The following is a 144,179-nucleotide window of genomic DNA, read 5'->3' on the forward strand; positions in this document are numbered from 1 at the left end:
ATTGAGCCTATACAATCATACAGTACATAAGAACATGATAGAAGCATATGCTGTATGAGATCCTTTGTTACATGTTGGAAATTAATTGCATTTCAATGCATATATTGCTGTAAATTCTCATACAGGACCAAATTCACCCCTGGGATAACTCCACTGACTTCAGAGAGCTCAGGATGAATTTGGCCCTGAAAAATGTTAAAATGGTGCCAAAGATAACGTTAAGCTAACACATGATCTCCCAGCTGTTTCTCTGGTGTAATTGTTTTTGAGGTGTTTGGTGTGGCTGCACCTAAAGTACTTAATGCTTCTGTGTATTCTTGTGGTTATTGATGGTGGTGAGGGAGGGTTGCTAGAGGGCAAGGCAGCAGATGCGCTGAGTCGCTAGTACTTACAGCTTGCCGTAATGAAAATTGATATATTCTGTTCAATGTGTGAAGACTGTCACCCCAACTCAACATGTCAGCATTATCATTGCAAGCATTTTGTTACCTGTCACAAGTGATTCTGTTCCCACCTTGAGGCACTTCTAAACTTGGCATCATCCATATTTACACGAGTTTGTTCCTTTTACAGGCACAAAAATGTCCACTTTAAACATCTTGAACTATACAAGGGCATTACACCCTCAGAGATTATCCATGGAAATTACAGAAAAGAAAAAAGAAACCTTTGGAATTACAATGAGCCATTAACAACCATCCGGAATTCATTTGCAATGACAAATTGTCTTATCTTATCGAATATTCCTCAGACTAGTCTCTCTCTCTCTTGCTCCCTTTCTGTAAGAACAAATTTTGGAGTATTATTACATTTGGAATCAAAGTGATGTAAATGATTTCTAATATAGGAAGATACTTTTACAAATATGATGGTACTTGAAAAAGCATGTAAAAATTGCCAGCTATTGTTAGCACAGGGAAGCCATTATAGCATGAAATTAATTCAAAGAACGCTTCTCCAGGGCATGTCAGAAGAATCTTTTTGCTGGTATCTTCACATTGCTTATTAGAATAGGGATGACTCTGAATGCTTCTGCACTGGCGCTGGATTGGCTCATTCACCTCTTAAAAATGTTTAACTATGTCAACATGGTCTCATTATCATAACCTTGAATTTTGAAGAAGGGGCATAAGGTGTGTAAGAATGCACCTTGCAGGGAGGTCTATACAGGTTTGCTTTTAATAAGTAGAACCTCTGGCTGATGCAGTGCAAAAGGATTTAGAAAAATAAGGTATGAGGGGAGTGAAAATATATATCCCACCCAATGACTGATCTGAGGTAGCTCCACACATTAGCAGTGCAGTGTTATAAAGTTTAATCTTAACAAGAGATACATTGACCAGTAAAGCAGCATTATTGACAGTAGAGGAAGAATTGATTTTTCTTGAACAGTTGATATTTGCCATGACATGTAAAATACAGGTCAGAACAATTTTAATCATCTTTAAATAAAGTCTCACACCTTCTTTATACCTGGTTTGTCATCTATCCACTCCGTGTCATATTGTGTGCAAGATTCTGATCTCATATTCTCTGATGTAAATCTATAGAAGCTGTATTCTTATGCCAGTATAAATCCACTGCACTCAATGGATTTATCCCAGATTTACTGTGTAGCTGAGCTTAGACTTTTGGCACATTTGAAAAGAATAGTTCATCTTATTTACTCAGAACCTGTTTCTTTTAGAAATGCTGATTTTGCAGAGTGGCAAGCAGGTGGACGAACAACTTAGGCAGACATGAAACACAAGTGTAATCACATCAATCAGCACTAGTGGTAGATTTCAGTCACACAGCTGGGTAAGTGGCCAGAGGGAAAAATGGTATTCATTTTCTGACTAACTCCCTCAGTGTGTTGTTAATGGAAACTAAACTTTCCCTTAAAACTTGAAGGCTTGCTTGTAAGCATCTGGCATTGGCCACTGCTGGAAAACAGGTTACTGGGCTAGATGGACCTTTGGTCTGACCCTGTATAGCCATTCTTATGTTATGTTCATTAACAATTTGAGCAGCTTGCATGGCACCATTACACTAATGGAAAGAAACAAAAGAAAATGACTACTGTTAACATTTGAGGGTACTTAATGCATTGGGCCAGAGTGGGTTTTAATCCTGTGGGTTGTGTTTATTCAGATGGTGTGGTATTCAGCTTGTTCTCTTCCAGTGCAGCTTTCCTAGGGAAGTTCTGTTCTGCTTATGATGGAGCCAACATCCCGCCTGTCTGTTCTTGACTGGAATCCAACCCACAGGAAACAGTTCACCAACAATGTGTGGATGAAGGAATCAAAGAAGTTAGGGCTGGAAAAGACCTGTTAGATCACCTGCTCTATTCCCCTGTTAGTGCAGGGTTGTTCCTTGCACTGCCTCTTTCTAGTGCTTTATCTAGTTTTAAATGCCCTAAGTAAAGAGGCTTCCACTAGTGGACCCTGAGCTTTCTTAATAGCACTCAGTGAGGTCCACAGCTAAGTCAACTGCTTCCTCAGAGATGAACAGTCTCCAGTTTGTTTTAACAACTAACGTAAAGAGCTGCACAACATAAGCTATTTTAGTGCACGACAAGAAGTAGTTTTTATTGGTAGTACAAAAACCAGAAGCTATGTTACACATCCTTAAGCACCATCGACTAGCACCTTATCTACTAACTACTAACTATTCATGTATTCAATAACAAAAAACTACATTAACTCAGAGTTAAGGTTGCTTTGTGGTATGTCATCCCCTTGCAGAACATTGAGTTGAGCCAAACTCAAACTTCTGAAAACTAGGAAATGCACAGTTAAGGTTGCCCAGGCAACCTTAACTCTCTTCTCTTTCAGAAATGCCTCAATATCCCCATACCTTTACTATGCCAACCTCCAGTTGTTGACATCTACAATCTCTTCTCATTTTCCAACCCATTCACTCACCCACAGGATTCCATCTAACACTATTAAAAGACAAAAATGGTGAAAAAAGGGTTGCCCATGCCACCTTTCCTCTGTTCCCCTGGATCTGACAGAAGGGGAGATAATATATAGACATAGAGCTCTTTCATAGCAATCTGGACAAAGAGATGTATTCTGAGCCCCACCTGCAAACTCCATTTTAAGGCCCTCTTGGACTGCTCATTTTCTGTGAGTCAACTAGGGTGCTATTTGGAGTGATGCCTCTTCCGCTTCTCTAATGCAGAATATTGAGGGAGAGGAAGTTAATGAGGGAACTTTTCCCTTTGACCTCTATACTCATCTGCTATAGGCTGCTGACAGCAGTTTGCTGAAGGGAATATGTTTCCTTCCAGTGAAAGTGCTAAGAGATCCTTCTACTTTGGCCTCTGAACTGCAAAAACCAGCACTTTCCAGAGATTCCTGGGCAAACAGCAAGCAAAGCAGGGTAGCTATCTGTGTTGTAGTGCTGACCGGCACTGCTGCTACTTTATGTCCCTGAATTCTATCCATGATGGGAAGCCTCATTGGCATACAGCAGCTGCTAATGTGCCTGTACTCCAGGTTAGTGGAGCACCACATGTCCTTATGTTAACTGAACGTTTGCCCTTGGATGGTGTAATATAGCACAGCACATGGCATCAGTCTATGTCAATTTGTTCTCTGGTCAGTTGTAAGGAACATTTTCCAAGACCCAAACATGCAACTTCCTTTTCTGATCTATTCTACCCAAGTTGAAGAATGCTGTAGAACAGCACACGGGAACTATGCACGTCACTATGCCTGATACTATTTGTTTTTCTGCCTTACGGAGAAGAAAATGGGTTAGACTGTGTATAGACTGTGCAGTTGAAAAGGGGAACCTATCTACAGTATTTTCATTAGCAAGGAGTGCATATGACATGGTCACCCTTAAATGAAATAAATTGATTGATCTTTAACTCTTTGCATACCTTTTCAAGGTTCACTCAGTGCTTTCAACGGCACATCAATATAGCATATGAATATGGGAAAAATATATTCATAGTGCCAGATCCTGAGCTGGGGTAAATTGGTGTAGCTCCATTGACTTCAAATCAATGAGGAGGATCTGACCCTGTGGAGTTTTGCTGACTTCATAGATGCATAGTGTATCGAGATGGGGATTAAAAGGACCTGCAAATTCATTTCTAAACCTATGCTTCTCACTGATGGCTACCTTTCCTTTCAAAGGAGCACAGAGTTGGTGGTACAGGGCCAGATTCTTAAACCTGAATGCAGCCCCTGTGTGCCATGTAGATGGTGTAAGGGGGGCCATAATGCCCAACTGAGAGTTTCCCTGCATGTTTAGTGGAGCTACCTGCCAGTGCAGCAGTGCTGCTCCTGAGTCCTCTGCCTGCCCCTTCTCCCAGGAGAGGGGGCCTATCAGAGATGGAGAGGGGGCCTGGTAGAGCTGTATTGCAGAAATCTTCCTCTGGGGAAGAGTCCTGGCAGCAGCTCTTGGTGCTGTCTGAGCTGTGGCTGGCTCCCTCAGAATCAGGGAGACACTCCTTCCCCTGTCTCCTGTGCTGAGTGGAGTTCTGGCACAGGAGAAAATCTGCCTGATCATTAGCTAACTCACGAGCACCTACATAGAAAACATTTCCTCTTGACATTGTTTCTGCAAACTGTACTCATGTCACGCTGCAGAACCCTTCCCCCATATTGCACCAGTTGTATTTTGCCACCTTTTGCTTGTCTGGTGGTAATTTAAAAACATATTAACACTTATTGCCATGTTAATTAGATGATATTGGCAAGGCCAAGAAACTGTCAATAGTTATTGAACAGTGTCTATAAATAAACGAATCATGGTAATTGGATTTGTCAGCTGACATGGAAAACAAATAACTTTTTATGGATGCTTTAAAGGTAAGATCAACCTATTGCAAACCGTTTTTCTAATCAACCTAATGGATGCAAGCTCAGGTGGTGGTAACAATCACTAAGGGGGAAAAATTGTCCTGGAGAGTAGAATCTGCTGCTTAACCATTTCTTTCAAAAATAAGATCCTTGAACAACCAGAGAACACAAGTTAAAGAGTAAAACACTAATTAGAACAGAGCAATATGAAAGCAAGAGAGAGACACACAGATCACCACTTCCCCAGACACTACAGAGGCACTGGAATGAAGAATTGGGAATATTCTCTGGATCTCTTCCAAGTAGTTTGTTTTATCCTGGGAGACTTATGAGAAAGCAGGAAGATGGGACAAAAGGTAGGAGTAGTCTTCTCAATGGCCAGAGTCTGCGAGTAACAGTAATAACAACAGCAGTACAGAGCACTTTCCTGAGACACAATGCAACCTCCCCACACCATCCGGTTGTAGGGGAAATGGACATATTGCATGGATGGGGCAGCATTTTCATCCCTCTGCACCTGATCAGCTGTGATGGTGAGTGGAAGGATGGTCTTGTGATTAAGGGCCCAAGTTCTGATCCTGAGGGATCAGATCCTGAATATCTAATGACTAAGGCTACTATTTAGTCATGGGTATGTTTAGTAAAAGTCATAGACAGGTCAGGGGCAATAAACAGAAGTTCACGGCCTGTGACCTGTCCATGACTTATACTAAAAATACTTGTGATTAAATCTTGGGGGGTGAGGGTGGCGCTGGAGGGTGGGGGGGGGGCTGCTGAGGGGGGTGTTGGGGGAGGCGTTGGAGGCGGGGCCCACCTGGGGCTAGTGGTACCAGCTGCCTGGAGCCACGTATCGTGACTGCTCCAGCTGGGGACTGCTGCCCGGGGACGTGCACTGTGGCTGCTCCAGCTAGCTGGCCAGCCGGGAACCGGGGACCGTGCACTGTGGCTGCTCCACCCAGGGACTGCTGCTCCGGACCACAGCTGCTCCAGCCGGCTTCCCAGGGACCACGGACTGCGGCTGCTCTGGCTGCCCCGGGACTGCTGCTGGGGGCCGCTCCAGCTGTGGCTGGTGTGACTGTCCTCGGGGTCACCTGAGCAGCTGGCCCTGGAGCCAGCTTGGGTGGCTGTGGGGTCAGTCACCCTGGCCCCTGCAGAAGTCTTGGAGGCCGCGGAAAGTCACAGAATCTGTGACTTCTGCGATCTCCGTGACAGATACGGAGCCCTACTAATAACGCATTGTTAATCCACCTCTGGATAAAGACAATGCATGAACTATTCATTAGAACACTTATTTATTTAACAAGTCAGTCCAAAAGCACTGGGCTACCATGCCCTACAGGTGAAAGAGATAAGGGCCATTACACTACACATTTTCACAAAATGGTGTATTACATGACATTTCAGAAGAATAGCCAGAACAGTAAGAGGCGAACAAAGTAAAGTAAAGGCAAAGGCACAAAGAGGCTTATCCTCTCCGTCCCCAGTGTCCTCACCCTTTGAGTCCTTATCATCTTTCACCTTATCTTAGCTGCTTAGCTTTAAAGCAGAAAGCTGATCACCAAAATACATTACATGCTTTTTATTGTGAAATACAACATGTGGTTTAGCACAGCTCATCCTGTCAGAAAAGGCTGCTTGAAGGACCACTGCCACATGGGCAAAAGTTAAACTAAGCAGTATTCTACTAAAGCTTTAACAAGCCCTTGAATCTAATAGGATTGTATGATGTGAATTGAAGAAATGCAGGGACACAAGGCCCCACCTGAAGGAAGTCATCATTTTATGGGTATCTTTGTGGAGACACAGCAAATTTCTATAGGGCACCAAAGCAGCTAAGCTGCCGTGTTAATTTTTATTTTGTTTACATACGTTCATTGTTAATTAATTACAAAGACATGTGAGACCAAGCCTCTTTCTATGGAAGTCAGTAAGAGTTCTGGTATTCATTTTAATGACAGCAGGATTAGGCCTTATACTTCTATTTCTCATCTAAGCACCTGAAATAAAATCCCTTATCCTATTGTAATGCACCCATATGTAGTATCACACTAACAGAGTTTGCATTCACAAGCATAGGATGGAACCTATTATTTAAGGAGCAAAGCAAAGCATATAGATCAGGGCCAGATGTCTAGTCCTAACTGTGTTTGCCCTCTATTAGCAGATTGAAACTTTGGAAGAACATAAGGGTCCTTTATACCTAAGTAAATATCTTTAAATCAGACTATAATAAGCAGAGAACCTCCTGAAGTCCAAGGGTATGTCCACACAGCAAGTGGCATCAAATCCCAGAGTACAGATCGAAAGACTCAGGTTTGCAGTGTTCGGGCTACTGGACTAAAAATAGCTGCCTAGATAGGGGCGTGGGCTTCAGAGCCTGAGCTCCAGCCCTAGTCACAACATCGACACAACTATTTTTAGTGCGAGAGCTTCAGACTGTTGACCCTGGCTCTGAGACTTACTGCTGCTTGCTGTGTAGACATACCCTAAGTGGTAAAGGCCTGTGTTTATGGAACTTTAGGTCAAGATTTTCAAATGCAACAAGTGATTTTGGGAGCCTTAATTTTTAAGGGCCCAACTTAAGAAACATTAAAAGGGCCTGGTGTTCAGAAAGGGCTGAGAATCCACCCTCTGAAAATCATTAATCACATTTGAAAATCCGGACACAAGACCTTTGGAACACTGCAGGTGTGTATTATTTACTAGGAAGTGGTGGTGCTTCTTTATAGATAAAGTTGCAAACGTTGATCTGCTGTAAGGTAGACTTTGCTCCCACCTGAAATGCCAAAGAGAAAGAGAAATCCTCTGGCTTTCAAAGGCTTTGGTTTGAATTTTCACTGACCAGTAGAATATTATAAACTTGTTGATTGAACTCAGTACTTTTTAAATGTCTTTCTATGAGAAGCATTTTATATAACAAAAACCTTAATTCTCATTTTATTGCCATGATGAATTATGCATTTCTTTTTACTTGATAAAAATAATATGCTTGCGTTTTACATGGGTAATGTAAGATTCTTAACTATGCGCATTCTCGCTTCTTCAAATGCTTGATTCTGGAAATGAAATGATAGCTAAATATATTAAAACTGACTTTTGGACCAATGGTTTTTGGTTATAGAATTGCAGTGGCATTTTGGTAACATACTGCACTATGTATTTTGTCAGTGGGGCAGTGGTTGTTTAACTGTGGAATCTGGGCAGGAAAGAAGCTAAGATTCCTGAAGTAGAATCTCCCTACTATACATGTCCTGCTATAAACATTTTGACCCATCTAAAGAGAGAAAGAGACTAGCAATGTTCTGCTATTGCCAATTCTGTATCATACTGTGGAGTTTCTCACTGGAGTTCTGTAGCAATGTTCAGTAGATCAAAACTCACATGAAAGTAAATTAATTTCTCATAGACACATGGAGATATTGGCTCTGATTTACTGACCTACCTAAAAATGTAGAATTGCTCACTGGAATATAGTTCTCTAGTAGCTTGTGAGCTGTCTGTCTGTCACAGAGTAAATACCCCTGCCCTTAAGACCCTGGTAAACAGTTTTAGGAAACAACTGCCTCTCAAAGGTGTCCCTGCTGACGATGATGTAAGAGGACAAAAGGCTTCAGCCTCATTGGTGAGTGATGGCTCAAGTATCAAAGGACCCATCACTGGTGTCCAAGTTGGGGGCACCTGGTGATCTGGGGAGTCCAGCTCCTTACAGCAGTAGCCATGCCATCTGCCGCAGAAACATTTATAAAAACTATAATGCTATTGTGGCAGGACAGAGCGTTGTCTATCTCTGATTTATTTCAAGTTGAACGGGTGATAGGCAGCTCATTCTTGCATCTGAGCTTACATTGAATCAGATAATAAGTACAATTTTTCTTTTATTCCTTGACACCTTCACAACTGCCAACAAATCCGTATCTGAATATTACTGAGGGCAGTGTTACAAAAATGTTACTAGGATAATTAAGTCAATTGAACCAGGTTTGATACAGAAAACACAGCTAAATAATACCACTTGTGAGGTGCTCAAATGGACTTGTTATCTTAACTCTTCATGTAAAGCCTGATTTTCAGAAGTACTTAGCTTCTGCAGCTCTCACTGAGTTCAACTGGAATTGTGGGTGCGCAACACTTCTACAGATCAGGGGCATTCTCAAATTTGTTGTCAACTAGGAACTTCACAAGTGTCCCCATATGATATATCAGGGATTGGCAACCTTTGGCATGCAGCCCGCCAGGGTAAGCCCCCTCAGCCAGCGCCGCTTCCCGCAGCCCCCATTGGCCTGGAGCAGAGAGCTGCAGCCAGTGGGAGCTGCGATCGTCCGAACCTGCGGATGCGGCAGGTAAACAAACCAGCCCAGCCCGCCAGGGGGCTTACCCTGGAGGGCCACGTGCCAAACTTTGCCAATCCCTGGTCTAGGCTTTTATTCTGTGCCTCTCACCATAGTGTTTAGGGCCTCAGCTATAGGTTTGATTAGAACTCAGATGCTCCTCCTGTTAAAGCACAGGCCCCACTTGAGCTAATGAGGTTTCTTTAAGCACTGCAGTGTGGATAGGCTTTGAAGGACTACATTTTTAATTGGTAAATGTAGATTTCATCATATGCTCATAATGCAATGAAAAATATTTCCATCAATAATAATAAAAAATTGCAGATATGGAAAATAAGAAAAATGCTGCTTACAGTTTGATTTAAGGATATTTACTTTGTATATGTTGACATGTGATGTTGGCAATTTGTATTTTAACAGTTATAGGGCATTAACTGTTTGAATCTCAACGGCTACTGTCATTAAATAATGAGTGTCTGTACCCCTATAATTTCCTGCAACTAAAAATTTAAATTGATAAAAATTGGAAAAATGTTTAAAAATAAACATAAATATTATCCATTGAAATGATAAAAAAAATTGAATTCTGCCAAGTTTAAGACACGACACATAGGAGAGTGGTTCTAATTCTATCCAGTAGGCATCAGTAGTGCACTAGCTAATTCATTGCACAATATATACATTTTTGCACATTTGCAGGAAAACTCTCATTCTCTTCCTTGAGTGCATTTATTCCCTGCTCCATACCCTTTGGAAATTCCAGCATATTTTATGTAGTAAATAATGTAAACACACAATAGCTTTACATCATCCTTCTGCTATGAAAACTGAAGTTTCAATTTTGTACATTTCATGTGCTAGAAATCGTCCAATGCATATAAAGTAACCTTTCATGCCTCCTCCTTTAGTGGATTTCAAACATAGAAATAGTAATTTAAGTAAATTCTTGCTGTGACTTCCTTTTGTCCTTTCTCTGGATCTTGTAGCTCTTAACTAAATCAGCTTTCCCTGATACTACTTTCAAATTCATAGCGTGACAAACTTTAGATAAAAAATTTATAGAGCTTATCACATCTTTAGTCTTGCAGTGTTCCATTAGTAAATACTTTATTGTACTCAGATCTTGACATCTGACATTCTAGTTATATCAGTGAGCATAATTTCAAGAGTTTTCCATACACGGAAGTTGTAGATTCAGTGAAAACCACTGTAATCCCAGATCATTTAATTTTTTGGCTCTGCAGTTCTTTTATGTACCAGGTTACACTCACAATCTTATTTTGTAGAAATATTGTCAAAGACAGTAGGCTACTGCCTATGTTTTACAGGCTCTCCAAGTGAAGAAACGTAAGTGAAGAAAAAGATGTTAAGGAAAAATAATTGAAACACCCCCCCCCCCCCCCCCAAAAAAAAAAAAAAAAAACCCCACGCACAAACCCCGACAGCACTGTTAGGAAAAAAAAAGGGTTTGAAATGCACCAAGGGCTTGATCTAACATCCACTGAAGTCAATGGAAGACTCCCATTGCCTTCAGGAGCATAGACCTTTGCAAAGCAATGAAGCCAATTATTATATATCAGTGTTTTATCTGAAGGGTCTTTCAAAATGAAACTCTTTAACAAGATAATTGTAGACAGCTGGTCCATGTGCTGTAGTGATGACACAGCTAGCATTTTTTAAAATCTTCTATGTGTTTACAGTTTTAAGCTAAAGGACATATCGGCAATTCAGTTTGTACATAATAGACAGACTATGCAAAATACAAAGATGGAATTCTGCATTGTTGTAGAAATGCTCAATGTCACCAGAGCTATTGACTTCTCCCACCTGGCTTGCAGACATTAGGAGAGGAATAACATATGTACCTTAATTGTAAAATGTGGGCTTAATGAACACACAGGCATTATGTTACACCAAATGTAACAATAGACATGATGGCAAGCTACTTAAGAACATGTCACAATGTTTTGTTTGTAACAGATTTGCCTTTGGCAGTGTTAAGAGGCAGAATGTGGATGTTAAGTTTCCAGTTCAAGACTAAATGTAAAATATTGGGCATGTATACTTGTGTTTACTTTCTATAGCTGTGTCAATATTTTTGTTCAAAGTATGTGGGGTTTTGTGCCTCAGAGAATTCTGAAAATTTGCACAGAGAAAGCATTTGGTTACTGTTATTTATCTGACATTGATTTAACTTTTTTGTATTTTTCAGAAGGTTTCCACTGAAGCATTTCTTGTGAATCAAGACAATACAGTAGTGTGGTGTTTAGATGCTGCTTGTAATTATTAGAACTGGGAGCACTGGCTGTTGGGAGTTTGACAGGACAGGAAACAGGAAGGAGGGGGGGAAGTTGAGGAGGTGGAGTGAGAGCTACCAAGGGTGCAGCAGCAGCTTGGTAAAGAGGTTTCCACTTTAAAAATAAAGTCCTGTTGAAGTTTGTTAGTACCTTGCCTGGTTGCTACAAGAAGTAGCTTCATAAGTTGTTGTGCTAAAAATAACAAAATGAAGTTAGTCACTAAATAAATGTGCAAGTGAAACAAGCCTGTGGTTAGATGTCCTCAGTTCAGTAACCTTGGGGTTTTGCAGAATTAGAGTCTAATCCTGTACACACTTATGCATATGAATAAAGTTACTCATGTATGTAAGAACTGAAGGTTCCTTACTGTCCACCACAGATTCTGGAAATTTCTGTTTAACTAAAATACAGAGGACCTAATCCTGCTTCTATTGGTAAAACTTCCATTATTAGCAGTATGGTCCAAAGGACAGGCTCCTGGAGTAGTAGACAAGAGATGGGTTCTTTTGCCTGTTTCGAATGTCACTCTTTAGGGGTTGGACAAATCATTTTGGCTAAAAACTACAAGTGGCTATTGATTTTGGGTGGCTCAGTTTTTGGGTGTCCAACTTGAGACACTTGAGGCACATTTGAGGCACCCTGGTCAGCAGACACATTTGAAAATGTTGACCCTAATGGCTATCTCCTTCTGTTTCTCCATCTATAAAATGAGAATAGTAGTGCTATCTGTCTTGGTAAAGTGACTGGGACCATGGCAGTGAGAACAGACCCCAGATCACTTCTTGTCAAATAAATAATCCCTTGGAGCTTCTTTCCAATGGTTAGTCCTCTCTCGTGTGCCCAGAAAGTAGGTCAGTCCTTAAAATAAATTGAAAATCCTAAACCACTGCTCCCATTAAGGCATGTTATAGAAAACTCCTAAATCATAAAAGACTAGCTCATTCCTTTTAGCCTATGTGTGAAGCCTCATTGCCCAAGTCATTGGAGTTATTGTGGAAATTGTGAGTCATTGGAGTTATTGTGCAAATATCCACTCAATGTGCAGCAGCAGTCAAAAAAGCTAACAGAATGTTGGGAATCATTAAGAAAGGGATAGATAATGAGATAGAAAATATCATATTGCCTCTATATAAATCCATGGTACACCCACATCTTGAATACTACGTGCAGATCTGGTCACCTCATCTCAAAAAAGATATATTACAATTGGAAAGGTACGGAGAAGGGCAACAAAAATGATTAGGTGTATGGAACAGTTTCCATATGAAGAGAGATTAATAAAATTTGGACTTTTCAGCTTAGAAAAGAGACAACTAAGAGGGGATATGATAGAGGTCTATAAAATCATGACTAGTGTGGAGAAAGTAAATAAGGAAGTGTCATTTACTTCTTCTCATAACACAAGAACTAGGGGGGTCACCAAATGAAATTAATAGGCAGCAGGTTTAAAACAAACAAAAGGAAGTATTTCTTCATACAACACACAGTCAACTTGTAGAACTCTTTTCCAGAGGATGTTGTGAAGCCCAAGTCTATAACAGGGTTCAAAAAAGAACTAGATAAATTAATGGAGGATAGGCTCATCAATGGCTATTAGCCAGGATGGACAGGGATGGAGCCCCTAGCCTCTATTTGCTAGAAGCTGGGAATGAGCGACAAGGAATGGATCACTTGATGATTACCTGTTCTGTTCTTTCCCTCTGGGGCACCTGGCATTGGCCACTGTCGGAAGACAGGACACTGGGCTAGATGGACCTTTGGTCTGACCCAGTGTGGCCGTTCTTATGTTCTTAATTCACCCATGCTTGTAAAGAGCTGTTGTATCCCCAAATGGAGGGCAATATAAGTATGGATTGGTTTTTTTCTGTATACTTTGCAGTGACTAAAAGGCTGACTCTGTAATAAGGCACTGAATGGGCAAGATATTTAAGCATGCTGAGTGCAATAAATTCACATGCTTAAAGTTACACACGTACCTAAGTACCTTGCTGAATTGGGCACATTATTAACAACACAATGATCAACTGAAGTCCTATACACCACCAAAGTTTACAGATCTGTAACCTTGAAATTTGTTACATTTGCTTTGGTCTGATCCAGTATGGCCATTCTTACGTTCTTAGGTTCATGCTGTGAGCTTTCCCTCAGAGCAGAATAGCTGGGTGAGCTCCCTGGTAGGGATGGGGAGAGCTTATGCTACTACAGCCTTTATAAAATGCAGCCTGCTGGTCCTATGCTGCAGATTGGTGTTGCCTGGTGTGGCTGGGCCAAGGAACCTTCCCACTCCATCCCCTTTGGGGTGTCATGTTCCCACCTAGGAGGAAGGAACATACCACTCTCTGCAATTCTCCCTGTTTCTTATGTGGGCTGCGTGAAGTGGGGTGGGAAGGGCTTCTTGAACCCTTTCCATCTAAATTCACTCAAGCCAACAGGAGCCTTTTCATTAGCTTCAGTGGTCTTTGGCTTAGGACCCTACCATGCAACCGTATAAAGGCCAGAAAGAATCTGACCCAATGTGATGGGAACAAAAATTGTCCAATTACAGTGCCCTTTCCCACAAAAGCCTGTTCCCCTGTACTATCTGCAAACTGTTGGGCAATTCTTAATCCCAAGAACATTTTCTGACATATAAATTAAAGCACCCTTTTTATAACAGTTGTATAACAGAGGATGTGTTATCCGTAGGGATAGATTTAAACAATTATTGCATTCATAAATTAAATTGATATTTTGAAAGGTTAACAAAAAAAGCTGCTTTGCTGTCTGTAATCAATATAAAAAGGATTTCAAGTAATTAAAAACTCTGATGTGGGCATTTCTTCTTTGGTGCTTATTAGAAGGAATATGAGCAAGTAGCCATAAACATGAGATATAGACGAAACGGGACTGGCTCTTATTATCTACAACAGGAGTTGCGGGAGTTTGTGGAAGGCTTCTCAGGATCAGGTTGCAAATGAGTTTGAAAAAAATATTATTAGATATTGCAATGATTTTATACTTATTGGAGAAAAAAAGAGAGAAAGAGACACTAACACCACATCATGTGTTCAATGTCTGACCTAAGTTATACTATCATGAGTCATATATGGTCTTAACTATGTTGAGGATGCAATGGATTTAATTGCTTTAATAGATATTTAAACTATAGCTAGATTTCCATTTTGTATTGTTTATCATATGGGATCAAACCAAAACTTTATTTTATATAGTCATACAATAGAAAGCAGAAAGAAAGAGAGAGAGAGAGAGAGAGAGAGAAAAGGGAAAAAAGTATATATAAGTATATTTAAATACAGCCCTTGGATTTTTACAAATTTGTTTGCTATTAGTAATTGTTTAACAATCACTACTGGTAAACTATGTACACAGAGTATTTTTGCTATTCATATTACCACTATTATCACAAGCCAGAGACCTGGGTTCAATCCCCTGCTCCACTACAGACTTCTTCTGTGACCTTGAGCAATCTCTCTATGCCTCAGTTCCCTATCTGTCAAACAGTATTTCCCTCTCTCAGAGACATCTTGTGAGGGCAAATACTGTTGTGCTGAGAGGTCCAGGTGACTGCTTTCATCACAAATTTCTGTGACTAGGTGTGAATGCACTCATTTAGGTGCTGACTTCCTCTGTTCCCGGGGGTGCTCAATCCCCGATCTGTCCCAGGCTCTGCCCCCACTCCACCCCTTCTCCCAAGCCCCCACCCGTACCCCACCTCTTCCTGCCCCTGCTCCTCCCCTTTACCCTCAGCTCCTCCTGCACACCACTGCACAGCTGATTGCGGTGGGCTAGAGGTGCTGGGAAGGAGGGGGAGGCGCTGATTGGTGCCGGGGAGGAGGGGCAGGTGCTGATCCGTGGTGCTACCGATGGGTGCTGAGCACCCACTATTTTTTTTCCGTGGGTGCTCCTGCCCCATAGCACCCATGGAGTCAGTGCCTATGAATGCACCCTTCAATTAACACAACTGTCAAGATGAATTAATCAGAAGCCCCTCATTTAAGACAAAACATGAGTTTGGACTGAATGGGTGGAGGAGTTTAGCTGAATATTGGTTTGGGTAGATGTGTGTGTAAAGGCAGAACAGACAAAAACTGGGAGACACTGAGAGCATACAAACAATTTAAAAGAGCAGCTGAAAACATGGTGTCTGACCCTGGGAAAAATGTGGGGAGTGGTTTTTGGGTCAGAGGTGGAGGCTGAAGAGTGCTCTTGGTGCTGTGAGAAAAAGCAGCTGTTTCCTGCTGTTTGATTCCTTCTGAGTTCAGAGACAGAGGACTCGGTGCATGTAAATATACATGTAAATAAACAAAATAGCAAAGAAATACTTGACTGCCACTACTTGCTACTCCCAACTGGAATATCCCCAGGGCCCCAAACTGTGACTAGCCGCTGGGGCTGAAAAGGAGGGAACAATACATTAAAAATTGTAAGTTGCTCAGATACTGCAGTATTTTATATATATACACCTAAGATAGATTGTGATTGATCACCTTAGTAACATGGCATTGTTTTTGCTTCCTGAGTGGCTGAGTGCCACTGTCATAAAGAGGGGAGGGTACGATCAATTTAAATTCTTTCAGAGAAAGGAAAGGAGTAATTTATGGAGTTAGGGAGATCTAGGCTGGCCAGGTTTGGAATATTTACACATTGTAAATCTTTTTCTTTCGAGGCTACTCATGTCAAATCTTATGTAAGACATCTCCCCTGGAAAAATTAGGCTATTGTAACATCATAAACTGGGGAAAGATTTAAAATTAATTGTATCTCTTTACATTTACACCAAGCACTGATGTATGGTATTTTCTTGCACAGTTCCAGCTTCAAAGGATGCCACCAGATCCTTGTCTGGTTTCTTTAATTGCCTTTGTGCCAGGACTTTGGCCACAGACTTTGCACAAAGGGTACTGTCGCATATACTTGACCATCTTGATTAACAATATAGGACATTTATTGAATATACTGGTCTCCAGTTTTCTGGCATCTGTTACTATTTCCTCTAGTCATTGTTACAAACAAGTTAGTAATTGTAGTAAGGGGTGTAGCTGCACAATCATAGATGGGTTGGGGTATGGTCAGATCTCTATTCACCATGGAACAGTCCTGTGGAATCTCATAAAAACTGATAACTTTATTGTAGGGTTGTTAGATTTTTTAAACTATCAAATTTAATAGAAAATTATATTCTTGTAACAGAATTCTATAGGATGGTTTAAGCACCCAAGAAAAGGATAACATCCTTTATTAAATGTTATAGGTTTTAGAGTAATTTCAATAGGACCCTATTCAATTTCTATAGATATCAAGTCAAAAGAGTTCTATATAACAAACTTCTAGAGAATCTAGCATCTGACTGTCTTTGGGAAATACTGCAAAACTTTCCTCTTCAAAAAAATATTTATACCATAACAAAAATGACACTCAAAATGCAGCCACTCCACCTATCAAAACACTTCCTCCAAATAACCTCCAAACCCCGTGACATACCAGAGTACAATCCAGACTAATGAGTAGCTATGTCACCCATGCCCTCTAACCTGGGGTGCTGTCAAGGTTCCTCCCCCGCTCTGAACTCTAGGGTACAGATGTGGGGACCTGCATGAAAACCTCCTAAGCTTACTTTTACCAGTTTAGGTTAAAACTTCCCCAAGGTACATATTAATTTTATCCTTTGTCCTTGGAATATCCACTGCCACCACCAAACTCTAGCTGGGTTTACTGGGAAACGTAGTTTGGACACATCTTTCCCCCCCAAATCCTCCCAACCCTTGCACCCCACTTCCTCGGAAAGGTTTGGTAAAAATCCTCACCAATTTGCATAGGTGACCACAGACTCAAACCCTTGGATCTGAGAACAATGAAAAAGCATTCAGTTTTCTTACAAGAAGACTTTTAATAGAAATAGAAGTAAATAGAAGTAAAGGAATCACCCCTGTAAAATCAGGATGGTAGATACCTTACAGGGTAATTAGATTCAAAACATAGAGAATCCCTCTAGGCAAAACCTTAAGTTACAAAAAAGACACACAGACAGAAATAGTCATTCTATTCAGCACAATTCTTTTCTCAGCCATTTAAAGAAATCATAATCTAACACATACCTAGCTAGATTACTTATTAAAAGTTCTAAGACTCCATTCCTGGTCTATCCCCGGCAAAAGCAGCATATAGACAGACACAGACCCTTTGTTTCTCTCCCTCCTCCCAGCTTTTGAAAGTATCTTGTCTCCTCATTGGTCATTTTGGTCAGGTGCCAGCGAGGTTACCTTTAGCTTCTTAACCCTTTACAGGTGAGAGGATTTTTCCTCTGGCCAGGAGGGATTTTAAAGGGATTTACCCTTCCCTTTATATTTATGACGCCCTTTATAATGCTTTGCTGCTGTAGCCTCCAGCCTGGACTGCTCACAAACAGCCTCCAGCATGCAAGTCACTCCCAGCTATGTCTGTATGTGTGCTGCAGAAGCCAGCCACACCTTGGCTCCTACAGCCATGGTAGTAGTGTAGCGTGACCCCAACACACATCCAGTCTTACATTTCCCCTGAGAAATGTATTTACTGTACTGCCCAGCTCTCTCCTGGACAATACAACTTTATATAAAGTCTATTATCTCTTTAATAGAAATAATATGTGCACAACTTGCCACCAAAAATGGAGTTTCTCAAACACTGCAATTTAAACACACTGGGTTAGATAAAACAATAAAACCAGTTTATTAACTACAAAGAGAGAGCTTTTAAGTGAGTACAAGTGATGAGGCATAAAAGTCAGAAATGGTTACAAAAAATACAGTTAAAAGACTACTGGTGCCTAACTTAATCAATAGCAGATCCAAGCAAAGTTTCTCACCATATGCTTTCAGCAGTTTTACTGACCAAACCCTCTAGGTCAGGACCCCTTCTCCTAAAATTCAGTGAAGGCTTCCTTTGTTGCTTCAGGTGCAAAGACTTGATGGACAGGGAGAGAGAAAGCGGGGTCTCTTGGGGTATGTGTGCCCCACCTTTTTCTAGTTTCAGTCCCCCTTTTGAAAGAAGTTTGCAGCTGGGTACCAGGAGACAAGAGGTTTACATGAAAGGATGTTCCCTGCTGCTTTTTTCTCACCTGTTTGAGCTTCCTTTGTCTCCCCTTCCTACTTGATGACTCTGCTTACTGCTTAAATGCAAATTAAGCAAAGCACACATTCCTTTGTTTAGGACAGGCCTGCTTGCCAACTTCTGCTTGGATAGGGCTGTGGTTTGGAACATGTGTTAATAACACCATACAGTGGAATCTTATAACTTCACATACAATGTTGCCACACACATTTTATCAGGACAATAATGACCAGCAAATTATTAGTTTTCAAATGATACCTCGTAAGGCATACTTTGTACAAAGATTATTACTATATAGTTTAAGGTGTGGTCACTGGGGTACATTCTGTCACAAGCCCCTAAACAAAAACCTGAAAGCAACCAACCAAGCAAAAAAAATCCCAGGGCAACTAAACTTGCTAAACAAACCTTACCACAAGCAGCATTTTTACCATGAAGAGGAAGAAAATCCAGGGACTCCATTAAATCCACCAGGGACTTTGATATTGCAGTTTGCATAGAAGGTTCTCAGATACTGAGGCAATGGGCACCAGTATATAATCTTAGAACAGACAGGCAGACTGAGAGATGACTACTGGTCAGCAGCACACATAACAAACGAGAGGTTGCTGTGGAAGGGAAAAAGAGGATTGGCAAAATGACATGTGGAGTACTGACTCACTAGACAGTGCTAACATGGATACCAGCGGCATAGCTTTGTTCTCACCATCTGGCACTTCTGCTGATGGCACAGAAAAATCAGACTGTTTTGTGCACTTTGGGAAAAGCAGATAGTCACCATCTGGGGACATGGCACAAACTGTTATCAAATCACAGGGTGATATCAGTTAGGTCAGTATTCTAGAGAGGCACATTCATCTGTGGCTGACAGTGACTCACAACTTAGCTTTTCTTCTTTTGAGAGAGATGATGATGATAGTGCCAGTTGCTCCTGAGGAAGGAGTAGGAGGAGCATGGACATGAAGCAAGGACACGAAAGGGGAAGATACCATTAGGGCTCAAAGAATCCCTCCACGTTATGTACTCCATAATGTGCCTTGTGCAGATCTGCCAGTGATTATTTTAATTTATACAGAAAGCACAGGCTGCCTTTTTGGGGAAACTATTTGACGTAGGTTAATAGAGAGCGTGAATGAGACCACAAATGCAGCACTTGGCAGGCAGACTAGCTAACATTAGTGCCAGTCTGCATGTCAGAATGGTCTCTCTGATGTCCGGTTGTTTTTTGTTCAAATTGATTACGTCAGAGCTGTACACATCTGTGTACAGCTTGTACAGTTTGAGAGGTGGAGGCACCATTTTATAATGTATCTCTCATCCTTAGCTTGTATTTTCTATATCTTGCAGGCTCAGCACACATGACCTGCAGTGCATTCTCCTGAACATCTGCACTCTGCTGTGAAACAGGGCAATATATTTTCTCAGCTTAACAGTCCAGGTCTCAGTGGATTGATGTTAAGGGGAAATAGGGAAAGGACAATTCCTCCAGGAGCATGATTTCTGTGTTGCCTAGTAGTCACAACATTTGGGTAGCCAGATCTGCTCCTCTATGGGGGGAGGGCAAGAGGGCAGAATCCCTCCCTGACCCTTCTGGGGAAGCTAGTGCTGCTGCCGGTTAAAGCCTGGAGCAGTCCTTGTGCTCAGGAAAATGCAAGGACAGCCACTGTACCCAACTCCTCTGCCAGGGCTCAAGGGAGAAAAACCTTCCTGCATCTATAATCTGCAGTGCACCCGTACTGTGCTGGGCAAAATTAAGACCTTAATTTCTCCCAACTGCCCTTCATATTTTCTCTATTCTTCCCCATTCCATCTGTCAAGTTTCCTTCCCCACTCTGAACTCTAGGGAACAGATGTGGGGACTTGCATAAAAGACCCCCTAAGCTTATTCTTACCAGCTTAGGTTAAAACTTTCCCAAGGTACAAACTTTGCCTTGTCCTTGACCTGTATGCTGCCACCACCAAGCGTTTTAAACAAAGAACAGGGAAAGAGCCCACTTGGAGACATCTTCCCCCAAAATATCCCTCCAAGCCCTACACCCTCTTTCCTGTGGAAGGCTTGATAAGAATCCTCACCAATTTGCATAGGTGAACACAGACCTAAACCCTTGGATCTTAAGAACAATGAAAAATCAATCAGATTCTTAAAAGAAGAATTTTAATTAAAGAAAAGGTAAAAGAATCACCTCTGTAAAATCAGGATGGTAAATACCTTACAGGGTAATCAGATTCAAAACATAGAGAATCCCTCTAGGCAAAACCTTAAGTTACAAAAGACACAAAAACAGGAATATACATTCCATCCAGCACAGCTTATTTTACCAGCCATTAAACAAAGGGAAATCTAACGCATTTCTAGCTAGATTACTTACTAACTTAACAGAAGTTCTGAGGCTGCCTTCCTGATCTGTTCCCGGCAAAAGCATCACACAGACAGAAAAACCCTTTGCTCCCCCGTCCAGATTTGAAAGTATCTTGTGCTCTCATTGGTCATTTGGGTCAGGGGCCAGCTAGGTTACCTTAACTTCTTAACCCTTTATAGGTGAAAGGGTTTTGCCTCTGGCCAGGAGGGATTTTATAGCACTGTATACAGAAAGGTGGTTACCCTTCCCTTTATATTTATGACACCATCACTCTCTCACTCTTCCAAAAAACATTTCCCTTAATCTCTCCTTTCTCTTGCCCACTTCTCTCCAGCACAGGCAGGCTACACATTTTTCTCCTCCCTCGTCCTCACAATATAACATATTTGCATTTTTTGTGCAAGTCGGGGTACACTCACTTTTGCAAAAATTAGGCCCTACAGAATAAGACTTTAAAATGTGGGATTTATTTTATTGACTTACCATCCCTTCCCATCCCTCTTTTTCAGCATCAGCACCAGCAACAACAGTGAAGTAGCGGGCTGCGTTGTTTGTGCTTTATGTTATTCATGATGCTGTTTGCCCAGAAGGGAGTGAAATGATAACATGGACCCTTTCAGCTATGCCTGGTCTCTGCATTAGTGCCACAGGTGCTTTAAGGAGATGGGAAAAGAAGGGAGAGGAACAAAGACATAAAGCAGGTAATACGTTCTTGAACTTTGACTTCTAGCAGCTGCATTTTAAAAACCTCCATTCCATCTTGCTGGTGTATCTGTGAGGCCTATCCATTATGTGTGCAAACACAATCTGATTAGTATTTTTTATAAGCTAGTCTTGTCTGTTTTTATTACAGACATCACCTTCAGACGTGGGGCCACCGCCACCATTAAATCAAGAATATTTAGCTATTACTTGTAATAAATGTCAGCAGAGTTGAACTGAAGCCAGCAGGAAATGTTCAGGGCAGAAAACACGCTGACATTCATTCATGCAAATTTGTATCACCAGTAGAATTAATCATAAAGAGGGAGGGTACAACATGTAATGCATTTGTATTAGTGGTGTGAACAGTTCTGATTCATCATGTAAATGAGAGGTGAAGTGGACAAACAGCAGTTTACGGACAACCAGCCATGTGTAAAGTACAGTAAGGCTAGGATAACTTTCAAGACAGGACATTTAAGGACTGATTTTAAATTGTGATGGGCAAATGTACAGACAAAATGAGAAAGCCAATCCCCCTGATTTTTTTAAGCCAACCCAGACACTGACCTTGAGGTATAAAAATTCAGACAACCTTCGTCACCATTATGTATTTTGCACTTCCATGTTCCAGCACTAGAACTGTAAGCCCCAGAACACTGTAAGAAGGTCTGTTCTCACAGTATTTCTGGCCAGGGCTGGAAACGAAAGCTCCATAAATCTCTCAAAGTCTTGTTCTCATCAGATTTTCAGCTTCAAGGGACCCAATTCTGATCATACATATACTAGTTGTACAGCAGCATAACAACATTGGGCCAGATTCTGGCAGCAGATGGCCAGCAGAGAATTCCCTCTTGGTGTAAAACCAGGCTGGGAGCTTGGTTGGTCTCCACTTAGGGACCCTTATGCTAGTGAGGAAGTTAAAGCGCCATCAGGTTGTGCTAACTGATACTGGGCAGGCCAGTACAAGGCCAGGGATCCCCCCATACCATGTGCTGAGCAGACCTGAAACACAGGGGACAATTGAGCCCAATTACTTCAGTGAACATACTCTTGATTCACATAGCTGTGAGACCAGAATCAGGTCCAAGAGGTTTGGAAATAGTATGTTAGATTCTCCGGTGCAGCTGAATTGTGCTTGGGGGGGGAAGAAGGGAGGCATCTTTACACACTGTCTTTAAACTACTTTTATGCTCCTCAGATCTAGAAAATAGCTGGTGGTCAGTCAGATTCGCCAGTATTGGCTTCTCTAATTTAGGTCTGGTTATATATGGTGGAATGGGGCTGTTCCAAAAGCTGAAGACTAGCTGAATGCATGGACATCACAACAACATCCTCTTTTACCCAGCAACATTTCCTATGCCAGTGGTTGTTGTGGGGAGTGGGAGAGACTAGGAGCTGCTATGTTGGTTCCTCGCTCCCAAAAGATTTCTCCTCCTGGGGGACATTCAAGTGTGTTTCAGGGTGCTTTGCACTGCTGGAGTGGGGCAAAGCAACAATTAATTCTTGTGAATTCATCCCTAAAATGTTGAGATTTAACATTTAACATCCATCATTTAAACAAACTCCTCACTCCCCCAGCAGTATACTCTCTAGACTCCAACCCAAAGAAAGTAGACTTGAATATAACTGCATTAAACACCTCACATTCAGAAGAACTTGAGGAGGTATGCTTTCATAAACACAGGCCTTTGTTGGATGTAGCTGATCTTATTTATAAAACAAGGAACTAGCGTTACATTTGGATGTCACTGTGTCACAACTGGTGGATTGCCTATTAGGAAATCGTTGCCTGACAAAAAGAGGACATTTTTAAACTCATTTGAATTTATCTCAGTTCAATATCTGATGAAACCCACACAGCTGAATAATTTAGCCCATCTCAATGAAAACTATAATCACCATTTTCATACAGAAAGAGTGATCCTTTGCACTAAACAGCAAGGAGTATCATTTAAATCTGCGAGTGATTACTTTTATACCAGAAAAGAATTAGAATAGTATTTCTTTTAAAAAATGAGAAAAATAGAAGATGGAAGCATATATTTTAATCTTTTCCCATTATCTTGATACCTATTCCTGAAAAGATTTAAAAAAAAAAAACTGATGAAAGGGGCTGACATAAAAATTGCAGGTGAATTTAGAGACAATAATTATTCTTATGGTACTTCAGTTGTATAATTTAAATGCAAAAACAGAGAAATAATGAGACTGAGATATGATTCATACAGTTAAAATCAAAAACTTTTCATATCTGAGGCTGAAGAGTTCTCTGAGCCAAATATAATTCCCAGAGTATTTCTGAATTTCTTTAAGTATTGAGGAACTAAGTGCAAAACAAATATTCTGTTATTGTTTCATTGTTTCAATGTACTATTCTCACTGTGTATAATCAGTGCGTTAAGCATTATCGTGCAGAGACTTGGAGGGTATGTAAATAAAAACACCCTTCTAAGTGCCAGTAGCTTTCAATGTAAATTATGTTTCTTTAGTGCTTTTGTTTTTAATTGCTAAAGTCAAGGGAAAGAACATAGTTTGGTCAAGGGGAAACAAGTGCTTCCTGTTTAATAGAGGCTGGATTCATATAATGTATGACTTGGATGTTCCACACTACTACTTAACCCACAGAGCTAAATCATAATTTCTGTATCACATTTTGTGATGGAAATCATAGTTAGAAGCCTTTTCTCATTTGGGGCAAAATCCTGTTTCTGTCTCATATTACACTGAGCTGTGGGTTAGCTCTTACCATTCTATAAACAGGCTTCACACCAGGCCGGTCCTGAGGGCAGCTGTGCTTGGGGAGGTGGAAGGCTCTGTGCTAGGAACACAAGGAACTGAAGGTGGAGAATTCCTGATGAACGGGCTTCCACAGATTCTGCCTGCCCTGTCTTCCAGTAGACATAAGGCTGCAGTGAAACCCTACTGAACTCCTGTATCAAGACATGAGAATCCGTCATAAGAGGATTTTTACAGGATAAAAAAAAACAATCTGTTTCGGGATAACTATTTGGTCCCCCTTGTGCTCCTGCCAATGGCTATTGTGCGTGTCCTTCCATGTCAATAAGCTGCTGGTTCCACTCCCTAGAAGATAGTTCCTTTTCAGGCAGGACAGACTTCTTCAGACACAGATCCTTTAATCTTCCTGGCAGACTGACAGTTGGAGAGAACCCCTTCTCTACTCTCCTCCCCCCAGAGTTGATGTGTTCTTCATATTAAGGCACAGAGAACTTGTATTTATAAGACTTTTAAAAAAAGCATTACATAACACACCAACAAAACCTTGCTGTAAACTGCAGGTAGCTTCATCCTTTTCTGACACTGCAATGCTGAACACTGCATTCCAAAATGGAGCATGACTTTCAGCCTCACCCACTTCTTATACAACAGTAACAACTGCTTCACACAGTCACAAACACATTGCACATTCATTTATCTCCAGTACTGCCAACACCAAGGGTTAAAAAATCATGAATCAGCCCCTGCTCCCCCTATCATGAGACTGGTTTAAGATATCAGAAGATTTACAAAAATAATCTTTTTGGGTATTCTTTTGATTTGCCTTTTGGTGTCACAGTGTTTAGGGTTCATTTTTTCTCTGCAGCCATAAGGGCTAGAAACTTATAGGTGCTGACTTTCAGATTTCCCTGGGGGTGCTCGACTTCCTGCTCCATCCTAGGCCCCGTCCCCACTCCACCCCTTCTCCCAATGCCCCGCCCCATCCCACCTCTTCCCACCCCTGCTCCGCCTCCTCTCCTGAGGGTGCTCCATATTCAACTGGTGCCTCCCCATAGTGGGGGGGGGGCACAAGCAACAGGGCAGGTCACGTGTGTGTCCCCTCGTGCCCAGCCCTGAGGCCACTGCACTTTCCCCGCCCCATGTTACCTGTGGGGGAAGGGGTGCTTTGTCCTCCCGCTAAGCCTGCCCTCCCAGCACATTCTGCTGCTCTCCCTGCTCCCCAGGAGTCCAGGTGGGGAGCAGGAGGCAGCTGCTTTTAATGCCGGCCCCTCCCGGTTGTTGCTCTGCAGCCCTGCCCGGCAGCTGCCTGAGAGAGCCTGGCTGGGGGGAGGTGGCTTCTGCTCCCCACCTGGCTTGGCTGCTGGGGATCCCAGCACCCGAGCCCGGGCAGGCAGCGGGAGTCACCTCCCCAGCCATGCTGTCTCAGGAAACCTCCATGCAAGGCTGCAGAGCAGCATCTCAGTTGCTGGAAGGGGCTGGTCCCCCCCTTCCACTCGCTGCATCTGAGCCATGCGTCTCCCAGGCCCTCTCCCGCCTCCCCCCCGCCCCAGCATGCTGAAAATAAAACACAAAACAGTTTCTAAAACACTTGAGATGCTGAATGAGTTTAAAATAATATGGGCAGCAGTGAATTTGGTTTTTTTGCCCATTTAGGGAGACTTTCATTATTCTCAGATTTAGTTGTATCTGAATTTAATGCTTCTAAACAGTTAAAGATTATTCATGTAAATGTTTGGAGTTTGCTACCAAAACCAGATTTGCTTAGAGATTTTCTAATCCAGATGTCCTACTCCATACAGAGACATAATTTGGAAGTAAAACTCTTTTTCTTAAAGTATCAACAAGATTAGTATATTTTTAGAAGAGATAGAAACAGTAGGGGCAGAGATTTAATGTTTATTAAAGCTAAGCTTAACGTTCCAACATTCCATTTCCTCAGTTGAGGAATAAAAAGTAAAAGGTTTTGGTTTTTAAAATTGATTTTACAATTGGTAAAAGTTATTTTTTTCCTTCTTGTTCTTTTCCACTTCTAATTTCCAGACCTTGGTGTGAATGTGAAGTTTGTCAATGTATAGTTAGAGGGTTTTTTTGGCTGTGATTTTACTCAGAGTGAAATTTACTTCACGCACATTGGATCTTATCCCAAGCCCATGTAAGTCAATGGAAGCCTCTTTAAATGACATTAGTGGGCTTTGGACCAGGTCCATAAAGTCCAAGTATTTGGGCTTTATGTGGGTACAGCATGAAGCGAATGGGGAGCTGAAGTCCACCCTTGCAAGGTAGGGTGAAGGTGCAGAGCTGGTGTTCACCCCTTTGTGCCTACTATTTCAGTGCTAGTTGCTCAGGGTTAGATTCAGATTCAGCAAAACACACAAGTGCATTGTGATAGATAGGGCAACTTCCTGCAATATCTTTGGGAGACCACATAGTACTAAATGTATGAATGGTTTAGGTATCATTGTGGGCCAGGGTTTGTATGCATTCTAGGGATGAGGGTTACCACAGCTCTTGCAGGAAGTAATATTGACAGGGGATGATTTAGGAAAATCACTCAGCTTGTAACACCTTCCAAGAGATGCCACCTTCTTGCATATTCTAGTTCAAACTGAATTCTCCAGTGACCAACAGACAAAGAAAGGACTTCTGAAGAAAGAGCCTGAGCATAACTAAATTGGGGGCCTTCATTTTGGTTCCTGATCTAAAGACTGATATGAACTTGTAATCACAGGAAAAACTCAGTTGTATGGTTTGAAGGACTAACACCTAGCACACCCCTATGTTGGAGTTGAGGGTGACGTCTGCTAAACGTTTTTGCATGTGTGTACGTTCTTTTATATGCTTTCTCTGTAATGCATTTTGTGCTTGCTTAGGAGCTGTGTGCTAACTTGTAACTGCTAGCAATACACTATCATAACCCTCAGAGAGAAAGCAAAGCACAGGTGCTGGCCCTTTAGGTTGGGGTTATCAAAATGTAAATGTAGAACCCCTGGTCAGAAGGGAGTGAGACATGGGTCTCTGCCCAGAGAGGTGATGGGGAGGAACTGGAAACCTTTCAGTGGGCGACCTCACAGTCCCACGGTGGGGAAAAAACATGTGTAGTTATCTTGAAACTGTGACACACATTGAAATTCAATATTGATAAATGCAAAGTAATGTGCACTGGAAGACATAATCTGCCACTGGACCACTGCTGGCCCATCCCCAATGTGTCCTACCACAGTATCCTATGCAAGACTGACACAAAGACCTTTTCCAGAGAGAAGACTATGCATGGAGGGCATAATATCAGATCACAACATCTGGGTGAATTTTACCATGGGTGATGAGAATTTTGATTAAGTCTCCTTTCTGATTGCAACTATAAATTTAAATTTGCAATGAGATCTTTAAATAATTGCAATTATTTGATATTGGGAATGATTCATTGTGGCAGAGAACCCTGGACTTTATTTATTATAAATTGCTCTATGGTGTATGTTACACAGCTATGACTCACATAAACTTACTATTTACTGGGGCACAAATAATACATTTTGCCATAGGATAACATCACTGCCACACTTATTTTTAATGGTCATGCTATTGTGGCTTTTTACAAGATATAAAAGTAGATTGTGCTTAATCTGTGCCTCATGGTAGTTAGGGTTTGCCCAAGCTCTTTTAAATATCTTTGTTTTATCCTGTGCATCTATAAAAGATGTATAGCTTTTAGTATCAAGGAGTGCAGAAATTTAAAAGGTTATGATGCTCATGCTTCTATATAATTTTTCTTTGATCCCCTGATCAAAGATAGAATTTATTCTTTCTAGTAAGGCTAGAAGGCAGTTTATAAACCATATTTTAAAAAAATGTTTGTTAAAGTGGTACTTTTTCTAAATGGCTGAAAGTAAAGAGAAAATCATTTCCTTAAATGAAGAGATTTTCCCCAAGGTGTTAAGCTAAATCTACAAATCCTAAAGCAGATTTGGGTATTTAAAGGAAGCTTAGGAATCAATTTAACTTAGGTGCCGTCTATGCAAATATAAAGCCCCATAGTTACAGGATACTTCTTCCTGCTTTTAAAAGTCTTTTTTAAAAAAAAAAATTATGAGAACTGTAATCCTAAATATGTGTAGGATACATTGTAAATGGTTTGACTAATCCTTCACAGTCTAATTTCCAAGTAAAATTGTTGGATGGGAAACCTCCAAAGAAAACCAAGGTGCTGCAGGAAGTTGTGTTTGTGATGCAGGGAAGTGCATACTTCCCACTATGTTAACACTGAACCAAATACTTCAGGTTGGTGTCAGGGGTGCTGCTGTGATTTTATACAAGACATAAAACCATGCTCCTGACATCCTGCAGCCATCAAATATTTCATGGCACAGTTTGCAAGAATAGGAATGAATTCTACTGGGGTAATTACATTCTGCCTTCCTAAACTTCCCTAGAAGTTCTGTTGGATGGATGGTCTATTCCCTTCTTGTAGTAAACTGGAACAAAAAGACCTGAGAATTAGCTTGGCGTGCTAATTTGCCTTTTTAGCACTTTATATCAGTATTTGGAGCGAAGATAGGCTTTACTGCAGAGGCATGTGTAGCTAATTTAGTTGTGTAGTAAATCTACATATTGTGGGACCTGGTGGTATGTGCCTCAGTTTTAAAAAAAGCAACAAAGCACATACTTATTTTTAAGCACATGAATAAGTCCATCCCTAATCAGCAAAGCACCTAAACATCGGCTTAGCGTTAAGCATGTGAGTAAGTCCCACTGAGTAGTACCAGAAATCTGTGAAAATAGTCAGTGGTTGCCAGATAGACTTGTCACTTTTCTTCACACAGATCTAGTGTTATTCCTTTCTAAGGCTTATAAAGTAATCCTGCAACAATGAGAGGTTCTTTTTGTGTTCTGTTTTCTGGTCACCCAGGAAGACTCATGATTGCACCCTGCAGTTTAGGTCCTGCCTGATGCTGGGCAAAGACACCAATATTTGGGCTTGCTCCCACCTTTTGGCAAAGGACCTGGGGTCCCTCGTTTATCTTCTCCAATATGTCCTCTCATGTCTTCAGTCTCTACACAACATTAAGAATAGGAGGAAACCGGATGCACACATCTGGGTTCCAAACAACCATGTTCACTAACTATATGCAAACATACAAGGCCTATTACATATATACACTGCTGCTCTGTTGGCTTCTGCAATAGAAAACAAGGACAATCACTACAGGTGTTCCAAACCATTTAAAGGAATATTACCCAGTTCCTATACACTATACCCAGTTCCTATACATCCTTCTGAAAGGACAGTAGGGCTCCACTATATTTACTGTAGACAGAGCCAATGCTGGGTATAAGCAGACTAAGTAATTGCTTAGGGCCTGAGCAGCTCCACGGGGCTCCCTATTAATTATTAGTATGTGTTGTGTGTGTGCGGGGCTTGGGGTTGGCAGGTGAGGGTAGCAAAATATTCCTGCTTAGGGCCCCAATGGCCTAGCACAGGCACTGATATAGATGAAAAACCTTCAGTTTTGAAGAGTTGCTCTCCTCTTATTGTACAGGAATCATTGACTGGATGTGGAATGTAATGGTCAGCAATGTCTTATTATAAACTTGGATACAGTTTGCAACAGTTGTGCATCAGTATTACTAGCTATTTTAATTTCTGTGGTGTGGCTGGCAGGCCACTCAAAATAGTGCCCACTTTTGCTTCTTCGTCATCCTGAGTTTCTGGAGAAGGGATATTGCAGATACTGTCCTTTCTTGCAAAATTCCTGAAGTCTGCCAGAGAGGAGAGTCTCTGCTGCGGATTTCCTGATACTTCCTCTCTTGGAGAGCTCAGGAACTCTCCAGAAAAGGAGTAGCAATGACAGTTGGGAAGGGATCCCTTTGAAGCTTGGGGCTTGTCTACAAAGAGCAGCAATGCAAAATATAGGGATATGATTTCTAAAGTATATGTTAAAGTGCTCTAGGGAACTTTTAGTGTGCACCAGCGGGTTCTTCATGGAGCAATTAATGCACAACACATTAGTGCACTTTAGAAATCACATCCATGTACAGCACATTACCCCGCCATGTAAACAATCCCACAGGACTCCTTCATGGCATTGGTTGCTGGGGCAGTGTGAACCCTACAAGGTTGCTTAAAGTTTTATATGGTATTCATAGAGTTAAATTGGCTTCATCTTCTGTCATTTTTAATGCTTCAGCAAATTTCATGCACATAAAACCTTAAGTGCTGAGTGCTTAACTAGCTGAAGTCTAAAATGGCTTGCATCTACAAGCATAAAAATTTAAGTAGCTCAATAGGTTCAAGGACTACCTCTAACTCCCAGTTCCCTGGAGAGCTGCTAAATTCAAGAGGTCCTCAGGCTATGTCATAGCTCCCCAAAGCTCCACTAATTTGTGGAGCTTCTAAATTCTTCAGTGGCCCTAACCAGCACTCAGCAACTTGTGCAGTGTTTCATGGTGAACATTTTAACCCACAGCTTGGTTCACATTGAAAGATTTATACATGAGTTCAAATTTTCAATGGCAGCATTGCTGGTGGGGATCCAGTCCTAACTGATAAAGACTGCTAATAATATTTTGATTCACAACATATTTCCTTCAAAACTAATCTACACCCAAGCTCTTACAGACATCTAATTATGGGTGAATTCAGAAATGTGAAACGTTTCCATTTCTGAGTGAGAGACAGCCAAAAATATGAGACACTGTCAAAATTTTCATTTGAAGTATATTTCCTATATTAATGAATGTATGGGTGTGGGAGAATAAACAAGTACACCCATACATGAATGGCAAATAAGTTCAGATGAAAATCTCATTTCCATAAACAGTGAACTGTGTAGAAGTTATATAATAAGGTGTGAAATGGATCTATGATCACATCCTTACCTATGGACTTCATAACTGAAGTCCTCATAAATATAGCTGTAAACACTCTGGAATCCTTGGGGCTGAATGACCTTATAAAATGTAAGAAAATTAATAATGGTATTCCAGCTAATGGGACTGGTTCTAAGAATAATTCATCTGCGTGTACTTTACCTGGCATGTAAATGTATGCACTTTTAGATTTATTTTAAAAAAAAGTTTTCCTTTATTTTGACTGAAGACGTTCTGCACCACATTTAACCTCCTTGAATATGATTATTAATTGTATTATGTATCTTTTTACAGTAGAGGCTAAAGGCCCCAATCAGTAACAAGGCCATTTTGTGCTGGGCACAGCACAAACATATTGTAAGGGACAGACTCTGCCTCGAACAGCTTACAATATAAGGGCCTGATTCTGCCAACACTTACACACATGACTAAGTTTATTCCTTCCAATAGCCTCACTGAATACTTTGCCTTCCCTTACCCTTTTTAATGGTTAAATTCCTTTTAACTTCTTGATTTAAATTATGCCTGAATTCTGCAAACATGGATGTGAATAGCTTAGTTAGAGTTGTGCTCTAACTGATCAGTTCTAGTAATAAGGCCATTATGTAGAGCAGGGGTTCTCAAACTTCATTGCACCTCGATCAGCTTCAAAAGAAAAATGACTACATGACCCCAGGAGGGGGGACTGAAGCCTGAGCCCACCCAAGTCCCACTGTCTCAGGCAGGGGGCCAAAACCCAAGCCCAAGGGCTTCAGCCCCAGGCGGGGGCCTGTAACCTGAGCCCTGCAACCCTTCAGCTTGGGCCCCAGCAAATCTAACGCCAGCCCCGGCAACCTCACTAAAATGGGGTCCCGACCCACAGTTTGAGAACCGCTGATTTAGAGTCTTGTGTTGAGAATGGTCTGCCTGTAGCATCCTAAAATGTCAGTTGGCATCATTGGCTTCAAGGTTCATGGAAGGAGACACAATCCCTGAGAGACACTGGCCTTACTCCCCTCATAGTATTAAAGATGGGGATGTGGACCTTGAATTTGACCTGGAATTGAATGGGGAGCCAAAGGAACATGCAGGTGTACTACTTTTTCTCAGCTCTGACTTGTTCAGAAGACAAGCTACTGCAGGGGTGGGCAAACTATGGCCTGCGGTCTGGCCTTAGGTAAGCGGCGCCAGGCCGGAGCCCAAACCCCTCCTGCACCCTGCCCTCCAACTCCCTGCCCTAAGTCCCCTGCTGAACCCCGCACCCCTGTGCACCCCAACCCCTGCCCTGAGCCCCCTAATGCACTCCACACCCCTGGTCACCCCAACCCCCTGCCCTGAGCCCCCTGCCGCACCCCTCCTGCACCTCAATACCCTACCCTGAACTCCCTCCTGCAGTCCACACCCCTGCCCTGAGCCCCCTCCTGCACTCCACACCCCTTCTGCACCCCAACCCCCTTCCCTGAGCCCCCTCATACACCCCGCACCTCTCCTCTGCCCCAATCTGTTGCTCTGAGCCCATTTCTGCACACCGCACCCCCTCCCACACCCCACACTCCCTCCCACACTCCAACCCCCTGCCCCGGCCCTGCATACAGTTTCCCCACCCAGAGTGGCCCTCAGCCCAAAAAGTTTGCCCACCCCTGGGCTACTGCATGGAATGGAGTTGAGGTGTCTGTTTGTCCTTCACTTTTCACCCCAGCTAGAGAGCACTGCAGACATCCAGTCTGCAGGTGACAAATCACTTTAGTGAAAAAGAATTAGGAGCCTAAGGGTGTCATGGTTTGGTCTTATCCTCTCTTATAAAAAGCTGTGCTCAGATAATGCTTTTAGCTCTATCAGAGTCCTTCAAGGTTCAGTTCTTGTCTTGTTACCTTTATCATTATATATTAATGATATTGATCCAGACTTTTGAAACTCAAAGTTTCATCTCTGTGGGGAAGACACTATTATTTATAGGTCAGATAAATATTTACATGGTATTTAGTTTAGTCTCCAGTGTGAGTTTGATAAATTACAAGATTGTGATAAATTGGATAATGTTGTTTTAAATTCACAAATGCAAAGCTTGGGTAGCTGCTGCACATCCCACATTGAACTCTCTGAATTCTGCACTGTATAGTCCCAGTTCTGATGGTTCCCATTCTCTAAAGCCACACATTTTGAAATATCTTGGAATGTGGTTAGATTAGACTTTGAAATGCAATCATCATGTTGAACAAGGAGTTACTAAACAGTGTCTCTGGCTGGGATTATTTTATGCAAATAGTCATTGCTTTAATTTTTCAGTCATGGCAAAACCTATACTATATACTTAGTCTTGGAAGAATTAAAATTGATATTTTAAAAAATAATTTTGATGGATAATATCTATGTTTATTTTAAAGCATTTTTGATTTGTATCAGTTTAAATTTTTACAGTTGCACAAAATTATGGATTTTAAGTATTTTTAATTTTTTTATCTATTTAAATGTTCCCACTTGCAGGAAATCATGGAGGTGCCAGACAATAGGAGAGTGGGGGCCATAAAATAATTGTTTAATGAAATTTTTTTCTTCTGTTTGTATGTGGGTATGGTGAAATTGACATTTACTGATAAAAATCTAATACTTCCAAGGCCATATATATTAGACTTTATAGCCTATTTTAGATTGTGGTGATTTAAAAATAATATATTATTTTTCAACTTTATAACATGCATATGCTTTATGAGTCCCATAGCTATAGACTATCCTCAATCTCTGGTTCTCTTTCACCTTCAGACTTGATGCCGGTCAGATACAGCTGTTGGATCATGGGCAGTTCCTGTGTGAGTGCACAAAGGGGCACGGCAAAATTATTCTTTTCCATTTTATTACGCTTACATAGGCCTCCCCACACAGTGCATCCCTTGCTCTACCCTGAGCATAAGGGTCATGTGAGGCTAGTATTGCCAATACCATAAGTTACTCCAGAAGAGTTGTAAGTGCGAGTGCTCTTCCATGTGTACTGAAAAGTATTGGAGGCGTTGTGTTTTGAGGAGGCAGAATGATTCCTGATATTCCCACTGGGACTGGATGGCTTCACCCTGGCCCACAGACTTGTGCCTGTAAGACACAATCGTTATTATTTGTATTGCTGAAATGCCAAAGAGGCCTCAGTCATGGATCAGGGTCCCATTGTTGTAGGTGCTGTTCAGACAACTAAGGCTACATTATGAGTGTCTGTGTTTGCATTGTTTTGTTATCTTAAAATGGTTAAATGAAAGTTAAAAAACATGTGGCAGAGGCAGAACATGGTGGCAAGAGTTTGAGTAACTAGAAATATACAGTGCAATCCTAGCTTTATTGAAGTAAATGGCAGAATACCCATTGACTTTAACAAAGCCAGTATTTTACCCAAAGAGTAAGTAGCTATTTTTGTGAAGACAATGCAAATCATTTAGCATGATTAATAAGTATTATTTTTGAGTACACAGATATGTGCTAGGCACTCACACCAAGTAAAAATGAAATTTTGGTGCCAAATAATTTACAATCTAAATCTGCTTTTAGAGAACAACTGAGGTTCATAGGTAGACAAAGAGAAATGGGAAGTGAAAATGTAAGTTCTATATGAGTAATGGGGTTCTTAGTTTTCTGTTGTCATTGACTCAGTTTGCCCACTTTTCTTGCTAGTTCACCATCTCCCTCAGTGACTGGATGACAATGGGGTTTTAAATGACTCCCTGCCTTTCAGGGATCGAAACAAAACAGTCCGAACAAAGACAATCTCTCACTCTGCCTGTCCTTTTTGGGCTCTGTAGTCATGTAGCCCTGGCTGTGCTTAATCAACAATGTTAGGCCTTTTCCTGGATTCTCCAGCACAGTATTCTTCTCCTCTTCCAGCTTGCCTCTCTTCATGGCACTGCTGTGGTGTAGAGGAGACCCTCCTTAAACTGTGGGTTCCTGCCAAGAGACCCTAAAGAGTGAAGTGTTGTGTCCCCTTTGTTGACTGTAAGGCCAAACTTATGATAGGCCTAAGGCCTGCTGGAAAACCAAACTCCCAAGATGCTTTGAGAAGCTGTTAAATGATTGTAGGATGTGAAAAATACCAGTTTGCAAAATATGTTAAAAGTTATTTTATATTGTGTTCTGTTATTTAGCTTAGTAAGTGATTTTGCAAGGAATGTACTAACCAGAAGAATAGCAGATGTTAAGTTGACACGTTTAATGTATTTATTGGAAATGTATACTCTATTGGAAATGTATACTCTATGTAAATGGCACAAACAATGAATATACAGCAGATGCTGATCATGCAGTTGGACGTTTATGAAATAGGATAGGAAGTTTGGAAATGTGCTAAAAATAAGGATAAGTGTGTATATGAAAAGGGGAAAAGTACAACAGTAAACAGAGTACCTATAATAAGGTCCGATTATAGGCAATTAATCAGAGCCCTGACAGAATCAGAAGGAGATGGTTATGCTGCAAGGACATGGCTCTCACAGAACTGCATGTTAACTACTGTACCTCTTTCTATTATGTGCTGCCTAATCTTCTAATAAATTCAGTCACTCTGACTTATCCAAGGTCTCTAATTGTTTGGTAAATGTAAACTGGTTAAACATCAGATGGATAAATTAAAATATTAACTGAATAATTATTGGCTATTTATTAATTATCAATTATTGGAAACCCTGGTCTTCACCTTCATACCAAATCCCACTTCATTCTTCTGCGGGCCACCTCCTACTTGGCCTCACACTCCTAGGCCAGGTGCTATGCCCACTTCCTCCTGCTCTCTGTAGTTCCTCCTGGCTGTTCTGCATGGAACCTATCTGGCTCATCTCAGCTGGCTTTTCTACCAGCTCCACTTTGTTACTAACCTGAAGCAACTGTCTTATGACCCTCAGACAAATCTCCCACAATTCCTTTTCTTAGAGGCCTGAGCCTTAGTGATGCTATTGTCAGCAGCAACCCTTAAAGGAGCTTTATTACAATTAGATACAGATAGGGTTCTATGAAAATTCACAGTTTCAGTTAAATGGAGATAATGACTAATAATATATTTGCCAAGTTCTTTAGGCCTTGTTCTCTCCTGACACTGCTGTAAATTTGGAATGACTGAGTTATACCACAGATTATAATCTGTGTAAAAGGAGAAGACAAAAGCCCTATTATGTTAATCATATGAATTCAAAACAAAAAAGGGTAAAGTGGAAACAAAAATAACTGGTTTCTTAGGCGATGGGTCAATAAAAATAAATGGGATAGGACTATTTCTGACATGTTACACAGGAAGGACAGGCAAAGTAACAAGAAGGGGGAGGGATCATGTTATACATGATGAATGCCATTATTACTATAAACAGCTTATTCTAGGATAGGAATTATCACAGGAGTAGAATCTGGTCCAAGCCTAATGTTTGTAAAAGTTCACTGGTCCTAAAGACATTTTGTATTGCCACGGCATGAGATGTAGGGCCTCCAAGCATAGGTGTCAGTTTATTAAATTATGTTCAATATTTCTTAGTGTGGCAAGGTAAAACCTTTCAATAAATTTTTTTTAAAAGTTGATATTTGTGCCTACATTGTTGTTTCTGCCAATAAGTATGGCAGGCTATTTTAGGACCATGCTGTAGCTGATGTTACCAGCAGATCCCCTTTCCATATTCAAGAGACTCTACAATTATTCAGTTAAGTCAGGTGGAGAAAAGACAGCTTGAGATTCTATTTGGCAAAGAATCATCTTGGAGGCTATTTAAAAATACCATATTAGAGATCCATAAGTTTTATGTATTTCTAAGCAAAATAAAACAAAAAGGTGTGAGAGCAGCAGCATGGAAATGTATTGGGGATTACAGCTGGGCAAATACTACAAAATATTTTCTGCAAATGTTCACTCAGATTTTAAAAGAATTTGCTTTGGCTGTGTGTACACACATAGGTGAAAGAACACTTGCCAAAGATAGTATAATCATGGCATTGCCACAAAAGTTTGATTTTACTCAGTGCACAAACTGAGAGATATTGTACTGCCATCAACCTGGGCAAAGTATTGGATACTGTCATTCAGAATAGAATGAAGAAGGCAATGGTTGAAATATTATGAGAAGAACAGGCTGGGTTCCATTCTGGTGGGTGTTGTTGTGAACAGATATTCACTCTTCAACAGATCATCAAAAAAGCTACTGCTTGGCAAAACCCCACCTTCAAGAACTTGAAGAAAGTGTTTGATAGCATCCACAGATGGAATATTGCTAGAACTTGATCAACATAATGACTTTATATGATGGAAATAGATGGATCAGTATTCATGTCTCACTCCCCATCAGTACCTGGCCCAAGCCAGGAAAGATAATGATCCAACTAGCGGACCAAATTCGGTGATGAATCCTGGTCATGTGCCACCTGAGGCATGTTGCACATATGCTAAGAAGATGTGCAGTAAGATCAGATATAGGGCTGAGTGAATGGTTCAGTATTGTGACTGGTGTTAGAAATGAGTGTGTGTTATCACCAATCCTCTATGCATTACCATCAGGCTAGGTGATAAAGCAAGAAACAAAAGGCATCATAGCCTTTGTAAAATGGGTTAGTATAGATGAGTTACATGACCTCAACTTTGCCAATTATATTGCTTTACTAAATAAAATGTGGAAAGGAATGATTGCCCTACAACAGAGGTAGAACAGGAAGCTATAAAAATTGGATTGAAAGTAAATGCAGAAAAAAACAAGATTATGAAGTTGGGAAACTGGACAACAGATGCAAAGATGACATGGATGGAAGAGAAATCGAAGAGGTAGAAGAGTTCTTCTATTTGGGAATGATGACATTTGAAGGTGGTTGTAATAAAGATATTTATACAAGATTAGAAAAAGCAAACATTAGTTTTGGAAGGACTAACACTGGTTCAAACAGATCTCCATACCAAACTAAAGGTCAGATTACACCACGTGATTGTACTGAACACACTATTGTATGGAGCAGAAATTTGGCTGAGGACAGTGGCTAACAAAAAGAGATTGGAGGCTATCCATTACAGATGGCTGAGGAAGACACTACACTGGTGGTTCTCAACCTGTTTATCATTGTGGGCTGCATATGCTGTCTTCCCCTCAGCCAGCCCCGCCCCCTATCAGACCAGTGTGGCAAAATTTGAATTTTTTTTAGAACCCAGCTAACTTTACTTTACTTGAACTTTACTTGCATGAATGCTCCCAGAAAGCAAATGTTAAGTTTGCATACAGATGTCTCCATGTTCTACTGCTATGACTACTTCTCTACACTGTGTGCTGATGAGCAGTAGGGGTGGTTAGTGTATTTTATGTAGGATGCAGCTGTTGAGGAATGAAGCCTCAGTAAGAACTTTGCGGCCTAGAAAGGAAAAGTTTTAAGGCTATATTCTCTCTAGTGCCAGAACTCTAGTGCCTCTCTACTTTGTTAGAATTCTTTGAAAAAAGTTAACAAAAATAGTAGATAAAGGTGACCCAATGGATATAATTTATTTGGATTTTCAAAAAAGCTTTTGATACAATCTCTCAAGAGAGACTATAAAAGAAAATAAGTAACCATATGCTAAAGATCAAAGCCTTGATAAGTGGATTAATAACTGAATAACTTTTAGGAAAGAAGGAGTTCTTGATTGGCTACTCCAGTTGTGGAAACAAGGTTGGTAGCAGGATGCTCCGTTGTTATTTGGACCAGTGTTATTTATGCATGGTATGCGGAGGAATTGGGAAGTGAGTTTGTAAAGTTTGCTTATGACATTGAGCTGTTTCCACAGGTTAAGATTGTGGCAGATTGTAAAATATGACAGATTTCACTTGGATAAAGATTAAACAATACACATCTGCTAAAATCCAGACTTCTCTTGTGTGCTGTTGGGCTTTGAATTTGCATAGAACTTTGAGGAAGACCTAGGAGTCATGGTGGATAGGTTAGTGAAAATGTCTTCCAAATGTGCAGTGGGAGTATTCAATAAGAAATAGGATACATGATGACATTAACCTCCCCCCCCAAAATAGTATAGAGAGTATTGCAATAACTGCTTCATGAACAATTATAGTCTCTTCTTTATGGAAATTTTGGTCACATCACCATAAAGATATTGTGGAAATGGAAGTAGTCTATAAAAAGGCACCAAAGAAATGGTTAGAGGTGCAATAGGCCAAACATATAGTGAGAGATGGGATCACTGGGATTTGTATTTCCTTCTTAGCTAAATAGAGCAGACGTGATTGATGTATTCAGAATTATGAGAGCACAATGAAAATCGATCAGTTTCTCCTTTTTAATTAGTCACATAATAGAAGACCACTGAGAAATGCAGTGAAATTAAAGGTCAGTAAACCAAATAAAAGAAAAAAAGGAAAACACAGCTTCATCTGAATCTAGACTGTCCCACACTTACTCATGTTGGACAGCATCTACTCACATATATAGTATCACTGACATGAGAGAAGGCACTTCCTAATGTGAATACAGTTGGCTCAAATTTAGCCCAGAATGTATAATCCACCTATAGAATTAAGATGCATTTCTGAAGAACTGTAGAAATGGCATGACCATTAACAGTCAGTCAAGCTGAGGTATTAAGCACTATCGATTCTCATACTTCAGGATACGTCATTCCATTTGTCTGGGTTTTTCATCACTTTGAATCTTATCATAATCCTAGATTGTGAGCTCTCAGGGCCAAAGATTGCTTTATGTGGTGCCCATTTGTACAGCATTTAATACAGTGGGGCCCTGATCCTTGACTGTGGTTTTTAGATGTTACTCTAATACAATAATATAAACAGTTATTAACAATAATGACACATTGATTAATGCAGCTGTCAGGGAAGATTTCCCCTCTATGTACAACGTTGCATAATTGGCCATGTGCATTCTAGGCTTTTTTCACCAGCTTCTAGAGTGTAAGTTACTGACTGGTGTGGCAAATCCTGTGTTTTGCAAAATCACAGATGTTAAAGATGGATAACTATTAAGTCATCTAGTCTATCACTCTGCCAGTGTAGATTGTTCCCTACAACACATTTTCTAGTGTTTTGTTCAGTCTAGTTTCAAATGTCCCTAGCAATGAAGGTTCTACCACTTTTCCTGGGAGACTATTCCACAGTTTAATAGATTTCACTGTCGGGAAGAGTGAGATCTGTCCACAAGAGATTAGAATGACCACAGATCTTACTGCCTTCCAGATGAAATGTCAGACCTAGCTGTCTGTTACAACTTTCCTGCAAATAACTACCACCCACCTCAGACAAACTTTAACTAAATCAACAGATGATAGTGGGAGAAAGAAGAAATCTACATACAAAGGACAGGGAGTATAGAGAAACAAAACTTCAGCTGTATTCAGACTTTTGTGACTTGACCTATTTTTCCTCAAGCCTTCTATTATTGTAGTTAAAATATCTAGATAGATTTGACATATAGACAGATAATGACACTGGTTTCTATAACAGCTAGAGCGCGAGCTATGAAATGATCCAAGACAGGACATCTGCAGAAAGAACCCTGCTTTTCTACTCTTTTTGAACTATCATTACATTATACATCAGCAAGCACTAAGTGGAAAAGAGACTTATAAAAGTAGTGGTAAAAACGAACTCATTTTACACCAGAAATTTTTAGGATTCTGTGTTTCAAAGCTTGCTTGATTATTGCTTTTAAATTATTTTTATTGTGCTAGTGTACAGAGATCCCATTGTGATAAGTCCTGTACAAACCTATAGTAAAGACTAAAAAGAAAAGGAAAAAAAGAGACATGGAATATAAAGGGGCTGTCCATAAATTACATAACTTCTTAGGGATTGGTGGGCAGCTGGGTCCTTAATTTTGTGTGTTTGTTTCAGTGTTACAAAGTGTTATGAGGATGGGTGGATCTTGGAAAAAAAATCACCACAGTGATATGGATGATAATAAGCATACATATTGTTGGTTCCAATTCTTTCCCTTTCTTGACCCCTAGACAAGCAACATATATGGGTGAGGTAGAGGGGAATTATCAAAATATGTTTAGTTTTATGTACATTATGCATATGTAACATTTTATTACAGTTGCTAATGGTTATTTCTAATTAATACATATCAAGCATACATGAGAGACCTTCAAACTAATTACCATTAGTTGGTTTCTTATAGGTAACTCAGAAGAAATGAGTCTTGAGGTGGGATTTGAAAGGATTTTCTGGAGGTCATTACATTTAGGAATTATATAACAAATCCTGATAATGCCAGTGTGAGTATTTTTCCTGAAATTTAATGTTGGGATATCTCAGTACCCTTCCCACTTGAAGACTGGTTGTGTACTTACATTCCAATCCTTCCCTTAAAGTTGTCTTCAATACCTGTTAAAAATACAGTAACTTTAAAAGAGGTTTGAGGACTGGTAAGTAGACTGGTGTGCAGACACATTCTGCATGATGATTTTTAAAGGTTTGAGTCTGTCAGTATAAAGAACAACTTTTCATTTCCAGGATTTCTCTCTCACCGTATTATGTGTTTCTCTCTGTTACACTGATACCAAACAAGCTGTAAATGGAATAGCGTGAAACAAGTGGGAGAAAGCTGACAGTCTGGCCTCCTAATGACCTACTGAGTCTTCGCCTCTGCCAAGCCATCACTGGCATTGCTATAGATAGTCAAGGGTGCACTCTTGGTAGTACTTTTGTCACAGCTATTGGTGCAATTAGTGCCATTCTAAAAAATGCATGCTGTTAGCATTGCTACAACAATTTCCCAGCCTTAGGTAAACAAAGTACTTTCAACAGCTGTACAGGCCCATTTCTTTCTTCCTCTTGGAAACAAACACTTTTCCTGACAAATGAAAATGAAACAGTCCAGGCGTGCTATACAAGTAACAGATGAATCAAATAATTTGCTCATGTTACTCACATCAATATTAGATTTTTTGACACCTATTCTCTACTGGGAGGGGAACTTAAGTTAAAGCACTATAAAATATGTACTAGAATGAGAAATAGGGTCAAATCCATTGAAGAGGAAAAAAATCAGTGATGGCGTTTAATGCAACTGAGAGTCTGATTTGGGGAAAACATGGGGAGACAAAAATACAAGGGCCAAAGGTGTATGCAACAATACAAACAGAACTGATCTTTCTGACATATACATCAGCATAGTGACTCATGACACTCAACATGCATCACACTGGCACTGTAATTGAAATGAGAATGCGAAGTGTTATTTTACGTGCACAATTACTCATTTTGGTTTAACAGTTTGCACCTGGAAGTGGATGGTATACATACATTAAGAACAAAATTGTCCCTTTGAGTTTTGAAAATTTGGCCTGAAATGTCAACTTTCAATCTAAAATGTTAATTTTTAATTCAGTGTTGCATTTTTTTGTTTCAGTGATTCATGAAGATAGTATGAATATTAGTTTTGATGAGCAGCTTTGATATATACATATGGAGCTCAGTATACAGTAAATGAAAGTCTTTTAAAAGAAGAACTAATAATAATTATCCACTAATAATAATTCATCATGATGACCTATAAGATTGTGGATAAAAAGTTTTTTTGGTAGAGAGCTGCAAAAAGGCAAATTGAAGTTTGCAGTCTAAATTAAAGCGATGGCTGAAGAAATCTTTGTATAATGTTGCCCCGGATGGGCTGTCTGTGGAGACTGAACCTGGAGTCTCTGGGTCCAAAAGCATCAGCCTTTACCAGTTGACATAAAAGGATCAAATCCTTTAACTTGGCAGTAGTCGCAGACTCAAACTTCTCTAAACAATCAAGTGATTAGATGGGCAAAAAAACGCATGATTTGTTAGCATATATTATTTTCAAAATGTGTTACTGATTGTATGGAGGATAGAATTTTAACTTTCCAAGTTTTAAAATATTTTATCTTGAAGGAACCCCTCCTAGATTTAATGAGATTCAATTACAGTTTACACTTGAACTAATATAATCTTGTGTCCATTCTGGAGATAAGCCTGAACAAAAATCCTGGATTTGAACATTCTTGGGGGAAGAGATGGGGGAATATAAGACAAGGGAAAGGGAGAGAGAAAGTGATAAAAGGGGAATAAGGAATCTAAAATTGGATCAGGATGCATATGTGACAGCTGACCAATGCCAGTACACCTAGCTAAGATCCAGGATCCAAACCTTCCCAAAATTTAAAGTGCTTGAAATTGAAATCAGGATCTGAATTATGTGGTTTGGTCCCATCGCTAGTATTTTTGTCACACACTGTATTGTGCTTGTGTAGATGTTGTATATTCATGAACTAGATAATAAAAAATTATGATCTGTTTCTACAGTGACAGCCTGTCTATCTATTTTATTGATTCCATTTGTTTCATGTGTCTAGTAGTAACTCTATTTTGTTGCAGTTCTTCTCCATACTTACTTATGTCCTAGAACTATGTGCTACAGTTAGCTAAAACCTATTATTCATCAAAATAAGACTGTTCCTTTGCTAGTACTACTCCATGTGAAATATCTCCAGATATTTTAATTGTTTTGCGGTGTCAGAGAATGTAAACACTGTTCCTGTCTCAGCAGAGAATATAAAGAGACTTTTTGTGGACATATTTTAACATATAGTTAACCATCCCATGAAAACTACAAAGAGAATTCTTATCGCTGTTGTGACAAAGTTCCTGCTTTACCTTGGTGGGTCTGTGCTTATTAGCAGATTTGCTCGCCTTGGAGATTCATGGCAGCCCTCAGCTTGGCCGTTTTCATGAACCCACAGCCCAGGTCGACTCCTCCTGTGTCTGACCAGGAGTTGGGAGGTTTTGGGGGGAACCCGGGCCTGCCCTCTACTCTGGGTTCCAGCCCAGGGCCCTGTGGAATGCAGCTGTCTAGAGTGTATCCTGGAACAGCTGTGCAACAGCTACATCTCCCTGGGCTACTTCCCCATGGCCTCCTCCCAACACCTTCTTTATCCTCACCATAGGACCTTCCTCCTGGTGTCTGATAATGCTTGTACACCTCAGTCCTCCAACAGTCCGCATTCTCACTCTCAGCTCCTAGTGCCTCTTGCTCCCAGCTCCTCACACGCACACCACAAACTGAAGTGAGCTCCTTTTTAAAACCCAGCCTTAATTGATTCTAGCAGCTTCTTGATTGGCTGCAGGTGTTCTAATCAGCCTATCTTAATTGTCTCCAGAAGGTTCCTGATTGTTCTGGAACCTTCCCTGTTACCTTACCCAGGGAAAAGGGACCTACTTAGCCTGGGGCTAATATATCTGCCTTCTATTACTCTCCTATAGCCATCTGGCCTGACCCTGTCACACTTTGTAGCTGCAGCTTTTTAGTCCAAAAATGTTTGTATGTGAATGTATTAGTTGTGGTAGCCAGGCACACATAGCCCTGGCTAGAGTGAAACAGACGTGTGTGGATACTGTGTAAACTTTCCAGCATAACTCTGCCATTATGAACCATAATCCGACCTGCAAAATCCTGTGCTATTCAAGTCTCTTGGCTGGAGACTAGCAAAAATGTTGAACTGAGGCAAACTGCAAATAGACAGATCCAACCTAAGGACTAGCATGAGATTCTCAAACTCATTAAAGCTTATGACTAGAGCTGGATGGGAATTTTCTGACAAAGCATTTTAACATTGGAACAGGCTGATTCATTGAAACAAACTATTGGCGAGAAAAGATCAGTTTTGACAACTCTCCCAATTCAAAAAAATTGTGAAAAGAGTTTTGAAATTGTCAGATTGTCCCGTTTGGATATTTTTTAAACAAAAACTGTCATTTTTTGGTTGAAGATAACTTTTCATTTTGAATTTTTAGTCAATTTATACTAAAAAAAAATGAAAAAGAAATCAAAATCAGAACACTTCAAAATAATTGAGATGAATTTTTATTTGGATTATTGGTTCACAAAAATGTTTGAGATTGACTATTTGTTCCGATTTGGGATGGGGACTTTTTTCCAAATTCTTAAAAATTCTCATGGGATGGGAAAATAATTTTCAAAACAGCTTTACTTATTTCTGAAGTCAGGCTTTGGAGAAACTATCTCCCTCAAACTGCACTCTCCCCTATTGGTAGCCCGGTAAGCAGAGTTCTACAGCCCCTTCCCTTGCTCCTCACCATAGACCTTCACGGTGCCACCTACGAGACAAATCCTCACAATCTCCAGTAGCAAGAAGATGATGGTACCAGATCTCAACATTCAGCATACTTGGACTCAGACTCTTGTATGATTATTTCTGTTTGCAACAGTCTCTCTTCCACCACAAGCTGTTTTCACATCTCTATCACCATTTCATTTTACTTTTCTCAGTCATGGCTACCATTCCATTTCAATGGCTTTCTCCCAATGGGTCCCACCATTTGTCTTGATGCCCTTCTTCTTCACCCTTGCTATCTTCCTTCTAGTCCAATTCACTCCTGCTCCCACACTATGCTCCCTTCTGTCATCCTCTGCATTCCCATTGTGACCAGGTGCCTGGAATGGACCACACTGAGAATGCCACCTCAGGGCAGAATACAAGAAACAGGGCAGACAATCCCCCCAAACTGGTGGTTTATTCTATAATTAGATTCACCAAAGCAGCAGCAAAAGAGCTTCTCTAGCATCACCCTGATTAACCAGAAATCTAACACAGTCCCCTTTAGGCATTCCAGCCCTTGGCTCCCATCCAGACAAACAGGTCTAGCATAGTAACAAGTTACTGAAAACGCAATTCACCATATGTGAGGCTCTACTAATCTCAAAGGATCAGACACCTACCCCCAGGTCAATAGGTATCTCAAATCTTACCCAAATATCACTCTGTCAGCCAATCCTTAGTAAACTAACTAAAGATTTATTAATAAAAGAAAATATTAGAGTTATAAATGGTTAAAAGATCATATACATACAAATGTCTGCAAAGTCCTTAGAATCAGGTTTGTAGCAATGATGGAATAGACTGCTGGCTTGCAAAAGTCTCTCTAATAATGTCCAAAAGATCAGAAGGTCCTCAGTCCAAAGTTCAAAGTACTCCTTTTAATTTTAAATCCACAGTCCAGAGAATTGAAGCAGGAATGAAGCAAAATGGAGATGTCTCGGATGTCTTTTATATCCTCTGTCATGTGTATGGATCTTTAGTGTCCCAAACAGTGCCCACAGCACCTGTGTATGGAAAGTTACTGACAAAGATGGAGTCTGAGGTCACATGTCCACATCACATGCCCTTATATGTTTTGCTGAATCACAGGGCTGGCCATTGACTCTAGTCTGTCTGAGGCATTTTCAGGAAGAGTTATCTGGAGAGTTGAGTCTTCTTAATGGCCCATCAAGCTTGAATAGTCCATTCACAATGGGCTGGAGAGACTGGATGTAAATTACCTTGTGGAGATCACCCCAAGGACAAACATTTGAGATACAAATACATAGTTTGAAAAAGTTCCTCCTCTGCCTTGGTGGGTCCTGCGCTTATTGGCGGATTTGCTTGCCTCAGAGATTCACGGCAGCCCTCAGTTTGGCCACTTTTGCTAGTGGCTCAAATCTGCCATTCACTCAGCTAACCTCATCACTGGCCAGCATGGGGAAACGGAAGGAGAACCAACCCCGCAGTCTCTGCTGATCCCCCTAGTAGGTTGAGGTACAGGCCAGGGACTTTCCCCTCTGGTGGGACCCACAGTCCAGGACAATTCCTCCTGTATCCAGTAGGGAGTCGGGGGGAATGGGAGGAACCCAGGTCTGTCCTCTACTCCGGGTTCCAGCCCAGGGCCCTGTGGATCAGAGCTGTCTACAGTGTTTCTTGTAACAGCTGTGTGACAGCTACAACTCCGTGGGCTACTTCCCCATGGCCTCCTCCCAACACCTTCTTTATCCTCACCACAGGACCTTCTTCCTAATGCCAGATAGCATTTGTACTCCTCAGTCCTCCAGCAACACGCCCTCTCACTCTCAGTTCCTTGCATGCTCCTCACTGACTGAAATGAGGTCCTTTTTAAACCAGGTGCCCTGATTAGGCTGCCTGTCCTAATTGATTCTAGCAGCTTCTTAATTGGCTCTAGGTGTCCTAATTAGCCTGCCTGCCTTAATTGGTTCCAGCAAGTTCCTGATTGTTCTGGAACCGCCCCTGTTACCTTACCCAGGGAAAAGGGACCTGCTTAATCTGGGGCTAATATATCTGCCTTCGATCACTCTCCTGTAGCCATCTGGCCTGACCCTGTCACAATAGCCAATATTCATAACTTTAAATACAAAGATGATGCATGGATTTAACTAGGATATTCATACTTCATAGACTAACTTTTCCATTGACACCTTACATGATACACTTTGTAAAAGATTTGTTGCAGTTGTATAGTGGTAGCAACAATGATATAAATGGTCATTTTCAATCATACAGCATCACACCCATTCCCACCTCGCCATTCTCTCACATTATTTACAACCTCCTGTAAATTCTATAACCCCCAAAACTCAAACAGCAGAAAACTTGGAATCATAAAGTTGCAGACAGAATGTCTCCGTCATCGTTCAGCATTGCCCTTGTTTAGTGTTGTCACTCAACATGCTATAAGTTATGTTTAAGCCTGTGTCATGAGTTCTGCAGTGCATAGCCTGCATCTTTTATTTTTCTGCAAAATACCTGTCATGCTTTGGGTGCTCTACAAACAATAATAATATAACGAATTGATTTTTCTTTATGGACTGCAAATGTTGGAGCCTAAACAGGTTTATATTTTCTCTTTAATTCCCAGTTTAATCGGTTCTATTATCTACAAAGAAATGATGTAAGTGCTGCTGTACAACAACTTAATAGACACGTTTTTTCTTTTCCTAGACCATGGTGTGATTGCTGAAAAGGTTACACTTCCATACACTCTCCTGTGATTTTTAATTAAAGTATTTAATTGTTGGCAGGTGTGTAAGAGCATTGTTAAATGTGTTGGCTAATTGTTTATTCTTACCTCTTTGCTATAAATGAATGGATTTGAGAATGCATTAGTCTGAAAATGAGACTCAAGAGGTCTGTTCGGTAAACGTGCTCATAGGCAATACTGTTTCCCTTCCTAGAGGGCAAAGCAAAGTGTTATTTTAAAGGCCTATTTTTGCTAGTATGGTATGTTGTCTTTACTAGAATGTGACAAAACCAAATACCGTCCTGGAACTTTAAAATCTCACCTGTCTTGGAGTGGATTTCCTGCCCTATGGGGTGAAATCCTTTCAGTTCCCTTAAAAAATAAAAAGGCAGGTAGAAATTTAACACTCCAGGTCTGTACATAGCCAACCAAATAACTCCAACTAATATGAGAGCCTCATAAAATAACAATTATAAGTAATAAAATAGCTGGATAACATCAAGTTCAGCAAAGTATTAGAAAAGGATTAGCCAGGTAAATAGCCAAGTTAAACACGGCCCAGCTGGTTATGCAAATAATTTGCAAAGAACTTCTTTGTGGTTTTACAAACCTTAGGATGAGAGCCAATTTTAGCTTAAAGTGAGTCTTGTTTAACTTGGCTATTGTACATGGCTAACCTGTCCTACCTTGGCTGTTTTCACAGAATCATAGAAATTATATATGGAAAAAACTATTAGGTCATTGGGCCTGTCCCCGGCCAATGCAGGGTTATACTCCACAGAATACTCTCAAATGCCTCAATCAGTTCAGCTTTATATGGCTGAAGCGCTGATGCTTGTGCCTTGCAAGACTCTGCCATGCTTTAATAGAACTCAGTGTTAGGGGTTTTAAATAATTTTCAGCATAATTTTTTCTTTGCTGACTTTTGTCCCCTTATTCCCAGTTAGACTATATAGAACCATAATTTTTCCAGTATTGATACCTTCCCAGTACCTGTAAACTCTACTTTTTATAGATAATTCACCTTTTGTTGTAATGGGGTCTTGTTTGTACATATTAATGTTGCCCTTTCCACATAATGCCTTTTATGGTTGTCCAGAGGGGTATGGCCTGAGCAAAAGATTGGGATCCAGTTACTCTTGAATTCAATCCTTGCTCTGACATGATCTTTTTTATGGCTTTGACCAAGCTATTTAGAGGTCTATGCTTTCCTTCCCTCTAAAGCAGGGGTGGGCACAAGGCCCATCAGGGTAATCCACCTGCAGGCTGCCAGACCGTTTATTTACATTTGCACAGCTGCCCGCAGCTCCCCGTGGCCGCGGTTCACCGTTCCTGGCCAACAGGAGCTGTGGGAAGCGGTGGCCAGCATGTCCCTGCAGCCAGTGCCACATCCTGCAGCTCCCATTGTCCGGGAACGGTGAACCATAGCCACTGGGAGCTGCGGGCGGGCATGCAAATGTAAACAAACTATCTCATGACCCGCCAGCGGATTACCCTGATGGGCTGCATGTGGCCCGCAGGCAGCAGGTTGCCCACCACTGCTCTATAGTGAGGAAATCAGTGAATAAAAAGGGGGTAATAAGACCCCTAAAACAATATGTGGGGGTGGGGGAGGTGCAAAGAGGGCAGTGGCTATAGCAACTTCTTTGGAATTTGTGGAAGCTCGTTTGTCTAAACTCTAGCCTGACAGGACTTTGTAGCTTAGAGTGGGAAGCAGCTGAAAAGCAGCTGCTCTGTATATCATGCCTCACTCTGAACCTGCAGAAATTCTGTCAAAGAGTTATTGCTGCTAGAAGTAACATTAATTTTCATTCTGCAGTCTCCATTCTCTGTGGAGGTAAAATTGGATAGCAGGCTCAGGAAGGGGCAGCCAGTGACAGCACTTTCAAGCATTAAAAGAAATCAGCATTAAGGAGACCTTTATTAAGTTACTTTGATCCAGGGATTGATTATTAGAGGTGCTTTATTACATACTGAGCCAAATTCTCATAATAAGAGATGTGGGGTCCATATAGAGAAAATGCATTTTCAGTAGAAGCAATATGCACAATGTGCAGGTAAACCAACTGTGAGTGCAGTCTGGATGGTTACATGCAGAAATAGCTGTTTACATGTCTAAATCTTGATCTGTGTACTCAGTCACACATAACTATGCTATGGCCTCTTTTATTTTCATCTGCTGGTATGCAATTGCATATGCATTTTTTGCATATTCTATTCTATTTGATTCATGTTCTTTTACCACCCTCATCGCTGCAGTACCTGAGAACCTTTCAGGAGTGCATTAAGTGACATAACTAGCATCCGTCCCATGTGGTTCTCTTTCTCCGAGAGAGGAGAATTATTGGAGTGGTGTTTTTGTGCAGCTCAGGCCCTTGCTTTGAAAACTTGGCCTATAATGTGCTAATGGATATGTCATATCCAAAATACTGTGGTGCTGGCTCCTCTTTATACACCATGGTGAACCACTAATTAGTACTTTCATTTTTATATGGCTGAACATTTTCTAAAATATGCCCTTGTAAATCAAGATGACAGTTTTACTACTTACATTTCTTACCTTAAAATCAATCATTGAAAAAGCCCTTCATGATCCTCCTTTGCTATTCAGACTGTTTTGTAATGTATCAGTTTGCAAACGTAATCAATTTTCAGTCTGAAATACTTCTTGTTGATGAACCCCTATCAGCTAAATGCAGGTTTTTGTTCTGGACATATTGCATTGTGTATGGCCTTGCGTGGCATCATCAACACAAATATTGCAATTTGTTCTGGCATATGTTTGGAGATTTTCACACCTGAGAGTGGGTGGGAAATTTTCATGTCATCACAGCTTATTATCCGCCAAAGAATGTCTGTAGCACTGCCATTAGCAAACACTTTTGAATGCATTTTTTAAACATGAGCATGAGACATGCATAATATGAGCTGGGTGTTTTAAAAGAAAAATTTTTGTGGTGGATAATTAATACACTGAATTCTTCATGGGCACCAGGTGTTGTTTTTTTAAAACTCTGGTGATGATACTTTATCAGACTTCCAATTTCTCTTCATTACACTTGGTATTTTTTGTCACTTGTTATACAGGATCACATTAACTGATCATGTAGGATCATGTAATGTGTTCTAAGAGAGATCACTGCTTTTCAGACTGAAGATGGGTTATCAGTTTCACTAGAGATGATTCTATCCCAGCTAAAGTCTAAGGACATGAGAAGAGCAGATGTCAAAACATCCTCTGTATTCATGAAGTAGCACACATCACATTATACAAACGTTCACACAGGAACAGCTTTATGCTTGAACAATACAATGCATAGTAAACGGAATCTTTTAAGATGCTTGTAACCAGTCCCCAGATAAATCAATAGCAAACAGGACTTTCAAAGTTTGGTCTTTTGGGGAATCTTTAACGACAATATATAAACCCAGGTTTTACCCTTTTTTCATGGAACAGTCTCCCACTTCTATCTCTCAGTGAACCTGTCTTCATTCAAACCACTCCTGGGGACACACTGTGTCTGAATGGTTTTAGAATAGCAGCCGTGTTAGTCTGTATTCGCAAAAAGAAAAGGAGTACTTGTGGCACCTTATAGACTAACAAATTTATTTGAGCATAAGCTTTCGTGAGCTACAGCTCACTTCATCGGATGCATTCAGTGTCTGAAGTTCTTCAATAATAATCCATGAAAGAAATAGAAATTATTTATTAAAAGAACAGAGGAGCGTAACAGCCTAGAAATTTGTGAAACCAAGCAATTTATGTGATCTACGTTCTGCAGAAAACATACTTTTACTCTCCCAAGAGCAGCATTCCTGCCTCATTTTCACTGTTATCTCTCCTCCCACACTTAAGTAACCCCCTATGCATGTTGATCTTTTACTATTTGTATTATTGGTCTAATTTAGATGGCTCCTTGAGGCCAGGACTTTGTAAACCCAATTCCTAGATGCTTTCTGCCACCCCTCTGTCTGCTAATCCTGGAGACTGCCAGAGGCTAACCCGCTCCCTGGGGCAAGTTAGAGAACCCCGGGGGATACTCTAACTTGCTTGAATGGATAATGACTCCCAAAGCAGTTACTCCGCTTGCCAGGATCACTGGAACTAACACGGCTGTTACTCTACGGAGGGTGAGAAAACCTGGATTTGTGCTGGAAATGGCCCAACTTGATGATCACTTTAGATAACCTATTACCAGCAGGAGAGTGGGGTGGGAGGAGGTATTGTTTCATGGTGTCTGTGTATATAATGTCTTCTGCAATTTCCACAGTATGCATCCGATGAAGTGAGCTGTAGCTCACGAAAGCTCATGCTCAAATAAATTGGTTAGTCTCTAAGGTGCCACAAGTCCTCCTTTTCTTTTTGCGAATACAGACTAACACGGCTGTTACTCTGAAACCTGGAACACATTGTCATTCCCTCCCTCTCTCGCATACACATTGTGCTCCAGTAATACCCCTTTCTTATTCTTATACCTTTTTCCCCACTCCCAGCCTATTCCAGCATGCCCCCTACTCTGGGGAGGGGGATTTCCAGGTGCCTTTATGTGCCAGGGATATTTAGGAGGGGCTGCAGATCTTGGCCTTCCAATTTGGGAAATCTCTTTATGTAAATCTTATGAATTCTGACTGATTCTGTGAATTCTCTATATAACTCTAACCATCAATTTGCTATCTGCTAGCAAAGACTGCTCTCGTATCTCACAAACACTGTCTGGAAACTGCTCCATGACAGTCAAAAAGGTATTAACATTGAATGACTCTGCCCTGGTAGAACAATGGGAATGCTAAAGACAGTGGCCAAGCTACAAAAAGCTGGTTCTCCCAGGTTGTTTGCAATGGAAAATCCCTAGCAGAAAGGAAGGTACAAAGAAAGGGATGTTAGCACATGCTCTCTGAGTTTGGGGAACATTTTGACTGCCAGATCTGAACAAGCTAAGGGGAGCCTGTTGCAGGAGAGACCCTGACCAAAAAGTGAAGGCTGAGCAGGAGGAGAGGGGTACATGAAGAAGACTTCTGAAAGGACTGACCAAACCCCAAAGGACTCTCAAGAGAGGTAAGTATACTGAGGCAGGGTCTTGTGTGCAAGTGTTTATTTTTCTAAAGAGTAGTGTAGCAGTTGTGCTTTCTCTACAATAAATTGTGTGTGTGTTTAGAAATTCCTTCACAGAGGCTCTGTGTTACCTGCTTACTCTGTCACATAGTCCCCCAAGAGGGAAAGAGTAAACCAGAGGGCTTGCAGCTTTGGGGGAACTCTTGGAGCATGTAATAGCTATTGGGGAGGCTTGGATGAGCCAGGACTAGTTTCAGGGCCTCGGCATCAGTATTGCAGGTTCCCCAACTGCCAAGAAGGATGTCAAATGTGTGTGTGTGTGTGTGCGCGCATTTGAAGCGTGTACTCAGAGGCCCAGAGCCAGAGACATAGTGTCTAAACTCTGGGCAGGCCCACCAAGATAAGAACCTATGGGACCCGAGGTTTGGTTCCAGTCCAGCAGCTTGGTGAGTATCCAGCTGGGGGAGTTCATCAGAGTTGTAACCCTTTGTATTTGTATGTGCTTGTAAAGTACCATATACTATGGTAATAAAAATAAATAAGTAAGAGGTATCCAGTATTTGAATTTTTACATCTGTTTTATAGTGCACAACAACACTGCGCAACAGAGTTCAGGACAGGAAGTGAAAAAAAAATACCACATCCAACTGAAGCTGCAGGAGGAATGTGGTTACTCCAGGAAGGTAGAATGTAGTTACCTGAATTGGAATTTGGCAGAGATGTCAGGATTACACTTATAAAAACTGTCATATGAGTTTTAATAACCACAGATAGTCAGGAGTTAAGTTTTACATCCCCTCCAAAAGATTGCACCCTCTGCATCCTAGTATTTGATCTAAGCACTGTGCTGGGGCATTTGTTTAGCAAGGAATCAGAGGGATGATTGCATCCGATGAAGTGAGCTGTAGCTCACGAAAGCTTATGCTCAGATAAATTTGTTAGTCTCTAAGGTGCCACAAGTACTCCTGTTCTTTTTGCGAATACAGACTAACACGGCTGCTACTCTGAAATCTGAGTAGATCTCAATCACCCTCCTGCAGCTGGGTTGTCTTGGAGGTCTATAATGCTGTTGGGATCAGGCAGCAGGCCAGAAGAACAAATAACAGAAGTTTTATTAGAACCTGATCTGGTAAATTGAAATAGATGAGATTATTATTAAAAAAAGACCCCAACCCTTCTATAGGAGATATAGTTTGAAGCTCCCTCCCCCCCACTAAGAGTCACCTTTCAAGTAAATGTGCACATCGTGGAAATGTTAAAAAAAATTAGAAGTATTAAAGTATTGAAAGGTCAAAATGTCATTTCTTACTATATTGGGCTAAATTCAGAAGTGATGCATTAGGTATAACATAGACACCCAGATACTTACTTAGATTCATTCTGCTAGAGTCTATGTTGGGGAAATTTACACCCTGAGATGATGGGTAAGGTACAAGTTAAAGCAGGGTGAGGAATTCTGTAACTTACATCTTCTTTTGGCTCCTTGTAGTGTCAGCTATATTGCTTTATACTCCTAGATATCTGGGGAGTAGGCTGAAATATGTTTAATTAGGTCTAAGGCTGATTCTGGGTCTGTGTGCATAGATCCTTATGCCCATGCTGAGCTCCACTGAAGTCAATGGGTTCAAGCAGGCCCAGGGAGTCATTTTACTGTGTCAGGGCCTAAACTAGTAAAAGGGACCTATATTATATCACACTATGCATCCCCTCTGAATGTGGCTTGCTGTGTTTTCCCTTGATATCATGGCACATAGAGTGCATGTAAGATCATGTACTACTCTGAAACCTCTTAATAAAGGATCATATTATCTTTTCTAAATGCTGATTGTTGACCTGGCAGACCATAACATTTAGAGAATCATGCACTTATTTATGTTCTGTAGTAAGCAGTTAGGGACTCTAAGCACTGAGAGTTTTTTTGGTAATTATGTGTGGCAGCTGAGTTCATGTGCTAAACATCCTTATGAAATTTTCATTGAAAGAAAGAACTGGGGTTATCTTTTCAGCATGGTATGGGGGAATTTAGCCGCACGACTCCCATTAATGCTAATAGGAGTAGTGCATCTAAATCTCTGTGCACTGCACTGAAAATGTACCCCTTAGTGTGCTTAGACTAGATCAGTATGCATTTAAAATCATCCATCCCTGAAATACCCTGGAAATCTAACAGATATATAAGAAAAGGCAAAATGGGGAGGAATTGAGAGTGAACAAAACAAGAAAGGACTAGAAGGAACCACAGGATAAATAAAGAGAGAAACAAAATAGATCAAACAACTATAAAATCAAACGGGACACATACTGGAAACAAATGATGGTGTTCAAAGCTTAAGTCACTCTACAGAGGGTATGTGGGTAGAAGTACAGTTGTACCCCCTAACCACAAAACTGTGTTTCATTCAGGTCATTGTCAAACAAAAGCAATATATACCAAAGCAACTAATCGGCTCCTGCTGATGCACGCTAGGATAAAACAGTTTTCCTATAGGTGATGATAGCCATAAATTGTAACATTCAAACATAGAAAGTCCTATATACTCTGATAAAATGGCAAGAGTGAGGGCAGTGGGTTTGTTCTCTAACCTTTCACTACAGGAAATCTTGGTTCAAATCTTCTAAGATCACAAAGGAAAATGAATTTGGTTATCTGAGGGCTCGTCTACACAGGGACACTCAGGAAAGTTAATCCAAATTAAGTAAAATTGTGAATTTAAATTGGATAAAATGGCATTAAACCCCTGTGTGGATGCTCTTATTCAGAATTAAAGTGGCCTTAGTTTGGTTTAGTTTAATTTGCTTTGGAAGAGACTCGAGATTAATGAATTTTTCATCATATCATAAAACCATCTCACTTGATGCAATAACAGCTCAAGAGACATCCAAGTCCCTGATATTCAGATCTGTCTGAGCTCTGCTCAGCCTAGATCCTGAAGGGAAAGTGGGGGGAGAGAGGAAAGTGAATGTATGACATTTCACAGATTCCCAAAACAGCAGGGATCTTCTGGCTTAGCTCCTAAAGTAGATAAGAGCAGATTCATAGTTGCTCTAATTTACATCAGCCTGTAAATAGCTCCCAAGGAGCCATTGTTTCAATTTGGGATCATGGAGACAGTGCACTCTAGCCACATCCTTCCTTCTCCTGGGATCCTGCCTCCACAGGAAGAGTGGGGACTAAAAGAGGATGGTGTGAAATCATCTGGGAATTACCCCATGTCAGGGTAATTCCCAGATGATTCATGCATCCAATGAAGTGAGCTGTAGCTCAGGAAAGCTTATGCTCAAATAAATTGGTTAGTCTCTAAGGTGCCACAAGTACTCCTTTTCTTCCCATGTCAGGGAAATCCTTAACTGTCTGTTTAGGGCAGTATTATTGCTCCTTCGTGAAGCTGGAATTGTGAAAAAGGACTGTAGCTTAGGGCAGGATTTGGCCTCAGAATTGGAAGAGTGGGAAGAGCAAATCAGAAATGAAAAGTGAAATTTCCATGAGATTTCCATGGAAAAATCTAGCTCAGTTTCTGCCAATACAATTGCTCAGTTCTAGCCAGTTTTGCACTTTTATGAGCTCCAAACGTTTCACACACTTCCACTGAAAAAAGTCTGCATATATTATAGTTAAGGGGAATTTGGGAGAGCAAAACCTTCTGTTATTAATATCTGGAATGCAATATTTCATTCAGAAAATAATTACTTTAGTTCCTTGGACCCTCCACAAGTATCTAAAACAAATGTAGCTGCATTTTATAATAAGTGACAAATCACTCTTTGCTCCTTTAACGGTATCACAATGAATATCAATCAATGCTGAACTCCTGATAATAAATCTTGATGTTCCTATGTGTGCACAAAATGCATTATTCCACTGCTGTCTGGAATTCCATGTATGGCTTTCTTTATAGAAATCAACCATAAGGATCCTGGGAAGCAGCTTGACTTTAAATTAATCTATTCAACTTTTTCAGTTTTGAGCTCAAGAAAACTACCTTGGGATCTCATTAAGAAGTGTGAAAATTGCATTGTCATTTGTCTATTGTTCCTGGCAGGCAAACAGTACTTCATTATGATATTGAATCTCTACTCTAGGTATATTCTCTCTTCCTTCCTCCCTTGTGTGTTTATATACCTGTATCTATATCTATCTATAGATAGACAAGCTCTCTCTCTCTCTAGTGGCACCCCATAACTGCAAAATAATGAAACAGCACTGCAGTCTGCTATAGAGAGTTAATACTTCAAAGTGCAGTATCTAAGATATATACATGCCTTCTGCAGATATACTATATATTGGCAGACTACACTCTGTATTGCTAGGAGAGGAAAGTTGGATTTCAGACTTGTTTGATATACTTTGTGATGTGGAGTACTCTCCATTAAGGGTTTAACTATCAGAAACAGACTTCATTAGTTTGTGGCCAAATTTAAATAAAAAAGGATAAACAAGAAAAGAGACAACAAATCTAGGATTCTACAAAGATTATTCCATTGCTATGTAGTTTATCCTATCCTAGTTTATCCTATCCTTTTAAGATGTATAATCAGTCCTTAATTTGTAATGAAAGCAATTAAGTGCCAGGCAGCAGAAGGGGAAATACTTCCACAATGCCTTCTGTTGTTTGATACTTCTACCAGAGAGGTAAATTTCTCCCTGACACCAGCTGGTGATTATCTTATACCCTGAAACATGCGGATTGATGGCCCTTGTAATTTTATTCTTGCTAGACTAGTGTAGCTGCAGATATTATTCTTGTTAAAAAATGTCAAATCTTTTTTATATCTTACTAACCTCACTAATATCATGTGGCAGTGAACTCCACAGATTAATTACATGTTATATGAAACATTTTCTTTTATCCGTTTAAACATGTCTCCTTTTTATCAGAGTTGGTCAAATGATTAAAAAAATCAGGAATATTTTTGTGAATTAAAGTGCAGAGTTTGGTTCACTGTGTTTCTTGGAACCATATTGCTCCTGGCTATTTGACTAACAATGAATACTCATAAAAATATTTGTGGATCCCATAAGCATCAAGAGTGTTAGCAGGATACCAGAAAGTGTGTTATTAATACCTATTCACTGTTAAATATTCTGCTGCTGTAAAAGTTTAAGTTATCCAAACAAGGAACAGAAACATGACCACATGACTAATAATTCAACGGAATAGTAAATAGTCAAAATGAACAGCTCAAGCCAACCTATCGGATAAAAATTGTTCATCCAAACTATTCAGCCATTACCTATGAATAACACATATATGGTTATCTGGTCCATTATCTGAGATGAACAGTTTGACCAGCTCTTCTTTCTGTCCTTGTGTTTTTGTATTATGCAAGAGGATAAATATGCTTTCATTTTTCCCTTTATGTCCCAGAGCTAGAATCCCATTTCCAGGAATTCCAATAATTTTTTGAAATCTTTTAGTATAGCAGGAATATTCATGAAAAATGGATTTTAAATTCTTAAATATGAATGTGCACTCCAGAAACATAGTTTTCAGAGTTATGCTCATCCAATCAGGGAGCAAAAACAAACCATCTGACCAATCAAAAGAGCACAAGTTTAGAAAATCAAATACTTGCAGTGAACATCTAGCAAACAAGTTACAGAGTGAAAATTGCAGAAATTCTAGTGCTAACAACAATTAAAATAACTCACTTTCTTAGTCTAAGAAAATTCCAATCTGCTTGCAGACAATTCAAGAACAGAAAAGAGATGAAATTTTTCAAATGAATTATTATCAGTTCTCATTTTGAGTTTGAACTGGGATCAGTGGTTAAGGTCATACAGGAAAAATCACTTAGTGGAAGACAGGGTAATTCTGTTGGATCTCTTATTTACTGAGCCTATGTCATTAGGAAGGTCTGTTCATTTTAGCTAAGGCCATTTCCACTTGGTTTCTCAAAGAAAGAGAAAAAGGTTGCATTTTAATTGAACTTTCTAATTAGATGAAAAAATAAGAACAAAATTTCTCCTTTGCCCAGTGCTTGACTTTGATGCAATTTCAATAACTCCCCATGTTATCGAGAACTCTCATTATTAACTGAAATTTTATAATTATAGCTCAATTTTAGAAAGGAAAATTCCCTGAGATCAGAGTTCTCTAGTTAGTCCTGGTGTTTTATTGCCACTTAATTTCTTGAGCTGTTTTGAGATTTCTGTAGAAAGTAATGAAAGTTTGCTGTGCTAAGGATAGATACAAATTATTATGAGTAAAATCAGCTACTGTACTGGAGGTCTGGAAGGTGACCATTGCTCTACCCATCTTAGAAAGATTTTAGGTGAGGCCCAGTCTGTCTATTCATGTCAAAGACCTGCAGAATCCTGGAATTCTCCCATTTGTGGGAACTGTCACATTATTAGTTAATATTCTGGATGATACTTCTAAAAGTATAGCCAATTGCTTGACTACACTTGTGGTTTGATATTTAAAATGTTTAAGAGACTAAATAACCAACCTTAGCCAACTTAATATAATTAAAGACAAAGCAGTACAATACAGAAAGAAAAGAGTTAATACTTGACCAATCCTTCTGGGAAGCCTGTTCCTCATAGTGTGCAGTTCACCTTACACAGAAGGTGCGTGATGAAGTGTGACCCCAAAACTACATATATTTATATCATAGTTGTTTATAAGCTAAAAGCACTCTGGTAATTTTAGTCTTGGGTGATGTTGTGACACTATGCCCCTATATTCTTCATAGAGATATTGTTATGATATGATTATGGTATAACTATGATGTATTTTATGCAAGATAGGTCATGTAAGATATCAATGAAAAGGTTATGATTCACTGAATATGACTATCCTATGTGTGTGCATGTATCATTTTGGTATCTGAAGTTGGAATATTGTCTATGCATCTATTACAAATGTGTGTGGGGAACACTCACTAGGCAGAATGCAATCAGTCTAGATGGCTGGCTGGGAACGGCCATTAGGGAGAACAATAGGTCTTAGAAGAAGCTAATCTCCAACTGGGGAACCTTCCTGAGGATGCTACAAACAGCCTCCAAGTCATGACTGCTGTGGCCCTACAGGGACATGTGACCAAGTCATGTGATACTGGACTTCATCTTGGAATACTAGTGTTTTTCCATTGAAAGGCATGAGAACCAAGCTTGGAGACAAAGGGTTCCTGCCATATGCAAAAACTATGTAAGGCAGGGGAGTGACATCTTTGTGGTTCTTCATTGACTCCCCACCCAAAGAGACTCCTGGAAACACCTGAGGAACAAGGACAGAACTGGGGAGAAGGGCTGAACCCAGTCGAGAGGAATTTCTAGCCTGTGAAAGAAATACGTGGGGTTTTTAAGCTGCAAGCAAGTGCAGCTGGGCCTCAAAGAATCTCCACAATCTGCCTAAATCAACAATTAGGGTGAGAATTTGCTACTCATATTCAATCTCTTTCGTATATTAAGCTTAGATTACATTTTTGTTTATTTTCTAGGTAATCTGCTTTGACCTATATGCTATACCTTATAATCACTTAAAATCTATCTTTTATAGTTAATACACTTGTTTTTGTTTTGTCTAAAACCAGTGTGTGGAAATCATACTTGGGGCAGAAAGCTGTTGCATATCTCTCTCCACATTGAGGGAGAGGGTGAATTTTATGAGCGTACGTTGTAGAGTTATTTCTCTGTGCAGCACAAGATGGTATAATTTTGGGTTTACCTCCAGAGGGGGTGTGCGCCTGAGAAGCTGATAAGTGCCCTAGCTATATGGACTTCTTATGCAGGGGCTGGTCAGAAAGCCTGTCTGTATGTTTCTACAGCTGGGAGTGTCCCTACCTGTATACTGGTGAAAGCGTCAGACCAGGAGCGTGTCTGCAACTTGTCAGAGCGTTGCAGGGTGAGTGGGTCGGGGGGGGGCTCAGTGGTATCCCAGTTCCAGGCGGCACCCCAGGGGAAACCGTCACAGATGTCCAAACAGCTTTTTACCTTGTTTTTTGGTATCATGATGTACCTTTCCTTATCTCTGTTTTGGATACTACATTCCAAGCCAGTAGCCCAAGATAGCACCCAACTGGTATCGAGAATTACAATTAATGTGTCATGTTTTTGACTGGTTTTGTATTTTCCAAGGTCAAACATTGGTGATGCGTGAACTGCCGACAGGGGGAGGCTAGCCCCCAACCCCGCCCCTTCTGAATGCCAGCTCAGAGCCTATCCCACCACAACCCCCACCCCAGGCTAGCTCCCCTCAGTCCTGGAGCACCAGGAGGACGGGTGGAACAGCACAGATCCCACAAGCCCTGGAATGATGGGAGGGTGGGCAGCATGGCTGCAGCTCTCCCAGCCCCCGGAGGGCGGGTGGCACAGTCTGAGCCAGGGCCACCCCACAGGGAGACTGGACTCCAACCGCATGGAGGTGGGACCTGGGGACAGACTGTGGGTGGCCACCTGGCCGTTTGGGGAGACACAGCCTCCCCCAGCCTATGATATCTGCTGCCCATGGTGATATCAGTCAGCTCTGTGTTCTTTGGGAACCAGGGCGCAGTATCCAGCCTGTCTGACTCATGAAGGAAGCGACTCCCCCCGCCCCAGGCTCTGCTTGAACCAAAACTGATCAGAAGAAAGACTTACAGAAAGCAATGAAAAGGACTGGTGGGAGACACACCTAAACACCTCCTGACAAGGGTGACAGGATTAAGGCAACTCCCCAAGACTCATCTGCATCAAAGATGGGACAGGGAGGCATCTCCATTAGCATATAGAATGGAGAACAGAGATTCCAAGGCAAGAATCGCACTGAACTCTGGGACTAGAAAAGCAGGGAAGCACTGCATCATGGGGGATCTCTGCTCCAGATGTTAATGAACCTAAGCCTGCACACACCCAGCTCAGCAGTTATCAGATCAATTCTAGTAATGAATCCTTGATTGATATCCAAAATACTGAAGCTGCCTAATTGCATTGTGAACTCCCTTGAAGGAGTACCACCCATAGCCAGGAATGATCAGTTCCTATTGTCTAGCCTAAAGAAAACCCTTGAGTCATCAGTTTACCCATAAACAAATCTAGTGTTCTCCCTTGAACCATTGTTGTTTCCCTACAAAAACCCCTACCCACGCTCAAATAAGGGTTCTGATGCCTGGATCCAAACTCTGTATCAGTTTTACTGGGACTTCATCTTCTCCTGACTGATCATGCTGCGGGGCTCTGCCTGTCTCCAGCACTCAGGACCCTAAGCTACCACCATCACCTGGGAACCCTGACCAGTTCAAGCTTCGTGAAGTGGTGAGATCCCAGCTCTCTCCACCACTCTCTCTCTCTGTTTTCTTTTCTACCCCAGTATAACTTTTTAACCCTGAGTTGTATTATCAGGTATAGTTTTCTATATCTGACTTTTGTAATCTTTAATAATGTAACTGTTATGTTTGTTTAGGCTCTCCTTGTGTGGTTATCACTATTATTCAATAAATAAATTTTATGGTTAAGCTGGTTGCTTCCCTCCCTCTCTCTTTGAGCTTTACTCTTTTGTGTTTTTGGCTTCGTCATTTATTCTGCAACAACGCTCCTCTTACCTAAGCTAAAGATCCCTGTAGCACCCTGTAAAGGGGCTAGCTGGGGCTCGACCCTCTCCAGGGCGGTGGGGAACCACACCGGTTCACTACACACAGCTGAGGATTGGGGAATTAGTTTGGCCACAGAAGTCTTCCCTGGCGGCTCTTTTGGAGGCAAAAATTAAGTACAGTTATGTTGGGGCCCTAGGTCAGAGCGGGGCAATAATGAGTCAGGAGCTCAGGCCTTCAGGCAGGGCTGAGCAGTGGCAGTACAAACAGTAGTGAGCCCAGGCCTCCAAATGGTCTGGGAGAGGGGGAGACTTCCACCCATAAGTTGGGTGGCAGGGGGGACGCAGGCCCACCCACTCCACTGCGTCCCAGCCCGGGGCCCTAGCAGCAGTAGAAGACCCGCTGCTGGGTCAGTGGGGATCCTGGCCGCAACACACTGACATGGGCTCTGGCAGTGCTACAGCCAGACTGGGATCGGCTGCCCCCGGGCTACTTCCTGACTCCCCCTCTTGTGGTACCTGAGTCACGGTGGTGTCTTCCGGGGGGTCCAGCACCATGGGTTCCTTGGTGTAGCGGCAGGACAGGCAACTCCTCCGGGTAGCGGGCACAGGGCAAGTCAGGCCAGTCCTCACGTGCACCTTGAGCCACAGGGGCTTCCCAGTCGTGGGCTAGGCTGGAGGCATCTGGCCTCCCCAGCAGCTGGCCCTCCAGGAAGCTCTGAGGGCGAGACTTTATACTTCCGGGTCGCTGCCTGATCCTCTGAGGGGCGGGCTCAGAGCTCCCTAGCTCTGCCCACTCTGGCCTACGGACGGGCTCGTCCCTTTCCAAGGCGGCGGGGAGCCACACTGCCTCACTACATGCCTAAAAATACTGTGGGGTTTGCTCATCAAGTGGGTTACTACCAAAACAAGTGTAACGTGAAAGTGGGGACAGGGCTGTGCTGAACCTGTGACATACGAGGATGGCAGCTTGGAAGTGCTGCTTGACCCAGACTACTGAGTCTAGGGGCATATAAGGGTGGCAGCCTGGACGTGCTGTTTGACCCAGCCTGCTCAGGTGTACTCTATTCCGGTGCGGTATCTGTGGCATATAAGGGTGGCAGCTTGGAAATCCTGCTTGACCCAGCCCACTGAGTCCAGGGACATATAAGGGGTCAGCTTGAGCGTGCTGATTGACCCCGTCCACTCAGACTTGCTCTATTAGTGTGTGTGTTTGTGTTCATCTGATTCTGGGGCTGGAGGAACCCAGCCCTGGGGAACCTAGGTCCTGCAGGATAGCTCCATTGGGAGGATACTTGCAGAAGGGAGAAGTAGAGCTCCATATGAAAAGAAAAGTGACACAAGCAGTACATTGATAGAATTACAGACCCCCCCGCCGCACAGAAGAGTAACCCTAATAAATGAGCATACCCCAGGAAAGTAACAGGCAAATCTGGTAACAATGGGGCCAAAGCTGATTTCAGCTTTGTAGACTATTGTGGGATATGTATCTTGACATGAGTGAACAGCATTGTGGGAAAGACATAATATAATTTGGTTAACATAACTGCCCACATGCAGGGTATAATGAAATATTAATGTGGTGTGCACAAAGGCTAATATATATGTATTGGCTAAAAAAGATATTTTAATGTGAATGGGGAAATTTGTTTTTATCACATCTGACTTCTATTGTTACATCCGAACTTAGCCTTACTGTGGGGCTTTGATTACCATGCTTGAGAAGACCAGTCATTCTTGTCTGGTGGGCTGTACCAGATGTTTCAGAGAAAAGCATCTGAGAACTGACAGGTTGCGATCACTAACGTTTAATTCTTTGGGGAATAACTACCTTGATTGTTAATTAGTTTCACAGTACGCAAAGCAGTCCGAAGCTGCTGCTGAGATTGTTTCAGTGCTGAAAGGAAGCTGGGACCTTTCTTGTGATATTTTCACCTCTAGTGTGAGCCAAAACTAGGAAATATAAAGGCAAACAAAATTAGAACAATCCCCCTCTCCCCGTGTGTATGCATGCCCCCTTTCTCCCAACACACACACACAGAATTTACTGAAACTTTTCCAAACATCTAAAAAGATTCCCTTTGTGGGAAAATAATTTTGGGCAGTTTTTGTTGTCTCTGATTCAGTTCGTATATTTCTACTGTAAATAGCTTGTCATTCAAAACAGGAGTCAGTGAGACGGTGAGGAATGTATTCAGAGAGAAACAATTTCTCACATACACCAATAATTAAATGTTTCATATTTTTCCTTTGTGTGACTTCCTGAGTTTCCATCACTTTTGAAGTATTTAATCCTCCCTAGAGATTATATTTAAAACTCCTGTAGACTGGAGAGTGGGGCAACCTTTCAGAATTCTTCCATTGTAGGAGCTAACGCCTTTCATGGCCAGGCTTCCCCTGTCCAACTGCACTGGGGCTCTGATCAGGTACAGAGGCAGAATTCTACTTCTCCCCATCATCAAGAGCTGCACTAATCACCTCAGCAGCAACATAGGCAGGTGAAGGAGGGCTAGCAGGAGAAGCTGCAGCAGTATTCACCTCATCAGTCCCACCACCACACTGGTGTTCTAGATGGGACTCTCTTGAGTTGTAGGTTAAAATTCTTCCACCAAACAAAGGAAAGGTGGAGGTGGTGGAGTTCAGCTTCTCTAGGGAAGGAACATTTCTGCTGCTTGCATATCCTCTTCTCTTTGTTGCTGCTGATGCAAAGTGATCACTCTGGTGTTTGTTTAAAAATCACTGGTCTTCTTGCTCTGCTATTGTGTTCCTGCCTTACTTCAAAACAGAAAAGGCAGTATGTACAGGGGTGGATGGGTGAGCTGTTCTGTTGTGAATATTCTCCTTGAATACTCATATCTGGGTGAATAAAAGCTCCTTCCCAAATGTGCATGTGAAGAAAAACTGCTTGCTCATGTGTTCATGAAAAAGCAAACAAAGGGTATGAACATTAGTTTGTGTTTATAGTTTGATACTGGAGAAACTCTAATGGCTTTCAATGGAGTTACTGTCCTGGAGCCATCCATTTCAGCTGTCCTGCAAAGTGAATTGCATTGAATGACAGAATTCACCACTTTCTGTTAAGGTTCCATGACACTGGCAGGAGATCAAAATCAGTCTCATTGTTAGATTGAATCACAAATTAGATTTAGCAAATATTTGGTGAAATTCACCTCCAAACAGAGGGACAGCACAAGGTCTACACATAATTTAAGTCCCACTTTAACCCGCAAAACTGACCTCAAAGGTGCATATGACTTGTGCTTAAGGGTGAATTGCATCCATTGTAAATACATTTTCCCACTAGTCATCTATTACTCTACCAACACATTATGGGCAGGTTAGGATGCAAGTTTTGGACTATTGCACAGGTCTTTAAGGATCATTGTTTTCCAGATTTTCCAAAATGTGTAGCACTCTACTAAGGGTTAAGGACCAAAAATTTGTAATACTTGATCATTTTGATGAATGGATTTGGACTCTCTGCCTGGTTAGAATGAGTTGAGTGTCTCTTTGGGGTATTACAGCAGAGACCTGACCTTTGCAAGCAGAGAAGTAACACTGACATCAGCTCTAAAAAGGAGCCAGTCTTCTGTGTTGGAGTGAAGTCACCAACTAGTGTCTGTCCAGAAGGCAAATTACAATGAAAGATGATACACAGAAGAATTAAAGTAGCTGTTAATTGTAGATGTTTACAAGTTTTAGTTATGAGAAATAACTTAATTAACTTCAATAGGGTTACAAAGTAGGAGAGAACAGCTGTTATCCTGATCTGGAGAGATTCAAAACTATACTTCTATAATGCTAGAACAGAAGCTTTGGGAACTTTAGACAGGATAGACTATAATGACTATTACTTCTCAAGGTATATGGCACTCTCCTGGTTATTATTAATGTTATATGACAGGGAGATAGGAACCACAAAAAGGGGTGTGTTTTTAAACATAGATGCTCAAATCCTTGGTAGTGGCTGATATGTATTGTACTCCATTTTTGCATTCCCCCATTCCTGAGGGCTCTCAGGGCTGGTTCAGCCTCTGGCATAAACTAGAGCAGCTTTGGAGCTGTTCTAACTTACACTGATTGGTAACAGCTCCCTGGGATTGGTTTTTACTGGACCTGGGGGAGGGCATATTGATGTCTTGGAGGTGACACATATTCTACATGGGAAGAGGATCAACAGCATTTGGAGGCTTTCCTGCACATGCAAATCTAGGGACCAGAATTCACCCACATCGGCCACTCTGTTACTTGCAGTTCTGTGGTTTAGTTTCCATTTTCCAAACTGACTGCAGCAACAGTGATCTGAGAGAGAATGAGGTCAGAATAGCAATGAAAAACAGAAACATATTCGTCCTCACTCGAAACACAATACATATGAGATACCCCTGTGAAAGCCAGTTCAGAAAAAAGTAGTGTTTATGGCTCACTGGATGAATTATGGTTTTATAATACAGCCATAAAAACACCATTAGCACCTGGTAATGGAGATGCTAAGATGGAGTGCATTGAGATGCCAGTTTAATATTTGTGATTTGATACACAAGATTTAATCCTTTACAAACCCTTTCACATTTCAACAATGAACACGAGAAACTCAGTGCAGATAACTAAGGTCTCTGAAGTCACACATTAACATAAATACCACATTGTATTTCCTAAAATTTCTGCCATAAAATATGTTGCAGTGTTGTTGTAGCTGTGTGGGTCCCAGGATATTAGAGAGACAAGATGAGTCAGGAGACAAGATGAGTCAGGAGACAAGATGAGTCAGGTAATATCTTTTATTGGACCAACTTCTGTTGGTGAGAGAGACAAGCTTTTGAGCCACACAGAGCTCTTCTTCAGCTCTTTTTTCTTCTGACCTGAAGAAGAGGTCTGTGTAAGCTCGAAAGCTTGTCTCTTTCACCCACAGAAGTTGGTCCAATGTAGGGTGACCAGATAGCAAGTGTGAAAAATCAGGACAAGGGGTGGGGGGTAACTGGTGCCTGTATAAAAAAAAGCCCCGAATACTGGGATTGTCCCTATAAAGTTGGGACATCTTGTCACCCTAGTCCAATGAAGGATATTAACGCAACCACCTCTGCCGTAAAATATGTAAACTAGCAACTTGGATGTAAGGGAGAGAACCACGCATCTTAAAAACAAAGGGTCAGATTCTATGGTTATGATCAGCTCCGCTTGTTGCAGGGTGGGGAGTACCATTGGCTTTGTGGTCCTGATAGCCTGTTATAAAGCAGACCCGTCCCCGCACAACCCCTGCTTGGGGGGATTAAATGAGTTGGTGGGGATTACTGCATGCAGGAAAATCCTCCACTGACCAGTTTTCAGGCTGACCTGCAAACCTGGAGGGGTGCAAAGTAGCCTTATCAGATGTGGGATTCAGGTCCAAAGAGTCTGAATGTATCGGACCAGAGTCTCAGCTGATTTTCCATTTGCTTCAGCGGAACTATGTCACTTTACAACAGCTGGGGCCCTCAATCTGTGATTTTAAAATAACTTTTTATGGAGCCTTGGTATGTTTATTGGTAGCTACTCATTTAATTTAATTTTGCCAACCTTACTTGGATTTACTCATGGAGCAAGGTGCGCAACATAAAAACAAAGGCAGAATCAGGCCTTCCGATGTGAAAGATGCAACTGTATCCCAAACTGTGACAATTTAAAATGTCCTAATCCTTTTAAACAAACTAATACAAAAGTCAAATAAATTAAATAAAGGACGATGATGGACTTTTAAAAAGAGCCTTCAGTTCACCAATCTAGCTGTGAGACTACAGAGTCACATTCTGCCCTCAGCTTTCTTTGGAATACATTTGGAATAACACTGTTTTCTTCACCGGATTCACTCCAGATTTGCATCACTATAAATGAGAACAGACTTTGATCCACAATCCCCAACTTTCTGCCTAGGATCTAATTCAGGATTCAGCTTCTAATACTGAATAGGATGTTGTGAGATGTTGCTAATACTGCACAAAGATTTTTTTTTTAAAAGAGAACCCATGAAAACTTTTAATAATTTGATAGCCTTGTAAAAGCTTTCTATAGAAATTAACTTTTAGGACTTTAGCATTTATTTTCTCATAACAAGGGTGAATCGATTATTGAATGGTTGAATGCACACAATGCATATTGATCTGTTCATGCGTAGCAGCTTTCTCCCAGCAGGCACCTTGCTGCCTGAAACATATTTTAAATAGGATTACTACTCATTAAATTACAATGACCTGGAGCAATGGTCAACAAAAACGAAATTGCCTCAGTTCATCATGGTTTGGATCACTGCCATTGAATTTTAGTGGCTGTGTTTCCCTAGAGTAAATAGACTTGAGGAACATATATGGTTGAATGCTTCAACTTCTTGGATTTAATCAAGTAAAACTAAAAATTTCATACCTATATCTGAAAGTGAAAGAAGCACAACGTTTTTTTTTACTGTAGTTTTCTGGCATTTTAAAACTTGGATGAAATTAAAAAATAATAGGCTTTAGTTGGTGCAATGTGTCAGGACAGTACAACACACGAGGGTGTTGGCTCCTGCACTCAAGGGTCCACACTTTGATTTTAGGCATTGCTGGTTTGATAGTTAGGCCAGGTCAGTAACCTTCAACTGGGCTATTAAACTGTATTTGTGTATCTGAAATACAGAGACAGGCAGAGGCTACGGGAACCTAATCAGTTATACTGGTATATGTCCTATTGGATCAAAAAATTGGCAATGGTATTGCTACTTGGGGATCAGAGATTGAAATACCAAGGATAAGCGAGATTGTTAGAAAAAACAATAGCATCTGTAAACGTCAAAATAAAGTTCAGCACAATTGCTTTGATTTTGAAGGTGTTAATTGCTGGAACACTAGGGCCAAATTCTACTCTCAGTTACACTGATACTGATGTAAATCTGACTTCATAGATTTAACATGGGTTTACATTGGGATAACAAAGAAAACAATCTGGCCACAAACGAAAAAGCCAACAGCAGGGCAATGACAGTATTGCTTTGGTTTGGCGCACAACTCTAGTTTTTGACATTCTATTACCAACAATTATGACTGTTGATTGGCTGGACGGAATTCATGAATAACTTTCAACTGTATGAAGCTTTTGTTAATGCAGTGTTGAGAGGACTTAGTTTTTCATTTACCATAGATTATAGTTTATGTTTTGTAGAAACCCCAATGCAGGGTGTATTGCCCCAAGGAGTCTGCCTTCTGTTGAGGAAATAAATAACATGGTCAAAGAGCAAGAGTAACATTGCATAGGGGAGAACATTCTGATTTGGATGGATTGAAGAATGTAATTCTGACGCACAATAGATAGTGTCTGTGTTTGGAAATGGCTGGCAACATTTAATCTTTGCTGAACAATATTAGATTGTAAGTCATAATTTAATCTTAACAGATGTCAGTATTTATTATCAGCCTCTTCAATTTGAAATGCCTGATGTATTGTATATTTTAGACAGGACGCATAGGGGAAAACCACAGCTGAGCATGAAATAAGAATTATATTTTAGTAGTGGAAAATACACACCAATTTAATTAGCTATATATATTGGGATTTAATTTGCTATATATCTATATGTAAATGTTTCACATACATAGTATTTTCAATTATTTTTGTCACAGCTTTTCAGTAACACTGTACCTGATCCATTGAACTGAAGTTAGTGTAAAGACTCCTTTTGATTTCAATGACAGCAGGTTAAGGCTCAGTCTGTCCTCTCACTTTACTTCACTTCCTGCTGCTTTCACTAAACTTTTCCTCCTTAAAACTAGTATTCTGCCCTCTAGGCTTTGCCACAGATATCTTCCAAAGTAATGGATCAGTCTATCAGAAGGGTGTCATTATAGCATTTTCTTTTTTATTATGCTCCCCTCTCTATTCTGTTTATAACTTTTCAGGGCAGAGTGAGCTCCCTGATATCCTGATCGTGCCACTGTTTTAACTGAGTGTGTCTAAAGATCAGACCAAAATAGAATTTGTATCCTCTTTCATGCTCTTTGGGTATGTCTACACTGCAATGAGAAACCTGCGGTTGGCCTGTGCAAGCTGACTCAGGCTCAGGGAGCTTGGGCTAAGTGGCTGTTTAATTGTAGTGTAAACATTTGGGCTCGGCCTGGAGCCAGAGCTCTGGGAGCTCTCCACCTCGCAGGATCCTAGAGCCTACATTCCAGCCCAAGCTCTAATGTTTACATTGCAGTTAAACAGCCCCATAGCCCGAGCCCAAGTCAGCTGTCACTGGCTAGCTGTGGGTTTTCAATTGAAGTGTAGACATATCCTTTATCTACAAGCAACAAACACTCCAATTGGGTACTATTAAACAAAAGTACATATGCACACAATATCCAAGCACCAAGAATAATAGAAAATGAATAATAGAATATCCAAGCACCAAGAATACTAGAAAACAAAATACAATATCAGATAAACCAAATATGCATACTTTATCTATGACTTACTAAGGGTCTGACAGGTCCTGTGAACAGCAACCGAAGTTCTGGATGATCAACATCTCTAAAAAATTAAGACTAGGTGTCTCAAATCATGCATCCCAAAATGGACTCTTCTCATTTAGAGGGCACTTCTGAAGTTTGGGCTAAATCTCTCTTTACCTTGGATTGAGTATAATGATAGTAGTGGTGTGTGCTGCTTGTATGATTTTATTTTATCTGTACTGCATTACATTTCTAAGAGTCTGCTGTTTGCAGATGCTCTTTTTTGAGGCAGAATTGCTGCATTATGTTGCAGAGGAAACAGTCACTGTGGTCTTCTGGAGACTTTAATTTTGTGCTTGAAGGTGACGTTGTTCCCCTTAATCTAAATAGAAGGTCATTGAGACAAAGTAAATGACTGCATTTTATGCGGCAGCTGAAATAAACTTCCTTGTTCTGTACAAATTATCTCCCATCCTTATTCTAACCCATCCAATGGCTCCTAACTTCCTTTCACACTGTCTTCAAATTCCTTCTCCTACCTCCAGGGTTTTCCATCCCCGACACACACTTACAACTGTGCTTTTATACTCTATATCCCTTTGCATGCACTAAGCTCTGCCAACTCCCTTTTGTGTCCTCCCACTCACATCTCTGGGGCCTTTTAACATGCTGACCCTCATGTCTGGAACAGCCTCCACGAACTAGTACATGTAGCCACCTCATTCTCCTTCAACTTCTATCTACAACTAACTTCACTTGGCTAATATAAGGGCATATCTACACTACACACTATGCTGCTGTGGTACAGACACTTACCAAAGCAAGGGAAGGGGGTTTTCCATCCCTGTAGTAAACCCACTCCCTCAAGAGGTGGTAGCTAGGTTGATGGTAGCTGTGTCTGTATAGGGGTTAGGTTAGATTGACCTATGTTGCTCAGGGCTTGAAAGTTTTCACAGTCCTGAACAATGTAGCTAGGTTGATTCAAGTATTAGGTGTAGACCAGGCCTAACATTAAAAAAAAAAAAAAAAAAAATCCTGGAACTACAAACCTCAACAAACCATCTCCATCTCCTTTGACTTTACATTTTCTAACTCAGGGCCTAATCTCTCAAACTTTTATTCATGCCAAGTTGAAGTGCTTCACTCATTGAAGTCAATGGGACTAGTTGCAGGAGTAAGGTTTTTGCAATATTGAAGCCTTAGACTGAAAGGTCTTTGGGACAGTGACTTCATCTTCTTGTATATACCTGTAAAGTGTCATGCACACCTGTGCCACTGCATAGCAATAATAACCACACTCTTTCTAACAGGTATGCTTTTTCTTTTATCTATTCTTAATACTGGATTTATTTTCATATGAGTATCAAACCTACAATGTTTTGTAGGTGAAAGAGAGAAAGAAACTGGCCTAGTGGCCAATATAGCTATTTGATAATTGGGACACCTTTCTTATAATTATTTTTTCTTCCATATAAATATCATGCTTATTATTATGAATCACCATAGAAATGGATGGTATTAACACATTGAATATGTTAGTTTTGCATGTGTTTTCTAAAACAGTTTTGAAACATCAAACTCAAACCAAAAAAACCTGTTCCCAGCTCCAGTTTAAATAATTTTGAATCTGGACCAATAGATATTTCAAGCTGGCTTTTTGCTGTGTGTGAAAGATGCAATGACTTGCTTTGGTATGATTGTATGGTGAACAGAGAGTTAACATTACTCTCCTGTTCACAATCACATTTTCACCTGCTCATATGCTGTACACTTGTGCCTTGCTGGCAATACAGTTGGTTGTTTGCCACACCATTACCCCTGTACCTGATGAAGTATGTTTATTTTAGTTTTGCCTTTTCAGACTATTCTGGGTATTTCCTAATGGATTATTTAAAAATTGGCACTTAAAAATTGCCCATGCTTTCACTGTCATAATATTTTGGCTTGACTAGTATACATCCACATGACATGGGTGATGCCGCCTTAAGTCATTAGTAGAATCTCACAAAATTATTTATGGAAATTGAATAGTTTTACCAGGGGAGAATGAATTCAAACTAAATACCTTCAGTTACTCAGCTCTGAACATGCAATCAGTATCATAGTTTGGAGAAACAACAGGATGAAGCAGTACTATTATTTTCAATACGCATTGCTCTTATTCTGTGATGGGGACACTTAGGTCCTTGTTAGCTCCCAGGCCATTACAGTGATACTGCAATTTTCTGAGGTAAGTGTGACACTCTGTACCTCAAAGCAGCACCCTTGAACTCCCATATTCACCACTGTCATATAATGATATGTTTTATAATGTGAGGTATCATTTTAAAAATCGGATCTGTTGAACATTGATATCCAGTTGGATTGTATGTCCTATTGTTATATGTGAGGTTATGAAGTATTGCTGTATATGTTACTGAAAGATGTTGTGAGGTTAGGAACACCCACAACCAGTCTTTCAGGTACAACAATGGAGTAGTCACATGGCATTAATGGCTCATCAACACCCATCAAGAAAAAATCCACTATCCTAGAGATTTCTCAGAGGAGGCATGTATGCCATGGGGGTGAACTAACCCACCTCACAGCAAAGATCTTTCCAGTAAGCTGGAAGAAAGTATAAAAGAGGGGAAGTGGCATCATCATTTGGCCTCTCAGTCCCCCCCCCCCCAGCATGTGGAGGAACATCTGGAGGACAAAGACTTTGAACTGGGGAGGGTGGCCACAAGCTGAAAAAAAGACCAAGCCTGTGTATTGAGGATCTGTGGCCTGTTTGTACCATCTGTCAAGGTGAGACACTGCTTGATTCAAATCCTGTTTAGTTTGTACAACTCAGACTGTGAAATTATTTTTATTTCTTAGGTAACCAATTTTGATCTCTATCCCTGCTACTTATAATCAGTGATGAGCTGCCAAAATCTTAACAACCAGTTCCATATAAAAAGTTCTGATTTAAGGGATGTGCCACAGTATGTATTTTTTGTACCAGTAGGGTTACCATACGTCCGTATTTTCCCGGGAGGAATTTTTAATATTTAAAAATTCCTCCCGGACGGCGACTTAAGAACCAAAAAGCATGACACGTCCGGGAAAATACGGATGTATGTTAACCCTACCTAAAGTTCTTTTTTAAAAAGATGGGCCTGAACTAGAAATGAGCTCTGTTTCATATGTGTGGGTCCTCGCCACTCCCTGGGGGTGTGCTAGGATGACCAGATGTCCCGATTTTATAGCGACAGTCCCGATTTTGGGGTCTTTTTCTTATGTAGGCTCCTATTCCCCCGCACCCCCGTCCTGATTTTTCACACTTGCTGTCTGGTCACCCTAGGGTGTGCACGTGTGTGGGTCCCAGCTGCTTCCTGCCCCCCTCATTGAAGCAGGTGTGCAGAGTTACTGCCCTGGGAACTTCAGGGCACCAGTGGACATGGGGCCAGCTGCAGACAGGGGCATGGGGCAGGGCTAGCTGGAGGCAGGGGGTGCAGGGCTGGCTGGAGACAGAAGGGTGCGGGGTTGGCTGGAGGCAAGGGGGTGTGGGGCTGGCTGGAGGCAGGGCAGTGGCTGACTGGAGGTAGGGGCTGGCTGCAGGCAGGGCAGAGGGGTGCGGGGCTGGCTGGAGACAGGGGGTGTGGGGCTGGCTAGCTTTGGGCAAGGGGGTGTGGCAGGCGTTGGCTGGAGACAGGGCAGGGGGTGCAGCATGGGCTGGCTGCGGGCTGAGGGTGCGGGGCTGGCTGCAGGCAGGGCAGGGGGTGTGGGGCTGGCTGCAGGCAGGGCAGGGGGTGCGGGGCTGGCTGCGGGCAGGGCAGGGTGTGCGGCAGGGTGGTGGGTGCTCACGGGGAGAGCGGCTCGGAGCAGCCCGAGCAGCAGGACGCAGCCCAGGCCCAGCAGAGCAGCCGGAGACCCACAAGGCAGCAGCGGGAGCCTCAGGGCCAAGGGTCGGGGGAGCAGCAGCATCAACAGGGCTTGTGCCCAGGGCCAGGCGGCAGCCCACGGCCAGAGGAGGAATTACATCAGTTCCCGGCCGGAGCCCATTAAAGCCTCAGCGCCCCCTGCAGGGAAGCGGGTTAACAACCGGTTCTAAAACTGCTTCAAAATTTAACAACTGGTTCAGCTCCAGCTCACCACTGCTTATAATCACTTAAAATCTATATTTCTGTAGTTAATAAATCTGTTTTATATTTTACCTAAAACCGTGTGGTTTGGTTGAAGTGCTTGGGAAATCTCAGCTCAGTTTACAAAGGCTAGTGTGTGTCCTCTCCATGCTGAGGGAGCAGCAAACTTCATGAACATCCACTGGCCAAGCTTCTGACCAGTGCAAGATGGTACAGTTCTGGGGTGCAAGGCTAGGGAGCTGGGGGAACTGTCTGAAACCTCTTTATTGTTAGTTCATGAGTAGCTGGGAGATCATTCATGTAACACAGTTCACTGTGTTCCTGCCTGTGGATGACTGTGTAGGTGCAGTGCCTGCTGGAAGTTTGTAGGTTGCCAACAACATCAATGTAAGGCAGCCAGGATATTACTTTGCATATATCAACGCTGAATTTCATCTGCCATTTTGTTGCCAGTCACCCAGTTTTGTGAGATCACTTTGTAACTCTTCATAGGCTGTCTTGCACCTAACTATCTTGAGTAATTTAGTATTATCTGCAAACTCTGCCAAGTCATTGTTTACCCTTTTCCCAGATCATTTATGAATGTGTTGAACAGCACTGGTTCCAGTATAGATCCTTGGGGGACCCCACTATTTACCTCTATCTACTCTTGAAACTGACCATTTATTCCTACCCTTTGTTTCCTATCTTTTAACCAGTTACTGATCCATGAGAGGACCTTCCCTCTTATCTCATGACTGCTTACTTTGCTTAAGAGCCTTTGGTGAGGGAGCTTGTCAAAGGCCTTCTGAAAGTCCAACTGCACTATATCCACTGGATTACCCTTGTGCACATGTTGACCAGGTTTTTGTTGACCACCTAAAAGAATTCTAATAGATTGGCGAGGCATGATTTCCCTTTACAAAAACTGTGTTGACTTTTCCCCAACAAATCGTGTTCGTCTTGTGTCTGATAATTCCATTCTTCACTATAGTTTCAACCAATTTGCCTGGTACTGAAGTTAGGCTTACTGGTCTGTAATTACCAGAATCACCTCTGGAGTCTTTCTTAAAAATCAGTGTCACATTAGATATCCACCAATCATCTGAAACAGAAACTGATTTAAGCAATAGGTTACATACCACAGTGAGTAGTTTTGCAATTTCATATTTGAGTTCTTTCAGAATTCTTGGGGGAAATTCATCTGGTCCTGGTGACATATTACTCTTTACTCTGTCATTTTGTTCCAAAATCTCCTCTATTGACACTTTAGTCTGGGACAGTTCATCAGATTTGTCACCTAAAGAGAATGGCTCAGGTATGGAAATCCCTCTCACATCCTCTGCAGTGAAGACCAATGCACATAATTCAGTTAGTTTGTCTGCAATGCCCTTGCCTTCCTTGAGTTCTTGTTTAGCACCTTGCTTGTCCTGTGGCTCACTGAATGTTTGACAAGCTTCATGGTCCTGATGTACTTAAAAAAATAGTGCTGTTAGTTATTGTGTCTGTTGCTAGTTGCTCTTCAAGTTCTTTTTTGGCTAGCCTAATTATACTTTTACACTTGGCTTGCCATAATTTATGTTCCTTTCTATTCCCTTAGTAGGATTTGACTTCTGATTTTGAAAAGATTTCTTTTTGTCTCTAACCATCTCTTTTACTCCGTCTTGATTTGTTTTTAAAATTCAGTTCTATTGCAATTGCTAGAAGGCTTTGTTTTACATGGACATTCTTTAACACAACAATTGTTTAATGTTTTGGTTTTAGTAACTGCAATCAGTTAATCTAATTTCAATGCTCAGTGGCTGCTTTCTGCTTTTGGAGTGCTTTTTCCTTAGGTTACAGTGAAGCCTGAGGTTTGTTCTGAAAGCAGGCTTTGAGTGTGTTGCTCCCTGTGTCCTGTTATCTCCTAATTGTTCAACAACATTGCCTCAAGTACAAATGCGTAATTGGACCTTTATAAGGAGCTTTGAGATCTACAGATGAAAAATAAGTACAAAGTAAAGTATTATTCCATACTTTTACATGTAAATGAATATAAAAAGGTAAAACAAAAGGTGACTGCTTTAATAGATAAGAATGTATTCATTTTTTTCAAAATATCATTTTTATGCCCTGTGAGTCTAATAATTTCCAGTTTCTTCCTGCTACTTATTTACATATTCATATGTGTCACAGATAATGGGTAGCTAAGCAGAATTTAAGAGAACATGAAAGAAAATTATTCAGATACTAAGCTACCTGTGCTCCTTAAATTAAAAATAGAAATCCTAGTTGAGAACTTGGATATGCTTGGACTGTGTGTGTCATTGGGGAAAACTATGGAACTCAGGAAATTCTAAATGGATCAACTGAGCTGAATATACTTTTATCCTCTCCTCTCTCCCCTTTCTGTCCCAATCTCCCTTTAAAAAAAAGTAAATAAATGAAAAAGGCTGAGCATTGCAGCACCTAACATTTAGGTGCTCAGCCATCCAGTGGAATCCACAAACTTTGGGTCAGGTGCCTAGGCTCCCTGTAGAATGCATGGAGAGACATACGTTCCTAAGGGCTTGGCTACATTTGCAAGTTAGAGTGCATTAAAGCAGCCCCGGGTACCCTAACCCATGACACGTCCACACTTGAAAGGCACGTAGAGTGCCCGGACTATGCGGCTGGAGGGCTTCTGGTAATCCACCTTCCACGAGAAGCATAACACTTGCTGTGCCCTGGCTGGAGCACCACGGTGCCAGTGTGGATGCCCTGGTCTATTAATGTGCTCTGGTCAGCCTCCAGAAGTCTCCCATAATGCCTGTTCTAGCCACTCTGATCATCACTTTGAACTCTACTGGTTGAACCCTCAGGTGACCAACCATCAGACCCACCCTTTAAATTCTCTGGGAATTTTGAAAATCCCCTTCCTGTTTCCTCAGCAAGGTGTGGAGTGCTCTCAGCGCATCTTTCCAGGTGACCATGCCTCCATTGCTCCTAGTATGGAGCAATGGCGAGGTGCTGGACCTCATCAGTGTTTGGGGGGAGGAAGCTGTCCAGTCCCAGCTGGGCTCCAGCCATAGGAATTATGAAACCTTCGGGCAGATATCAACGGACATGATGGAAAGGGGCCATGACCGGGACGCACTGCAGTGCAGGGTTAAAGTGAAGGAGCTGCGGAATGCCTACCGCAAAGCCTGTGAGGCAAACCGCCGCTCCGGTGCTGCCCCCGTGACCTGCCTTTTCTACAAAGAGCTGGACGCAAATATTTGGGGGTGACCCTACCTCCACTCCGAAGACCACCATGGACACTTCAGAGCTCAGTTCAACAAGGCAGAAGGAGGAGGAAAGCAGGAGCGAGGGTGCTGAGGAGGGGGGAGGGTGCTGAGGAGGATTCTTTGACCATGGGATGATGTTCCAAGAAGGAGGAGTGCTAGGCAGAGACAGGCTCCACCTAACAAAGAGAGGGAAGAGCATCTTTGCAAGCAGGCAGGCTAACCTAGTGAGGAGGGTTTTAAACTAGGTTCACTGGGGGAAGGAGACCAAAGCCCTGAGGGGGAAGTGGGGAAGTGGGATACTGGGAGGAAGAACGAGCAGGAGAGCACGAGTGGGGAGGGCTCCTGACTCATACTGAGGAAGAGGGACTATCAGCAAGTTATCTCAAGTGCCTAAACACAAATGCAAGAAGCCTGGGAAACAAGCATGGAGAACTGGAAGTCCTGGCACAGTCAAGGAATTATCTTGTGACTGGAATAACAGAGACTTGGTGGGATAACTCACATGACTGGAGTACTGTCATGGATGGATGTAAACTGTTCAGGAAGGGCAGGCAGGGCAGAAAAGGTGGGGGAGTTGCATTGTATGTAAGAGAGCAGTATGACTGGTTGGAGCTCTGGTATGAAACTGCAGAAAAACCTGAGAGTCTCTGGGTTAAGTTTAGAAGTGTTAGCAACAAGGCAGATGTCATGGTGGGAGTTTGCTATAGGCCACCGGACAGGGGAATGAGGTGGATGAGGCTTTGCTCCGGCAACTAACGGAAGTTACTAGATCGCAGGCCCTGGTTCTCATGGGAGACTTCAATCACCCTGATATCAGCTGGGAGAGCAATACAGCGATGCACAGACAATCCAGGAAGTTTTTGGAAAGTGTAGGGGACAATTTCCTGGTGCAAGTGATGGAGGAACCAACTAGGGGCAGAGCTCTTCTTGACCTCCTGCTCACAAACTGGGAAGAATTAGTAGGGGAACCTGAGAGGCAGTGACCATGAGATGGCCGAGTTCAGGATCCTGACACAAGGAAGAAAGGAGAGCAGCAGAATACAGAGCCTGGACTTCAGAAAAGCAGACTTTGACTCCCTCAGGGAACTGATGATCAGGATCCCCTGGGAGAATAACATGACGGGGAAAGGAGTCCAGGAGAGCTGGCTGTATTTTAAAGAATCCTTATTGAGGTTACAGGGACAAACCATCCCGATGTGTAGAAAGAATAGTAAATATGGCAGGCGATCAGCTTGGCTTAACAGTGAAATCCTTGCTGATCTTAAACACAAAAAGGAAGCTTACAAGAAGTGGAAGATTGGACAAATGACCAGGGAGGAGTATAAAAATATTGCTCAGGCATGCAGGAGTGAAATCAGGAAGGCCAAATCACACCTGGAGTTTCAGCTAGCAAGAGATGTTAAAAGTAACAAGAAGGGTTTCTTCAGGTATGTTAGCAACAAGAAGAAAGTCAAGGAAAGTGTGGGCCCCTTACTGAATGAGGGAGGCAACCTAGTGACAGAGGATGTGGAAAATACTAATGTACTCAATGCTCTTTTTGCCTCTGTCTTCACGAACAAGGTCAGCTCCCAGGTTACTGCACTGAGCAGCACAGCATGGGGAGGAGGTGACCAGCCCTCTGTGGAGAAAGAAGTGGTTCAGGACTATTTAGAAAAGCTGGACGAGCACAAGTCCATGGGGTTGGATGTGCTGCATCCGAGAGTGCTAAAGGAGTTGGCAGATGTGATTGCAGAGCCATGGCCATTATCTTTGAAAACTCATGGTGATCGGGGGAGGTCCCGGACGACTGGAAAAAGGCTAATGTAGTGCCCATCTTTAAAAAAGGGAAGAAGGAGCATTCGGGGAACTACAGGCCAGTCAGCCTCACCTCAGTCCCTGGAAAAATCATGGAGCAGGTCCTCAAGGAATCAATTCTGAAGCACTTAGAGGAGAAGAAAGTGATCAGGAACAGTCAGCATGGATTCACCAAGGGCAAGTCATGCCTGACTAATCTAATTGCCTTCTATGACAAGATAACTGGCTCTGTGGATGAGGGGAAAGCAGTGGATGTGTTATTCCTTGACTTTAGCAAAGCTTTTGACACCGTCTCCCACAGTATTCTTGCCAGCAAGTTAAAGAAGTATGGGCTGGATGAATGGACTATAAGGTGGATAGAAAGCTGGCTAGATCATCGGGCTCAGTGCATAGTGATCAATGGCTCCATGTCTAGTTGGCAGCTGGTATCAAGCGGAGTGCCCCAAGGGTCGGTCCTGGGGCCAGTTTTGTTCAATATCTTCATTAATGATCTGGAAGATGGCGTAGATTGCACCCTCAGCAAGTTTGTAGAAGACACTAAACTGGGAGGAGAGGTAGATACGCTGGAGGGTAGGGATAGGATACAGAGGGACCTAGACAAATTAGAGGATTGGGCCAAAAGAAATCTGATGAGGTTCAAAAAGGACAAGTGCAGAGTCCTGCACTTAGGATGGAAGAATCCCATGCACCGCTACAGGCTGGGGACCGAATGGCTAGGCACCAGTTCTGCAGAAAGGGACCTAGGGGTTACAGTGGATGAGAAGCTGGATATGAGTCAACAGTGTGCCCTTGTTGCCAAGAAGGCCAATGGCATTTTGGGCTGTATAAGTAGGGGCATTGCCAGCAGATCGAGGGACGTGATTGTTCCCCTCTATTTGACATTGGCGAGGCCTCATCTGGAGTACTGTGTCCTGTTTTGGGCCCCACACTACGAGAAGGATGTGGAAAAATTGGAAAGAGTCCAGCAGAGGGCAACAAAAATTATTAGGGGACTGGAACACATGATTAATGAGGAGAGGCTGAGGGAACTGGGATTATTTAGTCTGCAGAAGAGAAGAATGAGGGGGGATTTGATCGCTGCTTTCAACTACCTGAAAGGGGGTTCCAAAGAGGATGGATCTAGACTGTTCTCAGTGGTAGCAGATGACAGAACAAGGAGTAATGGTCTCAAGTTGCAGTGGGGGAGGTTTAGGTTGGATATTAGGAAAAACTTTTTCACTAGGAGGGTGGTGAAGCACTGGAATGTGTTACCTCGGGGCGTGGTGGAATCTCCTTCCTTTGCGGTTTTTAAGGTCAGGCTTAACAAAGCCGTGGCTGGGATGATTTAGTTGGGGATTGGTCCTGCTTTGAGCAGGGGGTTGGACTAGATGACCTCCTGAGGTCCCTTCCAACCCCGATATTCTATGATTCTATGATCCCCAGATGCATGCAGCCAGGAGCTGTTTTCAAGCCAGGAAGAAGGTAGCCCGTCACAGCAGATGGTGCTTGGGGAAGAACAAACACCAAAGTAGGTGCCCGGTAAGCAGCTTTTATTTTGGGAAGGAAGTTGTTTGGTGCGGGCTCTTGGGGCAAGGAGGGTTAGGGCTGTGTGCATGCCTAGATGCAGAATAGGGCATTGATGTGCTCTCTCACATCGCAGTAATCGACCTCAGTGATCTCTTCAAAGGTCTCATGCAGAAGATGGGCAATCCACTTGCGCAGGTTCCTTGGCAGAGCTACTGTGCTCCTTTTCCCAGTAAGGCTAACATGTCCGCGCCACTGTGCCGTGAGGGGTGGGGGGACCATTGCTGCACACAGGCAAGCTGCATATGGGCCAGGGCAGAAGCCACATTGTAGTAGAAGACCCTCCCTTGCTTCCCAGGTCACCCTCAGCAGCGAGATATCTTCCAGGATGAACTCATCCTGTGGAAAATGTGGGGACAGTGTTCAGTATAGGGGCCCCCTGTAGCTGTTGGCTCTCCCCAAGGCACAGAACCCCAGAAGACAGTACGGCCATGAAACAATCAGTCCCGCTTGCCCCTGTGCTTACTCACCATTTTGGGGCTCCTGTGGGTTATGTCCGATCGCTTTGGGATGGGCAATTTCTGCTATTGTGTACACTGTGCTTGTCTTTAAGTACAGCCGAATCATTGCTTTGTCTGGTGTGAACAATGCTGCCTCTGTTAAGTGTTGCATTTTGACTTTACAGATGCAACCTTGAGATCCCAGCCATCCTTGTTATCAATGGCTGAAAGACTCCAAAGAATCAGGAAGAGTCTGCGAAGAAGCAAAGAGGACATGCTGCATGAAGTCATGCAGCAGTCCCTTAATGAAAATCAAAAAGTGCAGGAGTGGCAGGAGAGTGACAGGAGGGTCTGCCAGCAGAATGCGGATCGCCAGCATCAAAGCACGGAGCGGCTGCTAAGCATCATGGAGCGCCAAGCAGGATTGATTCAGGCACTCGTAGCAATGCAGGCGGAGCACTTTCATCCCCCCCGCAGCCCTTGTCCCAAAACTATTTCCCTTGTGCCCCCATGTCACCGCCAACCCACTTTCCCCAACATCCAGTTTCTTATTGCCACCAGCTGCCTTCAACACCTGTAGCTTCACCACGCAGCCCTGCAAACTATGACCCTTACCCACTGCACTCAACCCCCATCACCATGCATTTTAGCCAGCCTGAAGTGCAACACTCATTGCACAGCACTCCAGACAGGAAGGCTGCGTATGATAACAGGAAGATATGCAAATCTGTGATTGTCCCATTCCCCACCCCACCCTCGTCCCACACAGCACAGATGCATCATGCCCTTTCTGTTTCCCAAGCAGTTGTCTTTCTTTTCAATAAATGAATTTTCTTTTCAATAAATGAGTTTTTTGGCTTTGAAAACATTCTTTATTATTGCATTAAGTAAAAGATACTGTAGCCCAGGAAAGCAACAGGCACTGCAAGTTAGTGCATCATATGTAGCAAACACAGATTCCTACTAACATTGGAACCACTGCACTTCACTCCCGTGCAGGGCATCAGACATTACTGGTGGCTTTCAGCCTCAAATTGCTCCCTCAAGGCATCCCTAATCCTTGCAGCCCTGCACTGGGCCCTTCTCATAGGCCTGCTCTCTGGCTGTTCAAATTCAGCCTCCAGGTGTTGAACCTCTGAGGTCCATGCCTGAATGAATCTTTCATGCTTCCTTTCACAAATGTTATGGAGGGTACAGCACACGGATATAACCGTGGGGATGTTGTCATCGGCCAGGTCCAGCTTCCCATACAGACATCACCAGCGGCCCTTTAAATGGCCAAAAGCACACTCCATGGTCATTCTGCACAGACTCAGCCTGTGGTTGAACTGCTCCTTGCTGTTGTCAAGGCTCCCTGGGTAGGGTTTCATGAGCCATGGCATTAAAGGGTAAGCGGGGTCTCCAAGGATCACAATGGGCATTTTGACTTCTCCTACGGTGATCTTCTGGTCTGGGAAGAAAGTCCCAGCTTGCAGCTTCCTGAACAGGCCTGTGTTCTGAAAGATGCATGCGTCATGCACCTTTCCAGACCAGCCTGCATTAATGTCAATGCAACACCCACAGTGATCTACAAGCTCCTGGAGAACCATAGAGAAATACCCCTTCTGATTTATGTACTCAGAGGGTAGGTGGGCTGGTGCCAGAATTGGAATATGCGTCCCATCTATCGCCCCTCCGCAGTTAGGGAAACCCATTTGTGCAAAGCCAGCCACAATGTCATGCACGTTACCCAGAGTCACGATTCTTCTGAGAGGATGCAATTAACGGCCCTGCAAACTTGCATCAACATGATACCAACGGTCGACTTTCCCACTCCACACTGGTTAGCGACCAATCGGTAGCTGTCTGGAGTTGCCAGCTTCCAGATTGCAATAGCCACCCGCTTCTCCACTGGCAGGGCAGCTCTCAATCTTGTGTCCATGCACTGCAGGATGGGGGCAAGCTCAGCACACAGTCCCATGAAAGTTCTGCAGCCACTTCTCATCATCCCAGACTTGCATGACAATGTGATCCCACCATTCAGTGCTTGTTTCCTGAGCCCAAAAGTGGCATTCCACTGTAGAGAGCATGTCCGTATATGCCACAAGCCATCTTGTGTCATATGCATTATTCGAGTCGACATCGTCGGTCAGTTTGTAGCTTAAGGAGTAACTTGACTACAATTCGTGACATGCTGGCGAGATCCATCAGCATACTCCTCAGCAGTTCAGGGTCCATTCCCACAGACCAAAAGGGAAGACAGAGTGTGCAGTGCAAAAAATGTTGAAAGATGGCGCCAAATGTGGACGGAAGCACAGGGACTGCTGGGATGCAAAGTGATGCATCACGGGGCATTGGGACAGGACCCAGAATGCCCTGCGTGCCACCCCCGCCCCTTTCCACAAGCCACAGCGTCAGAATGGGAAGAGGTGCTCTATGGGATAGCTGCCCATAATGCACTGCTCCCAGTGCCGCTGCAAATGCCACAAATGTGGCCACGCCAGTGCACTTGCAGCTGACAGTGTGAACACATGGCAGTGCTTTCCCTGCTGCGGTCTCCGAGGGCTGGTTTAACTCACAGCACTCTACATCTACAAGTGTAGCCATGCCCTAAGAATGGGATCCACCAAAGCCAGCAATTTCTTAGCCCCACCTCTCTCTGGGAGCTGGATGCCTAAGTCCAGGCTGGAGAGGAGATGCCTATCTCTGTTTGGGATCCACAGCTGAGAACCCTCTCCTGGACTCAGTTGGCTAAACTGTCTCTTGTAAGAACAGTGGTGACATAGACCTCACCTGAACTGCGTGTGTGTGTGGGGGGGGGAGGGGGGGAGGGAGAATGGCGGTGGAGTTAGCCTCTAGGACTATAAGTCATTTTCTCTCTGTCTTTGGCCCAATGTATATTTAATTATTTCCCTTCTTCCCGTCCGGCAGAGAGGTGGAATTAAAACAGGGTCTCTCCCATCCTGGGAGAATGTCCTAACCACTGGGCTAAAAGGAGGACAGCTCCTCCTCTCCGGGCCATTATGTGTGGAGTTAGGCATGCTCTGGGAATGCCTTCTGGATTGGGCCCTGCAGGTGAGATCTGTGGGACAACACCTATCTTTACCTGGTTTGAGGACTGTGCTGGGGATTGGGCATCTGGGAATTCACCTGGGGAAGCAGCACAGAGGCTCAGAGGCAGAAACTTAGGCCCTTAGGGGACTTTTACAACAAAATTTAGGTGCCAAGGGATTTTAGGTGCCTCCAGAGTTAGGTGGCAGCTAATCAGGGTTTTTGAAGATTTCAGAGGTACCTACATTTTGGACTTAGGCACCTAAAGTGGGAGTTAGGTGCCTAAATCCATTTGTGGATATAGGTCTTAGGTGCTTTTGAAAATCCCACCTGTGCCTAAATATTGGCTCAGGTGCTTAATATCAGGCTCCTATTTTTGAAAACTTTGGCCTGTGTGTATATATGTAAATACGGTATTATTCTTGTTTGCGCACACACACACACGCAAAGAATTAAAAATAATCCAATGTACTACGGATGACTGCTCCCAACTATGTAACCTTTCAGGTCTTGTGTCCAGCATAAGAATTCTGGTAAGAGTTTTGAAAAACCCTAATAATAAGGTTAGGCCTTTTCCTCAGTTATCTCTGGAATGCCATTTCTGACTTATCAGCAGTGTCTTTTTTTTTCTGTTTGCAAAATATTGCTAAGCTGAAGAGGCTTTTGTCACTTCCAGTATTGATTACTGGGATTCTTTTTTGTTACTAGGCCAACATACTGTTTCATAGGCTCCAGTTAGTGCAAAACATTTCAAGAAGTACAAAAATTCAAATCTACATTTCCCTTCACCCCTCCATTCTGTGCAGTTCAGCAACTCTTTGATTTCAAGGTTTTGCGCTTTATGTAAAACTTCACACCCTGCTATACATTGGTGCTTTTCTTCTGCCTAAGGATCAGCATATGCTGCATAGCTTATTTTACCTAAACAGAATTCCTGGGGCCCACTGTGTCCTTTGTCATCCTGGAAAAACTCTTTTAGTTCAAGTTTTAAATGTGGAGTGTTTTCTTATTTAAAGGGATTTTGTAGTATTCAGATTGGAAATTAACTTGTTACTGGGAAATGCTTTCCTATTTCCCGTTGATGAAACATCATACAGTATTGCATGGATTGTGTCTTACTATTGTAGCAATTACCAAATTGTTATACTTTCCTACATGCCGCTGATCTTTTTAGTAGATGATGGTGGTAAGGTAAATATTCTGTTCTTTCTTCCTTTCAGTTTGACATAGTCTCTAGAGATGATTTTTCAACAATTTTTTTTGGTCAGAAAATGCTGATTTGTCAAAACTGAAACATTTTGTGGGGTAAAATTTGATGGATTTTCTGTTTTGAATTTTTTTTGAAAAATAAAGTTCCAGAATTGTCAAAATGAAACAAAACAAAAAAATTGACATTTTCAAAACCACAAATTCCATTTTTTGGTTCAAAGTGATTTTTTATATAGAAATTTAAGTTAATTTCTAGTAAAACTGTTTAAAAATAGTCAAAATTTAAATGAAATGTTTTGAAATAATCAAAACTACATTTCAGTTGACCTGATCTGATTTGGGGTTTTTTCTGGATTTTCAGTTTGTGAACATTTTTGAGATTTTAACTTTTCATCCTGATTTGGGATGGGAAAATCTTTTAAATCTTGAAAATTCTCATGGGATGGGGAAGCCATTTCCTGCTCAGTTCTAACAGCCTCCAATTTAAAAATAATTTCCAATCTCCTCCTGTGGTATGGGGCATGGATGCTCCTTAGGCAGCAGAACTGGTATGTTTCCGCTGCACAAGGAGGTTGAGAGGCTGGGCACAAGGGGACTGAATTTTGGAAGTGAATTAAGCTAAATTGAATTAAGGCCACTTTAAAATTTAAGAACATCCACACAGAGGCTTAATGTGGTTTAACTAATCCACTTTTTATTCACAACTTTAGTTAATTTGAATAAAATTTTCTGAGTGTCCCTACGTAGACAAGCTCCAAGTACTGAGGAGCCAGAGAGTATGTTTTTCCCAGTCCATGTCACGTATGTGACTAAAACTGCGCAAGTTATACCAAATGCTTGCAAAGACAACATGTTATATTCCGAAAGTTTAGACTACCATATGCTCTGTCATGAACTAGGTGGGGGTGGGAAGGGAGGTTGAGCACAATATGGTACATGTGATTTGCCCACCTCTTGAGTACAAATTAAAAATTGGTATGACCAGGGATAAATCCCCTGCAAAGCAGCCTATAAAAAGGGATTAGGGTAAGGCTGTCCAAAGCAGAGACTAATGCTCCATCTGTGCAAGATAAAGATGGATAGTCAACCAGTTGGAACACTGGTTTTGTGATCTGTGTTCCAAGTGTTTTTAATAATCAACCAATCTATCTATATCTAGATAGATAAATATAGGTATATACACACGATGAGTGCTTGAGTATAAATTGTTTCAGGGTCTACTAGTTATACAATAATCAATTCGTTAAAAATAGCTGCTTTGTTAAAGTAACGTGAGGTGACAATCTGCATTATTTAAGCCTACATATGTTATTTGTATCCTTGCCCAATATCTTTAAGAAGCTCAGTCACTGTTCTACTACTGCTTCCACAGTGTTATACAGTGGTAATTCCAAGTGATTTATACCTAAGGGAAAAAAAAACATTCCAAATAATTTATTTTAGTATAGGTCAGAAATTATATAAACAGAGCTTGACAGGAAAGGGTGAGGATTTTGGCTGCCACTTTGTTCTGTGCATAGCAGACAGGATGTGTGTATGTGGGTGTTTGTGTGTGTGAGAGAGAACATGCCGATTCCCTGTCTTTCAGTAAAGATATTTCAAATAAAAACAAACTCTTGATTTTTGCGAACTAGCTTACAAAACACTGCCATCTATAATGTCCACTTGGTTGCTCTTAGACTAATAGCTTGAGGAAATACAGAAGTGGGAGCCAGGAGATTTGACTCTATTCCAGGCTCTCTCACAGACTTACTTTGTGACCTACGGTACAAGTCACTTAACTGTGCAGTGTCTCCCTGATCCCTCTGATGCTGTAGTAGCATTTTTAAGGTTAGTTACAGTAGACTGCTTCACCTCCCTATTTAAGGTATTAGTCCAAACTGAAAAACTAAAACATTGTAAAAATGTCATTGTAAAGTCCATTATTCATCGTGTTGTACTGATTTGGATATCAAACTTTCTTAGTCTATTAGTAAAAGGATAGTTCATATACACTCACCCAGGACTCTGACAGTGAAGCTGAGTTACTTCCAGCTTACACATCAGCACTTGTAACAGAAGTTCTTTGGCCAAATTACACCCCTGGATATATCTGTGCAACCTTATTGCCACTAGCAGATTTACACAGGTGTAAATGAAAACAACATGATTCACATTGTACAATGAATGACAATAACTAATGTTCCATGTCGGCTTCCAGCTCCAATATGACCTGGGAACAGACAAGCAGTTAAGTAAATGAAATCTGCACCTGTGATCTGCTGCAGAGTTGGACATCTTTTCAGGTTCCACAGCTCCTGATTGGATAACTCTTGTGTCCAAATTATGTTATTGCTTGGACACGCTATCATATCTGCTGATGTCAAAGTTATATTTGTGATAAAAAGAGATTTGTCCATATTTTAAAACTCATTAATCAGGCAGCAACCAAATTGAGAAAGAGTGCTGAGAGAATTCTATCCATTCTTATTTAAATTGATCACTGATTGATTAACCTAGTTTCTGCATGGAACCTAGTCTCTCTATTGAAAACTGTTTAGTTTTAATTACTAGGTGGAAAAATGTATTTGCATGTAGACTGAATAACCTTATAGGACAAAATTGAATCTTTGTACACTTTTTATCAAAGCAAGTAATGGAATTAGTTCACAGAATGAACTAATTAATGACTGGTCATATTTATCTTTCATAAGGGAAACAGTTTTGAGTTTTAGAAACAGAAAAATCTACAATATATTTTAGAGGGCCCTCAATTAAAATAATCCACAAATTAGTTTTTCAAAATGCTAAAAAAACTCAAGGGCTTGTGACCTAGGGACTCTTAGTGTCAACTGGCAGAGGGCACAGGGGTGCATAAGGGCCACAGGGTTCCCCGGGTCTGAGATCTACATACTAGTTCATCAAAGCATGTCATGTAAGGTCTCTAATGAAAGCCTGTGTAAGACTCATCATAATCATGCAAGATTAATGTACGAGGAATTCTGTATATATATTGAAAATTATATTCTCTAGGTCTATGAGTTAAGGTGATCCACATACTCCTGTCAATCGGGGAGAATAGATGCTTTCCTCTCACTGGTTGTTCATGTGCAAATTTAGTTTTGTATGTGTTCACAATAGACTCCCATTTACAGTCTGAGCCAAATGCTAATCAAAAGATAGCAGGGGCTGCAAGGAGAACAAACAGCAGGACTTTCCTGATTAGAAGCAAAGACACTGAACTTTTGGGACTCTGTTTGGGATGCACATGAATCTTTAGTTATGTATCATTAGGGTGGCAGGCTGCCATCAGGAGTGGCCTTATGAAAGAAGGCTTTCAACCATCCTCATTGGAAAAATGCTGAGAGAAGGATTTTGGCATAAGCGGGACCTCATTAGACAAGAGGGTAATTTGTTAGCTGAGGTTAGGCTCTAGAATGCGTGTTATGACTCTCTTTTATATGTGTCACTTTGTTTCCAGTATTTCTGTTTGCTGTCATATGAGTCTCTATTCTTTGTTAAATAAAGTTTTTGGTTTTCCTGTAAACAAATGTAAGTGCTGGTGTGCTAAGTGGAAGCTGTGTTCCAAGGTGTAAGTAGTAAGCTGTGGGGCACTATTCCTTTAGGAACAGCGGGCCTGGTTATTTTGTGAGTGTCCAGTGGAGCAGGCTCTGGGCACTACAAGGGACGCTTGGAGGACTCGGAGGTTGGAACTTGCCTGTTGCTAGCCTGCATGAGGGACAGCAGAGCCTGCGAGGACTGAAAGGAGTTGTGTTGCTATGTGTCCTTATGGCCAGTGGAGTCATGGAGGTGACCCCTGGCAGGCAGAGACAAGGCTTCCTCATGCTAAGGGCAGGTTGTAGCAAGGTTCCTCACAACCTTGGGAGTGTCACATTCTTTTAACAAGATTTACGCTGTATTGTCCTCCAAACCTGAGCTTTCTAAGTGATAAAATCTCAGCTACACTTGTCTGGAAGTGACCTATAGCAGGCCAGGAAGGCTTTTGAATAGTCCCTGATGTTAGGCATAGTGTAAAGCAGCTTCTGCTCTAATAGAACAGTGAGGCTATTGCTACTATGATGCAGACAACATATTCTCAGGGGACTAAATAGCTCATCTCTGTGTCATTATTTCAAATCCTGCCCAGGTCAGCAGTGCCTGAAGATTTTTACCATAGGATGGCTGTTCAGTGACCTAAGTGATGTGAGTTCCCTGTGGATAGGTGACTCCATCACCTCTACAGTTGGCAGTAATAGGTCTCTTTGCTGACAGTCTTAGCGGAGAATCATAGAATCATAGAATCATAGAATATCAGGGTTGGAAGGGACCTCAGGAGGTCATCTAGTCCAACCCCCTGCTCAAAGCAGGACCAATCCCCAATTAAATCATCCCAGCCAGGGCTTTGTCAAGCCTGACCTTAAAAACTTCTAAGGAAGGAGATTCTACCACCTCCCTAGGTAACGCATTCCAGTGTTTCACCACCCTCCTAGTGAAAAAGTTTTTCCTAATATCCAACCTAAACCTCCCCCACTGCAACTTGAGACCATTACTCCTTGTCCTGTCATCTTCTACCACTGAGAATAGTCTAGAACCATCCTCTCTGGAACCACCTCTCAGGTAGTTGAAAGCAGCTATCAAATCCCCCCTCATTCTTCTCTTCTGCAGACTAAACAATCCCAGTTCCCTCAGCCTCTCCTCATAAGTCATGTGTTCCAGACCCCTAATCATTTTTGTTGCCCTCCGCTGGTCTCTCTCCAATTTATCCACATCCTTCTTGTAGTGTGGGGCCCAAAACTGGACACAGTACTCCAGATGAGGCCTCACCAATGTCGAATAGAGGGGAACGATCACGTCCCTCGATCTGCTCGCTATGCCCCTACTTATACATCCCAAAATGCCATTGGCCTTCTTGGCAACAAGGGCACACTGCTGACTCATATCCAGCTTCTCATCCACTGTAACCCCTAGGTCCTTTTCCGCAGAACTGCTGCCTAGCCATTCGGTCCCTAGTCTGTAGCTGTGCATTGGGTTCTTCCGTCCTAAGTGCAGGACCCTGCACTTATCCTTATTGAACCTCATCAGGTTTCTTTTGGCCCAATCCTCCAATTTGTCTAGGTCCCTCTGTATCCTATCTCTGCCCTCCAACGTATCTACCACTCCTCCCTGTTTAGTATCATCCGCAAATTTGCTGAGAGTGCAATCCACACCATCCTCCAGATCATTTATGAAGATATTGAACAAAACCGGCCCCAGGACCGACCCCTGGGGCACTCCACTTGACACCGGCTGCCAACTAGACATGGAGCCATTGATCACTACCCGTTGAGCCCGACAATCTAGCCAACTTTCTACCCACCTTATAGTACATTCATCCAGCCCATACTTCTTTAACTTGCTGACAAGAATACTGTGGGAGACCGTGTCAAAAGCTTTGCTAAAGTCAAGAAACAATACATCCACTGCTTTCCCTTCATCCACAGAATCAGTAATCTCATCATAGAAGGCGATTAGATTAGTCAGGCATGACCTTCCCTTGGTGAATCCATGCTGACTGTTCCTGATCACTTTACTCTCGTGTAAGTGCTTCAGGATTGATTCCTTGAGGACCTGCTCCATGATTTTTCCGGGGACTGAGGTGAGGCTGACTGGCCTGTAGTTCCCAGGATCCTCCTTCTTCCCTTTTTTAAAGATTGGCACTACATTAGCCTTTTTCCAGTCATCTGGGACTTCCCCCGTTCGCCACGAGTTTTCAAAGATAATGGCCAATGGCTCTGCAATCACATCCGCCAATTCCTTTAGCACTCTCGGATGCAACTCGTCCGGCCCCATGGACTTGTGCACGTCCAGCTTTTCTAAATAGTCCCTAACCACCTCTTTCTCCACAGAGGGCTGGCCATCTACTCCCCATGTTGCGATGCCCAGCGCAGCAGTCTGGGAGCTGTCCTTGTTAGTGAAGACAGAGGCAAAAAAAGCATTGAGCACATTAGCTTTTTCCACATCCTCTGTCACTAGGTTGCCTCCCTCATTCAATAAGGGCCCCACACTTTCCTTGGCTTTCTTCTTGTTGCCAACATACCTGAAGAAACCCTTCTTGTTACTCTTGACATCTCTTGCTAGCTGCAGCTCCAGGTGCGATTTGGCCCTCCTGATTTCATTCCTACATGCCCGAGCAATATTTTTATACTCTTCCCTGGTCATATGTCCAACCTTCCACTTCTTGTGAGCTTCTTTTTTATGTTTAAGATCTGCTAGGATTTCACCATTAAGCCAAGCTGGTCGCCTGCCATATTTACTATTCTTTCGACTCATCGGGATGGTTTGTCCCTGTAACCTCAACAGGGATTCCTTGAAATACAGCCAGCTCTCCTGGACTCCTTTCCCCTTCATGTTAGTCCCCCAGGGGATCCTACCCATCCGCTCCCTGAGGGAGTCGAAGTCTGCTTTCCTGAAGTCCAGGGTCCATATCCTGCTGCTTACCTTTCTTCCCTGTGTCAGGATCCTGAACTTGACCATCTCATGGTCACTGCATGGGCAATGGATAGTGATTTACCCACTCACCTCTGAGTAGGTCAGTAGGTTCAGCGTAGAGAAATGAGTAAAGAGTAGAGGTAAAGAGAGGCAGTGGCAGTGCAAGCTTCTCGTGCTGCACCTTTTCAGTCTCCAGGGTTTTCAATATGGCAACTTTCACAAGTGCCAAAATCACATGAATAAAAAGAAAATCCTCCCCCTTTGTATTCTCTGATTACTTCCTGTTATAAAATGCTGATAAATTAATAATATTAACTCGCTGCCCCATAAGATCTCATTACCTGTGTGAAAAACATAGTTCTACTATTAGATTAGCTATCCAAGGCTGACATAACATCACCTACAACCTTTAGCCATGCTGCTGTGATAAAGCAGGGAATATAGATAAAACAGATTGGCAATTAATTACTCTATTGGAAATATTTACAGAGTAACTCTGTGCAATGCTTTAAGTATATAAGCAATTCTGATGCTATGGACAGTAAAGGTATCAACATTTATTTAAGGTATTGGAAATGTTTGTAGAGTAACTGCAGTCCCTTCAAGCAATTTTGGTGCTATGGACAGTAAAGATATTGGAAAGTAATTTGTAAGTGATGATTTGTCACCACTTTTGTGGAGAAGAGTAATATTAGCTGGTTCCCAGAACACAAGGTGCTATAGCCGAGGTGAATAATAAATCAAATTTGTATTTGTGAATCCATAGACTTTGGAGGATTTTATAACTTACAAGCTAACATTTGTTTCTTCATTCAGCACTCCAGGGAGTTGAATTCCAATTGTAGGACTTTGCACATTTTTTCAATCACTTTCTTTAGCATAGCAATTACAAGACATTTATAGGTTTCAGAGTAGCAGCCGTGTTAGTCTGTATCCACAAAAAGAACAGGAGTACTTGTGGCACCTTAGAGACTAACACATTTATTAGAGCATAAGCAGAAGACATTTACAATAAAACTGTCAAATACAGTTCAATTCAAAGCATATCCAGGGTAAGTAAAATATTTTCTGAAGTGGGAAAAGTATGTACTTCATGATGAAAAACTGGAAATAGGCTTACAGACTAGTTCAAAGCAAAGCCTTAATTTACTCGCAAACTGTACATTTTGCCCTTGATTTCTCAAAATTGAAGAGTAAGAGAGATGTCATTTGTAACCTAATATCCCTTCCCTTTTGTCATGGCTTAGGATACATGACAAAATGTCATTATAGTGTCTATGATAACACCCATTGTTTCATGTTCTCTGTGTATATAAATCTCCTCACTGTATTTGCCACTGCATGCATCCGATGAAGTTGGTTTTAGCCCACGAAATACATTCGTTAGTCTCTAAGGTGCCACAAGTACTCCTGTTCTTTTTGCAGATACAGACTAACACGGCTGCTACTCTGAAACCTGATATGAGTTAGACACTTTTATTTCTCACAAGGCTACCTGAGAAAAGTATGGAATCATTTCTAGTATAAGAGCAATCTTTATCCAAATGAATCAACATGGACAAAGCTAATTCATTTAAAAATTTGAATTAATATTCACAGAAAATCTTTTGTAGTATTTCCTCGGTTCTACTATTCATCCTATTATTTTCTTTGCAAAATATTCAGAGTTAAGCAAATGACACTATGCTTGTTGTGCAAACAATATAATTGCTTACAACGTCAGTTTATATTTGCTAGTCTACTGGCAATCCCACAGCCATAAATATAGCTGTGGATGGGGAAAAGGTGTGAGAACCAGGGAAGAGAAGGAGAGAAGAAAAAACAGTGGAATTATGTTATTATCGTCACTGCCACCCAATTAGGCGTAATTTTCTGAGCTATAAATTAGAAGAAGAAAGTAATAGCTGGAAAGTTTTCCAGACTTATCTTTAAAAGTAGTGAGGTGTTCGATATCAGACGCATGAATAGAATTCCTATCTGAAATAATGGCATTGTGAACACTGAGAAAATAGCAATTTTTGTTGGTGCTGGCCTCTGTTGAATTCTCAGTTTCCAGTTCAGTAAGAGCATTTGCTACTTGTACACCTTTCATTAAGGAAATAGTGTCTAATTAATCTGGAAAAAAATTAAACTATGTCTTTAATTTACATTTAGGTGATCTGTAGGGTGACCAGACAGCAAGTGTGAAAAATCGGGACGGGGGTGGGAGGTAATAGGAGCCTATATAAGAAAAAGACCCCAAAATTGGGACTGTCCCTATAAAATCGGGACATCTGGTCACCCTAGTGATCTACAAAGATACAGTATCTGCATGTCGTTCTCCAGAGCCCTCAGAAATCCATTTAACTCTGTATCCAAGTTGAGGTTCTATTCCCTATTCTCTTAGCCTTTCCTCTGTGACAGAGTACACCTTGCTTTACAAGCATGCTCCAACTGGGCTTAGTGGGTAGAACACCTTTCCACAGGAAATCAAGATAATCTCACACCTGATTGCCCTCAGGATGCAATTCAAAATGCTCCCCCACAAAAGTCTTAGTTTAGTGAGGATGCTGGGATAATGAAAGAATGGGCCACTGGCAATTCTTCTGCAGATTGGAGGAAAAAACCTAACTCCTAAAAAGTTATAGGTAACAGAAGTAATATTGATTAGAGTTGATATAGCTCAGATCTCTTGTATGGCAGTTTATAATTCCATTTAATCCTGTACTTGGCATGACAGTTTACAAATGAATAAGAACAGATAGAACAATGCAGGTGCCATATAATCTGTTTGGTATTAATCATCAGATCATTTTTACCAGTCTCTTTTACATGCTTTGTATTTTTGGAAGGTATCTGTATTGTCTGTTTCAGATTCACTTACTTTGGAGGATGGGGAAAAGAAGAAAAGGACAATGCATTAGCCCCAAACAGTTTGCATACAAGAACATCCTTCCAGTACTCTATACTACTAAGGGGTGGAAACATGAGGTCAGATTTGCAGCTTGTGTAATGTGATACTATTCCACAAAATATGCCCATTTGCCCCAGCTGAGCATCTGGGAAATGGTATCAATTCTGAATCTGAGACATAAATCAAGAAATGTTGTCAATGCATGATCTGACCTGTGAAATAATTGTATGATTCTGGAACCTGAAAACGTTTGAAAACGAAGGCAGAGATGTAAAGCTGTACCAATAGGATTGTGTAAAGTTTTAAATATCTCATTGAAATATTCAGCAGAATTCTTCATCATAAGAATAAAATACTTTAAGAACAGATTTATTATATTTTAGGAACAGATTTAACATTAATCCAAAATAACAGAGCCTCCCTCCAAATGACTAAGACTTGGCAGATACGGGCAAGTTATTTTTTAACCTCCTTTGGTTTCAAATTTCCTAATTCACTTTCCCTTTTCACCCCCTTAATGATGCAGATGCCAGATTAGTAACAACACAGGTTTATATTCAGATTACTATTGCTGATTTCCCAAATGGATGGAGGAATGTTAACAATATTGATATCTAGATTCTAGTAGGTGGAGTTGAGTACAACCATGCCTTTCTGATCATGTGATTGCCAGCACAGGCATCTCTGATTTGTTTTGCTGACCTTTAAATTCCTCAAGCACTTCTTTCCCTTTTCTTCTCTCTCTGCTTTTTCCACACCACCCATCACCACAGTATCTAAGCCAGGCCAGGGAAATTAGATTGCAAAATCTCAAGCAGATGTCACAAAGTACTCTGTTTTTTCCTCTTTTTTTTAAATCTGAGTCTCTGTTTGGGGGTTTCAATGAATTGTACTTTTTTCTGATATTTCAGCAGTTTGTTTTCAGGTTCTCTTTTTCAGGTCTTGATTGAATAGGAGAAGTTGCTATTAAATCTATGCCACTCATAACAGACATGTTGCAGTTATCAGGCTTGAAGATTTTAGTGAGCAAAAAGCAAACATGCAACCCTTCTTTGAGGCAACAATTATCCTGGCAACATGATCTGGTAAAGTGAACCTGGGGACTCTGAGATATTGGAACTTCTAGAGCTGACTGACAACTGCATTAATTTTTTTTAAAAATCTTTGATTCACAGTGCTCTATTCCTGCATTATTTGACTTTTATAAGGTCAGGGTACAGAAAAGCTAATAGACTGAGAGATTGCCCATTGTACTAGGAATGACAGAAAACCACCATCTGACTGGTGCAAACATTGTTAGTGATGTGACGATGACTCCACTTCAGCTTGCTTTAGGCTAGACATTATTCATCAATGCAAGGCTTTGTAAATGTGTGGAAAGGGCTTTATTGACAAGGATATTGAAAGCAGCAATGAAGGTCAGTATGAGCTGTTGACTTTCTTTACTTAGGGATCGATTCTGGCCTTAGATGTGCATGACTGAAATCTCTGACATTTGCAATACTGCATATAGTATATGTCTCTATGCTAAACTTTTGATGCACCTATAGACGAACAAGCTCCAGAAAGGTCACATCAAAATACTGAGATACCTGGTAACTTACTGATGGCTGAGTTCCTAAAAGTGACCTGGAAAGTGGATTTACCAAATGGTTATACTATTCATATGCTACCATCTGAAAGAGATGGATTAGGACAGATATCGTAAGTATATTTAAGCTATTATACCAATGTTTAGTGCAATTCATCATATCACCAGTGATTATAGCTAGCCCCAAGTATTAGCAATATTTTCTTCTGCTCAGTGCAGAAACAGAGCATATAGGCTCTATGACATGCTCATCAGTAACAATGTGGGGAGAGTAGCCTCTGTCCAGATCAATATTGGGAGGCCCTCCTCCAAACGCATACCTCATTCTCATGCTCGCTTCACAGCTCTATCCTTCCCTGTCTTGGATACTTAAGAGCTTCTGAGCGTGAGGTCTTCATAAGTGGGGAGAAGAACAGGAAAAAGTGAGCTGGGGACAGGTTGGGGAATGCACATCTCTCCATACCAATCTCATGGAAAAGGCCCAGGAAAACATGAGGCGTTCACACCTCTAAGAAGAGGGTCTCATAAGCAGTCACTGCTTGGAGAATCCCTGACCGATATTGGAGCCATAGAGAGTAAAGGGCCAGTTCAGAGGGTCTGGAAGGAAGACTATGCTGCTGGAGCCCCAGCATTTCGAGGCAGACACTTTGCTCTTTATATCCATCCATATAGGTTCTCCCAGCAGGGCTTCTCAAGCATTTTTGTATTGTGGACCATGTCTGAATAGAAAATTGCCTCATGGACACCTCCTCTCTCATTTGAATTTGCATAACATCCTCGGGGCAGCTAGAACAATGAATGGCATGGAAAATTAAAATTAGGAAAGGGCTGTACTTATGTATTTTAGGTGTCTTTAATATGATGGGTGTTTCAGCCTGCTTGAAAAAATATAATCATATTGCCTACCTTTGTTCTTCATTTCATCTGCCCCTTCCATTTGTTTGCTGTTACGCAGTTGGAACAAAGGGGAGAGCCTGTTGCTTGTGAGCAGCCAGGGTTCCATGTATTCTGTGGGCTATCTGTAGGCTGAGTACAGTCAGGCAATCTTGGTACTAGAAAAAAATAGCTCTTAGGGCTAAATTTAGCCTTGCTGTAGAGCAAGTGCAACTCCCATTGATTGCAGCATGAGTTACTGAATTTGTCCTCAGCATATTTATTCAGGAAGACCCTGGACAACTAAGAGACTTTTCTATGTGTTCAACTAATTTATCTGCTGCTTCTGCATATTTACAAAATGGTAACGCCCTCTGCCTGTGTTGGTCTCTTTCCTTCTAGGAACATCCAAGACACCAATTCTTTAGGTTTATATGAATAATAGTTCTCCCTTCCTGCTTAAAGGGCAAGGGGAGTCATATTTCAGATGTTAATCCAATAGCAAAGACATTACTTCATATCCTTGGCTATGAGCATGTTTCCCCATAGAGTCATCTTCTCTGAGGTGTGACAGAGAATGATTAGAAAATCTGGGATTTAGAATCAGTCATAGTGAGTTGATTCATGGAGTGTTCAAGCTATTTTTTAGATCTACTTCCTCCTCCAAAATAGTCAGGGGTTGCAGTAGATAACTACTATGGATAATTTCCACTCTTAATATTCAGTAAGGCTAATAATAAAAACATGACATTTAGGAAAATACAGATGGTAGGAAAATGGAGATGGGGATACAACTGATGCATAGCTAGTGTGTTGCAAAAATATATGTTATTAAAATAAAGAGTCAACTTGCACTAATATCACAAAGGCAAAAGAATTTTCTATGCTATATATTTCTTTGGTATTCTTTTTCCCTTAGAAAGAATGTGATTCCTTGTCAGAGGATGCCAGGTAGATATTATGGCCTGCTTAGTAATTTGTGCAACAGTCCCATTTATTATGTTGTCAATGAATTATGCAAGCACACATCAAAGTCCACAGGCAGTGTGTATAGTTGTAAAAAATATTTTTCTTGTTGGAAATCATATCTGCTTAATTATCTGATGTCTTTAGGAAACCCAGCCAAAGTATTTAAAATAGTAATTCCTTCATTAAAAAGGAAAACAAAAATGAACAAAATAGTTATATTGTGGAAATGACAATAATCATGACCTGATACTGTAATGTGTCCCACTGAATTACAGCTATCATCTAGACTTCAGGCATTCATCTCTATACCATGTGATGCCTCTAAACAACAGTGCAGGCCACCAAAATTCTGTTGGTTTTTTTAAAAATAGCTACTGCTCCTCAAAGAACTTAGTTAGCTTCCGAACCCTGTGCTACCACTATCTTTTGAATTTCATACTATTGCTAATTGGGTCCCAAGACTGCATCAACCACTGAAAATAACAGCATGTCTGGGAATCAAATTGCAGAAGTGGCTTGACCTTCACAAAATACTATTGGCAGTGGAGTTTTTCTGGAGAGGAAAGGAGAATACCAGGAGGTGGACTGAATAATAGCCCTTAAGATGCCATGTGAATATCAGAGCCTCATGATACATACAGGGTGAATTTGTTTTTGCCTTTGCACTATTTTTATTTACTTAAACTAAGTCATGTTAAACAATGATGAATTTAAATAAAAATAGCACTTTGTCAGCAAATGTTTTTTGGCATTTTTCTGTGATTCAATGAGAATGTATTGCATTTAACATTTTTGTAATAAAGCATCTAGGGCCAGATTTGTAAAGGTATTGACGTGCCTAAACATGCAGAAAAGTGCATTGTGTGATTTTCAAAAGTACATATGCACCTAACTCCCATTGATTTCAATGGGAGTTAGGCACCTACTTGCTTTTGAATATCCCACTAGGCACCTCTCTGTATCTCTAGGAACATAAATACCTTTATAAATCTGGTCCTTAAAGCATAGGAGTGACAGTTTTATAAACTGAAATAAATAAACTGGGGGAACAAATGGTAGGGTGGGGGAATTGCTCCTGAGAAATATGGCTGTATTACTGTATTTACATAGATCCACAAGTAAGCCCTTGTTCTGAACGGCATATATTATAAAGAAATCACAATACAGGGCAGAAAAAAATGCCTTATGGCTAGAAAGTGTCATTGACTAGCTACACCTTCACAACTTTTTGAAGAAATAGCACTTGGTGAATGGTACTTGGGTGCCATTCCAGTAGCAGGCCAGCTACATTCTCATGCTATTATAGAACATCAGGGGAGACCACAGCCTCCACGAGTAGGGACAGATGGTATTTAGAAACCTGTCAGCAGCTATTACAAAACGAATGGAAATGGAAAAGGAATCATCAGAGGATGATGATTTGGTAAATGAGCAAGACATTCAAGCAAGGATGACCTAAACAGCAATAAGAAATCCCAGCAGAAATCCAAGCATTCTAGAACCAGAAAAAATGAGCTCAGTGTAGACAGAGGAATTGTTCTCAGGGGAGAGAAAGTAATAATCCGCAAAAGCCAAAGATTGAATTTTGTACGGAAGATATATGAGGGCCATTTGTGTATGGTGTTGTGTAAATGTCAAACTAGAGACACTGTATAGCCTATCAGGAGCTGACATATTTATGAAACGATCCAGAACTGTACCACCTATGATGCACACCAGTGACAAAATTAAAAAAGCCATTGAGGAAAAGGCCTGGCATAAAATTAGCAATCAGAGATGACCTGGCTATTTTTTTTGGATTACAGTGTATAGAAATATGAATATTTTCCCCTTTCAAGTTTCCCCTGTTCATTTTTGACTAATCCTGAAAACATAATCTATTCTCTCCCTTTACATCTTCTGCTGTTTCTACGACTACCAGGAGAATAATTCCCAAAATATATACACGAGCATACAGACTCCTATGGTCAACATTTCAAAAATACATGCATAAAAAACAAATTATCATTGTGAAGATACAACTTAAAATCAGTGATGTGAATCCAAGTTTTCAGAGCTTTGGGTCAGATAAGCATTGAAGAGTTTTACTCAATTGTCCCAGTGATTTAGTTCATTTCCATTTTATATTTGGGTCCCACTTATTTAAATCAGCAATTTTGGGGCTGTTTATGATGAATAGTTCTGGTTCTGATCTACATTAGTAAGAGGTCATCCTTTGTCCTATCCATGACTCTTTCTCCTGGTTGCACACAAGCAGATGAGAAGCACTCAGATACCATGCAGACATTCAGATTAGGGCTGTCAAGCGATAAAAAAAATTAATCGTGATTTATCGTGCGATTAATCGTGCTATTAAACAATAATAGAATATCATTTATTTAAATATTTTTTGATGTTTTCTACATTTTCAAATATATTGATTTCAATTACAACGCAGAATACAAAGCACTCACTTTATATTTATTTTTGATTACACATACTTGCACTGTAAAAAACAAAAGAAATAGTATTTTTCAACTCACCTAATACAAGTACTGATAATCGCTTTACCATGGAAGTTGAACTTACACCCCAAGGAGTTCAGTCAAAAATTTAATTGATGCATTTTTTTTAACGAGCATCATCAGCATGGAAGCATGTCTTCTGGAATGGTGGCTGAAGCACGAAGGGGCATACGAATGTTTAGCATATCCGGCATGTAAATACATTGCAATGCTGGCTACAAAAGTGCCATGTAGACACCTGTTCTCACTCTCACGTGACATTGTAAATAAGAAATGGGCAGCATTATCTCCCGTAAATGTAAATAAACTTGTTTGTCTGAGCGATTGGTTGAACAAGAAGTAGGTCTGAGTAGACTTGTAGGCTCTAAAATTTTACATTGTTTTATTTTTGAGTACAGTTATGTAGCAACAAAATATATATTTGTAAGTTGCACTTTCAAGATAGAGATTGCATTATGGTATGGTATGAGCTGAATTGAAAAATACTATTTCTTTTATTTATCATTTTTACAGTGCAAATATTTGTAATAAAAATGATAATATAAAGTGAGCACTGTCCACTTTGTATTCTGTGTTAGTAATTGAAATCAACATATCTGAAAATGTAGACAAATGTTTAACACTGCGATTAAAACTGCAATTAATCGTGATTACTTTTTTTAATCGTGATTAATTTTTCTGAGTTAATCACATGAGTTAACTGTGATCAATCAACAGCCCTAGGTAGAGAAGATCTTATACTATTTTATTATTTTGTGATTACCGTTATGTTAAATACTAAAAATGACAAAGCTCATTACAAGATGTTAAACTTCAAAAACAAATAGTTCAAGTCTCCATCTCCAAATGGATGATTTAAATGTCTGGGCACCTACGTAATTTACACCAACGCATGTTTATTTGCTGCCTCATTGCAGGATTCAGGTTACAACTTCCTGTTTCTCTCTTAAAGCATCCTTCACTTATCCCTGATGTTGTGAATTCATCTCTAAATTGTACTTGCACACATCTCCATTCTGAAGCAAATGTAACACAGCTATTAATGATTGATGTCTCCAAAGTCCCACAAGAGGGCATGTACTGGTCTTGGTATGACAACAGAAGATACACAATGACTTATATTCCTATTTCCTATAAAGATAATGTTACCATTTTCTATAAACATTTTACAGTCAATGTTCTAGAAGTGTCAGTTTCTTATGTGAATACTCTATGCTCTTAATATTTCTTAGCACTGAAGTGATATAACAGATGCCACATTGTCACTTTCTGAGCCTGGGGGTGGGATCCAGATATACTTTATTCATTGTTTGAGGCTGATGGAAAGAATCCGTTTCTCTGTTGTTTGGAAATATCTGTCATAAAATATGAGCCTACTTTTTGAAGGATCAAAGTTAATGTATTCAATTCTCCAGTCAAATCAGATCTTATTGCTTCATTCAGGCCACCCATGGTGTTCAGGTCTACTCTATAAAATGAGTATCTCAAAGTGATCAACAACCAACATGAAAAAACAACAAATGAAAAAGCAAAATTGAAGAGACTGGGATCCAAATTGGAATATTCTTCTTGGCATTATTTTCAAGGCATTGAGAAGAAGAAAATAAATACAAAGGTACCCAGTTTCATACCAGACACTGAATAGTACAGTAGTGTGAATGTAAAGAAATATACCTCCAGTGGACCTATGGCAAAAGAGAACACAGAGTATGGTATCTCTCTGTCACACAGACATAGCAGGCAGGAGAGATATGTAAATCGTTGGTTAATAGATAAGGTGCTAGTAGATTGCTTTGAAGTCTATGTAGCATAGTTCTTTGGTTTTGAAGGAAAAGTAAAATTGATGCGGTGCAGCAAAAATGGCTTCCTTTGGCTACTCTTTACATCAGCTCTGAACCAAAAGAAGGGTATGGATGGCGGAAGACAGGAGGAAAGAATATATAGAGTTTGGTGATCATAGAATCATAGAATATTAGGATTAGAAGAGACCTCAGGAGGTCACCTAGTCCAATTCCCTGCTCAAAGCAGGACCGACACCAAATAAATCGTCCCAGCCAGGGCTTTGTCAAGCCAGGCCTTAAAAACCTCTAAGGATGGAGATTCCACCACCTCCCTAGATAACACATTCCAGTGCTTCACCAACCTCCTAGTGAAATAGTGTTTCCTAATATCCAACCTAGACCTCCCCCACTGCAACTTGAGACCATTGCTTCTTGTTCTGTCATCTGCTGAGAACAGCCTAGCTCCATCCTCTTTGGAACCTCCCCACCCCTTTCAGGAAGTTGAAGGCTGATATCAAATCCCCTCTTACTCTTCTCTTCTGCAGACTAAATAACCCCAGTTCCCTCAGCCTCTCCTCGTAAGTCATGTGCCCCAGCCCCCTAATCATTTTCATTGCCCTCCGCGGGACTCTCTCCAATTTGTCCACATCCCTTCTGTAGTGGGGGATGGGGTCCAAAACTGGACACAATACTCCAGGTGTGGCCTCATCAGTGCCGAATAGAGGGGAATAATCACTTCCCCTGGTCTGCTGGCAATGCTCCTACTAATATAGCCCAATATGCCTTTGGCCTTCTTGGCAACAAGGGCACATTGCTGACTCATATCCAGTTTCTCGTCCACTGTAATCCCCAGGTCCTTTTCTGCAGAACTGCTGCTTAGCCAGTCGGTCCCAATCCTCCAATTTGTCTAGGTTACTCTGGATCCTATCCCTACCCTCCAGTGTATCTACTTCTCCCCCAAGCTTAGTGTCATCTGCGAACTTGCTGAGGGTGCAATTCATCCCATCATCCAGATCATTAATAAAGATGCTGAACAAAACTGGCCCCAGGACTGACCCCTGGGGCACTCTGCCTGATACCAGCTACCAACTAGACATTGAGCCGTTGATCACTACCCACTGAGCCCGACAGTCTAGCCAGCTTTCTGTCCATGTTGTAGTCCATTCATCCAATCCATACCTCTTTAACTTGCTGTCAAGAATACTGTAGGAGACTGTATCAAAAGCTTGATATTTAATCTTTGATGAGAATGAGGCTTGTGGTGTTATTATGGTAAATGCACAAGGTTAGCTGTAGTCCTGTGCCACACATAGGGAACACAGTGATGAGGATACACTTGATGATCATTCACAAGGAGGTGTACTCAGATCTGCTCCTGAGAGCCCAACTCCATGTTGCACAAAAAAAGAGAAGTGGGCACCAAGCCAGATGACAGAAAACCGCTCTGACAGAGGCAGCAGCAGCAACAGCATGGACAGTTTAAAGACCTTCTGATGTGGTCTCCAATCAGGATAATTTCCCATTATTCTTAATGTGTAACCAAAGCATTATGACTATAACCTGTGCAGTTGGGGCCTGATCCAAAGACCACTGAAGTCAATGGAAAAAACTCCAGATGAGAGTGGTAGGATTAAGATTTAATTACACCATGGTAGACAAAAAGCATCTGCAAAAGACTTTGAGCACATGAGCTGGATCAGGCAACCAGGGAATCTGCGGAAAACATGTAACTTCAGCAATGTGATGATACACAAACAGTCCAGTTTGTGTCTTGAAAAGCATGTAAAATTTTCACTGAAATCTAGAAAGTGAAAAATATGTACCCATCTGTGATGACATTTCCACAGATGTGAAAAATGTTCCTGGAAACACTTCATTGATGTAGACAAGGTGGTGAATAAGGAGAAATATAGGGATGCATTTTAAGCTGCTGGCTGTAGCTTTATTAAAATGTACCAGAGGGGCACTACCTGCCCTGTCACCCAGACTTTCACCAATCAGGCATTTTAAGTAGTTCCAATGCATTGGTTACAGGACCTCTACCATAGAACCCATAATTCAGGGTAGACTCTCCTCAGCCTACTCCTAGGACTCAGCTTGCTCATCTGAGTTCAACAGTCCCCCCCGCCCCCACAAAGAGAGGGACAGAGGGAACTACAAGGGGGAACCTTGGCTTATGAAGGCCGAAAGACCTATCCCATGAGCACAAGGCCAAACAGCAGAATCCCACATCTTCTACTTCTGGTAACCTTTCCTTGTAACCTTTTAACTGCACTGGAGACTGGCCGCAAGTAGTGTCGAACTAACTTCGCTACCAAGTACTATCACAAATTATTAAATCCTATTCCTATTTAACCTAACTGCACTTCCAGAATGCTGCAAGGAAGGTGAAAAACTCCCCAGGCCTATGCCAGTTTGGCCCTGTGGGAAGAAAAAATTCTTTTCAGACCCCAAAACAGATGATTGGTCAGATTCACAGCCTCTGCGAAATAGCTCTGAGGTTACCAGTACAGGGTAGGAAGGGTGGGGCTGCTTGAATGGAGCAAAAAGAGGATCCACATGGCCTGGGCTAGGGTTTAAATTAATGAGCAGGGAGTGCAAGGGACCAATCAACTCCCTTCTTTCCTAAGCTACCCAATGAGTGGCTAAAGACTTTGAAAGAAAGGGGCACACCTGCATCTCCTCAGGTGTTCTCCTCTTCTGTTCAACTGGTGGTGTCCCAAATGCCAGACAGGTGGGTGGCATTTTCATAGAAGGATGCAAATATAAAAATGTTGCTTGCAGTTTTACAGTGAATATTTCCTTGATTAGGAAACACACTATAGTTCATAAGTGATGGACTGCAGCACAGTGTGCCTTAGAATGCTACTTTTGTTCTGTTGTTAAGAGTTGCATCTTTGCTGGGCTTTTCCAAGAAATATTATTTTCCAGCCTTGTCTTTGTACAGCTGAACCTGTTAAATTAGCACATTTTCTTACTGCCATGCAGCACACAGAATAAAATAGATTGTTCAGTAAGTATACTTAATGTCATACCTTTTCATGATTATTTTGCTTTTTCAAATACAGAAGCCAACATAATTGAGACAAAATCCCAGCAATTAATATTTCCAGTATTTTCTCCTGTTTTGTCACATACAGTATATCGTAAGTCAGTATCTATTGTCTTTTGCCTTAGTTCTGATCCTCTGTTCCCTAGGCATGAATGTCAAAAGTACCACTTTTTGTTACAAAGCCTGTTCAGAAAAAAAACACCTCCAAACTACTAATTAAAAACAGAAGAGAAAGGAGCTGTGCGTATAAATAAATGCTTTCTCAAAGACATTAAAGAGGAGCCAGAAAAAATAAATGCTTTATAGAGGCAAGGCAAAGCTTTCCAACAAAGCTGTAATATTTAACAAGCAAAAAAGCAAAATAACCTCAAAATACTGGCCACTGTCCCAAATTATGATTCAATCATTGAAAAGTAACAAGAACTCTGTGAATACCATCTTTATATGAGGTTGTTTTTAAGTAGAACAGTGTGATGTTGGAAAAATACCTGGGTCAATATTGATGTCTGCATTTCAAATGTGAAGTCCTCATCTATTATTATCTAAGTCAACACCTGCATTTGAAACCATTTTCTTCAAATTACATATTATGGTCCCTCAGAAACAATGGCATGCACAGCATGCTGTGAAAACATATATTATGTATACTTTCTTATGGTATATTTTTATATGTCATTACCTTCCCAAGGTAGCATGCAGTTCTCAGCACAACAATATTCAGTGATATTGTCAGGAATAGAATAAAAGGTGATGTTTTTAATTTAAATGTTATTTATTGTAGAGATGTGGGTTGGGAGATGGAAAAAGACAGTAAACTGAGCCTACTGTAATCTTTCTTGGAATTCTTTTTATAAACGGGAAAATGAATTAGTTATTTAGCTGGGACTGTATTAAAATGGAAGTTTCAAATTAGCTATGTAAAGATGCTTGGCAACCTAGGACCTGTCTTTGGTAAGCCTTGTGAGGTTTTCTGGGATGCGCTGAGCCTATTTCAAATCAAGACACCTTGTAGTGATGTTCCTGTGATGATTTCTTCTTTTCACATTTTCTCATACTGTCCCATTCCACTCTGCTTTGAGATTGTGAAATTTTAAAAGATTTAAAAAGATTTCATTTAGCTTTGCAGAAAAAAAAGTTTGACTGAACCTAAAATTTAATACAAAACAAGCTTAATTTTATAAAGCATATCTAAGAATGCTTTATGGTGTTGAACTCGCCTTATTAAAATACAAAATGAAAGCAATGTTCTGATGGAGTGCTGATAAGATGGAATATGATAGAAATGTATTCAGGATGGCAGGAGCCTACAGTGGAGACTCCCTCACCAGCAGTAGTCAGGTTGTGTAAAAGAACAGAGAGGAATAGAGGAAGTGGGATGGAATTAGAGAGAAGTAGAGAGGAAAATGGTGATTCCATTTCACAGAGGATTTTGATATTTTGTTTCCTTCTGATTAAGTACAAGAACAAAAAAAAATGATATTCTCTGCACAAGAGAAAGCCAGCTGGCCCAGGACTTGGAAGCCCGGGGTCACCAACTCTTAAGCTTCTCACTTGGTGGGCTGCCCCAGAGTAGGGGACCCCGTTAGCCTGAAAAGCCTAGACTGGCAAGGAGCTCTGGGTCTGGAAGCCCAGGTTCTTCAGCAGCCTGCCACGTAAGCTGCCAAGGAGCTGGGCCAGTGATCAATCAGAAAACCAGAGATTCCATCAGAACTTTGTCACCATCAAACTGTCCCTGCAAACTGTTTTGATTTTGATGAATCAGCAAATTCAGATGAAAAATGTTTCTGTGAAATTTTGCTTTTCTCTTCCAACGAAACTTTTTTTATCGGAATTTTCTGATTCTTTGCGCAAAAGAGGACAGGAAAAGATGTTAAAAGCTCTAAAATTTCATAGGCCAGCTCATTTCTTGCTCTCCCTAAAGTGCTCCTCAACATCTTCCATGGAGGTTCAATGTCTTAATGATTTCTTCAAGCACTACTCTTGTTCATAAAGGTTCGGGTCATCCGGTCAAGGAATAGAAACCATACCGTCCTGGCAGGCCCACATATGTGCATTAAAATATTTGTAGAACATGAATAAAGAACTAATTAACAGAAAGCCATAAATGGTTGGTGGACAATTTGCAAAGAGGAAAAAGTGCTAAATCTGATCTCCCACGAGGTCCGAGAGCCCAGGTGTCCGCCTGAGCCCAGAAGTCTACACGGCATTGAAACAGCCCTGCAGCTCGAGCCCCATGAGGCTGAGTTGGCTGGCATGGGCCAGCCACAGGTTCTTCTTTGCTGTGTTGACACACCCATGATGACTAACCAGGGTATTTATTGCAGAATACATTCTACAGAGAGCCTATGGTATTTCTTGGCATAAAAATACTAAGGACTTAATACGATTTCAGTATTGCACCACAGTTTGTCTAATCGTCTGCTACTGCACTTGTGTATTCAGCACGTTAGATGATATTAGAGGGTATGTGGCCATGCAAGCCTGCTGATTTGAGACAGGATCATTCTCTAATTACAGAAAGTCCCATAAAGCAGAAAGAACCTTTTCTAAGTGAGCCCTGACCTAGCCTCACTCCTCCATTTCTCTTAACAGTAACCTTTAAGCTTGAATGCTTAAAAGAGAAATAATCCAAAAAAAGAGAATGATTCCAGAGTGAAAGGTGATGTCATTTCACATACATGTAGAATAGTGGTATAAAATACAAGGTCACATTCTGAAAAAGGGGAAAACGAGAAAATAATAACTCAAACTAATTTGCCAAAACCACAATAATGTTTGAGCATCACACCCTTAAATACATACGACTACATCAACCTTAAAAGAACATCTTTTATCACTTCAGTGCTTTGCCCTAGGAACTTGACATGTCTTATATTAAAAGATCATCTTTTCTCATATGAATTTCACTTGCAACAAATACACTGTAGACAGTACATTGTTCACATAGAGATGGTTAGTGAAGCCTTATTACAGATATTGTTTTGATATTCTTTTTTCATGGTTTGAAATTCAAATTCTATTATCATCTACCTGTTGACAGGATTTAGTGCCTGCAACAATGACAAAAGAAGAGCATGTCAAACGGCAATATTACCTGGTATGCTGCTGTGTTTGTCTGTCTGATCACCGTGGCAGTACAGAACTCCTTAAGGTAATCAACAGACCCGTAACAATAACGTTCTGTGCTTTACATAAATATGACAGCTTAAAAATTGAGAGCATAAAAATATGATTAAAATAGTATGTATTCCAGGCTTTGGGGCATTTTCACAGTCAATGGAAGGTGATTTTCTGATGTAAAAAAGACCATATGATTACATTATAGTTCAGAGGATACTCGTATGTTTCTGTAAAATGCCTTTAAAAATTATCGTAAAGAGATTTTTTTTCTGAGAATTAAAAATAAAGCAAGTGAAAGAATTTATTCTGTGCGTTCAGAAATATTGGCTTTCTTACCAAGAATTAGTAAGCCTCTTTAATAGATACATGCTTATTTCCAAGTTGATCTATGTCAGCAGCGCTGGATTTGCCATGCCTGATAAATGGCTTATCAAATCTGGTATCCTGCCTCCCTCAGTGGTCTTCACCTCATGTTTCAGTGAATGGCAAAACTCACAAATAAACTAGTCAGTTGAGCACTATACTGTATGTGAGGGGAAATACTTCCCGATTCCTGGGATGATTACCAGTTTAAACACTGCAACATGAGATTTCAGTTTTCTTTTCTTGGCACTTATACATACATATGTTAATATTGGTCCATGTCTTTTGAAAATCTGACACAGTATTTGACTCTGGATGAAGGGCTGGCATTTATACCTCTGCTGAATGCTGCTGGAATGTGGGGGCTGCAATGCATGCAGTGTAATGTTAGAAATGCTTTTGTATCAGGGACATTTTAAAAAAATATAGACATGATGTTTGCACTATCTAGGGGCCCCAGAAGTCATGGGAAAGATTCCTATTGCTTTCTATAGGCTTTGGATTAAACTTTCTTTGCCTCTGTTTCCCCATATGTAAAATGGGGCTAATACTTCCCTATTTTACAGAAGTGTCTGAATTTTGGATGTTTGAGAAGCAAAATACTAGGGTGATGAGGAACACTGATAACTAAAATAAAATAAATCCAAGGATGGTGCCTGGAATTTCCCTCCCCCCCCCAACAGATTTGCACTTGTCACAAAAGTAAAAACATAGAATCATAGAATATCAGGGTTGGAAGGGACCTCAGGAGGTCATCTAGTCCAACCCCCTGCTCAAAGCAGGACCGATCCCCAATTAAATCATCCCAGCCAGGACTTTGTCAAGCCTGACCTAAAAACTTCATCTGCTAATCAAAGCTTCCATATTTTAATTAGAATTTGTGAAATTTACAATTATAGACAGAGTACAGGAACTGTACCAAATCATTTGGCTGTTTTTTAACAGGACAGAGAATGTGGGTCACACACAATAATAGTAATAATAATAATGCATCTAAAGAAGTGGTGTTTTACCCACAAAAGCTTATGCCCAAATAAATCTGTTAGTCTTTAAGGTGCCACCAGACTCCTTGTTGTTTTTGTGGATACAGACTAACACGGCTACCCCCTGATACTAGACACAATAATAGTGTGATTAGCAAAACTGTTCCTTATTTTCTATAAAGCTCAAGTGTTGGTCTAATGAATCCTGGGGCCTGCAATTAGCTAGGCAAAATGGAGATAGATGAAAAGATGTACACCGGTTTAAAGATCAGTGTACTGAAAGAACAGTTACCACTATTACAGTAAATCTGATCCAGAACATTTGAATTTGAACTTGGGGACTTTATTAATATCTTCTCTCCTAAAGAAATCAACATATAGATTCCCTTACTGTTCTGGTAATAGATGTACAAATAGGTCTTTTCTGCTTATGACCAAATTCAGCTGCCTTTCTTTTTAAGATACAACTTCCACTGACTTCAACAGCAAGCATATTTGTACTGAAACTTAGATGCTTTCACAGAAAACTGCCTTCCAATAACTTCATGTATCCCGAGTAATTAAAGGCACATTCCTACTGTAGACCAATGTAGAAACTTCCCATTGGCTTCAGTGAGAGGTTTCCCTGAGTAATGGAAATGCTTGTTGAAGAAGCAGAGGAATGGAGCATTGCTGCTGGCATCACTGGTTTGAAATAGAGGAGAATGCGGAAAAGCAGAAAGTGACAAGAATGGATAACTAGTTTGGGTTAGTGATATAAGCTTGAAAGTATGGACAAAAAGCCAGAACTTGATGCAGTGGAAGGGGGTACCAGTGTAATACCTCAAAGAGGAGGGAACATGGTAATATCAGTGTGCAAGAAAGATTATTTTAGGCTGGGAGCCTTTGTCTATCTAACTACCAGTATGGTTTCTGTAAAGGGAGATAATGTCTTACTAATCTATTAGAGTTCTTTGAGGGGGGCAACAAACGTGGACAAGGGGGATCCAGTGGACATAGTGTACTTAGATTTCCAGAAAGCCTTTGACAAGGTCCCTCACCAAAGGCTCTTATGTAAATTAAGTTGTTATGGGATAAGAGGAAAGATCCTTTCATGGATTGAGAACGGGTTAAAAGACAGGGAACAAAGGGTAGGAATAAATGGTACATTTTCAGAATGGAGAGGGTTAACTAGTGGTGTTCCCCAAGGGTCAGTCCTAGGACCAATCCTATTCAACTTATTCCTAAATGATCTGTAGAAAGGGGTAAACAGTGAGGTGGCAAAATTTGCAGATGATACTAAACTGCTCAAGATAGTTAAGACCAAAGCAGACTGTGAAGAACTTCAAAAAGATCTCACAAAACTAAGTGATTGGGCAACAAAATGGCAAATGAAATTTAATGTGGATAAATGTAAACTAGGGACCGAATGGCTAGGCAGCAGTTCTGCGGAAAAGGACCTCGGGGTTACAGTGGACGTGAAGCTGGATATGAGTCAGCAGTGTGCCCTTGTTGCCAAGAAGGCCAATGGCATTTTGGGATGTATAAGTAGGGGCATAGCGAGCAGATCGAGGGACATGATTGTTCCCCTCTATTCGACATTGGTGAGGCCTCATCTGGAGTACTGTGTCCAGTTTTGGGCCCCACACTACAAGAAGGATGTGGATAAATTGGAGAGAGTCCAGTGAAGGGCAACAGAAATGATTAGGGGTCTGGAACACATGACTTATGAGGAGAGGCTGAGGGAACTGGGATTGTTTAGTCTGCGGAAGAGAAGAATGAGGGGGGATTTGATAGCTGCTTTCAACTACCTGAGAGGTGGTTCCAGAGAGGATGGTTCTAGACTATTCTCAGTGGTAGAAGAGGACAGGACAAGGAGTAATGGTCTCAAGTTGCAGTGGGGGAGGTTTAGGTTGGATATTAGGAAAAACTTTTTCACTAGGAGGGTGGTGAAACACTGGAATGCGTTACCTAGGGAGGTGGTAGAATCTCCTTCCTTGGAAGTTTTTAAGGTCAGGCTTGACAAAGCCTTGGCTGGGATGATTTGATTGGGGATTGGTCCTGCTTTGAGCAGGGGGTTGGACTAGATGACCTCCTGAGGTCCCTTCCAACCCTGATATTCTATGATTCTATGATTAATGCACATTGGAAAAAATAACCCCAACTATACATAAAATATGATGGGGGCTAATTTAGCTACAACTAATCAGGAGAAGATCTTGGAGTCATCATGGATAGTTCTCTGAAGACATCCATGCAGTGTGCAGTGGCAGTCAAAAAAGCAAACGGGATGTTAGGAATCATTAAAAAAGGGATCAAGAATAAGGCGGAGAATACCTTATTGCCCTTATATAAATCCCTGGTACACCCACATCTTCAATACTGTGTACAGATGTGGTCCCCTCATCTCAAAAAGATATACTGGCATTAGAAAAGGTTCAGAAAAAGGCAACTAAAATGATTAAGGGTTTGGAACGGGTTCCATATGAGGAGAGAGAAAAGAGGCTAGGACTTTTCAGCTTGGAAAAGAGGAGACTAAAGGGGGATATGATAAAGGTATATAAAATTATGAGTGGTGTGGAGAAAGTGAATAAGAAAAAGTTATTTACTTGTTCCCGTAGTATAAGAACTAGGGGCCACCAAATGAAGTTAATGGGCAGCAAGTTTAAAACAAATAAAAGGAAGTTCTTCACTCAGCGCACAGTGAACTTGTGGAACTCCTTGCCTGAGGAGGTTGTGAAGGCTAGGACTATAACAGGGTTTAAAAGAGAACTGGATAAATTCATGGAAGTTAAATCCATTAATGGCTATTAGCCAGGATGAGCAAGGAATGGTGTCCCTAGCCTCTGTTTGACAGAGGGTGGAGATAGATGACTGGAGAGAGATCACTTGATCATTACCTGTTAGGTTCACTCCCTCTGGGGCATCTGGCATTGGCCACTGTCAGTAGACAGGAAACAGGGCTGGATGGACCTTTGGTCTGATCCAGTATGGCCAGTCTTATGTCCTTGTGTTCTATGTTCTTATGGGCCAGGCCTTGCAAATATTGGCCCCAGACCTGGAGGAGTGAAAAAGTAAGATTTATGCCATCTTTAAGCCTTAGGAATCATGAATCATACTTCCATTACCTCCAGCACACCTTCATAGATGAAGCCTTACAATTATTATACATTGGAAAAGCAAACAAAAGCAACTATGTCTCTCTGAAAAGCTAATAATGTTGTGACTTCTGAAGGAACAGAACACACCAACAGACAAGCACAAAAGAAGGTGTTTTTTCCCATTTAGCCAGAAAACTACATGATATTCCAAAAAAGATGTTTATCCTATTTGAAGCAGCAAAGCAATAAAAACCACTACAACCCAATGAGACAACTGTAAGTGTCACAAGATAAATGAAAGCAGTCTCAGCTTGTATGCTGGTATACAAGATTACACATCCCAAAATTGCAGTAATTTGGCACTAATTTGGCAGTCTAAGCTTTGATATGCTCCTAGTCTAAGGGTCTGGAGAATAGAAACATAAAGGGGGATATTCATACCAGGTTTGAATGAAATGTATTTACAGCACAGTGGGAAAAATGTTTTATACTATTTTTGATGTCTTTTGGTTTTCTATAAGGTGCCTGGTTCAGAATGGAAGAAATAAAATAAATATTATTAAACTTTAGCAGCTTTTCTTTAATGTGATAAGCTTTACAATTGCAACTCTATATTAATGAAAAATAGCAATGGCCAGATCTTCCCAAGTTTGTTTTATGTCTTATTGGGGCAATAAAAGATAATATTCCTAAAAAAATCACCATGATATGAATGTCAGGCAACTATTTTTCTTATAAGGCTTAGACTTTATAAATAATAACTAATACTGTGTTAGGACAGCAGAGGATTTTCTCAAACTCCTCTGGGTGCCAGGCAGATTGCTGGCTGTTATGTTGCATTTATGAAAAGGTATTACTTTCCTGATAAAACAGATGGATTTTAACCTGACATTTTGACATCCCCAGAAAATACATACTATCCTTTCAAAAATTCTTTTAGAGTACATAGGGCAACTACAATTAAGAGAAATGCAAGACAGCAAGACTTCATTCTGTTTTTCTTATTTGGGTGTTTGTTTGAATTTGTCAGAGATAGATTTCCAAGAATTTGAACTGTGACAAACATGATTTGATACAAGTCGAACAACCCAGACAATCATAGCTTGTCACAAAGCTATGTCACAAAGTCTTCCTGTTACTATGGATGAAATAAGAACCAAGCTGAACTCCCATGCTGTCCTCACACCAAAGCTTTCAAGGTTTGGACAATTTCTCTTCTTTTATAGAACAATGATCTTTAAAAATCTACCTTTCCTAGTTTAAGCTGTAATACCAGGAGAAATACTGTTTTCATAGTATAACGCTGACAGGCACCGGTCGTCGGCAGGCAGGATCGAACCTGGGACCTTTGGAGCTTAGTGCATGAGCTAAAAGCCATATGGCTCCTAGGTAAGGCTGTAGAGCAGACTCATTTTAGCTCTCTCTCTAAGTGGTTTCAGTGCCACTACATAGGACAGAACACCACACCCAGGAGATGTGTGGGTTACTACAGCAATTCCTATCCTGGCTACAGCCAGGAATTCACAAGAAAGTCTATTCTCAAGAGAGGATTGGACAGGTTTTCTTGAACTATTGTGATTTACCTGTACCTGATGCTAATGAAAATATGAAATTATTATTATAATAATATGTTTCCAATAGTTCCTACAAAACAGTACTTGCCATTCAAACACAACTGAAAGTATGGACCTCTTCCTGAAGAGCTCACACTCTGAAAAGATGAGACAAGCTGACAGGGGGAAGATGGGTAGGGGAAGATGTGCGACATAGAAGTAGATTGACCTGCTGTGAAACACATCCTGATAATAATGAGGATGTAACAATATATGGCTAGATGTTCAAAAGGTCTCAGGGACAGAGTTCCAAGGGCTCAACATCCACAATCAGAGCCTCATTTCAACGAAGCCCATCATCAATTTAATAAGGCATGTAAGGCTCAGCACCAGCAATTTCTATTCTATATAGGTTTTTATTCTACCCATAACGCTATATTGTATATGGCAAGATTTTTAAAAGAACTCAGCACCCAAGGTTTCTTTTCAAATCCAGACACTTATTTGGGTGTTTAAATGGGAGCTGACTGATTCTGAAAATCTGGGCTGAGTTATGTGTACTGTACCTTCTGAAAATACTGGCCATATAGACAACCTTTACCCAACAATCTGGCCATATTCGGCCAGTTAGTTGTGGGTCAGTCTGGTTAATGGGAAGCCTGGATTTCTTTGTTTCCTCCCCATAATACCCCTGTCAAGTGGAACAAAGTAAGTTACAGTAAGAGATTCCGTAAACTAGCAGTGTGTTTATGGAGACATCTCATTTGAGGCTGCTGTGAGAATAAATTAGATTATGTAAATTTTTTCTAGCTGAAAAGTGATAGAGAGTTAATGGTGATTATTCTTTAAGCAATTTTTGCCAATATCAATTTCCAAGTTTATTCTTGTAGAAGCTCTTTTGATATTATGCTTCAGAATGACATAAATTAGTTAAAAATATTTGCATTCTGAAGTGTTCCTTTCTGCTTTTCTGTATTTATTTACTTCTAAAACATCAAATATGCTACAAAGATACTTTGGTGAATGATGATTTATTTAACTACAGTCATTGATACTGAAGACAAAATTTAATTCATCTTTTGCTTGAACTTTGCAAAAAAGTAAATTAGAAAGCTACAGGGAAGCTTTTCAAAGGATTTTTATAATCAATTAAAAACCCTTGTTTTGAAAGAAAATCTCATTTAGCTACCATATGAGTGACATTTCCTCTTTTTCTCCATATTTTCCATTGCTTGCTCTTAATGGTCTTCTATTTTCATCCCCTGCAGCTTCAATGATCATATTGGTTCAATGGTCCTCACCTCTGCATAAAGCTGTTTAATCAGCAAGACAAAAATTAGTCATCCTTGACTTTTCCTTGATCTTTGTCCTATTTGTTGAACCCAGTTTCGGCCCTTCTTTCCTTGCAAACACGGCAAATAATTCAGAAAATTACTAGCACTGTCAGTGCAGCCATCTCAACATTTACAGGGCAAATCTGAAAAGTTGATTTCAGAGGCTTAGTTATCATTCAAATTATGCAAATGTCTTAGGCCTAAATGCATAAAGGACCAACTCCTCAATCCTGAGAGGAAATGCAATCAAACCTCAGTTATCTGAACCCCAGTTAAGTCAATTTTCCAGGGGAGGAATATGTCCCATGAAGTTTGATTCTAGGCCCAGCCCTGTGGAGGACAAGAGTTTAGGAACTTCACATGACTGGAGCTTGTGGACAACTCATTCCTGTAGCACTTCTAATTTGAAACCTTGATTAGCAAAGATTTCTGAGCAATCCAAACTCAAATAAGTCAGCCTGTTTTTGGATACTTCCGGCTCACATTTGCAATCCAAGATGGTTCAGATAGTTTAGCTGAGGTCCAAAAAATACATCTGGATAGATAAAGATCATTTATTGATCTTAAAAATCCAAATAAATAAGGAAATCTGAATTCCATGTGCTTTTCCCAGCTGAACCCCTAAATGTTTTGAGTTTCTTCCATCACTAATTACACTACATGTGAGACCATCCAATTCCAGCCAATTGAGTCTATTGCAGAAAATGATAGAAAATCCAGTGAATGAATTGCATGCTTTTTAAATAAATGACCTTTCCCCCTTTTTCTTGGTTTATAATTTAAGAAGGAAAATGGAATTCTCTGAGTTCACAAAGATTGCTCAAATACAGATAGTGAGAATAGCTCAAAATGCAGGGTATTTAGTAGACTGCTCTTAGTATGAAAAAATAAAATAAAATGCAGGAACATCTTCTTCTCCCTCCAAGAAAAGCTCTGGCAGCTGCCAGGCTGTTTGTAGCTACAAAATCAAATATCTGAAAGGTAAGGGTAACTATCTGTGCCTGGACTATGCTCCTTCGGGGCTGAATATACCACATTTATCTGAGAGCAAAAGGGTATGATAGGAGAAATAGATATATTTTCACTGTCCTCTGTTTTCGTTGTTCTCGTTCATCCTCTGTCAAATCTGATTGATGAGACCATATTTAGGCAAGCATGCAGACATTTTAAAGTACTTACTGTATGTTCCAAACATCCACATTTGAGTAATCAGCCTTCCTGCAAGCAGTAATTATGGTACCCTGTGCATGGGTATCCATGGCTATTGGCTATTTAGATTCCATCCCATTCCTTACTTCGTTTCTGAACACTGAAACTCACCTCTTCACTGGAATAATTCATTTCAGAAAGGTAGCTGGTTGCGTGATTTTTTTTTTAGTCCTAAGTTATTTATTAATGATTTTTTTAAAAAAAGGAAACTATATTCCTAAGTGCATCCAAAGAAGTGCCTGTAGAAATTACAGGTCTAAGTTACTCTATTGTTCCTTGAAAACATTAGTGCATCTAGTTCAATACTGATCGAAAATATATGCGTGAAACACTGCAAGAGAATACTTAATAGTTCTCTTGAGAGACAGTACTCAGTGAAAGATGGTGGGGCATGCATTTTTGCATTGATTTTAATACACATACATAACACAGATACCAACTTTGCTACTTAAACATGTAAAGAATAAGAATATAGAAAAGTGCAATTCATTGTTAAGTACTTGTTAAAGTGGGCTAAATTACCTTCAAGTAACTGGCTGTCAGTAATGCGGTGTGATTTAATGTTCTTCCTCCAGAACCATTCTTTTCTATGTGACAGAAATTTCCAAGGAAGGTCAATGATATCCCTAAGAGATTATGACAGCTGAAATATGGATTCAAACAGCTCTGGCTTTTACACTACCACAGAAAATGAAATAGCTTTTGATTTATAACCATTTTATTCTAATATACATTTCTCCATTATAGTTCATCTTAAATTAGGCAAGCCAGGTGTATACACTCCACATTACTTCTTGACTCATCCACTGTCAAATGGTGGTGCTAGCACATAGAAAATATCAGCTGCATGGAAGAAGTAGAAGGACCTGGGATAGTAATTGCTAATTCAGTAAAGTGGTGTCCACAAAAGAAGGGATGTGATTGAGGAGAGTGCCTTTCTGATTACAGCTGGAAGCTTGGATCCTCTTCTTTTTGAGATCTGCTTCATTTAGAGTTTAGGTCTTATTTACACTGGAATTTTGGACCTGTAATTCACAAGATATGCAGCTAGATTCTGTTGTGTACATAGGGCCTGATGGTTAGATGACTGCATGGTAAAAATGCTTGTGGCTTCCACTGATGCTACCAGCAGTGTAGACACAACCTGTGCTTGTTTTCAATAATTGGCCTCTGCTATTGAGAAGATATTGTTTTGTTATTTAACTTCTTTAGGCTGGGGGCCACAGGGACTTCTCAGGCACATGTACATGGGGTTTTCCTTCCCATTCCTGGCCAGAATCTAAAGATTCTTTTAGAGGCAACCCTTGTGTATTTCTTCTGTTTATAATTTTAGGACCATCATTCCTTTGTTTTTAATTCTCTCTTCCCTGTCTCATCCTATTTTTGTTTTCTTACCTCTGGCAAATATTGTAGACCAGGCTTGATAACTCCCTTTTGGACCACTGTCCTTCCAGTGCACTATATATATCAGCTGTTAGAGGCTGCTGATTGACATCCTTGGCATGGTATGTTCTACTCCTATGACAAGACTTGACTGTATCAGCTTGAGAGTGAGGGATTCTCAATATCTCTCCCAGATGGCAACCCAGTGCTTGGCTGTTATGCCATCAGGCTATTCTATGACCAAGGATGAGCAAAACAGCTGGGTAAAACAGGATGCCACCCTAAATCTTTTCACACATTTTTCTCAACCATACCTTTTTTGTGATAGCCTGTGGGGAAAATTATAGAATTTTATAGCCATATTTGTATTTATATAACAAAATATTTTATTTTGTTTCAGAGATAGTCCTGTAGGGCTAAAATTTAGGCTGGGATTTTCAAGATCCTGGGGACTTTAGGGACCCCAGGCTTCATCCTGCTCCACTGAAGTCAAGGGGAGCTTTACCTTTGACTTCAATTCAATGGTGACAGGATCAAAGTCCCTAAATTCCATTGAAATTCAACGGGAGTTGAGTGCTTAACTCCCTTAGGTGCATTTGAAAATCCCCACCTGAAAAAATAGTCTGTCTGTAGTTTATTCCAGAAAAGATATGTACATACAAAAGGGTCTCTGTGATTATGCATGCAACTGCTGCAGCTGAGTATGAAATTAGGTAAGTGCACACACCCGAGATTCTTCAAGCAGTTTAAACAGTATTAGCCTCATTTTAGAGATGAGGAAAGTAAGACATGGAGAAGTCGAGTGGCTTCATCAGGTTTATATAAGAATCAGTGGCAAAACAAGGACAAGAACACAAGTCTTCTTGCCCTGTGTTTAGTGCTATAGGCAGTCACCACAGAATCATTGAACTGCAGGTCTGGAAGGGACCTTAAGAGGTCATCTAGTCCAGCCTCCTGAAAGATGTTTGCCTAATCTGTTCTTAAAAACCTCCAGGGATGGGGATTCCACAACATCCATCAGAAGCTTATTCTAGAGCTTAACTACCCTCACAGTTAGAATGTTTTTCCTATTGTATAACCTAAATCTTCCTTGATGCAGATTAACTCCATTACTTCTTGTCCTCCTTCAGTGGACATGAAGAAAAATTGATCATTGACTTCTTTATAACAGGTCTTCATGGATTTGAAGGCTGTTATCAGCTCCCCTCTCCCCCGCCATCTTCTTTTTGTAATACTAGACATGCCCAGGTTTTTTTTAGCCTTTCTTCATAAATCATGTTTTCTAAACCTTTTATTATTTCTGTAGTTCTTCTCTGGATTCTCCAATCCACATCTTGTGGTGCCCAGAACTGGACACAGTAGTCTAGCTGAGGCATCAGTGCCAAGTAGAGTGGGACAGTTACCATGGTCTCTCTCTTCAGTGATGACCTTTTTAACATTGACATGGCCCGATAGAGATTAACAAGAACAGTTGTTTACAGACCCATACAAAACATTTTTGCACCTGAAATGAAACAATTACTTTTTGGCTTTGGGTTATTTTTTGGGGGGGAAGGACAAGGACCAGATCCTCAGCTGGCATGAATTGATTTGCCCTATTGACTTCCATGTTAGTATGCCAATGTATATTAGCTGAGGATCTGGTGCTTATTTTTCTTGGTGACTTGTCAAAAACTAATGGCAATTTTTGAAATTGGAAATTGCTTTTTAACTTTGAAAAAATGGGACACTTTATATTTAGAAAATGGCCGTAGAGGAAAATTATGATGGAATTTGTGAAATGAAGACAAATACCTGATGTTTGACAATACATATCAAATCACTTGCAGTAAGAATGTTCACAAAAATATTCTAGTGTTCCTGAAAAAAGATCAGTAAGCAAAATCCACAGCTTTCTCTTATTTCCAGGTTTACAGCATTCAGTCATCTGTTGATACTGAGACTCTGATCCTTAAATGAGCCTTATCCTGGTCTCCAATATAACAAATCAAATTAATTGTGCCTGAAATTAGCCTTTTTAAAATCAGTCTAACTACCGGATTTGTGGATGTAGATTTGTGTGGGCACAGATGAGTTCAGTTGTGGGCACAAGTAACTGCATTTCCATGTTTTCAGCTGCATTTAGATGTTCCTGCAACATGGGAGGCTTTTCTGATGTTATGGCCCTCAGATTTAGTCTTAAAAATTCCCCAGATATGATAAAAAAATTCTTAGTGGTCAGTAGGTGTGGAGACAAGCCACTAATGTACGGGCAAAGAAGCCAGTAAGCAGTTTATTTATGGCAAGATGGGGTAGCCTGTGTGACCATATGCAGCTATTAGCAATATTTTCTACCTGAACTATGGTAATTAGCTCATTCCATAACTGGGTTGGTTTACAAACTCCTATCAATTAATGGACACATTTCTTGTATCTTTGTAATCTTAAAAAAACCTTTTCTTTTACTACATTGACCTTTACAAATGAACAATTTAGAACAAACACCAAAAGATATTGATCGTGAAACTATCTCCTCATTTATTTTAGCTGAATCCAAAGAAGATTTTTAAATTTGATTATTAATTATTAATTATTAATTATTATTATTATTTATTTGCAACCTGATATACTGATCTTAACATTTGTGTGATTTTTATGCAGGAGCTGTCAGTGTGCATTAGAGACTCAGTAAATCTTTACAGAGAATAGACATTGAAAGATATTCTTCTGATTATCCATTTCCCTCTGGAGCCCAGACAAGCACTACACATGACATACAACATCTTAACTGAAACAGCGGAGATTAGCTAATTCTATTTGCTGGATTCCAGTCCTTTATTTTATAGTTTCTTTTCATCAGTATTAAAAAGAGATGTTAATAGTTAGATCCAAAAATGACTAGCAGTAATAGAGGGCAAAATGTTGTCCTGTTAACTGGAGTGGGTGCAGAAGGTCTGTGTTGTAGCTGAAGCTCTTCAGAAGAATACATGCTGTGGCTCCAGGGGTGCATACGCCAAAATTGTAATTCTGCCATTCTTGGAGAGGGGGTGCAATCTTCCTTGTTCTATATTCCATCAGCTCTGCTGACCAGGGGCAGGAGGGTTTGTCTCACTTTCCCTGGAATTTGTCATATGGTTCCCCTTCAGAAATGTCTCTAACTTGGTTCTCCCATTACTCTCTCCCTACTTCCCAGAACTCCTCTTTCTGCTGGCTAGAGCAGTTTTCTCTAGTTACCTATGCTAAAACTGTAGGCTAACACTGTAGGCAGTTCAGTGTCTTCCCATGCTAACTGTCCATATAGGCTCCTATTCATGGGAGGAGCCAGCCTTTTCTCCTCTTCTTGCTTGTGTCAATGTCTGAGGATAGGATATCCTTGAGCATGCGGGATTCTTGGTCCCCCAAGTCCCCTCTTGTGACTCCTACATGCCACTGTAATGGCATCTTGGACACAGGATCACAAACTTTCTGGTCAAACCCCTGGTTCCATCATCCCACGTCTGTCTGTATGCAAGGATGGGGTCCTGGAACTGGGAACGCCTGGGTCCCCTCACTGCCCTTCTGAGTACACAAGAAGCATGAGATTTTTTTATTCCCCACTACTTCCTTCTCCTCACTGCTGCCCATATGCCGGGATCAGATCTGAGATCTTTTCAGTTTTCAGTTAGGTCCCCTCTCCAGATTCTTAGAAGGTACTTACCTCTACTCTGTCACTGGCTGGGGCTCTCTAGGGCAGGGTTTCACAAACTTTTGAAAGCTGAGCTTTCTTTCAGGAAAAGGAAACCAATCATGTTTCCCTACAGCCTATGACATGCTGTTAATGGTCTATGAAACTTAACATATACATCTTCTGTGTATCCCTGGTTAGTCCTTCATGTCCCTCTCCCCCATGTTGGGAAACACTGGCATAAATCTTCATAATCATACTTTCCTCCTTTAAGGAGCAGTTAAATAGTGACATCTAAAGTATCACAGTTGATATCTGAGTTACCACCCCTAGAAATCAATGGGGGCAATTAATGTCCCAGAGTTATTGTTTCAAGCTTTCTTCAAATTCAGGCAGATGTCTGTGCATTGTTACACTCACTTCATGATTGGAAGTTTTCTTTCACAACCTTAGCGCCTAAAAACCTATGTTTTGTTTTAAACAAATGAAACCTGAGGCTGAGAATAATTGACAATTTATCCAGGACCCCCACAAGTAGTTACTAATGTTTCTCTCCCCCGGGAATGATGCACCCCACGCTTTAGGAAACAGTGCCCTAGGAAATTAGAACTAGAGAAGCCATTATTGCCAGTATTGACAAAAGCGCTGGTAGGTTATAACAGCTCTACCAAATCAATTCAATCCCTGCCTGGCTGTACACTCTTCTTCCCTGATTTGAACTGTCAAAACCTCTTCCAGCATTTTTAGCTCTGGGAAGTCATAAAAACCTGATTCATATATCCTTAATCCTTCTCTTTGCTGGACAAAATGAAATGGGCTTACTCTGAAATCACAAATTGTTAATCCTGTTTCGTGTAGTTGTTAACAGTGAGTCACTGTTTACAGTTGGATTATCCCCTGGTGTAAGCGCCACATCTCAGGTGTTATGAGAATCTAAGGTCTTGTGATCAGCTGTCACTGAGTTTTATGGTGCTGTACACTGTCTTAATATAAAAAAATCATTTGTATAGTATCCTAACACATGGATACCTCATGATACATGGCAGTAAAACTAGCATCATCTTATGAAATTATATATGTCATGAAGTAAATTAAAAAGAAAACTTTTGACTCTGTCAAACAGATGACATAGCTGCCAGTACTAGTGCATCATTGCTTTTACTTTACAATATGTCTTATTTTTAACTGAGATAAAATACTGGCAAGCAATCTGGCTCTCAGTCAGTGAGTTGCTAAGTGAATGAGGAGTGAGCCAGACCCATTAAAAAAAGAATAATCCAGAACCTTTGCCCAAATAAAGAAACCCCACACCTTTTTAGAAGTTTGAAAAAATTCTGTTCATGGGTTTTATTTTAAAAAAAATATTCCCCAGCTCTGTGCTTTTTTGAAGTCATTAGGGCTGTGCAAGTATTACTGAAATCAGAAAGTGAAGACGCTGGGTTCACAAGAATGTAACTGAGGGCATAGTAATAATTTTTAAAATAATAGCACTTAAAAGACAAGGGAGTTCCACAGATGTAACTGAGGGTAGAATGTGGCCTTTTACCTGGTGATGATGCATGGGTCAGAAAGGTTTGACTTTCAGGTCCTAGATTAAATATGGAAGTCTAGAGTTAGAAAAAACATCTGTTTTACTTCAAAAGTGAACAAGTGTGATAGATACTAAACCTGGAGGCTCATGGGGACATTTTCACCAAATCACTTACCAGGGTAGAACTACACATTAAATGCTATGCCAGCTCAGAAGGAGCCCAGGAAGAAATTGACCATTACCAGTAGCAGACTTCTGCCCTCCTGCCATGCTGGCTCACTTCCTTCCCTCCCAACCCACTTGCATCAGGGAAAGACTGAGTGGTTATCTAGGGAGGCCATGATGAGAACAAGGATGGTGTTGGGGCAGGATCTTATTCCCCCTTCTAAGTTAACTGCAGACATTTTTTGCCATAGCGCTTTCTGAATAAGAATGGTTAGCAAAAATGTGGGGGGTTTTCATTTTTGCTGAACTTCAAAATGGCTAAAAGGATCTGTGCTTAAACCTACAGCAAAGAGGCAAGGGTGAAATCCTGTCCCTGTTGTATTCAGTGTGGCCAGGATTTCACTCCAAATAAGCAATATTTCTTCTCAGAAATGAATACTTTAAAATCCTGAAGCTGTGGAAAATAGGAATAATTAATTAAACTGTTTTGCCAACTTAACTATAATGGGTAGATACTCCAAGCAGAGGGCTAACTAGATGTTACAATTTGAAAGAATGGGATAAAAAAACGTAACTTTAAATGTCTCACAGCAAACTGTTTAAAATTTAATGTAAGATATTTTAATAAATACTGTAAAACTAATCCAAATATGAGGACACATCCTTCCAAATCAGTGAGTCTTGGCAAGTCTATGTTATTAGAACTATAATGCCTTTTGTTCTTTATATTGTCACATTCCTAAGAACTCTCCTTAGTGTGCGGAGGTCAGCAGCCATTGGGTCTCAGAGTAGCTGCAGTCTCTAGTGCAAACACAAATACAAAAAACTGAACAGTAGGAAATTCAAAACTAATAAGAGGAAATAGTTTCCCACAGAATGTGTAATTAAGCTGCAGAACTCATTGCTACAAGAAGTTACTGAGAGCCAGAACTTAACAGAATAAAAAAGGGATTGAATACGGATATCAAAAGTATCCAGAGTTATCATAATTAATGACAATAAACATTTTGGAAGGGATATTAAACCTTAGACTGAAGCCAATTTCTAATTGTCAGAGATCAGGATTAGTCCTATGTGTATGCGTTTGTAGTGGGAAGATTGCTCCACATTTGCCTACTGCTGGGTTTTTGCTCCATCCTCTGAGGTATCCGCTACTGGTCACTATTGGACATAGGATACTGGACCTGATGGGCCTCTGGTCTGATTCAATACAGCAATACCAATGTTCCTGTAACATTCCGCTGTCATGGAGACTTTACTTTTGTTCTTTCTTCTTGCTGTTTTCCTTAATTTAAAAATAAGTCACTTTAGTCTGAAAGTATGTTTTGCTCTGTGTATGGAAACAGAATTCACTTTAGTTTAGAATAATAATAACCATGCTAATTTATGCACCGCTCTGGTTTCTCTCTTCTAAATAACCTGCAGATCTGATAGTTATCTCAAATGCCCTGTAGAATTCATTAGTGTAAGTAAAAGCAGAGGTGAAAAGTTACCATGAAACACTAAATCATGTATGTGTTTTCATTTAAGAAAATGAGCTAACACCTCACAAATTGCAAGATGAGTGAAAGCATGGGAGAGAGCTAGATGTGTGACTTATGGTCTCTGAGATTTGAGGATACCTAAAACATCTGAATAGATGTTACTAGGCTGGGATGTTTGGAATCAGAAATGCCAGTGTCTACAGCACTACGGACAAAAAATACTTTGAGGATGATTTTTGCCTTTCAGACCTTCAGAAGAATTCCAGAAATGAGAGAAAACAGATTCTCTTAGAAACACATGTTAATCAGGAAAAAAAAAAAAAACCCCAAACACAGGCCAATTTCAAGGCTTGGTCATGGTCAAAATGACAGATTTTATGGGTTAATGCATATTAAAAGAAAAACCATGTTAAAATTGCAATTATGTGGATTGCTTAAACAAATGACTGTCAAAGATTATACATGTCTTCTGAAGGATACAAATGAATACTGATTAACAACTCATTACTCTATATCATTAATTCTTTCACAACATTGCAATTGCAAGTAGAGTGAAATTTCTTCTTGCCTAGCTGTACTGAACCCCACCCGCCATGAATATAAAAATGGGACCAGATCCTCAGGTGGTATAAACTGGTGTAGATCCAGTTACTTCAATTGAGCTATGCTGATTTACACCATCTGAAGATATTACCTGGAATGTTTACATTTTGAATTAAAATTTCATTAAATTTCACACACTTGTTACAGACAAAATGAAATAAATGCTAAATGAGTATTTCCTTTGTACGTAACTATTCAGCTGTTTGTTGTCTGGGATGAAAGCACTTGATCACATTAAGAGACATACCTTTTAGCATCATTTGCTTGGAGAATAATTGTACTTGCTTTGAAATACAAGAAAGGTCATTGCTAAGGTAGCTTGCTTCATCAACATAATTTTACATCTATTCAGGGCATTTTGTGTAATTTACATTTTTATGCTTAACAAATCTTTGGATGAGTTCATGGTATGTGAAATGATTTTATGTAAAAATTTAGGCTTTACATGACTTTCTTAGTAACAATTCAAAAAATAACAATGTAATTTTTTCCATTTGTAGAGGAGCTTTTGTCCTGGAGGATCTCAAAGTGCTTTATTTTCTTGGTAATGGCCCATATGTCACAGTGAAGAGGATAGAAGGTAGGGGTGTATGTAAAGACAGGGTGGGGCTGTGGAAAGGGAAAGGTTGTTATACTGTATTATCCCTGCCCACCAGATAGCTGCTGTACCCCATCTACAAAGATCTGTGTATCTAGACAATGGGAATGTGGACAGTAGGTAAGAGTAGCCAGGGAAACAGTCACACTAAGCAGCACATTGCCCTACTAAAACTGCTTATGTTCCGTAGTAAGATTTATGGAAAATTAATGCTGCTTAAAGCAACTCTAACTCCTGTGTGTGCATCTGGACCCCTCTTGAGGCAAAGAATGCAGCCATTAGCTAGCCAATAATTGTACTTCCATGCTGCCAGAGGGGAGCACAGGGGGAGAGTCCTTTGTGTAGCTGGCCTGGAACTATGAGGCTAGACTCTTGCTATCCCCTTGGTCCTTATTCCTATAGATTTTTTTCTAGCCCCAATCCCAGGCTGGTCCACCATCTTTCTCAGTACTGCGGGCAAAGCTAATGAGAAAGAATGCCACTAAACAGGGCTGTTAGACAGCTGCATAGTTGTAACCAAGGACTGAAAGGCTGAAGTTCCTGATTCTGAAACTCTGGACAGATGTCAAAACAACCAATATCTTTTGTTAAAGACCCCTAAAAGCTTGTCATAGCCTGATGTTTGAGGCTGTTTTAAACTCTGGCTGTGGTCTGAAGACATTTTCATCATACTGTTCCTTGTCTAAGGAAATTAATATCATTGATGATCTCTCTGTGCATACTGAACTGGAAAAGATAATGGCAGAGCATTTTTTCTGGGTAAGGCAAATGCCTCTGTGGTGTATTATATCCTACTTCTAGTGCATTAGTGCCCATCTTCCCAAGCAAAGTTTTCACGGTTGTCCTTCTGTAAAATGGAGGTCACAATAGAGCTATTAGAGACACCTCTTCCCTCTATAAACTGGTGTTCTTTTAGACAGCACAGAGTGCAACTTACTGTCCCGTTTAGAAATGTCTGCTCTGTTCAAAAGGAGTTATTTCTGTTCTGTACATTGGGACTTTCTGCTCAGGCGATGAGTATGCTTGTGCCTTCTCATTTCTTATGTCTGATCCTGAACTTTTCATGGTCCTTTAGTGACTTTTATTCTGTGGTGCTCTTTCCCCCCATTCATATGCAGCTGTCCTTACGCTCTTTCCAGGTCAGCTGAGAACGTGAGACAGAATGAGCATGCGTATGAGTGTGCGCATGCATACACACACACACCCTGTATATGAAAATGCGTCTGTTCTGTAGAGAGCTCTTGGTCCAGCAGGAAGCAGGGAGCTGAGAGTTAAAATAACCAGTAATGGTTGGGGATCTCAAAAGATGGAAATTTTCAGTCCAAGTACCTGCCTAAACTTTATCTGAACTAGTCTAACTTCAGATTAATCCTTCTCTTACTTATAGTAGTTTTATACCAGTACAATATCAGTGACCTCCTTTGAGTTTCTTCTGATTTATGCTGATCATAATCAGGCCCACAGAGTGGAAAACTGGGCTGGAAATCTTGCAAGAACAGTTGTTCTCTTTAATTTATATCCTCTCTCAGCTCAGGGCAGAAAGGCTGCAAGAAGTAGGTATTTCAGCACTTCCATTTCTGATCCTGCATGGAGTCCAGAAGCTCAGAGCTACATGAAAATGGAAAACAATCCTTAAAAAGCAAAGTGAAATTTTTGAGATTGAAAAAATAAATTGGTGGGTGAATTTTTGCTTTATTTGTGCATCCCAATCCTTTGCACCTCCTGATCCTAAATTCAGATTTCTCACACTGCATTTTGTTACCTCATGCTCAATCCCCGCAGGAGGATCCAATTTCAGTTTATTTTTCCCTTTTAAATAGACAGCAACCAACCTATATATGTGTGTTTGCACCCACGACCTAGCTATTTTCATATTTGCAAAAGGTACAGTATTTTATTTCACGTAGCTTAAAACACTGCTATTCTTTTGTTTTTCCTCCTCTTTTGGCTGTGCTTGAGAACTCTCAATTTGATTCACTTTCTCTTGACCAGATCAAGAATTGCCAGAGCAATTATCAGTTAGTCTCTGGATCATTTTATTACTCTTTCTGGCTGTGCCTTAGTGAGGAGGAAAAAGAAAAGCATGAAGAGAAACTTAAACATCCTGCACTACCGCAGAGATGAACAACATTGATATGGTCCCAGTGTGGCAGTTCTGGCACCAGAGAAACCAAACAAAGAGCAACATGGGACAAACAAGAAAAAAATGGGGGTGATGAGGAAAGTTCCCATAAATTCAAATTTCCGTGAAATAAACTCCCTGTGGTGAACACCTGGCAGACCATTCACTATTGTTATTTTCTTTCATTACAAATCCTGAGCAGAGAAAAGTTTACACATTTAGGGGACTGACTCTAAGCCCTTGTATTTATTTATTTATTTAAAAATCAGATTCGGAATGAGAGTCTTCAGTACCCTGAGTAAGCTGCAGCAGGGTACCAGTAGTTCAATGTACCTTTTTTCATCATTCCTAGCCAGTGCAATCAAATACAGGAAAAGCAGCCTGTTTTCATTCTCTAGTCCTCAGTACTCTTGCTTCTGTTTGATGTAAATCATTTGAAAGACTGTCTTTATCTGCTAGCAGAAAAGGAGCTGAGAGCTTCTTCCTACTCTGTAGCCTCCTATTTGGTTGTATTTTGCTTGGCTGTATTATTTTCAACAGCAACTCAAACATCTTTACATGGAGTTATTTCAGTGATCCGTCGAAAGCGTATGTACTCTTGAATTCACCATTTGCTTTATTTCCAGAGCTGCTGTAAGCTTCAGTCTAAATCATTTCACTGTAATGTCTTCTTCCCTTCCCACCCCCATTCCTTTGTGAGATGTAATGTACATTTTCTGAAGTAAACATTTCAAATTCTATCATCAAAGCTCTATTCTCCCATATTAGTCCAGGAGACACACGGTAGTTCCATTGTTAGATGATTATCTGGGAAATACAGAATTGCTCCTGGGTGAAACCAATGGAAGGGGAATTTTACAGAATGTAGTTGCACAAGTCTTTGTAGCCCATCCTGGAGACATTAAAGGCGGAAATGGTAATCCTTGGAGGTAAATCCAGCCCTCTCTTTTGTGTTAAGAGCCTCCTGGCAGCAGAACCAATGGAGTTCAGCCTCCTAAGGGGCTTTATGTTGGCGGGGGGGCATATAGGGTGTACACCCCACTCAGCATGGGGTCCCTCTCTGTGCAAGCAACCTGTATTGTGGATTGCAGTGGCAGATGTGACAGGTCAGGTCTGGAAGAACCACTGTTATGTGGATTTTCCCTTCTTGTCCTCAAGGAGGACTGGGTCTCATAACGACCTGCAGAGGTTACTACCACCATAGTCTGCAATCATCTCCTCTGTGGAGTGGCTCCAATGCTGCTCTGTGACGTAGGGAGTGGGGGATGATTTCTTCCCCTTCCTTGTGCCTCTGCCTGTTGCCTGGCCCAGCTACTCAGGCTAAGTTCTAGACTTTGGATTTGACCCTTTTACCCTCCTCATCCTGTGTGTATTGAACTAGTTACTTATTTTAACAATTGGGACAGCACTGTCCCCTGATTCCACTCAGTGTGACCTTTGTATGGCCTACAGGACTCCCAAAAGACTCTCACTTGACTAGAATAATTGGAGAAACCCCAAACCTGCCAAATTTCTTTGCTGATATTCATAACCCCTTTTAATTACTTATTGATGAACGTTAACTTGGGGACTATTCATCAGCATGACATCATCAAATCCAGTTGTTAGGAAATGAGCCTGGGATACAGGAGGTCTGAGCCCCATTTCCTGCTTTGCCACAGATATCATGTGTTACTTTGGGCAAGTCACTTAGTCTCTTTGTGCCTCAGTCCCCCCATTTGAAAAATGAACTCAGGTCACATTTTTCAAGCTGTTCTCTTCAAATATAGTTTAAAAACCCTGAGATTCTGATGTAATCACTTGACCCTAGGAGCTGAGCCTTTAAGAAATCACAAAATATCAGGAGAATTGTAATAGAATTGTGAGAGCAACACAGATAGTGTGGCAACAGAGATATTTTGTCCTACTTCCATGTTCACATGTGTATTTACCCCACAAAATTTGTGGTGAACCGTTGGTGAAAATCCAAGTAATTGTGACTCAATATAACTATTGCAGTTGCAAATCTGCTGGTAATAAGTAGTGTAACTTGCACCTACAGTTAATTAAATGACATGGACACAAAATTCAGCTGCAAGCAGGGAGGGCAGGCCTCATGTTTCTTGTCTGGAATAGTGTGTGCAATTCTGGTCTCCCATATTTAAGAACGATGAATTCAGACTGGAACAGGTGCAGAGCAGAGCTACTAGGATGATCCAAGGAATGGAAAACCTACCTTATGAGAGGAGACCTTAAAGAGCTTGGGTTGTTTAGCCTGACCAAAAGAAGGCTGATGAGAGATATGATTGTGCTCTATAAATACATCAGATAGATAAATACCCAGGAGGGAGAGGAGTTATTTAAGTGACAGTGTTGACACAAGAACAAATGGACATAAACTGGCCATCAACAAGTTTAGGCTTGAAATTAGATAAAGGTTTCTAACCATTAGAGGAGTTAAGTTCTGGCTTCAAGACTGAGCTTGATAAGTTAATGGAGGAGATGGATAATGGATAAGTTAATATGATGAGACTGCCTACAATGGCATGTAGCCCATCTGCGAGTGCTGGGAGCAAATATCCCCAATGGCCGATGATGGGACACTAGATGGGGACGGCTCTGAGTTACTACAGACAATTCTTTTCCAGGTGTCTGGCTGGTTGGTCTTTCTGAAATGCTCAAAGTCCAACTGATCACCATATTTGGGATTGGGAAGGAATTTTCTCCTGAATCAGATTGGCATAGAACCTGTTGGGTTTTTTAGCCTTCCTTTGCAGCACATCACTTGCAGGTTTAAACTAGTGTCAATGATGGATTCTCTGTAACTTTAAATCATGATTTGAGGACTTCAGTAACTCAGCCAGAGGTTATGGGTCTGTTACAGGAGTGGGTGGGTGAGGTTCTGTGGCCTGCAATGTGCAGGTCAGACTAGATGATCATGATGGTCCCTTCTGGCTTTACAGATATGAGCCTAAGAGATTTATGAAAATCCTAGCTTGAAGTGACTGGCCCAAGCAAACATAGCAAATCTGTAGCAAAGCTGGGGAAAAGACCCACATCTCATGACTCCCAGTTTTGTACTTTAATCACAAACTCATCCTTTGTCACTTCATACAGTGAAAGACTAAAGGGGAATGAGAGGAAAAGAAAGGTGTGAACTAAAGACAGTAACAAGCTCCGAGTATGTGAAGAAAAGTCAAAATAGGTTCAGAAGCTACAAGTAATTTCTATCCAAAAAATATGCAGTCTTCGGATACAATCAGGTTCTTTCATTCTCTGTCACAGATTCTTTTTACTCCATAAGATTCTTGACAGTCTCTCTTCTCTACTTTCAGAATAGCAGCCATGCTAGTCTGTATTCGCAAAAAGAAAAGGAGGACTTGTGGCACCTTAGAGACTAACAAATTTATTTGAGCATAAGCTTTCGTGAGCTACATCTGATGAAGTGAGCTGCAGCTCACGAAAGCTTATGCTCAAATAAATTTGTTTTTTCTCTTCTCTACTGCACACTTTCATCACCTCTCTATTTTAATCTCCTTTCAAGCTGTTTATATTATCATCCTTTTATTTTAAAACTTGCTTCTTAACCTTTTGATCTACTAATTGGTGTTTTACCTTCTGATCCTTTTTGTCTTTCCTTTTCTGTGCCACCTGACTCTATTTTCTCCTAACACACATCTTTTTACACTCTCATTCTCACCCCTCCTTTCATCTTTCAATTTATATTGTCTCCCTGGTTCCTTTTTTCTTAGGCTGACCTTGATTTTTTTTTGGCACAGCCTGAAAATGCCCTCATGACCAGAAATGTCTCCTCTAATCTCATTTGCCATTTCTAGTGTGTATTTTATTAACCTCTTTTTTCTTTTTCTTTTGTAGCTGATGCACTTACACAGTGCCAGCTTTATTTCAGGATTTTAACTCAGTCAACTCCAAGTGGCATGTGTTACTCAGGAAAAAAAAAATCAAACAGAATTAGAATTATAGGAAGTCAAGTGCACTTTCTGAATGAGGAACTTCAGTAATTGAATTGTTACATGGCCACTAGGTGAAGGGAAAGGAATACAAAATGGTTAAAATAAAACTAAGTGGAGTTACGGAGTTTGTTAAATTGGGTTTGAATACTTAGCTAGTGACTGAGACCTGGATCCTGTGGGAAGGTGTCCCATGGCAGTGTCTGAAACAAGTAATGTCATGTTTTAATGCTAACTCTTAACACATGAGAATTGCCAGCTGGGATAATATATTAAGTAGCATCCCTGTGAGCACTGTTCTGGATGACCATCTGCAGCAGAAGATAAATACATTGCACATGTATTGTGTTTTAAGTTTGAATTCTCTTTCAACACTACTTTAAAAAATGAAGATAAGAGAACATGTCTTATAGGGCCATATGCTCCCCTCCTGCAGAAAACAGCAGGAGGGAGCAGAGATGCTGCAAAGACACACACGAAAAAGTTAGAAGATGTGCAATATGATAGTCACATAACCCTTCCACAAAGATGTTCAACAGGGAATGTGGAGATGCACAGCAGAGACCATAGCTACAATACTTGAAGATACACAGATCACAGCACAAATGAGTGGGGCTGCTGCAGGACGATTGCACAGTTTTTGCTTTGTTTTTTTTTTTAAAGAGAAAGTTATCCAGAGCCTTTCTCGGGACACTGTTGCTCAGACCAACACACATGGATGGCTTCTGTATGACTCTAGAGATTGCAGAAAGTTGAAAGGGACCATGGTGTGGACAGTTTATTACAGTTCATACAGCAATACCTTGCAGTCAGTTTTATGCTGAAGCACCATGCACATCTAAAGGGCTTTCTAAATAACTAGAGATGGCTGAAAGATGGGGGGGGGGGGAGAAACTAATTTTTTTTTATTATTTTTCTCCTTTTTTCAACTGAATTTGAAATAATGACAACATTTGTTGCTGACAAATCACAAATTGGAAAACTTTGACCAGTTTTATAAATAATAATAATTTCTGGGTTTAGCATATAATGTATCTGCATTTACCCCTAATTCCTATCACATGATTTCTACCCTCACTCCATATCATCTCGCTTTGTGAATCCTGTGGTTGGTTTGCTCTTTTACATTACTTTGCTTTTGTGTAAGTTCAGAGGGGAGCATAGCTCTCAGCCTGTTTTCAGTTGCACAGTAAATCTGCAGCCTTTGTGCAGCATGGCCCCCATTCTGCGACCTGCTGCACCAGGACAGACCCTTTCACCCACATAATGGGGATTCATACAAAGGTAGGTTTTCATGGCGCCAGACGTGAGATCTGTCCCATACAACAGAGGGGAACATACGACCCATAGTTTTTTTTAGGACTGCAAGACTGTTAGTCACAGGTGACAATATTTATTTAGTTACATCAATATTTTTTTTATTGGATCCACCAATAGTTGTATTTTAAAAATAAAACTATTGAAAAGAATCCATTCCCCTTCCCTGCCCAAACAAAAAGGTCAGTTGAAACTCATCTCTAAAGATGTCATTGAATCAAATAACAATGGGGAAAAATAGAAACCCCAAGGGAATTATGTCCTTAAATGACGGGAACTATTCAGAGTGTTAGAGCAACAGTACACACCACACATCATATCAATTCCAGCTACAGAGGTAATCCCTATAGAATCCCAATGGGACCAACAAATAATTTATAACACAGAAGCTTTCAAGATGAAAGATCATTTCTTCATTTATTTTAAATCGTTAAACACTTCACAGCACTTGGAGAACATTCACTCCCCCTTATAGCCATGAATACCTACCCTTAGAGTCTCCAAAATGGTTAGGGCACTTGCTTGGACTGAGTCCTGCATTTTGTTAGTTGCTGCAGGTACTTTAAACATCTCTTGGGGTACAGACTCCAAGGGTAACACAGCAAGGGTGCCTCTGACTTTCGGATTTTTCAGAGTAAGGGGCACATTTGCAAAACAGGTACCCACATGTTGCTTTCAATGTTCAATTGCAGGATCAAGAACAGCCTAGCGACATGATGGTAGACTAATATACAGGAGATCTGGGTTCAGTTCCTGGCTTGGGCATACATTTTCTATGTGCCCTGAGGCAACTCACATTATCTATATCTGTGTTTCAGGTATAGAGGATAACACTGTTGTGAGATAAAAGCCATTAATGATTGTGATGTGCTCATTGGGATGAGGGCCTTGTAAATACCTAGGAAGGTGGATGCTTCTGGGTTTTAGGTATTTTTGTGTTCAAAATATGGTTGCATGAGCAAAATGAATAATTTCACATAGAGAGGGTATTGTTTGCATGCACAACTATCTTTTTGCCCTCTCATGCTCATTTTTGGGTGTGTAACACAGGTACCTGTTTTTCAAAATGTGTGTCCTAAATGTGCAAAGCTGAAATGTGCAAAGCTAAGGAGAGACGGTGGCTTTTTCTTTTTTATTATCCTACACAGCAAATGAGACATTTCTCAATACCTTATTTTCCTACTAATAGCAGAATATTAAGGTGTTTCTGACATTCTTTGAATGGTACAGTAGGTTGCTAAGACTGGCATGCTAGGATGGTTCCATCTGGTCAATATAATGAGCAGAGTTAAATGAAGAAAAATGAGGGGAGATGTTATTCACTAAGAAATGCAATATGGGGAACCAGAAGTCTCAGCACTAGTTTTCCACTTCCAGAGTTGGGTTCCAATCCTATATGTGAAAAGTGAAAATGAATTTGATGGTATGACTCTAGTTATTCGTGCATCCATATTAAAATGCCATGCATTAAACAGAGATGTACAAAAGCACTGGGTGTGGCAAGTCCAGACTGAGGTGCATTAGCAAAGCTGTTGTGGGGAAGTTTGCAAAGACTGTGCCCATTTTAGGTCCTAGTTACTGCTGTTAGCCTTCATTTCCTTGATCATGAACCTATATGGAACTATGAATCTAGCTCTCAACCAGAATTTTGAGGTATCATTAAAATAAGAAAATGATAAGACAGAAAATATCATATTGCCCATATATAAATCCATATTATGCACATCTTGAATATTGCAGCATGCAGATCTGGTCGCCCTATCTCAAAAAAGACATATTGGAATTGGAAAAGGTACAGAAAAGGGCAACAAAAATAATTAGGGATATGGAACAGCTTCCATATGAGGAGAGACTGGGACTTGTCAGCTTGGAAAAGGGACGACTAAAGGGGGATAAGATAGAGGTCTATAAAATCATGACTGGTATGGAGAAAGTAAATAAGGAAGTGTTATTTACTCCTTCTCATACCACAAGCACTAGGAATCACCAAATGAAATTAGTAGGCAGCAAGTTTAAAACAAACAAAAGGAAGTATTTCAGTCAACCTATGGAACTCTTTGGCAGAGGATATTGTGAAAGGCAAGACTATAGCAGGGTTCAAAAAAGAACTAGATAAGTTCATGGAGGATAGGTTCGTCAATGGCTAGAAGCCAGGACTGGCAGGGATGGTGTCCCTAGCCTCTGTTTGCCAGAAGCTGGGACTGGTGAGAGGGAATGGATCACTTGATGATTACCCTTTCATTCCCTTTTGGGCACCTGGCATTGGCCAATGTCAGAAGACAGGATACTGGGCTAGATGGACCATTATTTCTGGCCCAGTATGGCTGTTCTTATAATATACTTGAGGTCCTTTGCAGATTTTGGAAACATGAAATTTTCAAATGTTGAAAAGAGCAGTAGTTCTCAGTTTGATCCATGATTAACAAGGAATCTGCTTCATGTCACACATTTATTACATTCTTACACTGTCTCTTGACTTAAATTTCTTGGTGTTTGGTACTTGGTCTGAGCAAAATGAGCCAATGCTAGTCATGCCACAAGTGTAGAAATTAATTGATTATGATCAAGACTTATTGGCATAGTGAAGACAGAATCCTAAATCATTCTGAACTGATTTAGAATAGGTTTCAGAGTAACAGCCGTGTTAGTCTGTATTCGCAAAAAGAAAAGGAGTACTTGTGGCACCTTAGAGACTAACCAATTTATTTGAGCATAAGCTTTCGTGAGCTACAGCTCAAGTGAGCTGTAGCTCATGAAAGCTTATGCTCAAATAAATTGGTTAGTCTCTAAGGTGCCACAAGTACTCCTTTTCTTTTTGATTTAGAATAAATGCCATCACAGCATGATCCCACTCCTGTCAAGCCTACCAGCTCATTGTGACAGCTGAAAGGAGGAAAATTCCATGAGAAAGTAGAAAGCAACCCCTCTTTTCCCAATTCCTTCTTCCCAAAACAAACAGGAAAACAAAACAAAACAAAAGTATAGTCAAGACAAAAAGTAGAGTGTATTGAAAACTTATTCAGGTAGAGTTAGATTTTGCTCTAGGCTCAGAGCTACTGGGATATAAATTCATGCTTAACAGGACCCAGACAACAGATATTCGGAGAATTGCTGTGAGACAACACAATGAAAATGTTTGTCAGAATTGGGCTATTTTGCAAAGATTAATGTATGTTGTAAGTCAACTTTAAGAAAAAGAGCTGGCATTTCATAGGCATAACAAATCAGATGACTCCCTGAATTGAGCAATTATGTAGAAACCTTACAATGAGCGAGTTTAGTCCTTTACTCAAGCAGCATTTGGAAACCTCTACTGTTTTTTCTGGAATGTCGAACCTCATTGAAGCAGTAAGTAATGTCCAACTTAATGCCATTGCCAATGAAATTGAGGAGGCACTTTTGCTGCTATTTTACCTGATGAAACCTCAGATATTGCCAATAAATCTCAGCTTTCTACTGTACTGTGTTACATGATCAAGAAAGGTGATGTTACAGAATGCTTGTTGGTTTTACTGATAGTAACAGATGAACTGCAGCTGGCCTTTGCCAGCATGTTAAAATGGTTTCAGCACTGCATACCACTTCATATTTTGTAGGACCTCTTTTTTTTGTTTAGCATGGTTCGGGAATTGCATTTGACAATCTGACATGCTCATGAAGGATAAACTGACAATATTAACTTAAGCCTTAGGCAAACAGACGTGATGTAAGTTTCTAATACAGATCTACAATGGTGAAAAGCTAATGAATTAAAACTGACGACAGTGTGTCTCCTCCTATTATGACTCTTTTTAACGGCAGAGAGTTATGTTGATCCCTGCTTTAAGTCAAGTGGTGCATAAGGAAAATGACTTGGTAAAGTAAGCGACAACTGTTAAAATGATTCTATATAAAAAAAAATCCTCTACTATATATTATTGTGAAGTGCCTTGGGACATTGTATTACATGAAAAGTGCTGTGCTAATTGAAATTGCTATCTTCTCTCTTAATAATGGATTTTAAGAGTCTCTCTTTCCCCAAGTGATAGAAGAGGAGGAGGAAAAGGAGGAAAAGAAGGCATAGCCTCCCACCTATTGCAGTTAAAAAGTAGCTACATAGCACCATTCCCTGGGAAATAGGATGAGAAGACTAAACTCTAAAGAAATTGTAGGCCCCAAAACATACACATGATCTAAATTGCTTAGGTACTTTTGATTGGCAGGGGTCAAAAGAGTGAATAGTTGCTGAGTATTGGTCTTGTGGAGTTATAGACTGTATGGTAGATGGCACTGAAAGCCTGAACAAGAAAGTATGACATGCTAAGCATTGGAGAGGAAATGTGAGTAATCAAAAAGGCATCCAGGAGTATCATAAACTACAATAGGCTGCTACCAAAAAACAATCAAAATGGAAAAGTACTTGCCTTGTTTATCTTTCCCAAGCAGGCTGGTGACCCGTTACAGCAGCGGTTCTCAAACTGGGGGTTGGGACCCCTCAGGGGATCACGAGGTTATTACATGGTGGGTCGCAAGCTGTCAACCTCCACCCGAAACTCTGCTTGCCTCCAGCATTTTTATTGGTGTTAAATATATTTTAAAAAGTGTGTTTAATTTATTGGGGGTGGCGGGGTCGCACTCAGAGGCTTGCTGTGTGAAAGGGGTCACTAGTAAATAAGTTTGAGACCCAGTACGTTACAGAATTGATAAAGCACATCTAACACCTTAAACATACAGATGGGTTCAGATCTAGAAAATGGTAGAGGTGAAGAAGCTAATATATAGTTTGTCCAAGAAGGCCAGATATTTTATTTTAAAAAAATCTCATATATTATGAAACATGGAAGACAAGGATGATAATATTGGGGATATTTAAAGTACATCAACAGCTAGTTCATCTCTTTTCTCTTAAGCTATTTTCTTCCTCTTTCGTGCCTTCTCATCTTGTATATTTCATTAAGCTGAGCAAATAATAGAAATTTTCTAAAAACGTACTTCAAATATTGTCATGTCAGAGTTCAATGCACAATTAATCTCGACATGAAGGCATTCCTAGGATAATAAAGCTGAAGAAGAAGCATTTGTCTGTAAGACAATGACAAACACCTAGAATGAAGAAAGGGCAGAGGATTTTGCTTGTCAGTGTGATTCTTAATTATGTAGTAGTGTTTATATACTATTGTGATGGGTATCTGTAATAGGGTGTATAGACCCCATGAGGGCCAAGCAATCAAGGACTTAATGCAGGAACTGACAGCCAGCACTGATTGGCAGCCTCATAGCAGGTGGAAGAATAAAAGACCTGAAAAGCAGAAGGGTAGGGCAGCTGCCAGACAAGAAGCAGGCCAGAGACAGAAGGTCCTGCTAGCAAGCTGGTAATAAGCTGCCCCAGAGTGAAAACAACCCAAAGAAGGGATTACCAGAGCCACAGTCTGCAGGAGCCTACAGAGCCAAGGGAGGTAGGAAGGACCTCAAGGTACAGTAGAATTGTTGAGGACTGATTCTGCCTGCCTGGGTTAAGTTCCCTGGGCTGGAACCAGTGGAGTGGGTGGGCCTCGATTCTGCTGCCTAATTCTTAACAGAGACTTAAGAGCCAAAGGGGGTTCCAGGCCGCTTGAGGACTGGCACTCCATAAACCCTGTCAAATATATGGGGGAGTCTGTACACCCTAGTGCGATAGAAATTAACATCCTTGCCTCCAGAATAGGACTTTAGAGCTTCAGACAAGAAGGGTAGACATATTGTTCGGCCGGTCTGAGCAGACTCTGTGAAATGCCGTGCCTGACCTAAGGGGGGTACTGATGCACTGGGGCACAAGCCCACAGTACCTTAGAACTGTAGAGAAATTAGACAGATATAAATATTAGGTAGGAGGTGAAGTGCTCATTTCACACATAGTCGTATAGACTTCTCCTATGGTTATCAACACATCTGTCTGGATGAATGGATCTAGTCTCATGAAGGTTAGTAGTATGGCCACTGCATTCTGTTCTGATTTAATTTTCTTGCATTAGAGAATGTTATGGACTGGGATGTAGGTGGTCCTGCCTTGTAGTCAGAGCAGGAGTCAGATCTAGTGGGCAGAGCAAGCATCCAGGTTGGGGAACGAAGCTAAGGGTTAGCACCAGCATCAGCTGCCAATTACCAGAGCCAGGGGTCAAGCCAGAGTCAAAGCCAGAAGTTGAAGCTGAGGGTTAGAGCTGGGGTCATTTCCTTTGGTTAGGATTGGGTGGATGTTATGGTCTTGGAAAAGAAGTATCTTTTGGTCTTCTTCAGGGCCGTGAGAAGATTGAGGTCCTTATGCTGCAGATGGTTAGATTCTGTGTGGTCTTGCACCACTGGAATTCCGAATTTCTCCTACTGCATTTCAGTTGCCTTTATTCATCAGAGAACCATGGCATGCCCTTAGGGGGTAATATATCTGTAGTTGCGTGGGATGATGCTTTTAATAATAATAATAACAATAATGGATGGTTATAGTGTTTTATCAGAAACTGAGCACAGTGGTCTTGAGGAGAATGCTCTTCACTGTGGAGTTTTCAAAGGGGGCAAATCCATGCAGCTGTTTCATGTCTCCAGTTGGAAAGGGATGGAAGAATGCAATCATCAGCTCAGGATAAAAATAGAATTAATACACTTCTGATGTCTGCCTCCAGGCTAAGGATCAGGTCCTATGTGTGACCAGCTGTCTGGATGTATTTAGAAACGGTCTATGTGAATTCTGTGGTTTTCATGATGTATATGGCATCCAAGATAAGTATGTTAGCGGAGTCAACAAAGAAGATGCTGATGTCATTAATCACAATGAGGCTTTGAGAGGTCAATCTCAGTAGCACCATCAGCTCTGGAATTATGTGGTGGTATGAAGACATACAGGATTCATGCTTAGGTTTGTTGTGGGACCGGCACCAGTTAAGAGACTATGCAGGATTTGGTTTTCAAGGAACATGTTTTTATCTGAGGCCAGATACAATTACTACACTCCCCTGATTGCTTTGCCTATAGGTATGGCAAGTCCAGTAGTCTAGTGGGACCAGAACATGGCTGATGGAGTGATATGGCCATGTCTTTGTGACAAATAAGAGGTCTGGTGCCTTGTCTGAGATCAGGTCATGTATGGTGCTGATTTTATTTACCCCTTAATGAGAATGAACTCAACTTTCATGTTGACTCCTGTATTTGTGGTTCTGAACATCTGCCTTCTGCAGGGATGGCATTACCTGCCTGGTTCTGGTTTCTTGCTCATGCCTGGTGTTTACCTCCTGTATACTCTTATAGTTGGAAAGATTAGGACTGGGAAGGTTGAGGAGTCCTCCATTCCTAGTGTTTCCGGGAATTGCCGACTTATGACAATTACATTTAACTTTTTGGACATTCTGCTGGCATGATGGTGAAAAGGCACATATGATGCTATGTTGAATCCCTGAATAGTGTATAAGGGTGGTGATGGTCATGGGGAGAAAGAGCGTTAAGCAACATTTTTTAAATGTCTGAGGGTGAGGGGAAAGAAGATAGGTATCCAGGGGTAAGATCTGAGGGTAACTGGATTTACTGGCCATGAATGAACAATAAAGCTAGAATCATTTGAGGAGAGAGCCTGACAGCAGCTAGGCTTACTGAGCCAAATTCAGCCATGAGCTAACTGGCAGTGTAAATGATATGTTGCATATACATGTAGACAATCTCTGAGCTGGGATGAGAACTCAGAAGATTTTGGCTCACAATCCTGTGCTTTGATCGTCTGTACTTTTGTTTTTCTTCTGAGCAGGATTACTAGCTGACACTAATGGCAACTTCCTCTATTTGTTTAAACGCTTAACTTTGCTATCGTGGTGACTTTTTGTACATAGAAAGAAAAGGAGGACTTGTGGCATCTTAGAGACTAACCAATTTATTTGAGCATAAGCTTTCGTGAGCCACAGCTCACTTCAAAGTAGTGAAGTGAGCTGTGGCTCATGAAAGCTTATGCTCAAATAAACTGGTTAGTCTCTAAGGTGCCACAAAAGTCCTCCTTTTCTTTTTGCGAATACAGACTAACACGGCTTCTACTTTGTACATAGAGTGCATTAACCTTAGTGCATGTGTGCACATATGGTACTGCACATATAAAACTAACACAAGGCACGGCAATGACATTGTAAAATATTAGACCTAGTTGCTAACAATAGATTTCCATAATGCCATCTATAAAACCTAATCTATAATATTGCATTATCATTAGGCAGAGTTTACTATTACATTTCAGTGGATTATTTCTTTAAAAGATTCAATAAATAGTGATGGATGTACATAATATTTGCTACTGGAATGACAGAGTTAAAGCTTCAGATGACTTGGCTCAGGAAAACAGTCAGAGGCTTTTAACAGTTTTTGTGGTACCACTATGGTACAAAACTATAAATTTACATTGATTGATATTGTGAGCTCATTCTGGTTTATTCACATTTTTCTACTGAAAAAAAAACCCAGTAGTTTTGTCTCAAATTTAAAGCTCCCAAGTGATATACCTCACGATGAAGATCACCCAAAAGAATTTAGAACAAACTTTGAAAAACGATTCTCAGGTTAAATCAATGTGGAGTGCATAGTCTCTGATGAGCTCAGATTTAAAAGTTATTTCTACATCTTTTTTTTTCTTCGTGACGCTCAAGAAGTGCTACATCTTGTCTGAAAAGTCTAAATCAGGATTGGGCCAGTATATCTAGCTTTTTTTTATTTTAAAGCAGGAGTGATAAAGTTACTTTGGAGAACTTCAAGTATAAATCTCTATAAACTATCAGCCATTTGAACTACTGTCATTGCTAAACCCAAATCTATGCTGAATGAAAGTCTTAGAGAGAGGTCCTGACTGCAGGGCAGATATATATTTACTCTATCTTGACCTTTTCCAACTAATGAAAACATGTAACTATCGATTCAAAAGTCTCCTTTTTTGATCATGGTGATAGTAATGGTGGGGCTGCCGATTTTCAGACAGTATCCTACTAAGTTCCTTCATGTAAGCTGAGCCAACGATGTGGGGACTTTTAGAAGAGATGGGGAGAGCTGAGTGGCTCTCAAAGCCATATTTTACATAGAAAACAGGAACTGCTTCAGAGAAGTACTAATTTATAGAGTACTTTTTAAATAATATAGCGGGTTAGTTCCTGCAGTGTTATATATTTCTCATATGTTTAATGTGGACTTTGGGGCTCCTTTATGTTTGGGGACAAGTTAGTCATACTTGCATCTATACTAAGTGAAATTTGTTGCTACTTATAGGCAAATGAAAAAAAGGAGTACCTTATATCCAATGTCAGTCCTTTGAGTCCATTGAAAGCTTGTAGACTATATGATAAAACATGTCCTTTGTACTGTGTG

General features: G+C 40.8%; 1 long non-coding RNA gene across 1 annotated transcript; it reads left to right on the plus strand.

Annotated features, from left to right (window-relative positions):
• The first annotated feature begins 21,388 nt into the window (after positions 1–21,388).
• LOC141988185 (uncharacterized) lies at positions 21,389–82,304 on the plus strand. The gene is made up of 3 exons (XR_012639687.1): positions 21,389–21,574; positions 81,476–81,571; positions 82,242–82,304. It is a non-coding gene; the product is annotated as an uncharacterized LOC141988185 (long non-coding RNA).
• Positions 82,305–144,179: the final 61,875 nt, after the last annotated feature.

Source organism: Natator depressus, chromosome 5, assembly GCF_965152275.1.
Source record: "Natator depressus isolate rNatDep1 chromosome 5, rNatDep2.hap1, whole genome shotgun sequence".
Lineage (NCBI taxonomy): Eukaryota > Metazoa > Chordata > Testudines > Cheloniidae > Natator > Natator depressus.